General features: G+C 41.1%; 11 protein-coding genes and 1 pseudogene across 11 annotated transcripts; 4 read left to right on the forward strand and 8 right to left on the reverse strand.

The window, feature by feature from the left end:
- The first annotated feature begins 8,179 nt into the window (after positions 1-8,179).
- LOC139444093 (uncharacterized) lies at positions 8,180-16,734 on the forward strand. Its single transcript, XM_071225000.1, has 3 exons — positions 8,180-8,192; positions 10,651-11,674; positions 14,998-16,734. The coding sequence occupies exons 2-3, from the start codon at positions 10,673-10,675 to the stop codon at positions 16,732-16,734; spliced, it is 2,739 nt and encodes a 912-aa protein (XP_071081101.1). The 5' UTR covers positions 8,180-8,192; positions 10,651-10,672.
- A 5,217-nt stretch (positions 16,735-21,951) lies between these two features.
- LOC139442660 (uncharacterized) lies at positions 21,952-28,481 on the forward strand. Its single transcript, XM_071223519.1, has 2 exons — positions 21,952-22,037; positions 26,153-28,481. Exons 1-2 carry the CDS (start codon positions 21,978-21,980, stop codon positions 27,059-27,061), a joined length of 969 nt encoding a protein of 322 aa, XP_071079620.1. The 5' UTR covers positions 21,952-21,977; the 3' UTR covers positions 27,062-28,481.
- Positions 28,482-30,934: 2,453 nt separating this feature from the next.
- LOC139442659 (latrophilin-like protein LAT-2) lies at positions 30,935-36,287 on the forward strand. The gene has a single exon (XM_071223518.1). It carries the CDS (start codon positions 32,491-32,493, stop codon positions 34,246-34,248), a length of 1,758 nt encoding a protein of 585 aa, XP_071079619.1. The 5' UTR covers positions 30,935-32,490; the 3' UTR covers positions 34,249-36,287.
- Positions 36,288-42,553: 6,266 nt separating this feature from the next.
- On the forward strand, positions 42,554-47,551 carry LOC139444388 (uncharacterized). The gene is made up of 2 exons (XM_071225352.1): positions 42,554-43,507; positions 45,958-47,551. Exons 1-2 carry the CDS (start codon positions 42,554-42,556, stop codon positions 46,819-46,821), a joined length of 1,818 nt encoding a protein of 605 aa, XP_071081453.1. The 3' UTR covers positions 46,822-47,551.
- A 1,538-nt stretch (positions 47,552-49,089) lies between these two features.
- Positions 49,090-54,479, reverse strand: LOC139444389 (S-adenosylmethionine-dependent methyltransferase Rv2258c-like). The gene is made up of 5 exons (XM_071225353.1): positions 54,424-54,479; positions 52,107-52,281; positions 51,399-51,592; positions 50,026-50,148; positions 49,090-49,677 (listed from the first exon to the last, which is right to left on the reverse strand). Exons 2-5 carry the CDS (start codon positions 52,274-52,276, stop codon positions 49,118-49,120), a joined length of 1,047 nt encoding a protein of 348 aa, XP_071081454.1. The 5' UTR covers positions 52,277-52,281; positions 54,424-54,479; the 3' UTR covers positions 49,090-49,117.
- A 2,750-nt stretch (positions 54,480-57,229) lies between these two features.
- Positions 57,230-74,219, reverse strand: LOC139444384 (neural cell adhesion molecule 1-like). The gene is made up of 12 exons (XM_071225348.1): positions 74,158-74,219; positions 73,557-73,835; positions 71,804-72,079; positions 70,232-70,492; positions 69,437-69,691; positions 68,791-69,108; positions 67,919-68,224; positions 67,180-67,458; positions 65,950-65,976; positions 60,318-60,398; positions 59,976-60,047; positions 57,230-59,706 (listed from the first exon to the last, which is right to left on the reverse strand). The coding sequence occupies exons 1-12, from the start codon at positions 74,204-74,206 to the stop codon at positions 59,087-59,089; spliced, it is 2,823 nt and encodes a 940-aa protein (XP_071081449.1). The 5' UTR covers positions 74,207-74,219; the 3' UTR covers positions 57,230-59,086.
- Positions 74,220-80,248: 6,029 nt separating this feature from the next.
- LOC139444394 (uncharacterized) lies at positions 80,249-92,262 on the reverse strand. Its single transcript, XM_071225357.1, has 7 exons — positions 92,207-92,262; positions 89,819-90,088; positions 88,910-89,215; positions 87,602-87,634; positions 87,078-87,158; positions 86,339-86,416; positions 80,249-81,319 (listed from the first exon to the last, which is right to left on the reverse strand). The coding sequence occupies exons 1-7, from the start codon at positions 92,253-92,255 to the stop codon at positions 81,183-81,185; spliced, it is 954 nt and encodes a 317-aa protein (XP_071081458.1). The 5' UTR covers positions 92,256-92,262; the 3' UTR covers positions 80,249-81,182.
- Positions 92,263-98,912: 6,650 nt separating this feature from the next.
- Positions 98,913-110,606, reverse strand: LOC139444387 (neural cell adhesion molecule 2-like). Its single transcript, XM_071225351.1, has 13 exons — positions 110,558-110,606; positions 109,688-109,984; positions 108,493-108,780; positions 106,933-107,190; positions 106,003-106,311; positions 105,110-105,421; positions 103,900-104,200; positions 102,901-102,950; positions 102,421-102,474; positions 102,144-102,194; positions 101,378-101,458; positions 100,297-100,419; positions 98,913-99,079 (listed from the first exon to the last, which is right to left on the reverse strand). The coding sequence occupies exons 1-13, from the start codon at positions 110,604-110,606 to the stop codon at positions 98,913-98,915; spliced, it is 2,340 nt and encodes a 779-aa protein (XP_071081452.1).
- A 5,770-nt stretch (positions 110,607-116,376) lies between these two features.
- LOC139443679 (beta-1,3-galactosyltransferase 5-like) lies at positions 116,377-117,390 on the reverse strand. Its single transcript, XM_071224619.1, has one exon. The coding sequence runs from the start codon at positions 117,388-117,390 to the stop codon at positions 116,377-116,379; it is 1,014 nt and encodes a 337-aa protein (XP_071080720.1).
- Positions 117,391-126,112: 8,722 nt separating this feature from the next.
- LOC139444390 (galactosylgalactosylxylosylprotein 3-beta-glucuronosyltransferase 1-like) lies at positions 126,113-129,545 on the reverse strand. The gene is made up of 5 exons (XM_071225354.1): positions 129,464-129,545; positions 127,964-128,559; positions 127,484-127,570; positions 126,847-127,053; positions 126,113-126,214 (listed from the first exon to the last, which is right to left on the reverse strand). The coding sequence occupies exons 1-5, from the start codon at positions 129,543-129,545 to the stop codon at positions 126,113-126,115; spliced, it is 1,074 nt and encodes a 357-aa protein (XP_071081455.1).
- Positions 129,546-136,325: 6,780 nt separating this feature from the next.
- On the reverse strand, positions 136,326-137,897 carry LOC139443680 (galactosylgalactosylxylosylprotein 3-beta-glucuronosyltransferase 1-like; annotated as a pseudogene).
- Positions 137,898-141,026: 3,129 nt separating this feature from the next.
- On the reverse strand, positions 141,027-144,102 carry LOC139444393 (galactosylgalactosylxylosylprotein 3-beta-glucuronosyltransferase 1-like). The gene is made up of 5 exons (XM_071225356.1): positions 144,024-144,102; positions 143,181-143,662; positions 142,047-142,133; positions 141,480-141,689; positions 141,027-141,128 (listed from the first exon to the last, which is right to left on the reverse strand). The coding sequence occupies exons 1-5, from the start codon at positions 144,100-144,102 to the stop codon at positions 141,027-141,029; spliced, it is 960 nt and encodes a 319-aa protein (XP_071081457.1).
- Positions 144,103-144,179: the final 77 nt, after the last annotated feature.

A 144,179-nucleotide genomic window follows, 5' to 3' on the forward strand; every position in this document is an offset into this window, starting at 1 on the left:
ATAATCATTTTTATTTCAGTGTTCGTTTAATAGTTTAAATAGCTACAGATGAGGAAAAACATAGAGTAATTTATTCATTTTCTGTAATGGATAATGCTAATGTTGTTCATAAAAGTACATTTTTAAAAACATTTTAATAATAAACAAAATGTACGAACACACAATGCCATTTAGAAAGTGGTCAAATGTAACAAATACTTGGTTTTGATTGCGTTTCACCGTATCCTGACGCCACGGGACGTGCTCATAACACCAACCACTGGTTAGTCCGATCCCGACTCAATTAATTACAGTACATAGTTCACTAGTGGATTGATCCAATCATCCCACTGGTGTTGAAGACTTCCCCCTGGCAATGAAAAACGTCCTCCGCAGTTGACATTACGTACGTCATTATCGTCTGCGTGATGCTTGCCAGACAGTTCTTTCTTCATGCTTGGCAGGATATCTGACTGTGCCAAATCTGGTGACTGCAGAAAATGTTCAAAGTGTCCAAAGCTACAGTCATGCATTGAAGCCATGGCGACAAGCCGACAACAGACTCGTGCAAAGGTGCATTGCCCTGATGAAACAACGCACCTTTATTGGGTGTTCCACAACGTTTAGCTGTCAATTGATCTTCCCACGCAGCTGCCTAAACTAATTAGAATAATATTGGCCATATATGGTCTGACCTCTCGGAAGGCCCACCAGGAAAACGAAGCCATCACCTTGCCAGATGATGGAACAAACTTTTTCTTCTTCGTCGGAGATGTCAGATGTCTCCACCGCTTTGATTGTGGTTTAGTCTCTCGGCAAATGGTGACCCTGAAGCCTTGAAACCCAGCATGGTGAAACCTTTTGTCCCGCTTAATTCATTCCTCAGGACGTTCTCAACTCTCCCATAAGAGATTCGTACTGTATATGATATGTGACGCGTGTTGATTCCCTGATCATCCATAATCATATCATGTATTTTGTCAACATTTTCCTTTGAGAGGGCTGTTGAAGGTCTTGCTGATCACGTCATGCCGAATACCCGGGTTAGATTCCCCACATGGGTACAATGTGTAAAACCATTTGGTGTCCCATGTCGTGATATTGCTGGTATATTGCTAAAAGCGGCGTAAAAACGAACTCACCCGCTCACTCTTCCTGACCATGGATCATCGTTGAGGCTCTCTCTTCCCCTCTTGAAGTCTGCTGCCCAAATCTAACAGTGGCAAAGGAAGGCGCATCAACCCAAGTGAAGTTGACATCATGTCCGCGTGGATGGATATGTTATAGAATTTGTTGAAGATACTTGATGACAGCCTGGTAGCCAGCTGTGTCCATTTCCATCAATTTGACACAGAATACCTAGTCACATTGATGCACGTAGGACCTTGCTGCCAGGATTTGGGTTTCCATGCAGCCTGTAAGCATGAGAAGGGTTGTATTTCATACCTGTACATGCAAACTGCAAGGGCGTACTATACGTCCTTCGCAGTTAGGCTCAGAATGTTTCAGCAACTCGTCTTATACAGCGCGTCTTTCGGAAAAGGAATTTGAAACAAATAAATATGTTAAATTGCCCTGATCTCATGTTATATCAACGTAATAACTGTAAAGAATGAAACTTGGCTTATCGTTTCACCCAACCTACATCCACATGACGCAGACGAAAGAACTGGAGTCAGGTTACAAACATGTATACAAGACGACTGGTCCACCCGTGCAGGGGGGCACGGGTGGCCTAGTCGTCTAAGGCGCCGCGATTCACCCTGCAGAGTTGCGTCCCTTGGGCACGACAGAAAACCTATGATCGTGGGTTCGAATCCCGGTTCGCTTTCATTATGTTTCTAGGTTTGTCAGCACCATACCGTGCTCGTGGGCACCGAAGTGGTAAACGTCTGAAACCTGCCCTTCGGGCTTTCACGTCGTGATATAACTGGAAAAAGCGGTTTATGAAAAAAATTGGAAAATATCTGGTGACAAGGAGTTGGTGGTGCACATGCTTTGCAAATCCTGCAATCGACCGAAATCTGCACGATAGTTTACGAACCGGATTTCGATTTCGGTGCGCGAATTTGATTGGACTATGCGTAGACTCGTTAGTCCAGCCAAAATGTAACTCCATAATACCAGCCTAGTTCGGCAAGGGTGGAAACTGGACTTTTATAGTCAGTTAACTCTCTTGCCTCGGGAAGATGGGTGTATTGTTGCGGGCTGTGAAGGGTCGAAATGGTATACAAGTACAGTGGTGGTAATCACGTGACAGGACGTTCACCGGTGTGGAGATTCGCACTTCTCTTATACGCATGCATGAAGTTGGACGGCGATTCCTCGCCAGTGACCCGCCTGCACGTACACCTGTGTCAATATAGCTTCATTGAGAGACATTTAGAAGTTGGAGTACTAAGTACTCGCTCCTTATTGTAACAAAGAAGTTGTTCATCCATTAATCTTATCCTCGCGTGTTAATGTAGACTTTTATAGATAGCACTCGGGATTAAGGATCCCGCACAGAAGGGGATTTGTGTTTAGAAGGGATAAGTGGAATGTTTGCTGAACATATTAAAAAGACAAAGGAGATAGAATTTCGTTCCACTTTGGAAGTATCTTGAAAGAATTAGGAGTTAGGTATTTTGATAAATGGAGTTTTTAAAGACACCCTTTGAAGTAGTTTTCACTATGACAATAAACATGAACGTCGCTGAATATTGTAATGGATATTCTCGCGATCTCGACCTTTGGAAACGAGCTAAGTCTGACCCAAACACGAGAATGCGAGATTTGTCCAAAATCTCGCGTTCTCGCGATCTCGCATTCTCGAGTTTTGGGCGTATTTAGCTCGTTTCCAAATGTCGGGATCGCGAGAATGTCCCTTACAGTTTTCCATACATGACAGACAGACACATACTTTATACACGTTTCACCTCATGTACAGCAATATTATACATAACAGGCATTTACAGATAAAGCACATGCATAATTCCTTGTGGAATTGTGGCTACATATAAATATGTACACTTCTAAATACTTTACAATAAAATACATTACCTCTCATATTTGCACAATAATTATTATGTACAAATAAAAAGTACCCGAACATACTACAAGCTTCGGCGACGAGATTAAGATAAGAAAAGAAAGAGGGTTTTGTCATTAAAAGTAAAAGCGACAAAACACTTTCCATATTCATACGGAATCTCTGCTGTAAGCAGTTTCGATTGTATGATTCCGACTATATCGTGAGCCATCTTCCCGAGGCAAGAGAGTTAACTGACTATAAAAGTCCAGTTTCCACCCTTGCCGAACTAGGCTAGTATTATGGAGTTACATTTTGGCTGTACTAACGAGTCTATGCTTAGTCCAATCAAAATCGCGCACCGAAATCGAAATCCGGTTCGTAAATGCAGATTTCGGTCGACTGCAGAATTTACAAAGCATGTGCACCGCTAACTCGTTGTCAACAGATATTTTCTAAATATTTTCATGTTTTTGATCAAGGTGCTCACGTGATTTGATGCATTTCGCGATGTAAGACTCGTTTTATCACAATATAGATATTGATTATCAATCAGATCGTCTTGACTGGGCGCCACCGTTTTGTTTGAAGCAAATGCAAGTGATACGAGAGGTTGAATCTGATTGATCAATAGGAGAGGCATAGAAAGGACATAACTCGTAATAGCCACTGGTGGCGCTACGATCGAGCCCAGGAATTCCAGCCTAGTTCGGCAAGGGTGGAAACTGGACTTTTAAAGTCAGTTAACTCTTGCCTCGGGAAGATGATTATGAGCACGTGTTTATGAATCTGATTGATGATACCCCGTGTTCGCGAAAAGGTGAATGGTATCCTGAGCCACAGGTGTCACCGGTCATAAAGCCATACAAACGAGTTCATCTGGAGAAAACATGGGAACATATGGTAAAAGTCAAAATAGCGATACTAACAAATTCACATACATAATTTATAACATACCTTATATGTACGTTCATGTTCATGAGAATTCGTATATATACAGTATCATGCTGAGGGTTCCAACAAAACGTTCACATATAGACCTGGCCGTGGCAGCCCCCCAACCCCCACCCCCAAAACAACAACAGCTAGACAAGATAGTCTTATTACATTTGTTGCACTGCGTAATTAGATTCAAATCTGCCTGTCATCAAAAGAGAATTCAGTTCAAAAACAGGAAGGCGAATTTCTAACATCTACTGTTAAAGCCGGCTCTGTGCAGCCTGCCTGAAAGCGTCCGGTGGAAGATGTGACCATAACAGCTTACCATAGGCGGCAAAGATTGGGGTGGGCTTGGCACCACTACTGATGGTTTGCGCGCCAACGGTGTTACGCCATGTTTACAGACGAAATAGAGTTTTGCCTCAGGATCACAGATAGCAGAAATCGTTGTTGGCGACGTAGCGGCAAGCGGTATAGTATGCCAGGGCAACAATTGTTTATCATGATCGGCACGGGGACGGTAGTGTCATGGAGTGGGGCGACATCACACATGGCAGGCGAGCTGATTTGGTTATTGTGAATAGACATTTGACTAGCCAGCAATATGAAGGTGAAATTTTGCTTCCTTTCGTTGATCCATTCGCTAGCATCATGGACAGATTTTTTTAACTGCAAGATGACAATGCCACCACATACCCAGGTCGTCACCGATCATATCCGACGAGAACAATAAGGGACATAGGACTGGCCCGCTAAGTCCCCTGGCATTCCCCCAATGGAGCATGAATGTACACCAGGGAACCAGTACCCGCCAACGTGGCCCACTTAGGGGAAGGTCTTCAGGCGGAATTGCAGGTAACTTACCAAGGGCGACCATACTCAAGGTAATCAATAGTACATTGTGGACTCATCAGATACTGATCTACTTTTATTGTCGGTGGTATATATATGACATACTTTCAAAGATTGTCTCCCCTACCTGATATTGGCAAAGGGTGTTAGGTTAGGTTTAGGTACAGTAAACTACGGTTATAGCGAACACGCTTATAACGAACTGACGGATATAACGAACTTACTTATTTGGTCCCGACTATTTGCTGTAGTTATTCTGTATATATGCTTATAACGAACTACGGTTATAACGAACTAAAATTAGTAGCCCCCATGAGTTCGTTATAACCGTAGTTTACCGTACTAGTATTCCTTCAATAAGACTTTGCCGAAATAATAATGCACAGAGGAATTAAACATGACTAAATATCCTTCACTGGTCAGTAAGTAACCAATAGATGAGACCCTCGTTTCATTCACAAAACATAAATCTTTTCTTTAGCTGCATCTTGCATTCAATTACGAAGCCAATGATTTGTTTATCTACATGTTGTTTTTGTTTGTTGTTTAACGCTGCACTCGGCAATATTCTTCCTACATGACGGTTATATATAACAATTCAAGCTTGGACCGGACAATCCAGTGATCGATATAGTGAGCAGCAATCTACGGCGTCTTCGTGCGATGACTCACAATCAACTAAGGCACTGAGCCTGGCCAACCAATCCACTTGGTCGCCTCTTGCGACCAGCATAGGTTGCTGGTACCTATTCTAACCCGGAATCCCCACGAAGTTGTTAACCTACAATTACAGGTGGCACATTATCAGATTAACGCCCAATAACAAATTAATTCATAGCACCATCCGAACTATATGTTATTCCACTTTCAATTCAATAATCAATACTATTACATTGTCTTGAACATTCCAACAGATAATTTATATGCATATGAACCATTTATATTGCAAAGATGAAACTTATATACTGGCAAAATATGCGTATTTTGGCATCCCCAAAACACGATATATCGGATACAAAGAGCGGTCGGTAAAACTCTACCAGCACACTGAATTCGTCATTGTAAAGAATACTCATGTGAAAGCCTCATACGATATGACTGCTTTAGATTGAGAGCTTGGTCTAGTGTCGTTCAGTTATATCACGATGTGTCAACTTCATGTTGGAGAAAAGCCCCGAGGTGATATAGGCCTGAGACGTTTATCATTTGGGTGAAACCTACGAGCACAGACATGGTTCTGATAAATAAAAGAAACATAATCTGGGTGATCCGGATTCGTATTCACGATCATAGATTTCTGGTAAACCAATGGGACTCTACCCTGCACGGCGAATTACGGTACAGTAAGACGAGTTCTATGGATGAACCACTTCTTTATTACAATTAGTGCGACGTTTCGGTGTAGATCCTAACACCTTTATCAATCTATTGCTTGATAAAGGTGTTAGGATCTACACTTACTTCATCACTCCAACTTCTAAATGCCACTGAAAGAAGAATTACGGTACGTAAGAACACATGAAGTTTGTTTGAATTAAACGGTGTCTCGACCTTTGTGATTACTGTATACAAATTGCTTTGATCAGAGGCCATATACCGGTATATGGTCTCTGCTTTGATGCTGCCTGCAGGCAGTGTGATGCTGTTATAAGGGATTAAAATACTGGGTTAGTTGAAAAGAGCAACGGTCAACGAGCCACAAGCCATAAGACAAGTAAAAGTTTCTCCTAAAATAAGAAAATTGTGCTTATGCTTGTAAATTGTAATGCTTTTATCCCCCCAAAGGAACATCATTTTTTTATATTGTGTTTGCCTTTTTAGGTCGAAGATGTATGGCTCAGCGCCTTGGGGGCATGCCAAACGACCCCCAATCTCATTACAATCAGACCTTAGTTCTCGCTATCGCTTTGTTATGTTTTAATGAGATGGAACGACCCCCGATGTGTCCCGCTTGCTGATTACGTCACAACCTTTGATTTCCTTGGAACACTTTCAGACCAAGCACCAATAACAGCATGGATGACTTAAGAAGTTAACAAAAAAATGACACACCCTAACGTGTTCGTCTTTCGTCAAAGAAGAGCAGATATAGAACGAGCTCCGACTGGTTTAATCCAGGGCCGGGCAAACATTGCCATCAAAGAAAAAGAAATACACATATATTAACAAAAGCCTGAATCTACTTAAAAGCAGACACCAGACTGCAGACTGAAAGAATGAATGAATGAGTTAATGAGTTAATGAGTTTATTTCAGTAAAGAGGCCACCGGCCCATTATACAATATGGACACAGTGGATTACAACAAAAGCAGGCGCCAGATAATACAGGTGATATACATAGTGAAACAACTGAATAATTGCATACATTTGAAAAAAAACTGTTGTTTCTTAAAAGCAAGAAAAATACAGACTGCAGACTGCTGACATGGATGTCTTCCATTATGCAGATCTTGCTCCCACCTGATTTATTGTCATGAACTGTGATAACTGTATACGTATAAAAATATAATAATAAATAATAATAAATAATGTTCAAACTGTGGTACAAATTGTTAAAGATCGTTATACATATGTGAATAAAAATGAGATACGCCTATTTCGTCTATTTTTCATTACCTATTTTGTATTTACCCAAATGCTTGTAATCACATTAAACTTCTTTTGTTCTGAAAAGGTAACCAGCCCGATAATCCTTATATGCATCACCCGCTTTGTTATTTCTAACATCACAAAGGTCGATCTCAAGGTAATGAACCAATCACATATAGGCGACCTGCAATAATCGAGTCAGGCACAGCAAACCAGAGGATTATGTTAACGAGCCACCCAAACAACCAAGTCACCGAGCCGGATTTGGTCGCCTTGCACGTCTAGCATAACCTCCAAGCCTTGAGAACAAGACGCAAGAAAAGAATTATGTTTCGAAATGTTCCAAAATGGGTTTATGTGAGTACAACACTGTCGGTGGAAAATGTATTTCGGATTTTTTTATATCATTTTATATTGGAAGCAGGGCCGCCACCGAGTTTAGAAGTCTATAAGTGTTTTAGTTGGGCCGATGTGATTAATGATGTGAGTGGTACCTCGTATGTCACTCGTGCACTGGGGGTTACCATGCGATTTAGTAATAAAACGCCTTCCTTGGAACACGTACTTCTTTGTCAAATGAGTTCAATATAGGAAACAAAGAAAGCTATATTGCAGAAATGTTCGGTTAAGAACACGCTTAATATTGATTAGGGTGATATTTTATTCATACTGGGAGCGGACTTTCAGCATTATAGCGGGAACCAAAGAAGACTCCCGCAAACTCCAGACAGCGGATATATATAGGAGTAGATCCTGCACGGAGTACGCACAACAACGCCGACCGTACCTGAGCAATCGCGCTGTCCTTCACTAGGAGATAAAGGTAGGTCGTTTCAAAAGTATGATGTATTACAAATTCATTATATTTTTTAAGCAAAATTTCTTTCTTTGGAACTTTAGAACATATAATCTGGCCTTTCGGTTAGTGTAAAGCATTTGTTTTATTTTTGAGGAAGCATCTGTGTTAATGGATGTTGTAGCTTTGTCTTGTACTATATATTGGCGATGAGGCTGTGCAGTGGATAAAGTGTTTGGCGTCAGGGTAGTTTTTTAGTTCGGTTCCAGTCCTCCACACGGGTACAGTGTGTCCCCCTTTGTGCCCCCTATACTGCTGTAATTATCAATAGATGGCGGACCCGTGAAGATCCGGGGTAGAATGGGTCTTCAGCAACCCATGCTTGCCGTAAAAGGCGACCATGCTTATCTTATCGGGTGGTCAGGCTCGTTGACTTGGTTGATACATGTCATTGATCCCAATTGCGTGGATCGATGGTCATGATGTCAATCACTGGATTGTCTAGTACGGACTCGATTATTTACAGACCGCCGTCATATAGCTGGAATATTGCTGAGTGCGGCGTTAAACAACAAACAAACAAATTACATAATTTTATTGTCCCAGGCACCCCATCATATCAAATGGTGGACCTAAGTACCACTTGATTTGATTATAACTCATCAATATTGTAAAATTTAGGACCAGTGTATGTTTAAGGGCACAACATACGTCTGCATAGAGGCAAAACCGTTAACATTAGAAGCCGTTCAATTGAAAGAGCTTTTTTTTCATAAACACTCACTTCTAGACTGACGACCCATATGGTTATGACAGGGTAATGTTAAATATTTATCCTGCCTCAACATTTGTCAGACAGAAGGACGGAAATTTTTTTTTTCGTCTCACGGCTGTAAATAAAAAAAACATGCATAAAATAAAAGTGTATACATAAAACATTCAGCGCCACTCATATAAAGTTATGAGGGACGATACAAAACTAAATGGTGTAAACAGATAAAACATTTACCCATATAACAAATGCTTTCTTCATTGTAATATAAAAACTGGTTTATATCTCATGCCTGAAAAGGACACACAAGCCGTTTTTTGACAGGTTTACTTTGTTGGACATTTTAGCCGTTATTTCAGCCAAATTGTAACTCAATAATACCAGCCTATTTCGGCAAGGGTTGAAACTGGACTTTTATAGTCAGTTAACTCACTTGCCTCGGGAAGATGCGGCTTTTGCAGCAATACAAATCTTTAATACGTACGTTGACATTATTTCCCAATTAACATTCCTGCCAGATTGGCAGATACTCTTCCATACGAACACTTTGCATTTTGTAAGAAATAGCTTTCGTATTTTCAAAAATGGTGATTTAACATTTTAATTTTTAAGATTTTAAGATGTTTAAGTCGGCCAAATTTGCCGAAAACCAGAACTCCAAATCTTATTTTCTTTGATAGGCATTTAGAAGTTGGAGTACTAAGTAAGGATAAGAATTTATGGATGAACAACTTCTTTATTACAAGAACCTACACCGAAACGTCACTCTTAATTGTAATAAAGAAGTTGTTCATCCATAAATTCTTATCCTTACTCCAAATCTTATGTTTAGCATAAAGCCTGTAATATCGTTCGCAGTTTCCCATATGTTCAATGTTAAGCCATCTCTTAAAGTGAGTAAAAGTATGTGTGGTGGGGATTACCTGTCAAAACAACTACATGTCATAATAACTGCATGCCAAAATCAGTACACGTACAAAATAAATAACACCTTACCCATTGATGTAGTGGAATAGTCCACTTTGTCGGTCCCTATTGTTACAGTACGGTCAGTGAGTCGGGAGTATCCATTAAACAATGGGGGATTAAGATGTAATCTGAGGCATTGAATGCTGTAACCTTGATTAAACAGCTTCTGAACAAGACTCGTATGACGCTCCTTGGAATTTCAAAAGTTGTCAAAGACTGGATCTGCTGGAATATTGCTCGACATGAAGGGAAAGTTGACTATTGGCAGCACAAGAGCTAATTCCCCCAGCACGGTGTCATTTATAATGAATACAGAGTTGACTTCCAACTTCTTTCTTTCAGTGCGATGTGTCGGTACAGATGCTGGGCCCCTTTATCAAACAAACTTCAATTGCTTGATAAATATACCAGCAAATGCACCGACATAGCGCACTGAAAGAAATTCAAAGAAAGAAGTTGATATCCACATGTCAACCCTGACTTCGTTGTTACAGCTTATAAAATACTACACAAAGACATATGTTTATGTAAACAGTATGAAATATCTCCTTATCAAAGAATGAGCGATCTGTTAAGAACGGTTAAAATTACTAAACACAGAAAAAATATCTTTACTACATCTCGACCTTAATCTTGAATGGTGAAAGAAGAAGAAATGTGTAAATACAAAATGCAGAACTGAAATCATTATATATTGTCTCCAGGAAAAGAGATTACCCTCTGACAACATTGTTTCTTATGCAGGACAGTACCAGCCTGGACAACAATGGCGCTGAAGATGCTGCTGAACATACTTCAACTGTGGATACTTATGTGCCCCTCTGTAAGAGCTGGTGATTCAAGCGTCAACGAAAACATAACCTCACTTATCCTGAGATACGAAGAAATGTATTGTGGATCACGCTGCCTCGAAACAACAACACCTCGCTCTGAAGATTCCCCGAACTCTATTCCAGCAAGAACGTTTCTACCTTCTCCAAATGACACACTTGCACCTCCCCCTGACTATTTGTGCAGCACTTGCTTTTGTGATTCCGAGTGCAGACGCTTTGGTGACTGTTGTTCCGATCTGTATCTTGGTAAGGGAGACTATGAGTTTCAGTGTGAGGAGATCACTTCGGCAACAGGTACATCAATATCATTAATTGTAGTGACAAAATGTTCGCCACGCGATGAAAACTACTCGGAGGAACTTTCCAGCAAATGCAATACCCTCAGCAGACTAAACTACGACGAAGAAGTGTTGGTTTCTTCTGGGAGGGAAAATCGGACATCACTATCGTTTCGAAATAAATATTGTGCACGGTGTCATGGATATGAAGACTTTCAACCATGGACTGTTGATATATCATGTAAAGATTTACCAGATGAGATAAGCGACATTTCCGATCCAGCTGATATCTTTACAAGGCTCCAGAAATCTCAAGTTTGCAAGGTTGGCCAAAAGAAACCCAAAGACATTTCAACTCGGTCATGTTCAGCGCAGTCTCTGGTATCAGAATGCAATGTTACAGGAGCCTGGCGAGATTCTGATTCTGATATTGAAGCTGCATGTCACGCTTATACTCATGTCTTCATGGGCCAATACAGGAATGTCTTCTGCTACATTTGTAACGAGAACGAAAATATGCAATTTGAGGTTTATCTTGCTAATGGCCCTCTTCACGTAGTTTCGTTGACGGGAATACTGCAGTTTGAGGAAGACCAAGCTGAAAGAACAACGCCTAGGACTAAATGTCCGAGGGAAGAATATGATGACATATTTACAGTAAGTACAATCATGCTAAAAGGTTTAGCATCAAAAGTTTATTTTCAAATGTACCAATTCTTGTCAACGACCACGGCATTGCTAAGACAAAGGGAACAAACTCTTTCGTTCAAATCCGGTCAATTGAATATCTTTGAATGTCGGATGCAGTACTGTAAAATCATCCTCATATAAGGAAGAGAATTTATGGAAGGAAGAGAATTTATGGATGTCAACTTCTTCTTTATTATGAGGAACACAACGTTTCGGAGTATATCATCAGGCGAATGGATGCTACGAGAGCAGAGAGCATATATATGTACATGTAAGAACAACAAAAGTACTAAGATAACGAAAGGTGGAAACTTAACAAGAGAAACTAACAGATAATTGGCGCTGATAGGTGATTATCTTCAGCAAGGTATATAAATGCTCTCATAAATTCTCTTCCTTATGTGTATCACTTCTAAATGCCTTTGAAAGATTCCCTCCTAATATAGTAAGTCACTACGTTAAAATATGGGATCGACTCTAAGACAAAAGTAGTGTGTTTTGACTTGAGAACATCCGACTATGACCTTATTTTGTGTAAATATATGCATTACCAGATTTGTGAAGACGTTTGAAAAACTACACGCTTACATAAAACAGACAAGTGGGATAGCGATTGTATTTTCATATTTCACTTGGATATTCATTAACCCTAACGTAAAGAGAACATCAGCATTAAATACACCTATAGCCACGAGGTTGTATAGCTCACCTTAAGTTATAGTATTTGCATCATTTGATCTAAAGGTCAACAAGAATATTCAATAACAGAGGTTTCTACCCAACATACATTCTCCTTTATATGGTCATTCAGTTACCGGGTACTAAGGGACAGCATTATGTTTTCTTCAGCGACTGCGGTACATGAAGGTCATTGGTCAAAGTTGTCCTAAATTTCAAGACAATCACAAAATCGTTAAATCTGACATGTCATATACTGTATCAACTGTATCAATATTACACAAGAAAGGTAATGGGTACAGATGATATTTTCAATATGGCTGCCGTGGAGGACATACTTCCATTAAGATTGGAATTTGGGGACACCATTGTTTGAAGCATCAATATCATCCAACATAGAGCACGAATAATGTACATGGGTCTATGTGAAGGATGAAAGCAAAATGAAATGAAGGAAATATAAATAAGAGCGTTCTCGAATCCAGTAGGTCAATCAGTGATTTCAATCCTTAGAACGTGCCCCTTATTTAACCAATATCCTTGTGCGAAAGTAAAACAAAATGAGAAATTATACTTTTTACACCTAGTGCGTGAAAGGGAAACACATTTTAGGCTATTTAAGCATAAAGAAAGATAATATACCTCGAAATTCAAACACGAAAAAGAAACGAGAATTTTTCTTGAGCTGAAGTAAGTTTTCTGGCGTTGGTTGAGTTTAATGGTACTTAGGATCATGCTCAAATAGTCGGTTTTTTTATTAATAGGGAACTCGCACAATTATGTGAGCAAAATGTAATCGCCATCTTAAAAAAACAAATCAGTGAGTGAATTGTGTTTAACGCTGCTTTGAATGGTATTTCATTTAAATTAATACCATGACGTATCAGCTAGAATCAGAAGGAAAGCCTGAAGTGATGTAGGTCTCATACCACGGGTATGGTGCTGACAAATCTAGAAACATTATCAGGGAGAACCGGGATTCGAGCCTACGATCATAGATTTGATGTTCCAAAGGGACGCAACTCTGCACAGCGAATTGCGGCAATTTAGACGACCGGACAACCCGTGACCCATCAAGCAAATTATGGCAACCATCTTAAGTCCGAGTCCACTGTTATAACGTCGCTTTTTAGAAACAGAAACCTACCATCGTATTCAGCACACCACTCAGCAATATGTCAGTTAAATGACAGCGGCCTGTAAATTCATAAACCAGTGATGGATACTATGAGCAACGTCCCAGGCCTTCGGTGTTCGACGAGTCACCGTGTCGCCTCGTACGATAAACATAATTTACTTTGACCTTCCAGAATACCCCGGGGAACTTATGCAATATATCAACACAATAACAGTCCGTACCAGCTCACTGGGTGTCACTGAAGTTTATGATACATACTCTAAATCGTATTTAATCTGGTTTCTGGCCGTACAAACTGTCTAAGTGCCCTTGAAGTTTATGATAACACTTTTAATCGTTTTTTGTCTGCTTTCTGAATCAAAAGTCGTGTCAAACATACTTTGAAAAATGTTCAGTATTTTGTAACATACATGTGTTGAAAGAAATTGTTTCTCTTAAATATTTCCTTAAACAGTACTGCGTTGTTTGTATGAAAGTGAGATCCATCTTATTGAGATCGCGGTGGACATGTTTAAGCAGCAGAATCTCTGAACTGGTACAAAATTAATAGATCGTTTACATTAGTTTCAACAAAATCAGTAAATGCACTATCGTGTCACTGTTGTGTCTGGTTTATTTACAGGCGACCGTCGCATGACAGGAGTACAGATGTGAGGCGTCAGGCAATAAATATTTAGTTATTTTTTAATGAAAATTGTGTAAAAGGCTTAGGCTACCGGTAGGACAGGACATGCGTACCCTTTTCGCGAAGACCTGGTGTCGTCATTGATATTCAGTGGACCATTCATATAATGTTCACATCTATTTTGCCCTTTACGTCAAATGGAATCTGTTTTGGCAGATTATCAAGACAGCTTATTCTCTTGCATTGGCGTTCTATATTTACAAAGAACTGACGATTACTAGTTATTTACTGTGTCATGTGCATGATACGTGTCTGCTCAGTAGTCAACATATCCACATGGATGTCTCATTACATAAAACAGTTCGTCCCCGTCCCCCTGCATGTAATCAGCCCCCCCCCCCCAAAAAAACAAAAAACAAACCCACAACAACCCCCCCCCCCCCAAAAAAAAAACCCAAAAAACACCAAAAAAACCAACAAAACAACAACAACAACAAATGAACCTGTACAGGTGGAATATCATACCATGATGCTGACATTTAAGAATCTGGTTTCATCACTGGCGTTACACTACTTTGTGTTGAAATAATATGTGTCGTTACATTTAGTCCATTACGTAACTACTGTATTTCCTCGATTAGATGCCCGGGCGCATATTTCTTTCAGGAACTCTTTACCCACGGCGTTCAATTCTAAAGGAAATAATGGGGAGAATTCCTTGCATTAAAAGTACACGGCGTTTCATTGAGACCCCGACGTTTATTTGAGTTTAATCGAGAAAATACGGTATTCGATGAAATGGGTTCACTAAATGAAATGGTGTCTGACATTCCTAATTCCAAATTTCAGGACCGATGTCTCAAGATCCTGTGTCCACCATTCTACCAGCTACACAAGAGAGAATGCACATTTCCGACGGGCCTGCTCGACCGTCCTTTTTCTCTGCAGTATTTTGTCCAGTTACACCTCATTCCTGTGCACGGTGATCATCTACACCTAAGAAATGACACATTGAACCCGTTGCCTGGGGAACTTCAGAATTACTACAGATTGCAAGGTTGGCTGAACGGCTGGCATCTTCACAAGTTAGTTGTCAGATTGTACTGGGAGAACTCATCGCTTGTCCATGGAGCAAAGACCGAAGACGTTCTTCATCATACGACAAATGATGAAGTTGTCTGTGACGACGGTTGTCATGGGAACATATCACACCCAGATGAACAGTACATCATCTCCAGGATAGACATTGATCTCTACGCATCCTATTCAAGGGAAGACTATGCTAATTTCTTTGAAAGCTTCTCAAATCTGCTTTTTGAAGAATTTTCTATTTCTGTTGAGGGTAGTAATATCACTTACCGTTCTGTATATGACTCAATGCTACCACAGACTCGCCATACTACAATTCCCACCGAGTTTGTGTTTCAGGATGCAGATGCTTTTAATTTTTCTAGACACTTTTCATCTAAGTACGTGAAGCGAAACTGTGCACAGGTGTTGTATCCTCAATCAAATTACACTCTCTTTTCGAACAACAGTGTTATGCTTGAAGACAGTAATATTTTTATATCAGGGGACAATTATACTCTTACTGAAGAGCTAGGTATTTTGGTATGTCTCTCTACAGTTGAAGATCTAAGGAAGAGATACGAAGAACGCATGGGGGAAAAGCGATCAACTGCTGAGCAAGGATATGACGTTCTAACCATTCTAACAGTTATCTCTTTAGTTTTTAGCATGTTCTTCTTGTCCTTATCATTTCTTGTTTACGCCATGCTGTCAGCGTTACGAACCTTGCCAGGTTGCAACCTCATGTTTTTGATGAGTTCTCTTTTCCTCGCACAGGGACTATTTCTTTTCGGCGCAGGCGCAATTGAGAATCGCGTCGTATGCAAAATAATGGGCGTACTGATACACTATTTTTGGATGGTCACATTTGCGTGGATGAATGTCTGCACATTTCACGTTTTTCGTGTTTTTCGCAACATTTTGTCATCGGTTAAACTATCAGACGATAAAAGAATAATCTTATTGAAATATGGAGTATTTTCCTACTTGACCCCAGCTGTTATTGTTGCCATAACCATTGTTACGAATTATTTCCTATCTCGTAAGTCCACCATCGGGTACAGTGACAGCCATGCAAATTGTTTCCTCAATCCTGGCCTCATCACTCTGGTAGCGTTCGGTACCCCAACCGTCTTTACCGTCGTCTGTACGGGGGCGTTCTTCGTATGCACAGTCGCAGCTCTTAGACGGGCGTCAGCTGATCGTGCCCGGGTGGGAAAGAAAGAAACAAAGGTCATTCTTAATTTGGTAAAGTTATCCTCTGCCACTGGTCTCTCGTGGGTGTTTGGTCTTTTGGGCTCATTATTTTCAGTTGAAGCATTTCAATACGTATTTGTGATCCTAGCAGCGGGGCAAGGTGTCCTCATCTTCCTGAGCTTTGTGTTAAACAAGCGTGTTTATAAAATGATGCTTCGTCGTTGTTGTCCAAAACAGCGAGTAGAACGGCAGAGGCCAACTTCATACACTATTTCTGGGACATCGAAAGTCTCGTCCGATTCAATCGTAACATCAGTGTAATGCGTGATAAGTCATACGGTACACACGCTGAGTCCATTCGCGGCCATTGCTTTGTTTGAACCGTATTCGAAACCCCCGCAGCTAAAAATAGCCTTCCAATAAGATTTCAGTCATGATCGAGAGAAATCCTGTGCAAAGTAAGTGATAAGAGAGATGCAGACGGTGACGTCACTTCCGAAACGAAGCTTTCGTGGCGAATGGGATCCTGGGTATTCATAACATAAAAGGACATAATACCTGGATAATCGAGGGTCTATTGTTCGAGTCAGTGAGTTGGTGTTGACGTCGCTTTTAACAGTACTCCAGATATATCACGGCGTGTCAGCTTAATGTGGGAGGAAAGCCCGAAGTGATGCAGGTCTCAGACGTTTACCACTTTGGTGAACCCTACAAGCTTGGGTATTGTGCTGAGAAACCTAGAAACAAAACCGGGTTGAACCGGGATTCGAACCCACGATCATAAGTTCCTTGGGTGCACAAGCACGGCGAATTGCGGCGCCTTAGGCGACTGGGCCACCTGTGCCCACTATGTTGGGACGAAAACCCTTTATATAACTTCATTACTTCACTTATGTTTCCATTCTGTAGTGTGTATTTCACACATTTATTGGTTAGCATGTTGATATCATCAGTTAGATGTAGGTAGAGAGGCGTGTGTGTGTCCGAGGCCTCTCTTGTTTATCACCCGCTTAATGGACTTTTGTACGAAATGTAAATTGTTTAAAACAAATTTTACATAAATTTCCGTTGATTTTTTAAAGAATTTTTGATCGGATGAAATAAAGTAACGTGAATGAAAATCTGTTTTATTATTTACTCAAGGGGTTATCCCCCTTTCCATATGGAGCTGCTTTTGAGGGTAGGTCTACATGGAAAACATAACTTCAATGAAAGAAGGAAAGACCAACCGCTAAGAACCTGGCCATCCCATCCCCATTTAAGACGGCTCTTGCTACCAGCATGCGGTACTGCGTATCTATTCTGACCCGGAATACCAAGAGGATCCGTGTTTTGTGGTACAGCGTCTGCCAAGAGAGCGGAAGGTCCGGGGTTCGATCCCTGGCCGCGTCATACCGTAAGACGTTAAAAGATGGTACTTTCTGTTAGCCTGTCTGGCGCTCGGCATTAAGGGGCTAAAACAAGGACTGGTCGGCTCGGAGTCAGTATACTGTGTCTGTGTGGGGTATTCATGTTTAAACTGCGGCATGGTATCTCAGTGAGCAAACAGTATAAATCGGCATCAGTCCGGACTAGTACAAACAGCCACACAAACACACTCACGTACATGCACGCCGCTATATAAGTGCAATAATCTTGGACGCGACTTGAACCCAATTTAACCTCATCTCAACTCAATACAAAAATACTGCTTACTTAAAGCTTAAAGTTGAAAAAGAAACACAAGCCATTGAAATAAAATATTTGTTCTACACAGAACACTGTTAGTGACTGACAACTTGAGACGGTGATCTGTTCAAGCAATTTGTGCCACACGAATGTCCTGAAAATATAAAAGCGAATATATAATAAACTTTGCTGTGTTCGACAAATTAAGGATTGAATAAGATTTTATTATCCCTTCGTGTCGATGTTTTAGTAAATTATTATCACCGCCTAGTGGTTAAAGCGATCCCTCCTCACGCTGAAGGCCCGGTATCGAGTATCCACATGGGGACGTTTAGGAAGCCCTTTCCTGGTGTCCCCTGCTCTGATATTGCGGGAATATTGCTAAAAGTGACGTAAAATCCAACTCACTCACAGACTCAAACTAAATGTAGTAAATTATACTCCTGACAAATGTCCATCCTATCAAGACATACATCTATTATCGTCATAATGTTAAAGCTTAGCCTCCTCTCGGTCAACCTAGTACCTCTTCCGCAGCTGTTCAATATATTACCATATATTTTTCATTGTTTCCTTTTTCAAAGCTCTACACATTAACACACACACACACACACACACACACACACACACACACACACACACACACACACACACACACACACACACACACACACACACACACACACACACACACACCTATATATACACCGATATATATACATATATATATGTATACACCTAGAAATGAATTAAGCACCCCCTGACAAAATAAAGGACAGTACGTGATATACCCGTTTATGAAAATTGATGTTTCATTTAGTCATTCATAGAATGGTTGTCGATCTCGAGTACAGTCATGAAAATAACTGACTGTGTCGACCAAACACAGAATATGAACGTGAAGGATGATACCCTTGAGTTTCAAGAAAAGCACTTTGGTATTGATGCAAGTAAGGGTATATAAAGCGGCAATTATGCGATTGTTTAGTCAGCACAAATAACCATGGCACGCAGGAGGCTGTCAGAGGCACTCTGTTGGAAAATAATTGGCATGCATGACTCATATATGGCATAACTGATCATGGAACTTCCCAGATCCTTAGTTTTTGTGGTTATCAATTTTGATCAATTACAGTGCCATCACAACTGTGTTATTACTCCTATTAAAATATTGAATTTGCATCATTCTCTGTGGTTTCATAAGTGAAGTTTCATCTTACGCAATACTATTAATTCTCCACCATAGCTCAGGCTTGACGCGAATGATAACTTGTTGTTGGATAGATATGGTCGCAAAACCAGGGGGTGCTTAATTAATTTCTTTGGTGTATATCATTAAATGGTGAAGTTTCATTGAGAAAATATCATAAACATGAATAACTTTTTTTCCATTTCCAGATGAATCCTTTGTTTACGATGGGGGTACGGATCGTCGTGAAGAGATGCAACACCTTTTTTGCAGCTAGCGACACGGTCACTTTGATGTGTATAGGTATACGCGTCACTGTCGCAATTGTAGTAAGTCTAGCATATCTTTTTGTTTACAATCTGTAAATCGCACTGAAAGGCTACATAAAACCGGACTGCTCTGATGTCAGAATAAGTGCATTTGTTTACAAACAGGAAAAACGTCCGGTCACGCGTGATATGCAAAAGTCTTGTGACAGTTGTGTAATGCTAAGTCATCACTGCGCCGGGTGTGTTTGAAATCGCTATTGCTTTCGTTACCCACTACACCCACCCACCCACCCCCTCCCTCCTTCCCCTCCGGATGAACGCTGGTTTGCTTCCGTCTTCTCCCATTGTTTCAGTTTCAACACTTATATATCACTTATATATCAGTGCGACATCAGCATACACACAGACACACTCACTCACTCACTAACTCACTCACTCACTCACTCACTCACACGCTTATAAAATACAAAAGTCCAAAGATGAGCTGTATGTTTGTAAATATATATATATATATATATATATATATATATATGTATATATATATCTATATACATACATACACACACTCACTCACACGCACGCATATTAAATACAAAAGTCCAAAGATGAGCTGTATGTTTGTAAATATATATATATATACATATATACATACACACATACACACACACAGACACACACACTCACTCACTCACTCACTCACTCACACTCACACTCACGCATATAAAAAACAAAAGTCCAAAGATGAGCTGTATGTTTGTAAATATATATATATACATATACATACATACACGCACACACACACGCGCGCACGCACGCACACACACACGCACGCACGAACGCACGCACACACACACACAGCATTTACTCCGTGATACCAGCCTCCCCCAACCGAGACACCAACTGTCGTACAAAAACATATGTATTATCTCTTTATGAGCGACGTTAAATGCCATACTTGTCCCATTGCAGATCAATATGGATGATGATGTTTGACTGATATTAATCTTATCGATACACAAATACAGAAAAGAACACTTATTCATTTCTATGTACTTTTGTTATATTATATCGACAAGAGATGCCACCACGACCAATAGGAATCGTACAGACGACCCTGCTTTTAGCAAATAAAGGGTGTTGTCGCTATTATTGGTAAATATCTGGTATTTTTATGTAACACAGACGAGTCAGAACGAAATGATATGAACAGATTCCTGGTTATATTTCTGTTTTCTTTAACTAATAAACGTGACCCGAAATTCTGACAACGGGATATAGCGTCAAGGAAATAGAATAACGCACTTGACATATTGAAGTTCACGTATCAAGCTTACTGCGTCAGGGCATTTGTTTGTGTAGCTGTGAAAGAAGACATATATTTCACCGCCTGTCCACATTTCAGTGAGTACTCTGTATTAAATTATTTCTGCGTTAGTTTCATTGCTGCTTAACACCGCACGCAGCGCTATTCTAGCTCAGTGAAGGTGATCTGTAAATATTCGAGTAAATAATCACGATCTACGCAGTTGGTATACAATGATATTCATGAACCAAGTCAGCGAACCTGACCATACGATACCGTTAGCTGCCTCTTCCGACAAGCATGGGTTGCTGAAGACCAATTATAACCGTATCTTCTAGTACCCGTCATTATACGCTTTAAATACGAGGGTTGATTGGCACACGTTAAAAGCTTCACAGAGAAGGAATTGCTTTTCAGGGAAATATTTTGTTGTGGACGTTACATTATTTAATGAGGTACGTATCCACAGAGTAAATCGTTTAAGTGTGGCCAATCAATAATATAAGAGGGGTAGGAAAAACTTTGTTTCGAAAATAATTATCTTTCATATCGTTGGAAATTTTGTTTAAAATTTCATAGATGAAAGGGCGTTTTTCATTTTTTCATTTAGGCTCATAGTTTTAATTTAAAAATATCTGGTTTTGCATCTGTAGCTGAATATCTAGTCTCCAGACAAGATCTAACACGAGTGACCAAGGTTAAATGTGAAATGGGGTTGAATGTCGGTTCAAGTTTATTGCACTTACAAAGCGACGTGCATCCATGTTCGTGTTTGTGGTTGTCCACTTAGATACCATTCGGTGCGCAGTTTAATACAGTTTACTGACTGGGCCGACCAGTCCTTGTTTTATCCAATTAATGCCGGGTGACTGGCAGGGTAACAACAAGTACCATCATATAACGTCTTTTGGTAAGACGCGACCGGGGATCGAACCACCGACATTCCACTCTCAGGGCAGACGCTCTTTCATGATGTTTACATAACGAGTACAGTGTTGTAGGAATAGCATGATTCAAACATGATATGACTACCAATTGACTCAAAACTCAAAATGATGCTTCCTTCAGCAATTTTGACTGCATTTTCTTTTACTTATATTTCAGAATATTCAGACAAATACTGGTGAAAAACACAATGTTGGTGAATATCCTGCTGCAAATGCTGGTGATCCTGAATTTAGACGGCATGAACCACGTAAGTGACTCTAACAACTAAAATATTACGCCACTAAGCTAAATTGGGCACAGCTCTAAATAGGTCCAGCTGGATCACAACCCCTCTCTCCGCCAGGCCAAGTAACTAGATGGGGTACTTTCATAATGAGACAAGGTCGGGTAGCCTAGTGGTTAAAGCGTTCGCTCGTCATGCCGAAAAACCGGGTTCGATTCCCGAAATGGGTACAATGTGTGAAGCCCATTTCTGGTGTCCCCCGCTGTGATATTGCTGGAATATTGCTAAAAGCGGCGTAAAACCATATTCACTCACTCATAATGAGACATGACATTTTCTGGAATGACGAACGCTGTTATAGGAGTGTCTTTCTTATCTGATGCGAGTGGCAGTCACGCTTACAATGGCTGGTACAGATACAGGGTCATCAGGCTGTAAGAAGAGATGGCCTACTGGCGGTGCTCTGAAGCTGACTTGAAACGGACTATCCAGACCGTAGACGATCGGATGTTGATGACTGGACCAGAACACAACCACCCTTCAGCTGCGTATCTGTATGATGTGATTATCTTCCAAGTCCAGACGTCTTCACCGTGCTGGTACCGAGACAACATCAATTCAAAAAACTCTGAGGAGGAACGTGATTCCTGAGAAATACTTCTTGTACTTTCCAACATTCGAGTTCACGCGACGCCAGAAGACGATTACCAGCATTCCTAAGAGTAGATCTAAACGTATTTACTGACACAGGCCAGCCATGTCTGGCAGCTGACCATAGAGGTAACGACAAGAAATATGATCTTCACCACGAAAGGGAATCTAGAACTGTTGTGTGAAGCAGACATCCTTGTATGCGGAGGACACATTGTACTCTTCCCCTCCACCCTTTCTTCAGATTTACACCATACATCCCTAAGTACAATGTTTTACGTATCCTTTCGAAAACGAGCTAACAAGTCTCAGACAACATACCTCACGGTATTACAACTCCCGGAGGCTGAAGCAGAAAAAGCCAATCTGAACCTGAAGCCTCAGACTTTCCACATAGGCTAGAAAGAGCTGTCCTCAATCCTGTACTAGACTTAATCAATGAAAACATTTCTTTCAAATATATTTTGTTCTTATAAAGAACCTTTCCTCTCTATCAAAGAAACTAGATTTGGTTTAGTAAGATCTAGACTTGCCTGGGCTTTCAGTAAAAAATATATATTCCACAGTCATGGCGCAGGAGTAGTCCTGTCCTTGTAGAGTTCTTTTACTAAACTCAGGTCTTATGGATGAAGATTCAACAACTTGATCTCGCAACAAGGAGGGTGCCGATTTCAGACAGTTTTCCCACAGAGCCAGTTTCCTTCTCCTGGCGGCCCTGGGTCAGATTGACAATTGAATACCTGGGTAGACAGCATTCCCACAGAGCCAGTTTCCTTCTCCTGGCGGCACTGGGTCAGATTAACAATTGAATACCTGGGTAGAGAGTTTTCCCACAAAGACAGTTTCCTTCTCCTGGCGGCCGTGGTTCAGATTGACAATTGAATACCTGGGTAGAGAGTTTTCCCACAGAGCCAGTTTCCTTCTCCTGGCGGCACTGGGTCAGATTGACAATTGAATACCTGGGTAGAGAGTTTTCCCACAGAGCCAGTTTCCTTCTCCTGGCGGCACTGGGTCAGATTGACAATTGAATACCTGGGTAGACAGTTTTCCCACAGAGCCAGTTTCCTTCTCCTGGCGGCCCTGGGTCAGATTGACAATTGAATACCTGGGTAGACAGTTTTCCCACAGAGCCAGTTCCCTTCTCCTGGCGCCCCTGGATCAGATTGACAATTGACATACCTGGGTAGACAGCTTTCCCACACAGCCAGTTCCCTTCTCCTGGCGGCCCAGGATCTGATTGACAATTGACATACCTGGGTAGACAGCATTCCCACAGAGCCAGTTGCCTTCTCCTGGCGGCCCCGGATCAGATTGACAATTGACATACCAGGGTAGACAGCATTCCCGCAGAGCCAGTTCCCTTCTCCTGGCGGCCCAGGATCAGATTGACAATTGAATACCAGGGTAGACAGCTTTCCCACAGAGCCAGTTCCCTTCTCCTGGCGGCCCAGGATCAGATTGACAATTGAATACCAGGGTAGACAGCTTTCCCACAGAGCCAGTTCCCTTCTCCTGGCGGCCCCGGATCAGATTGACAATTGACATACCTGGGTAGACAGCATTCCCGCAGAGCCAGTTCCCTTCTCCTGGTGGTCCAGGATCAGATTGACAATTGAATACCAGGGTAGACAGCATTCCCGCAGTTATATATAGTTAAAATAAAAAAGTAAACTCTGCAAATATGACTATTGTGTACAAATGTTAAAGTATTTCGAAATGGTGATCAATGTCTATGTCTTTGTTCAGTTTTCGGGACTGGAAATACTCACATTGCTAATTTTATACCTCATGTTATATTATGAATAAGGAAAACTCTCAAGAATTCGGAAATGGGCTCTCCAATACCCATATCGCCTAATTTGTCAAACACAGAAACCTCACATCGCCTAATTACTTGTACCTATCGTATAGGTGTAAATTAGGCGAAATGAGGGAATACTTCTGACTCAATGGAATTTTAAAACACACACTCATGTCCAAAAGAAACGATACCAAGTGTTTGAAAGGTTATAGAAGAAAAATATAACCATACAGAAAATTCATATTGGTATATTTCATTAAAGCAATCTTTTAATATCATGTGTACAAAAAGTCATTACCATCACACTTTGACATGCAGACGGACAGGCCATTAAAGTCACGCTGGTCAACAATGAAAGTCACAGTCATAACACATAACGAGGCAAGTGTGCAACGTCAGAATGTCAGAATACTCATCATAATGTCATGTTGATATCGGGTATGTCCACCTTGAGCATTAATGCACGGCAGCACGGACCGATGACGTTGGCGGGAATGCGTGGCCATTCGGCAAGGAGGCATTGTTCGTTTGGACATAAGTTTCGGTTGACATCATGTGTGCTAGCTCAGTTGACCAATCAGACTTGACACCAATCTGAAACACCCGAAAGAAACAATTCACGTGCTCAGTTGAGAAGCAGACATGAAGGATAATATCCCGAGATGCTGTATAAATTATTTAAATATTGGAATATTTCAAATACACAACAAATCGAACACGTTTCTTGTACATCAGTATATTTATGGCACGATGCTCATTTATGTTGATATTAATGGATATATTCCTGTTCTAGATTCTCTGTATATGGATACTAGTATATTTAATGGCTATATCGCCTTTTCTTATACACATAACATTTATCGATTGTAAATACGATACATGTATTTGCATTTTTTTTCATTTATTTGCTGTAGCATTGAACAGAATCATTTCTGGTTCATTTACACTATATTTGGGATTTTTTTCTGTTTTCGAGTTAGACCACACTAAGTCATTGTCTTCACGAGACTTTTCGTTTGTAGGCGTGTAAACACGTTATGATAAGAAATTCTCAGGTGAAATCTCGAGTTTGTGCATCAAGTAACAACAGCGTAAACGTAAATAGCCAAATGCCTAGCAATGGCTTCCAAACCTTCGTTAACAATGATGATGTGACCCCGCGAAGACGCTTTTATTTCCCAAATCCTTCCATGACAAATTTTTTTTTTTTTTTTTTTGCTGATCTCTGTTCACAAATTACTTCGCAATACATTTCTTACATCTCGCCACGGCATCGCGTGACAACAAACAGTGGCAGTAGTGGCCATGCTGTGTTATATTTATAATACTGGGAGTGCAGCATTCATCACGACAAAAACTTCAGGAAAATGTAGCCGACTTCCGGTTGAAGTCGCCATTCAAATCAAGCAGAAGTCCAAGTAATCCTTTGCATTTAAGTTTGAATCCAAGATTCGCCCTGAATATGTTTTTAGGTTTGTCAGAACCATATTGTGAGTTTCACCAAAGTGGTAAAAGTCGAAGACCTGCATCATTTCGGGCTTTCCTCTCACGTTAAGCTGTCATTCCGTGATGTTACTGAAGTACTGTTCAAATCGGCGTTAAACAAAACTCACTTAAATATAACGGTTTCCTCAACTGGCTGTATTCGCTCGACCATTGACTATATTTGCTGTGTTTATATTTTCAGAACACCCAGGGAATTTCAGCTGATAGTGGTGAAAATCTAACATCACTAATTTTGAGCTACGAAACAAAGTATTGTGAATCAAGATGTTTGTCGACCCTTGAAACAGATATCATGACCCCGTTTCCAGCAAGCGATAGCATCTGCACACGTTGTTCCTGTGACGCTGAGTGTAGGGACTTCGGCGACTGTTGCCCCGATCTGTACATTGGCAAAGGCAAGTACGACCTAGAATGTGTAGCGTTTTCTCAAGGCAATTCTAAGGCTATACAGATCTATGTGGTGACACAGTGTTCGCTTGGTGATAAACATTATTCGGAAGAACTTTCCAGAAAATGCATCACTTCCAACCAGCTGCCAGTTTCCCTTCGAAGAGAAAATGTGACGTCCTTAACATTTAGAAACAAATATTGTGCACAGTGCCATGGTTATGAAGATTTTCAAACATGGGACATAGGTGTTGCATGTGAACAGTTTCCAGAGGAAATCAGCAACGTTTCTGATCCAGTGGCTATATTTGACTTGTTAGAAATATCACCTTTGTGCATCTTTGAATACCGTGTGCCACAAAACATTTCGACCCGAAAATGTCATGAAATGTCACCAATTTCTGAGTGCAATGTGACAGGTATTTGGAAGACGTACAATGCTTCTATCGAGGCCGCCTGTCATGCCTACAGCCACGTCACTAATTGGGGTTATCAGAATATATTCTGCCATATTTGCAATGAAGATGACATATCTACCTCGTGCTGTGTTCAACCCCAGACTCGTACGTTGAGGTTCATGGCACTGACGGGGTTGTTACAGTTTGAAGAGGAACATAGGGACTTGCCACACAGCGAGAAGACATGTCTGGGGGAAGAATACCACGACAGACTCACGGTTCGTTCTGATTGTTTTGAAAGTTAGGCGTGACTGTGGGTGTGGGCGTGGGCGTGTAAGGTGGATGTGGGTGTGCAAGGTGGATGTGGATGTGCAATGTGGATGTGGATGTGCAATGTGGATGTGGATGTGGGTGTGCAATGTGATATGGATGTGAAAGGTGGATGTGTGTGTGCAAGGTGGATGTGCCATGTGGATGTGTGTGTGTGTGTGTGTGTGTGTGCAAGGTTGATGTCGAACTTGGTGCGCAATGTGGATGTGGGTGTGCAATGTGATGTGGGTGTGCAATGCGGATGTGGGTGTGGCATGTGGATGTGGGTGTGCCATGTGGATGTGGATAGGGGTGTGAAAAGTGGATGTGGATGTGGGTGTGCAATGTGGATGTGGGTGTGGGTGTGCAATGTGATATGGGTGTGCAGGGTGGATGTGGGTGTGCAATGTGGGTGTGGGTGTGCAATGCGGATGTGGGTGTGCAATGTGATATGGGTGTGCAAGGTGGATGTTGGTGTGCAATGTGGATGTGGGTGTGGGCGTGCAAGGTGGATGTGGATGTGTGTGTGCAATGTGGATGTGGGTTTGGGTGTGCAATGTGGATGGGATGTGGGCGTGCAATGTGGATATGGATTGGGATGTGGGTGTGGGTGTGTAAGGTGGATGTGGGTGTGCACTGTGGATGTGGATGTACAAGTGGGTGTGACTATGATAAAAATTATATGTTGATGATTGCATGGATGTGGGTGTGCAAGGTGGATGTGGATGTGGGTATGTAAGGTGGATGTGGATGTGGTTGTGCAATGTGGATGTGGATGTGGACGAAGATGTACAAGTGGGTCTTGACTATAATAAAAATCATATGTTGATGATAGTGTGGATGTTGTTGTGGTTGTGTATGTGTGTGGTGTTCTGGGTACGGTGGATGTCATTGTGGGAGTTGGTGAATATGTGGGTGTGCAAGGTGGATGTTGATGTGGGTGTGCAATTTCGATGTGGGTGTGGATGTGGATGTGGTTGTGCAATTTCGATGTGGGTGTGGATGTGGATGTGGGTGTGCTAGGTTGGTGTGGATGTGGGTGTGGATGTCGGTGTGCAAGGTGGATGTGGATGTGCAATGTGATGTGGGTGTGCAAGGTGGGTGTTGGTGTGGATATGGGTGTGCAATGTGGACGTGGGTGTTGGTGTGGGTGTGCAATGGGGATGTGTATGTACAAGTTGGATGTGGATGTGGGTGTGCAGTTTGAATGTGCAATGTGGATGTGTGTGTGGGTGTGCGATATGGATGTGGGTGTGCAAGGTGGATGTGGATGTGGGTGTGCAATGTGGATGTGTGTGTGCAATGTGGATGAGTGTGTGGTTGTGTAATGTGAATGTGGGTGTGCAATGTGGATGTGGATATTGGTGTGCAATGTGGAAGTGGGTGTGGGTGTGCAATGTGAGTGTGTGTGCAATATGGATGTGGGTGTGCATGGTGGATGTGGGTGTGGGTGTGCAATGTTGATGTGGGTGTGGGTGTGCAAGGTGGATATGGGTGTGGGTGTGCAATGTTGATGTGGGTGTGCAATGTGAATGTGGGTGTGCAATGTTGATGTGGATGTGGGTGTGCAATGTTGATGTGGGTGTGCAATGTGGATGTGGGTGTGGGTGTGCAATGTAAGTGTGTGTGCAATGTGGATGTGGGTGTGCAATGTTGATGTGGGTGTGGGTGTGCAATGATGATGTGGGTGTGCAAGGTGGATGTTTGTGTGGGTGTGCAATGTGGATGTGTGTGTGCAAGGTGGATGTGGGTGTGGGTGTGCAATGTAAGTGTGTGTGCAATGTGGATGTGGGTGTGCAATGTTGATGTGGGTGTGGGTGTGCAATGTTGATGTGGGTGTGCAAGGTGGATGTTGGTGTGGGTGTGCAATGTGGATGTGGGTGTGCAAGGTGGATGTGGATGTGGGTGTGCAATGTTGATGTGGGTGTGCAATGTTGATGTGGGTGTGCAATGTGGATGTGGGTGTGGCTGTGCAATGTGGGTGTGGGTGTGCAATGTCGATGTGGGTGTGCAAGGTGGATGTGGATATGGGTGTGCAATGTGGATGTGTGTGTGCAATGTGGATGTGGGTGTGGGTGTGCGATGTGGATATGGGTGTGCATTGTGATGTGGGTGTGCAAGATGGATGTGGATGTGCAAGGTGGATGTGGGTGTGCAATTTGGATGTGTGTATGGTTGTGCAATGTGGGTGTGGGTGTGCGATATGGATGTGGGTGTGCAAGGTGGATGTGGATGTGGGTGTGCAATGTGGATGTTGGTGTGCAATGTGGATGAGTGTGTGGGTGTGCAATGTGGATGTGGGTGTGCAAGGTGGATATGGATATTGGTGTGCAATGTGGATGTGGGTGTGGGTGTGCAATGTAAGTGTGTGTGCAATGTGGATGTGGGTGTGCAATGTTGATGTGGGTGTGGGTGTGCAATGTTGATGTGGGTGTGCAATGTGGATGTGGGTGTGGGTGTGCAATGTAAGTGTGTGTGCAATGTGGATGTGGGTGTGCAATGCTGATGTGGGTGTGGGTGTGCAATGTTGATGTGGGTGTGGGTGTGCAATGTGGATGTGGGTGTGCAAGGTGGATGTGGATGTGGGTGTGCAATGTTGATGTGGGTGTGCAATGTGGATGTGGGTGTGGGTGTGCAATGTGTGTGTGTGTGTGCAATGTGGATGTGGGTGTGCAAGGTGGATGTGGATATGGGTGTGCAATGTGGATGTGTGTGTGCAATGTGGATCTGTGTGTGTGCAATGTGGATGTGTGTGTGCAATGTGGATGTGAGTGTGGGTGTGCGATGTGGATATGGGTGTCAGTGTGATGTGGGTGTGCAAGATGGATGTGGATGTGCAAGGTGGATGTGGGGGTGCAATTTGGATGTGTGTATGGGTGTGTAATGTGGGTGTGGGTGTGGGTGTGCGATATGGATGTGGGTGTGCAAGGTGGATGTGGATGTGGGTGTGCAATGTGGATGTTGGTGTGCAATGTGGATGAGTGTGTGGGTGTGCCATGTGGATGTGGGTGTGCAAGGTGGATATGGATATTGGTGTGCAATGTGGATGTGGGTGTGGGTGTGCAATGTAAGTGTGTGTGCAATGTGGATGTGGGTGTGCAATGTTGATGTGGGTGTGGGTGTGCAATGTTGATGTGGGTGTGCAAGGTGGATGTGGGTGTTGGTGTGCAATGTTGATGTGGGTGTGGGTGTGCAATGTGGATGTTGGTGTGCAATATGGATGTGGGTGTGGGTGTGCAATGTGTGTGTGTGTGTGCAATGTGGATGTGGGTGTGCAAGGTGGATGTGGATATGGGTGTGCAATGTGGATGTGTGTGTGTGCAATGTGGATCTGTGTGTGTGCAATGTGGATGTGTGTGTGCAATGTGGATGTGGGTGTGGGTGTTCGATGTGGATATGGGTGTGCATTGTGATGTGGGTGTGCAAGATGGATGTGGATGTGCAAGGTGGATGTGGGTGTGCAATTTTGATGTGTGTATGGGTGTGTAATGTGGGTGTGGGTGTGGGTGTGCGATATGGATGTGGGTGTGCAAGGTGGATGTGGATGTGGGTGTGCAATGTGGATGTTGGCGTACAATGTGGATGAGTGTGTGGGTGTGCAATTTGGATGTGGGTGTGCAAGGTGGATATGGATATTGGTGTGCAATGTGGATGTGGGTGTGGGTGTGCAATGTAAGTGTGTGTGCAATGTGGATGTGTGTGTGCAATGTTGATGTGGGTGTGCAATGTGGATGTGTGTGTGGGTGTGCAATGTAAGTGTGTGTGCAAGGTGGATATGGGTGTGCAATGTTGATGTGGGTGTGTGTGTGCAATGTTGATGTGGGTGTGCAATGTTGATGTGGGTGTGGGTGTGGGTGTGCAATGTTGATGTGGGTGTGGGTGTGCAATGTTGATGTGGGTGTGCAAGGTGGATGTGGATGTGGGTGTGCAATGTTGATGTGGGTGTGCAATGTGGATGTGTGTGTGGGTGCGCAATGTGGGTGTGTGTGTGCAATGTGGATGTGGGTGTGCAAGGTGGATGTGGATATGGGTGTGCAATGTTGATGTGTGTGTGCAACGTGGATGTGTGTGTGCAATGTGGATGTGGATGTGTCCGGTGGATGTGGATGTTGGTGCGCAAGGTGGATATGGAAGTGGGTGTGGTTGTGGATGTGAGTTTGGTTGTGGATGTTCGTGTGCATTGTGATGTGGGTGTGCGAGATGGATGTGGATGTGCAAGGTGGATGTTGATGTGGGTGTGCAATGTGGATATGGGTGTGCAATGTGAAGTCGGTGTGCAATGTGGATGAGGGTGTGGATGTAGACAAAAATGTACAAGTGGGTGTTGACTATAATAAAAATGATATGTTGATGATGGTGTGGAGGTTGTTGTGGTTGTGCTTGTGTGTTGTTTTCTGGGTACGGTTGATGTGGATGTCAATGTGGGTGTGGCTGTTGAAGTATGTAAATGTGGGTATAGATGTAGATGTCGGTGTACATGAAGTTGTGGGTGCAGATGTGGGTGTTGTATAACTGGATGTATATTTGGGTGGTGTTGTGAGTGTAGACGTGGATGTGGGCGTTTTTTCGTGTGTATGTGTGTTGTTGTGAGTGTGGAATGTGTGTGTACAAACTGTATGTAATTGTGGGTATAGATGTAGATGTGGGCGTGGGCGTGGGTGGAGATGTTGGTGTTGTGAATTGAGATGTGGTGTTGAGGGTGTGAGTGTAGGTATGGAAGTTATGGTTGAGACCGTGTGTAACTCGATATTTGTTACAAAAGGTATGTCCACTGAATCTGACACGAGCGTGGGTATGCATCGTCGATGTTGACAAGGATGAGTATTCTGACACTCCGATACAAAACCGATGCCACACTCCTGTGTGTGAAGGAACTGATAACCCCCTATCTCGTGATAGGATACCGTCAGGTAAACTTTCTCATCAAACAATCAACGTCTTCTCGGTACAAGTGAGCGAAGAACCGATGCCAGCATATATGATATCTGTATCTCGAAAACGAACTAGAAAAAAGGCGGTGACATTATATTATTGTGCATGTGATTGATACATCCAGGAATTAAACTACCAGTTCCAAATGCATATAATAAAAGTAGAAAAAAAAGAACGCGCCAGTATATTGTTGTTTATATATTACGGCTTTTGTGGATTTTTTCGAAATTTCATAATCGTTTTAGAATTCTGACATCGTATTGGTTCAGGAACCCACGCATCCTTCATTTAACTCGGGCAGTTGATTCAGAGTAAGAGATATGATTTTAATTTGATTTTAAACTGACGTGCTATGATATAAATGAAAGACGATTCACCCACTTAATCAATATGACACACATATTGCTTTATAATATTAGTATGATCCACTATTGTATCATTATGTTGTATATGTACATATTCACGAAACAGCAACCTTCGACAAGGTAACAAAATGATCAATGGATGTAAGACCAAGGTCAATGACATAATACGTTCTATTTCCTTGCAGGACCGATGCCATGAAATACTTTGCCCTCCGTTTCAACAACTGAAGAATAGAGAATGTAAAGGCATTTTCGCTCCTTTTTTTAGGATGTCGAAGCATTTTATTGATATTTTTTTGGTCCCTATAGTAACAAAAACCTCTAAAACAGTCAATTTGACCCATTTGACCTGTGTTCTGACCGATTATTACATCTCACAAATTCCCGGGAATGACACAGCACTTCAGAAGGTGGTTGTCATCGTTAATTTCAACAACTTATCACATGCTGACCTGTCCTGGAACAACCATACTGATGGCGATGATTATAGTAGAATTAATGCTTTCGGTAATTTTAACATAGATATTAGGATATATTTTGCTGTAAATTTTACTTTTGGAGATTCCTTTGCAGTGTTTGCTGAACGTTTATCAAACCTTCTTTTTGGAGATGTATTTCTTTCCGACGAAGCAATGAACATCACTCTGCGTGCTCTCTATAAAGATATGTTGCCAACTATACGTTACAGTACAAATCATACCTCAGTATATGACCCAGATGTTATTGGTGAAGATGCATTTGAAGCCTTTCCAAGTACGTATATCAAGCGTAATTGTCCTCAGATTTTGTATTCTCAATCTGATTACACACTGATGGCCAATGCAAGTGCATTGCTGGGGAATAACCGTTCACTTATTCCAGATGACAGCTTTACGCTCACTGAAGATTTAGGTATTTTGGTCTGCCTATCTACGCTTGAGAATTTTACACTCGACAGTTTCACGCCCGTCCTAAACAACGACAGCAGACTTGATAAAAAATCTGGCCTAGAGCAAAGCTATGATATTCTTACCATTCTTACAACTGTTTCTTTGTCCTTTAGTATGTTCTTTCTGGCGTTGTCATTTTTGGTGTATGCAACCCTGACTACGTTACATACACTACCGGGATGCATCTTGATGTGTTTGATGGGTTCGCTTTTCGTCGCACAAGGACTATTTCTATTTGGAGCAGGTGCTCATGATAATCTCCTGGTATGCAAAATAATCGGCGTACTGACACACTATTTCTGGATGGTCACTTTTGCATGGATGGGTGTCAACACCTTTCATGTTTTCCGAGTATTTCGAAACATTTTGTCTTCGGTTAACCTGTCAGGCAATAAACGGAAGATCTTTTGTAAATATGTAGCATTTGTCTACATGGTCCCAGGTGTTATTGTTGGCTTAACCATTCTTACGAATTTATTCCTATTTGGTAAGTCCACAATTGGGTACAGTGAGAGAGGAGCCGCCTGTTTCCTCAATCCTGGCGTCATCACTCTGATATCGTTCGGCATCCCCATCTTTGTCATTGTTGTGGGTACATTCGCGTTCTTCATATCCACAGTCACTTCTCTTAGACGGTTGTCAAAAGAGCGTGTGCAGGCGGGACAAAAAGAACAAGGAACCATCCTTCATATGTTAAAAATAGCCTCTGTAAGCTGTATGTCGTGGGTGTTTGGCCTTTTGGGATCCTCATTTTCGATCGAAGCATTCAACTATGCTTTTGTGATCCTAGCCGGTGGGCAAGGTCTGTTAATTTTCTTAAGCTTTGTTTGCAACAGTCGTGTGTTAAAGTTGTGTATGAAAGGTAAAACTAGACCATCACCTTGCAGAAGTAAAGATGTAAACTCAAAAGTAACATTGAGTTCAAATGTTTCTTCAGACTTGAGCTCCCGTGAGTAATCTACATGGATCCTTGGATTTCTTCAGTGCCAAAATGTAAAGACTTTGGGGGTATTCAGATCCGTTTCTCTGCCACATGACATGAGCAAAGAAATACACAATTTGTCCGAGAATTGGTCCCTATTTACCTATGCCTGTGGTATGAGACTTAATTGATCGGATGGTCAAATTAGCTCGGTAAATTAGCTGATTGTGTGTCATCGTACCGACAGCGCGAAGCGTTGCTAATAGTATCAATCACTACATTATCTGGTCCAGACACATGTTATTTACAGACCGCCGTGGTATAGCTGGATATTACCGAGTGCGGCACAAAGACAAACAAAGGATGGATTATATTTGGTAACCGGTCGGGTAGCCTAGTGGTTAAAGCGTTCTCTCGTCACGCCAAAGACCCGGGTTCTTTTCCCGACATGGGTACAATGTGTGAAGCCCATTTCTGGTGTCCCCCGCCATGATATTGCTGGAATATTGCTAAAAGCTGCGTAAAAGCATACTCACTCACTCACTCACTGAGTATTCATTTCAGTTGTTGCACATTTTGTATTATAATGATTATTGTAGCAACAACGAACACAGCTATATATACATTATTTAAATATAATACAACACCAGTAGATAATATAAAAATAAAAGAAGTGAAAAGTAAAATCTTGACTATAACTGAATGTTTCAAAGGGGTCAAAACAAGTGTCTGGTCACAAGTTTAACCAAAAAGTTAAACAAAATTGAGTTTCAATTACAAACTGCGTGAACTTAAAGTGAATCAGACATGCAGTTTTAACACTTCCTTTAGAACTATGTTTTATTTTAATTTTTTTTGCGATACGTATTTATGAATGTATGTATTATTGAATGCAGTCCATGATTTCTGTACATGCGATAAAACAGAATTTATTATTTTTTATGAAGCATCTTGTGTAATAGCATGCACCAATTATGTAAAACTGTGGTTCAATGTAGCTGTTTTATTTTATAATCGTGCTTAATGTTTATAAACGATATGCGATTTTATAATTCCTGTATCTTTTATAAGATGCTGTAGTTAATATTATTTGATCTCTTTTGTTTCATTTATGTATTCATTTTTGTATAGTTGTCTGTTATTGAATGCATTGTGAAAATATTTATGAACACTACATGATATATTTTCTGTATATCATTTAACAAGTTGACAAATCAGGAGATGACCCTACAGTTTTGAATGCCGAGGTCATTTCACAATATATATATTCTGCTGAAACAAGTCAAAACAAGTCCAGAACTGCCCTCTACTGTGATTCAAAGCCAATATGGAGGCACAGGTGGCCCAGTCGTCTAAGGCGCCGCGATTCGCTCAGCAGAGTTGCGTCCCTTGGGCACGCCAGAAACCTATGATTGTGGGTTCGAATCCCGGTTCGCCCCGATTATGTTTTTAGGTTTGTCAGCACCATACCCGTGCTCGTGGGTTTCACCGAAGTGGTAAACGTCTGAGACCTGCATCACTTCGGGCTTTCCTCCCACATTAAGCTGACACGCCGCGATATGACTGGAATACTGTTAAAAGCGGCGTTAAACCCAACTCACTCACTCAAAGCCAATATATTTCTTAAACGTTTTTTCTTCACTTATAAGCATTTTTGACTTATTTGTAAGTCGCATGTCGCATGTCGATGTCGCATGGCAGGAGCACTGCTGGGCGGCACCAGGCAATAAATACTTACTTTTTATGAATGGCGGGTGCTACCGGTAGGGCAGGACGTACTTGACCTTTTCGCGAACACCTAGTGTCAGCACTGATTTTCAGTGGTTCAGCCATATAATTTTCACAGCCAAGTTTGCCATTTACGCCAAATGGAATCTGTTTCGGTGGATAATCTAAACTGTTTGTTCGCTTGCATTGACAATGTATACTGCTCAAAAGAAGTTAAGGATCACCTGATTCTTTCATATTACAATAGTTAATCTCTCATGCCATGACAGATTAATTTTACCAATATGAAAGAATCGGGTGATCCTTAACTTCTTTTGAGTAGTATTATTATGTTTCATTCTGTCAAAGTGCCAATTAACCTTGCTTGTCCTCTATAGAATAATATCTACATTTTCTGCTGAATAATTGTCTTTCTGTAAAAGTTCAAATTAAACAATTACTGTGGCTTCCTGTTATATCTGAGCGGAAGAAGAATTTCGAGATATGAACGCCTCATGAACGGAAATGGAAACCCACGTGAGTGTATACGTGTAGAATCGCTGGTAACTATGAAACAATGGTTGTACTTCCTCAACCGCAGCATGCTAGTTCTTTGTGTAATCTAGGTTACTAAAGTCAATGATGAGCAATACTGAAATGTGTTGTGTAAACTATGCAATATTAAAAGAACCGCCTTCTCCCTGCCAGGCGAGACTCGCATCCCACCTTCGCCCTGATTATGTTTACCAGGTTAGCCAGCATCATACCTAAGATCGTGAGTTTTACCAAAGTTGCCCACATCTAAGATGTGTACCCCTTGGGTTTTGTCCCACACACCGTGTGTGACTGTAATACAGTTCGAAGCGGCGTGTGTGTGTGTGTGTGTGTGTGTGTTTGTGTGTGCGTGCGTACGTGCGTGCGCGTGTTAGATATTTTCTTTAAGCCAAAACTGCCAAATCAGATATATATTTTCATTAAATCTATGAGCTAAACACGTCTCCTTAACCTAAACATACACCCAGCCCCCACCCACCACCCACTCACCCATATTATAACCATGGTCTTCCCAGTTGTTGAACATTTGCTTGATGCGGCACTTTGTGTATACTGAAACGTCGCATTACAATAATATAAAGGACGTTGAAATCCATGTCAGTTCTGTCTTCTTTTCATTCAGACATGTTGGCTAAAACACCATACAATCGAACCCCGTTGTGTCTAAGTAGGATGTGACCGCCTCCGTGGTCTAGTGGTAGAGCGTCCGCCCAGAGAGCGGAAGGTCCTGGGTTCGATCCCCGGCTGCGTCATACCAAAAGACGTTAAAAGATGGTACTTGTTATTACCCTGTCTGGCGCTCGGCATTAAGGGGGTAAAACAAGGACTGGTCGGCTCGAAGTCAGTATATTGTGTCTGAGTGGGGCATTCATGTTCAACTGCGGCATGGTATCTCAGTGAGCTAGCACTATAAATCGGCATCAGTGCGGACTAGTACAAGCAGACACACACACGTGCATGCACGTCGCTATATAAGTGCAATAATCTTGGACGCGACGTTAAACCCCATTTCACCCACCTCACCTCTAAGTAGGATGTGTCGAATCTCCGGCTATGTCGAACTCACAGTCAGGTCCCGCCAAACTCTAACTATATTTACCACTTTTTTTATATGACGAACTGGATGTGTTATCTGGAGATCAAATTGAAGACCAAAGAGTTAAACATATTATAACATTAACTTACTCCGATGAGTCTAACTGAAATAAAATTAAACACAAAATCTAGCATAGGTTTGAATATGTATAATTTGTATAAATATATATTAATGCATTCATTTATTTTAATCAATCTATGTATTCCCAGATGTAACCAAGAAACTATTTATGCAATGAGCATTATCAAACCATCTATTCATTTTCACTATTAACACAAAACAATTTTGTTTGGGTATTTTCCACAAAACAAGCTATCCATTTTTGTCACCACTACCAACAAACTATTCAATTCTGTCACCACTACCAACAAACTATTCATTTTTGTCACCACTACCAACAAACTATTTATTTCTGTCACCACTGCCAACAAACTATTCCTTTTTGTCACCACTACCAACAAACTATTCATTTTTGTCACCACTGCCAACAAACTATTCCTTTTTGTCACCACTGCCAACAAACTATTCATGTTTGTCACATACAACCTTACAAATCGCCATATTGCCATCAGGCGTCAATGTTGTACGTCAAAAGTGGTGTAATCGTCGATGGTCACGTGTCATGTTTTTAGATGGGTCCCGATTCATTTTGCACTTGGTCGTGTCTGGCGACGTCACTATGAATGTCAAGCCAAAGTCAGCCTGAGACCTATGACAGACTTAGCGGTGGATCGGTTATGGTGTGGGGTGGCATCACTATGACTGACTGAACCCCACTCCATGTTGTGTAAGGGTCACTGGACAGTACTATCGGGACAACATACTGTCCCGTTTGCAAGGTGGGTGGGTCGATGTTTTGTCGTTCAACCGGTGCTCACCGTTCATGATTCATCAATGCTCACCTCCACCAGCTCAGCATCCATAGAATGACAGGACCAGCAATGAGCCGAGAGCTTTCCCCCATTCAATACGTCTCGGAAATGACAGGGAGACGTGTGCGTCAACGCCATCGGCCGTCGACCGCGTCAAATCGCGATTTGGAGATTGATTCGCAGGAATGTTTGACAAAATCGTGGCGGCATTACGCATCACTGATCCAAAAAACGTCAACTTTGAAATTTCTATCTTACCCCTATCGTCCTTCAAATCGTTAGCGGTAATAACAGCAACTTAATCATCGGTTGTAATGTGTTCCCAATTCGTTCGTTATTATCATTACAGTTACTAAAAACTAGAAAATCACTTGCAATATTGGAAATGTTTAGTTATTTCCGGGTACGTACACTCTCTCAAAAAAGAAACGCAACCCCAGTCTGAAAATGTTAGAAAGCCCCAAGAAGAAAAATGTTGATTGTAAATACAGTTTTTCTGATATGCACGGATACCATGTACACTGTTTATTAACGTAAGCGCCCAAACACACCCATTTTCGTGCACAAGGGCATTTTATTGTTACTTTTATCATAGTGAGCAAACTTTTCACGTGGCCCATGCCAAAAGCCTCATGCACGTGCAATTCATGGAAAGAGCAGCAGAAGTTTGGGTTTATAAAAGCACGTGTTGATTAGCAATTCAGTCTATCGTTTTCGCCGAAAGACAAGGTCGAATATGCCACGGTGGAGTGCTGCAGATCGAAATATCGCCATTGGTCTTATTGAAGCCGGACAAAGCTTTGGAAACGTTGCCCCGGCACCTCAATATTCATAAAATAACGATTTCCCGACTTTGGAGCCAATACACACAATTTCATGCAACTGAAGATCGCCCAAAAAGTGGTAGGCCAAGGGTTACCACACCACCTCAGGATCGATTCATCCGGGTCACCCACCTACGTAATCGGCTAGCCACACCTAAAGTCACTGCAACATAGGTGCCAGGTTTGAGAAGAGTGTCCGCACAAACAATTAGGAACCGTCTACGAGAGGCCGGTCTGCGTGCAAGAAGACCACTTTTTGGACTTGTTTTACGCCACGAACATCGACGCCAACGACTCAGGTGGTGCACCAACGTTCGGATATGGACCCTCAGAAACTAGAGGCGCGTCTGGTTTAGTGACGAATCACGTTTTCTCTTTCAACGCCCTGACGGAAGACAGCGTGTCTATAGAAGAGGAAACTAACGTTTTGCCCCGAAATGTGTTCGGCAGGTCGACAGATTTGGTGGTGGGAGCGTCATGGTTTGGGGGGGGGCATGTCTTACAACCAAAGATCAGACTTGGTGATCATTTGTGGCAATTTGACAGCCAAGCGCTATATCAATGACGTTTTACAGCCTCATCTTCTGCCGATTATCGACCAACAAAGAGAGCTCTATCAACACGACAACGCCCGGACGCACACTGTTCATGCAACAGTGAATTTTCTCCAGAATTCTAACGTCAACGTGTTACCATGGCCCTCACGATCACCAGACATCAACCCAATCGAACATCTTTGGGATTATCTGGACCGACGAGTACGTGCACGTACACCGCCGCAGCAGACGTTGGATGCACTAGCCGTTGCACTGGAGGAGGCGTGGAGAGCAATCCCTCAGGAAAGAATCCGGCGTCTAATCCGTTCTGTTCCTAGGAGGTGCAATGCTGTGATCGCAGCTCATGGCGCTCATACGAGGTACTGAGAAAGACGCCCCCTTGCGTCAAGTCAATCTTAGTGAGAGATCTGTCGAAGTCTGGACTTAAACTTGCATAACTGTACTGCCACCATGCCAAATTTCATATTGTTGTCTTCAATAATAAATGTGTTATGATAACTTGAATATTGAGATAAACATCTTGAAAATATAGGGGTTGCGTTTCTTTAGTGAGAGAGTGTATTATTAAAAATGCTGCTTGTCGGATATGAACACGTTTATGCATATGTATGCATCACTTTTTCGTCTTGGCAGCACAGCAATAATTTTCGACCCACTTCTCGTTCAATTACGTCCTGTTCATTGTGTAAAGCACGTCGTTTCAAACAGATCTATCTTCCAGGTTATGAATAGCGATAAAAACCACTTACTCACAACACAAACATTGTAATATTTCCTCGTCAAATCGTTTCACTGTTTGTGACCCACCAGGAGAAAAGGGGCATTATGGGTGCTAAGTAGGGATGGGACGCGTCAAAATTTACTACCCGGGTACCCACCCCCCTATTACCCGACCCTACCCGGTACCCACTGTAGGGCTCAGGAGATGTCTCAAAATGTCCGATTGGGAACATTTTTAGCATAGCCCTGGCAAAACGTATTTGGATACATGTATTTAACAATCTGGTCATTCATACACTGAAGTTTAATTAAGTTATAACTTTATTCAACCATATGAAAAATCAGAAGGAATGGATGCATAGTTGGTGACTTGTAGTGTAACCATAGAGTGCCAGACATTTTTGTCATTAAACAATATATCACGGGACTAACCACGGGTCCGGGTAGTCCTGTGGATACCCGGGTCCTATTCAGTACCCACCGGACCCGGATACCCGAGTTACACGTCTCAGCCCTAGTGCTAAGACACAGTTGTGCTGTGACGTCATAAAGACGTTTGTCGTCAATAAAAATCGCCATGTGTGCGGACTGTACAAAAATCTTATTTCTCTCTCGTAAGTTCGTAATGTAATAAAAACATTATTTCAAAAGCTTTCAGCATAAATGTCTACTTTCAATTATTCAGACATATCTAAAAACTGCAATTATTACAAAAACAGATATTAGTCGGAAAATGGGTCCAAATGTTTGATGTCGTTGTACTTTTGTGTTCCTAAGACAATGTAGATTAAAAAGATGATGAGAAGTGAAAATCTGATTTTTCACCCATAAGGTCTGATGGTGGGTCACATTTGTTGCTGGTACAAATGCATCAGTTCTGTTTGTACAGTTGAAACCAAAGGTTCCAACGGCAATATTACTGAAATACTTCAGTGCAGACACCGTGTACAGTTCACTGAATGACATCCAAACACGGGAATCATTATCAAAATGATATCGAAACCCAATGACTAGGATTCTGATGAACCCTCTGGGATTCTGGGTTAGGATAAAGGTCCCCGGCAACCCATGTTGTACTTAGCGGCAACTAAAGAAGTCGGGTTGTTAGACTCGGTGAGTTGGTAATAACATGTCAAGGTATCTCAACTTCGTATGGATCGATGCTCATGACGTCAATCACTAGTTTGGATCAGATTCGAGTACGTACAGCCCGCCGCCATATAGCTGGCATATTGCAACGTTAAATAACATATAAGCCAAACTATAATGTCTATAAGGAGATAAACCCAAACATTTATTTCCTCATATTAATAATTTAATAAATTAACGTTTATTTCGTGAGTGCACTTACTTCTTCCGCACGGGACAAACTTGTTCAAATTTGTATTCACAGTCTGTGAAAATATCAGTGAGTATGCATTATGTTGTATTTTTCAGTAGTTTAAACCTTATAAATCACTTTCGTATACAAGTTAATTCGGTGTTCATTATATACACAACAGTACAAGCACTATATATTCTGAAATTGCGCTTCAACGGGGTGTTATATGTTGTTGACCAATATTGAGCAGGCAGATATAAATCTAAACTCAAGGTTGTTTTATATCAGTTATATCAGTTTTCAGTTATATCACGGCATGTAAACTTGATGTGGGAGGAAAATCCGAAGTCAAGCTGGTCGTGAAATTCACAACTATGTGTATAGTGCTGACAAACATATCATATGTTTCTGGCACGCCTAAAGGTGGCAATCCTGCACAGGGAATTACGACGTCTCACCCGACGTGACCACCCGTACGCGTGAACAATATATTTTGTTTATATTAAAACATTTTAAATATCACAAAACTAAATGGCCTGATCCTTGCTTATATAACTAGCATTTCCCCAACGTTTTGGATTCTTAAAAAATGATGGTTCATTCAATTGACAGTACTTGTTTAATGTTAATGACTGTATTTGCCTGTTCTGATACTTTCAGAACAGTGTCACCCAAGAAACATCTACTGATGATGTTGGTGGTGAACATTCTGCGGTTGTTGGTGATCCTGGATCTTGCAGATATGAGTTATGAAAGTGAACCAAGTGTCAACGAACATCTAACTTCACTCATTCTGAGCTACGAAACAAAGTATTGTAAATCAAAATGTTTGTCGACCCCTGAAACCGATATCATGGCCCCGTTTCCAGCAAGCGATAGCATCTGCACACGTTGTTCCTGTGACGCTGAGTGTAGGGACTTCGGCGACTGTTGCCCCGATCTGTACATTGGCAAAGGCAAGTACGACCTAGAATGTGTAGAGTTTTCTCAAGGCATTTCTAAGGCTATACAGATCTATGTGGTGACACAGTGTTCGCTTGGTGATAAACATTATTCGGAAGAACTTTCCAGAAAATGCAACACTTCCACCCAGCTGCCAGTTTCCCTTCGAAGAGAAAATGTGACGTCCTTAACATTTAGAAATAAATATTGTGCACAGTGCCATGGTTATGAAGATTTTCAAACATGGGACATAGGTGTTGCATGTGAACAGTTTCCAGAGGAAATCAGCCACATTTCTGATCCAGTGGCTATATTTGACTTGTTAGAAAAATCACCTTTGTGCATCTTTGAATACCGTGTGCCACAAAACATTTCGACCCGAAAATGTCATGAAATGTCACCAATTTCTGAGTGCAATGTGACAGGTATTTGGAAGACGTACAATGCTTCTATCGAGGCCGCCTGTCATGCCTACAGCCACGTCACTAATTGGGGTTATCAGAATATATTCTGCCACATTTGCAATGAAGGTGTCATATATACCTCGTGCTGTGTTCAAACACCCAGTTTTCGACTACCTGCGATGGGCTTGCAACCAATTAAGCCACTGATTGGATTGCTACAGTTTGAAGAAAGCAATATGAACACAGATCCAAAGGGAAACTTCTGCCCTCGAGGAGAATATCAGGATACACTCACTGTGAGTAGTTATGTTATGGTTACTGTGATTTTGTCGAAGGTTTCCCTTGATGTTGTGAGGTTGCGCTTGCGTGAGTGAGTGAGTATGCTTTTCGCCGCTTTTAGCAATATTCAAGTAATATCACGGTGGGGGACACCAGAAATGGGCTTCACACATTGTAGCCATGTCGGGAATCGAACCCGGGTCTTCAGCGTTACGAGCGAAAGCTTTAACCACTAGGCTACCATTTTTGTTGATATTAGTATCCTGTGGGTGTGGATCTTGTCGACAGTGATGTGGGTGTCGATCTTGTCGACAGTGATGTGGGCGTGGATCTAGTCGACAGTGATGTGGGTGTGGATGATGTCGACAGTGATGTGGGTGTCGATCTTATCGACAGTGATGTGGGTCTGGATGTTGTCGACAGTGATGTGGGTCTGGATCTTGTTGACAGTGATGTGGTTGTGGATGTTGTCGACAGAGATGTGGGTGTGGATCTTGTTGACAGTGATGTGGTTGTGGATGATGTCGACAGTGATGTGGTTGTGGATGATGTCGACAGTGATGTGGTTGTGGATGATGTCGACAGTGATGTGGGTGTGGATGTTGTCGACACTGATGTGGGCCTGGATCGTGTCGACAGTGATGTGGGTGTGGATCTTGTCAACAGTGATGTGGGTGTGGATCTAGTCGACAGTGATGTGGGTTGTCTATCTTGTCGACAGTGATGTGGGTGTGGATCTAGTCGACAGTGATGTGGGTGTGGATGATGTCGACAATGATGTGGGTGTGAATGATGTCGACAGTGATGTGGGTCTGGATGTTGTCGACAGTGATGTGGGTCTGGATCTTGTTGACAGTGATGTGGTTGTGGATGTTGTCGACAGTGATGTGGGTGTGGATGTTGTCGAGAGTGATGTGAGTGAAAATATTGTCGACAGTGATGTGGGTGTGGATCTTGTCGACAGTGATGTGGGTGTGGACCTTGATGCTGACAGTGATGTGGGTGTGGATGTTGTCGAGAGTGATGTGGGTGTGGATCTAGTCGACAGTGATGTGGGTGTGGATCTAGTCGACAGTGATGTGGGTTTCGATCTTGTCGACAGTGATGTGGGTGTGGATCTAGTCGACAGTGATGTGGGTGTGGATGTTGTCGACAATGATGTGGGTGTGAATGATGTCGACAGTGATGTGGGTGTGGATGTTGTCGACAGTGATGTTGGTGTGGACCTTGATGCTGACAGTGATGTGGGTGTGGATGTTGTCGAGAGTGATGTGAGTGAAAATATTGTCGACAGTGATGTGGGTGTGGATCTTGTCGACAGTGATGTGGGTGTGGACCTTGATGCTGACAGTGATGTGGGTGTGGATGTTGTCGAGAGTGATGTGGGTGTGGATCTAGTCGACAGTGATGTGGGTGTGGATCTAGTCGACAGTGATGTGGGATTCGATCTTGTCGACAGTGATGTGGGTGTGGATCTAGTCGACAGTGATGTGGGTGTGGATGATGTCGACAATGATGTGGGTGTGAATGATGTCGACAGTGATGTGGGTGTGGATGTTGTCGACAGTGATGTTGGTGTGGACCTTGATGCTGACAGTGATGTGGGTGTGGATGTTGTCGAGAGTGATGTGAGTGAAAATATTGTCGACAGTGATGTGGGTGTGGATCTTGTCGACAGTGATGTGGGTGTGGATCTTGTCGACAGTAATGTGGATGTGGATCTTGTTGCTGACAGCGATGTCGGTGTGGACCTTGCTGTTGACAGTGATGTGAGTGTGAATGTTGGTGTGGATCTTGTCGACAGTGATGGCTGTGTGGATTATGTCGGCAGTGATGCGGGTGTGGATGTTGTGGACATTCATGTGGGTGTGGGTCTTATCAACAGTGATGTGGGTTTGGATCTTATCAACAGTGATGTGGGTTTGGATCTTATCAACAGTGATGTGGGTTTGGATCTTATCAACAGTGATGTGGGTGTTGACCTTGTTGTCGACTGTGGTGTGGGTGTGGATCTTGTCGACAGCGATGTGGCTGTGGATATGCATGTGGGTGTGGATCTTATCAACAGTGATGTTGGTGTTGATCTTGTCGAAAGTGATGTGGGTGTGGATCTTGTCGACAGTGACGCGGGTCTGGATCTTGTCGACAGTGATGTGGAAGTGGACCTTGCTGTTGACTTTGTCATTGCGTTATGTGGGTGTGGCGTGAATCTCCCTGTAGTTAGTGGTGACAGTGGACGTATTCAATGCTGTTGACTTCAACATGGATGTGGCAGTGACTTGTGTAGTTGACATGGTTTTATTTCTTGTGGGTGTGATGCTGGTTTGGATGAGGATGTGGGTGTTGCTTTGGATGTGGGACAGTGACGTGAGTTCCGGTTCTTGGTATAGCTGGTATATACATATCAAAACAAACAACAACAACAACACCTATTCCAATAAAATAAGACCATGTCATTTGTTTTCAGGACCAATGCCGTAGAATTCTTTGCCCGCCGTTTCAACAGCTGAAGAACAGAGAATGCCTGAACATTTTCACGCAATTTCAATTTCAAACGTCGAGGTATTTCATTCGCCTTTACTTGGTCCCCGTCTTAGAAAATCACATAGACACAGTCAGCTTGACCGAATTGAAGCGTGTTCTGACAGACTATTACACCTCACAAACGGACTTGGAGGCAACAGCGCTTCAGAAGATGGTTATCACAATTTACACCAAGTCATTTTATATTAATGGGGGGTGCAACGACATAGGTGACATAAGTATTGCTGATATTTCTCGCATGGAGATAACGATATATGTTGTTAGTAACTTTTCTATAGAATATCCCTTTGCGACTTTTGGTGAACGTTTATCAAACCTGCTTTTTGGAGATGTATGTCTTCATTACGAGGGGTTTAATATTTCCTTTCGTGCGGTGTATAAAAGCATGTTGCCCGTTACACAAACTGTAACATATCACACCTTATCGTGTGTGTACGAGCCATTTACTATTGAGGTAGGTGATTATAAAGCATTTTCAAGTGACTATGTGAAGCGTAACTGTCCTCAGATTTTGTATGGTCAATCTGATTATACACTGATGGCTAACGCTAGTGTACTTCTCAACAAAAGTAAGACACTCATCGCAGGGGGAGACTTTACTGTAACCAACAGTTCGGATATTTTGGTATGCCTATCTACCCTTGAAGATCTTACACTACCGCTGAACGACAAGGACATGTACAATGTCACCATGCGCATTTCAAGTATTGGCACAGAGCAAAGCTATACGCTTACAAGTCTTTCAACTGTTTGTATTTTTTTTAATATTTTCTTAATTCATCTGTAATTTAGTGTCTACTTCCAACTTTGGACGCAACCTGGTGTATCAGCTTTTCATTACAAAGGACTATTTTGATTTGAGAATATGTGGGCGTGCTTAAACGTCAAGTAGGGTGCCTACGTGTGTACTTGTCTCTACGGTGCCATGACTTTTCTTTTGAATTGTGTGCTTGAGTGCGTGCGTACGTCCGTGCGTGCGAGTAGTGGGGTGGTCGGGGCAAGGAATACTCCGTCACTTGTTGAAAGTTGCTTCAGTTGGTGCTTTGTTTAGTGCATTTTAGAATCCTTATTTCAAATCCAAGCACTGAGATATGTTTTAGTGTCCCTGGCGATGGGACAGGGTCTGTATTGCTGTGTAGTATTATTTTCATGCGCGAGTTTAAGGTTTCTTAAATTTGAGTATGTGAATTTTGTAACTCCACATTTAGCAATATTTAGCCCCACAGGGTTTTTAGTTGTTGTTTAACACCATAGACACTAATATTCCAGCGGCGAGATGTAAGTATCGAACCTGGACCAGACAAACCACTGATTGATATTATGAGCAGCGTCCAACGATGACACTCAGTCAAGTCACAGAACCTGGCCACTCGATCCCCATCTTGCGAGAATCATGAGGTACTGGGGACGACACTGGCTGACTGAACCTCACGTCTCTACTGACATTATCCTCCCCTACAAACAAACACACACACACACACGCACGCACGCACGCACGCACGCACGCACGCACGCACACACACACACAAACACGCGCGCGCTTTCTTAACTAAATTCCTTGTCCCAGTGGAATGATTAAATGTTTGATCATGGGGTTAAAGAATTAATCAATATTTCCATCCCGTTGAGGACTCGTGTGCTCTGATCGAAATATTGACGTGTGTGTGTTGGCGTTGTGGTGGTGGTGTGTGTGTGTGTTGGGGGGGGGGGGGGGGGGGGGGGGGGCGCTTCGTGTACTAACGCCGGTTTTATAGTGCTCCAACTACTGAGCGCCAGACAGGGTTACAAGTACCATCTTTCAGCGTCGTTTGGTATGACGCGACCATGGGTCGAACCACCAACCTTGCGCACTCCGGGTAGACGCTGTATGGACTAGACCACGGAGGCGGACTACATATTCAGAACTGTTTACATGAGTTTGAAGTGTTTTACATTTGTGTTTATTTTGTCAAGTATATCTGATAGTCAGATTCCTTAACTCTGTGTGCATAATATATGACACAACTGTATGTAGAATATCATCAATTTAGTAGCATGCTAATAAACAAAGCTTTGTTCCAGTTTGGTTTTCCTTTGTTATTTAATTATATAGCTACACTTTAAAATAATTTTATTTAATATATATTTGAGAATCATCATTTTTGACGAAATTAATTACATGAAAAAGTACTCACGGTTATTATATACAAGTGACAAAATATTTCCATCCCCACAATACAATTCAAGCACTCCACCACGCATACTGTTTCACAAGTGCATGACGCCAAGATCATACGCGCGAAACGCTTAAATTCTGTGTCCCAACCTATCCAGTTTTCAATGAGACAACTAAAACAAAACATTAAATAAAACAACTGACCGTCTCGGACTAAGATGATGCACATACAAATACATAGCAACATGTGACATGTTGGTTTAACATTGGTCGAGCGGCTGCGTAATATAAAATTCCATTGATGGAAAGGGGGCACGGGTGGCCCAGTCGTCTAAGGCGCCGCAATTCGCTGTGCAGTGTTGCGTCCCTTGGGCACTCCTGAAATCTATGTTTCAGGTTTGTCAGCCCCATACCCGTTCTCGTGGGTTTCACCGAAGTGGTAAACGTCTGAGACCTGCATCACTTCGGGCTTTCCTCCCACATTAAGCTGACACGCCGCGATATAACTGGAATACTGTTTAAAGCGGCGTTAAACCCAACTCACTCACTCACTCCCATCATTGGTTACCAAACCACACTTACTTGTTCAAGATGTTTTCATTTCCATCCATCCATGAGTAAGTGAGTTGGATTTATCGCTGCTTTTAACAGTATTCCAGTTATATCGCGGAGTGTCAGCTTAATGTGGAAGGAAAGTGCTAAGTGATGCAGGTCTCAGACGTTTACCACTTCGGTAAAACACACGCGCACGGGTATGGTGCTGACAAACCTAAATACATAATCGGGGCGAACCGGGATTCGAACCCACAATCATAGGTTTCTGGCGTGCCCAAGGGACGCAACTCTGCACAGCGAATCGCGGCGCCTTAGACGACTGGGCCACCCGTGCCCCTTTGTTGTGACTGTTGTGACTTTTATATGAACATCTCTACTCACAGATAAAGTGGGTCATGTGCTTGTCTTTAACATTTTGGTGTACGTTAACTACAGTGAATCCGGCCCGCCTTAGATACTCCATTGCCTTCTCCGACGTCCAAGAGGGTCCAAGTTGGGCTGAATTTTCGTATCGGCAACTGTCTGCCAGACATAACATCGTAGAACCAGTAAAAAGTAAACATGCACCCATGTTGCCAACATTCTCAGCCACACTTCCATGCATACAAATATCTAGCATACTAAAGGTTCCGCCGGATTTTACAGCTCTACGGATTTCTGAAAGAGCTTTGTCTAAGTAAGCCAGATCGTGAGCCACATCACTGATGAATATCCAATCAAAGGAGTTCGTTAGTTCCTTAGGTAAATCGTAGAGGTCATACACTTTGAAACTGATGTTTTTTAAATTCCTGTTGGATGCAGTTACGTTTGCGGTTTCCACAACATCCGCCACCACGTCACTTCCAGTGAAAGAAGACTTAGGGAATCTCGCCGCCATATTGGCAAGGAGAGAACCCCTTGCGCTTCCGAATTCAGCAACAGTGATACCAGCTTCTGCAAAGTAATAATGAAATCATTCAGTGAAAGATGGCTTACTAAGTTCAAATTGTGTTTAAATTTAGACATCCGTGAGATTTGCATCACACAGAAACATCCCCGTCACTTTAATTATCATTGACTCAAGAAATATTTTTTTGTAAGAGCATCATCTTAAAGAGTGACCTACGACTCTATTGAGAGATTAACGACGAAAGAACAACGTCATACTACTTGATTAGAAATTTCTTGTTCTCGAGTGCACCAGGTAAGCTAATACAACGATGCCAATTCAATCTCTTAAATGATATCTGTTTCATGTAACGAGAGACAGTTTTTGGTAAGTAGTTAGAAGTATTCACGTACCCAGTTTCTCTTTCAAGCCAGGCACCGCTGACAAAATGTTGTTATCTATAAACATATCCTGACTGACTGAACGGTAGTCGTCCATGATGTCGAACACCTCTGGTATTGCTCCGAAAGCAACTCCTGAAAATCATGATATATGATATTTGAGGTTAGCCCAACAACCTTAGTGTAACAATACCCATGTTCCATGAGTAGTGTAGTGGTTGGTTGGTTTGATGTTTAACACCGCACTCAGCAATATTCCAGCTATATGACGGCGGTCTGTAAATAATCGCGTCTGGACCAGATAATCCAGTAATTATTATCATAAGCATCGATCCACCCAATTGGGATCGATGACATGTATCAACCATGTCAGCGAGCCTGACCACCCGATGCGGTTAGTCGCCTCTTACGACAAGCATGGTCGCCTTTGACGGCAAGTATGGGTTGCTGAAGACCTATTCTATCCTGGATCTTCACGGGTCGAGTAGTGTAGTAAACGAAGTTTAACGCCGCAGTCAGAACTATTTCATTTATCACGGCGACCTGTAAACATTAATACAGCCTGGACTAGTCACTCATTCACGCAATCTTGTATGATGGCACGCAGTCATCCATGTCCTAACGTCTGACCACCCGATCCCCTTTTAAGCCGGCTGTTAGGACAAGCATGAGGCACTGGCAACTGTGAGTGAGTGATTTTGGTTTTGCGACGCTTTTAGCAATATTCCAATAACATCACAGAAATGAGCTCCACAAGTTGTACCCATGTGGGGAATCGAACCCGGGTCTGGACTCGAGAGAACGCGTTAACCACAAGGCTACCTGTGCCCTCCTATGAAATCTACATAAACCATTCCACAGTGTCAATGCTACACCAGGTTGTGTTGTCCTCAGCATAGTTTCTTTTCCTTGTAACGGATACTTGACTTTTGATTACAAGAACACTGCTAAGCACTGCGTTTTTCTGTGAAATATACCTTCATCCACCATCTGGGTGGCCCAGTCGCCTTAGGCGCCGCGATTCGCTGTGCAGAGGTGCGTCCCTTGGGCATGCCTGAAACCTATGTTTGTGAGTTTGAATCCTGGTTCGCCCCGGTTATGTTTCTAGCTTTGTCAGCACCATACCCGTGCTCGTGAGTTTCACCGAAGTGGTAAACGTCTGAGACCTGCATCACTTCGGGTTTTCCTCCCACATTAAGCTGACACGACGCGATATAACTGGAATAGTGTTAAAAGCGGCGTTGAACCCAACTCACTCACTCACTCATCCACCATCGAGTGTCCCCTTTCTGCACACAATGGTTATAATGTTACACAACCTAAAGTGAGCGTGTTGATATATCCGCCTTAGATACTGATGTCAGATTACACCCAAGGGATCCTACCTGGGGGTCCATCCAGCTTGAGGCATTCCTTGACAGCAGGGAATCTCTGGCCAAAGTGTGGCATCATCCTACAGAAGGCGGACGTCGAGCCCAGAACGCTCTTGTGACTGCTTGGTACATGGTAGTGAGAACTGTCCTTGCTCACCTGAATCACTTCAGCTGTTGCTAGCGCACCCAACACCTCACGCACGTACCTGATGGACGACAAGACAGATGAGGAAGGAGAATGAGGATGGCCCGTGTGTGGTGGTGGGGGTTGGGGGGGTGGGGGAGGTAATGCGGATGCAATCGAGTTAGTGTATGGTGGTTGGTTGGTTCGTTTGTTGTTTAACGCCGCACTCAGCAATATTCCAGCTATATGATGGCGGTCTGTAAGTAATCGAGTGTGAACCAGACAATCCAGTGTTTAATATAATGAACATCGATCCACCCAATTGGGATCGATGACATGCATCAACCAAGTCAGCGAGCCGTTAGTCGCCTCCTACGACAAGCATAGTTGCCTTTTACGGCAAGCAATGGTTGCTGAAGACCTATTCTACCCGTGTATAGTGGTAAAGAATTGAGGTCTGTGGAGATATTCAGTGATTATGGACCAATGGTAAACATGGTAAAATGGCGATCTCAATCCGAATTCCAGCTACAGTGTTCATGTGTAACCAGGAAGGAAACAGTATATATGTAGTATGCAATATTTTTTTAAATCACCTCTCCTTTAAACCCGTTTTCTCGGCAATTTCCTGTGATGTCATTGACACTTCTGCTTCCAACAGCTTTTCAAGAATACCGGTTTCCCTTGCCATTGCGATGCTTATTGCTGCAGACCCCGCACCCATAAAACCAAACAGCTTGGCACCATACTCGTCTTGGTTCATCATTTAGCCTGTTTCGAAAAATCAGATTAATTCCATGAGTAAGTTTCTGCAGCCGCGGTGTGTTGTAATATCACTAAGTGCAAAACGGCATTCGCAAACCAACAACTTTCTCTGTTAGCAAAATATTGCAGGAAAATATTTGTTAATTAACATTTTGGAAGTATATGTGTTTTATATATACTGACTGCCAAAAGAAACTTAACCACTTTGAAAATGAAATTGAAAAGAAATTATAACACAAGTTCAAACTAAGTCAATGCAAAATATATTACCCAAACACAACAATGCTCTATGCAGAAAGTGATACACGTCACCGGCACGGGTTTGTTTTATTTTTAGAAAATAAGAATCACTGAAAAACGTGCCGTTTGGGCAGCCAAATCTACAAGTGAAATAAGCGTATATAAATGATACAGACGGGATGACGGGATGCCACTGATAATTTAATCACCAAAACAATACCATGACTGACACCCAAACAGACCGGACACACTTCAGACAGGCTAAGAACAGGCAAATCCAGGGTAACAACGCCCATTGAAGACCCGTACTTACGTACTTTGCCTCTCCGGAATCGATTCCTGACAGCGACGTCATGAGCGACGAATGCCTTATGGCATAGTGCTAGTCGACTGACAGTATCCAGGAGACTCCGGGTTCAAGGAATTATGGCTTACAGACCATAAAGAGGACAACATCGTCGTCAGAGATTGAGCTGGGCAAGGCCTGTACGTCGTTGGCAGCGACATGACTGATGAAGAGGTTCTGTCTCTTCAGAGCTGTTTACCGCCGAAGGGGAGACCGAACGGCGGCATGTTGCGTTCAGGAAATCAAGAAAGAGGACAACATCGTCGTCAGAGATTGAGCTGGACAAGGCCTGTACGTCGTTGGCAGCGACATGACTGATGAAGAGGTTCTCTCTTTTCAGAGCTGTTTACCGCCGAAGGGTAGACCGAACGGCGGCATGTTGCGTTCAGGAAACCATGCCGTATGGTGGAGGGGTATTATAGGGTGGGAAGGAATTTGTGGGCAGGAAAGAACACCACTAGTCATCGTTAACGGAAGTTTGACATCTCAGCTTTCCATGGATGGCATTCTTCGTCCGATTGTCCTACCATTTCTACAACAGCTGCCACGCGGTGTCCTTTATCAGCACAACGTCAGACTCCATACAGCCCGAATCGTACACAACTTTCTTGCAGCCAACAACGTCAACGTGTTGCCGTGGCCTGCACGCTCCGCAGACATGTTCCCAATAGAGCACCTCTGGAATGTCATGGATCGTCGTTCTAAACAGCGAACACACCCGCCTGCCAGCCGACAAGAACAATCCCGGCCTTCCAAGAAGAATGTCCACGTATATCACCTGACGTCATCAGACGACTGACTTTGTGAGACGAAGAGGTTTTGGCGTGTCTTGTATCAGGGGATGGACTTACACCCTATTTATGTCAAGTGTCATGACTATTTGATAGCGATTCATAAACACATGCTCATGATATAGTCGGAATCGTACATTCAACTCAGCTTTTATCAGAGATTTCTTATAAATATGGAAAGGGTTTTGTCGCTTCTACTCTGTAGCAGGAAATTTTTAGAAAAGGACGGTTGTACAGTAAAGTACGGTTAGTAAAGTAACGAACTCAAAGAGACTACTAATTTTAGTTCGTTATAACCGTAGTTCGTTATAAGCATATATACAGCATAACTACAGCAAATAGTCGGGACCAAAAAGTAAGTTCGTTATATCCGTCAGTTCTTTATAAGCGTGTTCGTTATAACCGTAGTTTACTGTAATACCCATGTACAGCTCACACTGGCACACTTTTCCAACATATTAAGGAAATGGTAACTGCAACAAGCAACATGTATGCATAGCCTTATGTCGATAAGGCAATATTTACTGCGAGTGTTATGTCAGTATGACTCTACCGACTGCACAAGGTTAAACAGTGTGACGCATCAGCCACCCGTGTTGACAAATGTGTCACGTCTGAAAGTAGGTCACCTTGAATCTTTGCGAACTGAATATAATTTAAGGGTAATACATTCCGCCTTCCCTGTTTTGATTCCCTTCTCTTGAGGAAATTTCAGTCATGTGCCATTACAAATGTCACGCTAGCACACATTTTCATGACTGTATGACATACCTGGTGTTGCTGAGTTTGGGTTAAACTCTTCGTTACTGTATCGGCGGGTCCAAACAAGGGAGGCTACTCGCATACCCCGAACCGACAAGCCGATCAAAGTGGCGAGTCGGGCGCAAGGAGTCCGTACCTCGGGATCGAATCCTTTGCTTTTCACATCGCTTTCAATCGCGTTATTTCGGCAACTGCATCGTCATGATTTCCAGCAGGTCCAGTGAACGATTCTGTTTATTTGCAGTGTTTTATTTAAAGACAAATACATCTCATCACTTTTTTCAAAAAGGACATTATTATTGTTGTCGTTGCTGTTGTCGTTGTTAAAAGTATTGTTATTATTATTAAAGTATTTGTGGCTGACCGGAAATCGTAATTTGACTACACCACTTGAGAAGATGGTTGTCAAAATTTACAACAAGAAGGCAGGTGATGCAGCTACTGAGCAGCTACTGAGCAGCTACTGACGACATTAGCTGAAAGAGTTAGTCATCGTGACATCAATATCGCTGACATCTCCAGGATGGAGAAAGGTTCTATATTGTCACACACGATTCTACATAAGATCCATGCTCCCGGTTTTCTGAACGTTTATCGAATCTGCATGTCATTTATTCATGGGACTGAATACTTCTTTTCGTGCTTCGTAAATAAATGCGAAAACATGTTGCCCGTTGACGATGCATATCAATAAAAGCGATAGAACCCTTTCCATATTCATAAGAAATCTCTATTGAAAGAAGAGTCAAATTTACGATTCCGACTATCACTAGCATGCGTTTATGAATCACGATCAATTGGTCAAACCAAGCCTTTCTGAGTACCTGTGTCAACCTGCTAGTGTTTACTTTCTAGCTCTTTAGTTTCGGGTCTCCTCCCAACCTTTCTGGGATGCAACTGATGCTGCAGCACTGGCAATAGTTTTTTCTTGTAGTATTCTCGTGTGTGCTCACTCTGGCTCAGAAGTTGTTTGATCAAGGTTACAACATTAAAGGCCTCAATTAAGCTTTCAAAACATTTTATGATAGACATTTTGAGGCCATTTCCAAACTCGACGCATCAGTGACAAAAAATATGTCGGATGCAATTCCCTGTTTTGACTTGTACCATATCTTCCCGTGTTTTGTTTCAAATGAACAGTTGACTTGCCTTTGCATGTGTTTGTGACGGGTGCCACCGGTGGGGCAGGATATGCTCACCTTTTCGCGAACACCTGGTATCATTACTATTTGATAGTGATTCATAAACACTCATGATGTAGTCGGAATCGTACAATCGACTCTGCCTTATGCAGAGGTTTCTATTGAATATGGAAAGGGTTTTGTCGCTTTATTAACAGTGATGAAAGAACGTTATAAACATTGACGAAAGCATGAACTTTTATATATAATAATTTTTATCATTTTAAATTACATGATTTATTGTGTATGACTTTATAAAAGATTTCTGGTAATTCGATTGATTTAATCAATATACCTCATATGTCATAGTGTGTGTGGACATTGTTGAATTTATGAGAGGTAAATTAACATCGCCTTTTAGTGTTCTTTAGTGTAGTGACATAACACTATATGTGATCTATGGCGAGCATGCCCACACATACCTGTACTTACTCGCTAGAACGAGAAACATGCTAGAACTCCCCTAGCTACTCACAGGGCAAGCTATTATGACTGGAAAGGCACGGATCTTAATTACGGTGTACATTGCATCCTTTTGCAATGGGTCGTTGCGAATGTGCAATGAAACATCTTATTAAAATGTATGCAACAAAGTTTTAAAAAGAAAATGTCTATTTTAAAGAGTTTAAGTATTCATTAACAGTGACTGTGTGTTTATTTTAAAACTTCTTTTGTCTGTGACATCCTGTGACATCATCAACACTTCTGCTGTCATCAGCACTTACACAATACCAGACTTTGGGCTATGTGTTAAACGTCTGATTTAGTAATAAAGTTATGGTAATTATTCACACTCTCCTCGAATGGACCATATCTCTATACCGTACGTATGTACGTGCGTGCGTGCGTGCGTGCGTGCGTGCGTGCGTGCGTGCGTGCGTGCGTGCGTGCGTGCGTGCGTGCGTGCGTGCGTACGTACGTACGTACGTACGTACGTACGTACATACATACATACATACATACAGGGAATATGTCAAATCCAGGAATACCTATAGGTTCAATGTTTCGCAGTCTGTGATTAGTATACTATATAAAATATTATTTCTTAAACTAGGGGCACCGAATGAAATCAGGCTGACTCCTAATGAGACACGCTTCGTGAAAGAAAAAGGAGAGTCTATAATTATTAAGTGCAGGAGCATGATTAGCTGCTTACCACGCTGTAAAACAACATGGACGCAAATTGGACGTGTTCTTTCTAAAGGAAATACGCTGAATATTTCAAAGTTTGTGCGCAGTGACCAGGGAAACTACACGCTGTCATCAGCACTTACAAAATACCAGACTTTGGGCTATGTGATAAACGTCTGATTTAGTAATAAAGTTATGGTAATTATTCACACTCTCCTCGAATGGACCATATCTCTATACGGTACGTATGTACGTACGTACGTACGTACGTACGTGCATGCATGCATGCATACATGCATACATACATGCATGCATGCACGCACGCACGCACGCACGCACGCACGCACGCACGCACGCACGCACGCACGCACGCACGCACGCACACACACATACATACATACATACATACATACATACATAGAAGTGTTAACCGTTAGCTTTCTGTTCTGTTGAAACACATGAACACTGGGACCAGAGTATGAGGAATTCTTTATTTTGAAATATGAAGTGAGAATAAATGCGATACAAAATTATATATGTACACTATTTTCAACAATTTGTCATCAACTTGTCACAAATATATAAGCATTCTTTACAGTATAGATAGTGCAGGTTGCTTTTTATATTCCAGCATTATCATGGCGGTTGGGCACCAGAAATAGGCTTCACACATTCCCATATATGGAATAGAACACGAATCTGGGTGCCAAGCCAGTCGTTTAGCCACTAGGCTGCCCCTCCTTCCTTAGGAACGAACTTGATGTTCAGGTCGATCTTTGAAAGCTATCATACAAACTATTTTACACAATTATTTTAGAGTGTGGTGATATGATAAAACAACAAGGTAATAATAAAAATAAACAAGAAATTGTGGAAATATACATTTAGTAACAGTTATTATGAATAACATTATGATCATGAACAATATACAAAGCAACAATATCATGTATAAAATGTACAAATATTTTGCCAGGCTTTCCCAGAAAATTTTTTGGACTTAGCGGAAAAAGCTGTTTGTTTGTAGTTGGTTATTGGTGATGGTAATTTTGGAATATGGAAAATATGCAATGTGTGTGATAAAAGGGCCTTTGTTATTGACAAAATATCTTATAAACGTTCTTTTGACAGTGGGTGTTCTCCGTAGCAAAACCCTAAGCTAACGAAATTCACTTGAAAATAATATTTATTGAGTATCAAAATAAAGTATTTTTTAAGAACGTTTTGTTTGTCCCAACTGGTGTCATTCGCGCTCATGCGTGTCATTCTGTGTAAGCCAGTAAGGAAAAGATGCTTGTTACGAACGCACCTATGCGAGAATAAACGATTTTGGGTGATAGGAATGACGTGTATATGTGTATTTCATGTTGAGGACTCCGTTACCTATTTCCTTGTTAAGGATAAGAATATTTTATGGATGAACAACATCTTTATTACAATTAAGAGCGACGTTTCGGTGTAGGTTCTTACACCGTTATCAAGCAAGATGATATACCGAGTATGGTTGACAAGTATATATACAGGTAGGAGGCAGTGTTTATACAGTAGAGTAGATATCAGATGTAGTTATACTGGAGTGGAGAAGCCTGTTATGTACATACAAGGGTAGTAATGAGAATCATCGGTGAAGTCAGTGACATAAACAATTTCCTTGTTATCACTTGTTGAAAGTCAACACTCTCAGTCAGTCATCTCTCATGTGAAGCTTGTTGATACAAGTTCCGTGTCACATACAATTTATGCTGTGCTCCCACCATTGCTAACGATCATTTTGTTCACCCAAATACTGGGGAAAATATAGGTTTTAACAAAGGAAATACTAAGTTTGCCCCATATGCTTAGTGTGTTGAGTAAAAAAATGTTCGGGTTCTCCTTGAAGCTGACACGCCGTGATACATATATCTTGAAGCAGTGATCAAGACTACAAATCCTGTCGCTGACAAATTACCAATTCCCGCTTTGATTGCTCAGGTTGTTTGTTTGTTTGTTTGTTTGTTTGTTTGTTTGTTGTTTAACGCAGCACTCAACCATGTTCCAGCTACATGACTGCGGTTAATAATTGAGTCTGGATCAGACAATCCAGTAATTGATATCACGAGCATCGATACATGCAATTTGGATACAATGACATGGATCAAACTGACCACCCGATCCCGTAAATCGACTCTTAAAATAAGCATGGGTTGCTGAAGACCAATTCTAACCCGGATCTTCACGGGTATTTAACGTTAAGTAGTTCTATTTTGTTTCGTTTTGACAGCTTAATATAGGGAGTAAGCCTAAACGTAAAAGTCCGTGAGCACTCGTAGGCATGTCCTGGCAGATAAGGGACGTAACTCTGCACATTGAGGTACATGCCGAGATCACATGTTCATGTAAATGTTGCCGCCATCTTCTTCTGTAGCGAAAGAATCAGAATTTCCACATTGTTCCTCAGGGGCAGGGGCATTGTGGCTTCTCCCCGGTAGGGTGGCGTCACTGACGTAGGGTGTCGGGTTCACGTGGTCAGCATCTCCGTACGTCAGGGGTGGGTACGCAAAGCCTTCATACTCTACCTCTTCATTGACCAAGGGAGGGGGAGGGTACGCTACCCCTTCATACTCCACAGGGGGATACGGGAAGCAGTCGTCCTGAATGTCCTCATTTGTCGGAGGGGGGTAGGGTAAGACTGTGTTTGTGCCTTTAACGGGGAAGGTGGAGTTAGCATGCCCACCCTTATAGGTGGTCAGAATCAAGCTGCCGCGTCTGTTGGCGTCGTTAAAGGCGGCGTACATGAAGCTCCTGCGTTGTGAGTTCGCTTCATCAGAGAACGTGGTGCAGGACAGGCTCTCTCTCTGAGCCTCAGATTCGGACAGCCGAGTATAGGTTACGGTTTCCATGTACATCTGGGCAGATTTGGGATCTTTTTTAGGTTTCTCAACATCTTGAACGCTAACCAGCATATTTTGGTCCGTAGCAACAGCTGCCCAAAGATCTACCTGAGCTGAAACAGATTCTTTAAAACTTAACAGAATGTACAGCTGAATTCGTAATTCAGCTATGAGTCATACACGAATATTATAAAGGGCCAAGAGGTTCTGTATCTCACCTGAACATTGAACATTTACAACATTTGACCAAATAAATCATATGAGGGTAAACGCATAAGGCACATTAAAATATGTAGAGCTTTGGTCATTGTAATGACACAATAACATGTGTTTCATACCACAACTTTAATTTCAGGTGAGCTAAAGCGCATTTGCAAGTTACCTTCTTCGGTATCGTTAGTAACTTCATACGTTGCTTTCGTTCCTTTCACAGGTCGTTTCGAGCGACATGGTCCTGTATTGGAGAATTCATGTTTGACAGAATAGTTTGCACATGAAATATTGAAATAATCAAAAAGGCTAAATCAGTATTCTCATCTTGGCGTTATATATTTATGCCGACATTTTGGTTCGTATTTGATGCGAAGAGTTCTTTCAATGTGATGCTAATTCATGTTTTAATTGAAAACATTAAAATATTAGTGCTGCATAACAATTAAGCTTAAAAGTTTGTTTAAACAACTTTTGTGCAAACAACAATAATGATAACGATGATGTGACGTACCACAAAGAAACAAGTACGTCAGACAAATTAGAATGGCTGCCACAAGCACCATGGCAGCCACGACGAGGACTACAGTGAAAACTGAAACAGGTTAAATGCGAGAATGAAACACAGAAAGAACAAGAAATAATGAAGGACCCAAACACAAGGGGTAACTTCACTTTATGTAAGTTCATTGTGTATTGTAGTGGTAGATCCCATACACAAACAAGCACAGGCACAATATAACACACACACAACCAACCAAAGGCACAGCCGAACACATTCACAACCTAGCATACACCTGACACATACACAACCTAGCATACACCTGACACATACACAGCCTAGCATACACCCGATCACATACACAACCTAGCATACACCCGATCACATACACAACCTAGCATACACCTGACACATTCACAACCTAGCATACACCTGACACATACACAACCTAGCATACACCTGACACATACACAACCTAGTATACATCCGATCACATACACAACCTAGCATACACCTGACACATACACAACCTAGCATACACCTGACACATACACAACCTAGTATACATCCGATCACAACCTAGCATACACCTGGCATATACACAACCTAGCATACACCTGACACATACACAACCTAGTATACATCCGATCACAACCTAGCATACACCTGGCATATACACAACCTAGCATACACCTGACACATACACAACCTAGCATACACCTGACACATACACAACCTAGCATACACCTGACACATACACAGCCTAGCATACACCTGACACATACACAACCTAGCATACACCTGACAGATACACAACCTAGCATACACCTGACACATACACAACCTAGCATACACCTGACACATACACAACCTAGCATACACCTGACACATACACAACCTAGCATACACCTGACACATACACAACCTAGCATACACCTGACACATACACAACCTAGCATACACCTGACACATACACAACCTAGTATACATCCGATCACAACCTAGCATACACCTGGCATATACACAACCTAGCATACACCTGACACATACACAACCTAGCATACACCTGACACATACACAACCTAGTAAACACCTGACACATACACAGCCTAGCATACACCTGACACATACACAACCTAGCATACACCTGACAGATACACAACCTAGCATACACCTGACACATACACAACCTAGCATACACCTGACACATACACAACCTAGCATACACCTGACACATACACAACCTAGCATACACCTGACAGATACACAACCTAGCATACACCTGACACATACACAACCTAGCATACACCTGACACATACACAACCTAGCATACACCTGACACATACACAACCTAGCATACACCTGACACATACACAACCTAGCATACACCTGACAGATACACAACCTAGCATACACCTGACACATACACAACCTAGCATACACCTGACACATACACAACCTAGCATACACCTGACACATACACAACCTAGCATACACCCGAACACATACACAACCTAGCATACACCTGACACATACACAACCTAGCATACACCTGACACATACACAACCTAGCATACACCCGAACACATACACAACCTAGCATACACCTGACACATACACAACCTAGCATACACCTGACAGATACACAACCTAGCATACATCCGATCACATACACAACCTAGCATACACCTGACACATACACATCCTAGCATACACCTGACACATACACAACCTAGCATACACCTGACACATACACAACCTAGCATACACCCGAACACATACACAACCTAGCATACACCTGACACATACACAACCTAGCATACACCTGACACATACACAACCTAGCATACATCCGATCACATACACAACCTAGCATACACCTGACACATACACAACCTAGCATACATCCGATCACATACACAACCTAGCATACACCTGACACATTCACAACCTAGCATACACCTGACACATACACAACCTAGCATACATCCGATCACATACACAACCTAGCATACACCTGACACATACACAACCTAGCATACACCTGACACATACACAACCTAGCATACACCTGACAGATACACAACCTAGCATACACCTGACACATACACAACCTAGCATACACCTGACACATACACAACCTAGCATACAACTGACAAATACACAACCTAGCATACACCTGACACATACACAACCTAGCATACACCTGACACATACACAACCTAGCATACACCTGACACATACACAACCTAGCATACACCTGACACATACACAACCTAGCATACACCTGACACATACACAACCTAGCATACACCTGACACATACACAACCTAGTATACACCTGACAGATACACAACCTAGCATACACCTGACAGATACACAACCTAGCATACACCTGACACATACACAACCTAGCATACACCTGACACATACACAACCTAGCATACACCTGACACATACACAACCTAGCATACACCTGACACATACACAACCTAGTATACACCTGACACATACACAACCTAGCATACACCTGACAGATACACAACCTAGCATACACCTGACACATACACAACCTAGCATACACCTGACACATACACAACCTAGCATACAACTGACAAATACACAACCTAGCATACACCTGACACATACACAACCTAGCATACACCTGACACATACACAACCTAGCATACACCTGACAGATACACAACCTAGCATACAACTGACAAATACACAACCTAGCATACACCTGACACATACACAACCTAGCATACACCTGACACATACACAACCTAGCATACACCTGACACATACACAACCTAGCATACACCTGACACATACACAACCTAGCATACACCTGACACATACACATCCTAGCATACAACTGACAAATACACAACCTAGCATACACCTGACACATACACAACCTAGCATACACCTGACACATACACAACCTAGCATACACCCGATCACATACACAACCTAGCATACACCTGACACATACACATCCTAGCATACACCTGACACATACACATCCTAGCATGCACTTAACACATACACATCCTAACACATACACATCCTAGCATACAACTAACAAATACACATCCTAGCATACACCTAACACATACACAACCTAACACATACACATCCTAGCATACACCTAAAACACACACACACACACACACACACACACACACACACACACACACACACACACACACACAAACACACACACACACACACAAACACACACATACACACACATACACACACACACACAACCTAACACATAAACATCCTAGCATACACCATAACACACACACAGCCAACACGTACACATCCTAGCATACACCATGACTCATAGACAACCAACACATACACATCATAGCATACACCATAACACATACACATCCCAGCATACACCCTAATACATAAACAACCAACACGTACACATCCTAGCATACACCATAACAAATAGACAACCAACACGTACACATCATAGCATACACCATAACACATACACATCCTAGCATACACCCTAATACATACACAACCAACACATACACATCATAGCATACACCATAACACATACACATCCCAGCATACACCCTAATACATAAACAACCAACACGTACACATCCTAGCATACACCATAACAAATAGACAACCAACACGTACACATCATAGCATACACCATAACACATACACATCCTAGCATACACCCTAATACATACACAACCAACACATACACATCATAGCATACACCATAACACATACACATCCCAGCATACACCCTAATACATAAACAACCAACACGTACACATCCTAGCATTCACCATAACAAATAGACAACCAACACGTACACATCATAGCATACACCATAACACATACACATCCTAGCATACACCCTAATACATACACAACCAACACGTACACATCCTAGCATACACCATAACACATACACATCCTAGCATACACCCTAATACATACACAGCAAACACATACACAACCTAAAACATACACAACCTAGCATACACAACCTGACAAACACACAACCTAACGCTTACACATCCAACCATGCACCTAATACATACACATCCTTACACAGACACAACCTAACACATAGACAACCTAACACTTACATATCCTAGCATACACCATAACACATGCACAGCCTAACACATACACACCCTTACACATACTCAACCTAAGGGTCAACTTTTTTTAAAGTGTGAAGGAGGGGAACAGTGTCTCCGTCGGGCGTCGTACCGGTGCCTCAGACGTGAAGAAACCACTGGCGATGGGTTCGAATCGAATTAAAAAATTCAACACTTCCGTCATTTTGTAATTTCCTCACACATCAAGCTGTCACTGTATTACAAATTAATGCATACACCTGTCGCAGGCAAACACCAAAGCCACATTTTCATATTCTAAGCAATGTAGGAGAACTTAAGTCATTTGAAGGAAACACCGAAAGCAAACATGGTTATAAGTCAATAAATTTACTATTAAGCATATTAAACTATCTAAATATCAGAACTAAGGCAACGGGGGTATGCTTTCGGGACATCTTTTAATAGCCTGACATGTACACTAGAACCATAACGTTATATCCCGACAAAACGAAACCTTTTTCGCGCATACAAACATTCACGGCTTCCCTGTTTGCTCTCGGTGAATCTGAACAGGATGTACAATCTCGAAATGACATACACTATTTATGTATGAACCGGGCAGACGCTTTGTTCGTGTGAAAGTCAATGCATAAACAAATGGCCGGGGTTTGAAGTTAAACATAATTGTATTTGGTTGAAATTAGATCATGACGTCCGACATTAATAACCGGTCAGAATCATTGTAGGATGCAGATGTAAACACGAACTCATAACTATGACTCACTTGATTCACGCGATTCCGCTCTTATAAATACGTAAGTCCATTGGAACAATTTTTTTTTCCTTCAGAAGTTTATATTTTATGTACGAGGTTTCCGGGTGTTCTTTGCAGTAGGCAAACATACAATTCAACTCGTAAAAAAGCATGGTGACTTCGGCAGGGGAAACTAGAAAATCTCACTATAATGACTTCGCTATTTTAATTTTATGTCTTTATTGTTTTACCGAACAAAACCATACCTATTAAAGGAAATGAAAATACTCGTTCACCAGACATGTTTTTGTTTCCATCATGTTTAATTAGAAACATGTTTAACCTTTTTTGGACAAACATAATGCAATTTTGTCGGGTTCCCTTTAAAGAATGACACATTTACTATTTGTATATTGAACATCAGTCTTGAAGTTTGAGTAGTAACAAAGGTTGTTATTGGTGGTTCAATTACCTTTCTTACTGCAAATACTTACATAACGGTCTGAGGGTAAAAACAAGTACAAAATAAACACAATCTGTGAAGATGAAGTTTGCAATGCATCCTCTAATAAATGAGTGAGTGAGTGAGTGAGTATGGTTTTACGCCGCTTTTAGCAATATTCCAGCAATATCACGGCAGGGGACACCAGAAATGGGCTTCACACATTGTACCCATGTCGGGAATCGAACCCGGGTCTTCGGCGTCACGAGCGAACTCTTTAACCGCTAGGCTACCCGACCGCCCCTCTAATAAATGAGCGAAAGATATCTTACCAGTTGTGAAATCTTGGCTTGAACCATCTGAAACATGAAAAGGATATATCACCTATCATATGATAACATATCATCAAAATGACAATTTATTAGAACCCAAACTGGCTTTATGTTCAGTTATAACGTATATAGTTTTATTTGTCGATGTTTCATGTGACATTAAAAAGAGAGTTTCGAATTGAATATTATACCTAAACAGTCATGTTATACACACAGGTCCTTTTATTATACATATCAACTTTATATCCATATTAACCCTTTATGTTCACGTGTAAGGGCACAACATATATTACCACTGATAGATAGGGGCACAGTGAAGTACAGGACTGAAGTTTTCAAATAATGATGGATTTTTTATACTGCTATCGGCAGTGCTGGTAGAGAAACTGAAAAGATTTACTGTTCTTCGGAACAACAACAATCTTTCAAGATGAGAGCTGGGCTTTATTGTGCTGCTAGAGAACCTGTTCAATGGAGGAATAACTATTTGACAAAAGCCGTTCTGCTTAAAGTTCGTCTAATTATCTTTTATGTCCCTTATAACAGTGACTGAGTGAATGAGTATGGTTTTACGCCGCTTTTAGCAATATTCCAGCGATATCACAGCGGGGGACACCAGAAATGGGCTTCACACCTTGTACCCATGTCGGGATTCGAACCCGGGTCTTCGGCGTGACGAGCGAACGCTTATACCACTAGGCTACCCGACCGCCAACGACATCACACGAAATCCATGTAATCGCTATTCAAAACCGTCACACAAACACTTATGTCTTCCATCGTACCACATTCACACATACATGACACACTTCAAGCTTCCTTGATACACGACATTGATAACATGACTCATATGAGGCGACGCTGGTTTATATTTGTCAAGGGATTCCGTCGCCCCTTAAGAATGAAAAGAGGATGAGAAATACAATAGTAGAAAAGTGGTTCTGTGCTTCACTTCATTCAAAAATATCGTCCACTACTTTAACAACAGCCAACAGTTGCAAGTTAGTTTGCAAGACAAAAGGTTACAAAAGGTTACACAACATGAGCTGAATTCAATGCAATCCACATACATACAATTCATACAACTCATAAATGCTACTTTTCCCATCTAACATCACGAAAGAATCCTTGATACAAACGATATGATGTAATAATCACAAAGTACATTGCTGTTAACTAGAAGGAAACTTCGTATCCACTCCATGCCAACACACGTAGTAATTTTGTTACCTTTCTCTAGTGTGGCGACGACGAGGTCCTCTGAGTAGTTTCCTTCTCCAGCTATATTGACTCCCTGTACCCTAATGAAGTAGGTTACATCGCTATTTAACTCCGATAACGTCAACGAGGTAGAGGACGTTTCAGTTGTTTCCGGCTCTCCGGTTCCACGGCGACAGGAGATCTTGAAGGTTTGGACTGCATGGCCGTCAAATCCTGGGAGCCACGACAGCGTGACGGTGGTCTGTGTGACGTTCATCTCCGTCAAGTTGGTGGGTGGGGACGGTGGTACTGAATGAAGTGAGTGAAAGAGTTGTCGTTTTGGAGTTCAGCCTGAAGTGACGCATGTCTTAGACGTTTATCATTTTGGTGCAAGCCACGAGCACGGGTATGGTGCTGATAAATCAATGCTAATTATTGGGGGAATCTGGGATTTGAACACAAGATCACAGGTTTCTTGCACGCCAAAGGGAGGCAATTCTGCCCAAGACATTTTGGCCATCTGTGCCCCCGTAAAATATATCAGAGTAGAAAATAATCTTAACTAAACAATATTACTATTTATTGCCTAAAATATGTGATTAAATGCCCATTAGCGGGAGTAATTTATCATTAGGGTCTGAACTGGGTTATCAGTTTCAAGTTTGCAAGGGAATAAGATAGTTAGGAAATGTGGAGGAACGTCTTTTCACGTGAAAGACTGACGATCTACACTTACAGTCTTTACCGTACGCTTGACCTTACGTAATACCTTGAACGATTAGTGTGTAGTTGATGTCGTATTTGCCGAGTCGGTTGGTGAGCTTCACGATGTAGTTCCCAGCATCTTTCTCCTGGACGTCCAGGTGAACTAGCTCCAGTTGGTAGGATGACCCAGACAGCTTGTTAATACTTTTTGCGGTCTTGTGTTCCAGGTTTCCATTTTGAAGGGATCGAGACCAGATGAAAGTTGGTTTTGGATTGGCTGTTATGTTGAAGTGTATTTTATCAGACTTATCGGCGGGTCTGTAAAAGATACTTGCCTCGACTCCTTTGGGTTCGTTGACAAATGGAGCACCTGAAACAAAACACATTTCTAATCCGACCGAAGAATGTTTTATCTTGAAATGGTGTCAAATGTACTCATAGCAAACAATTAACCAAGTTTTGAACACACACACACACACACACACACACACACACACACATATATATATATATATATATATATATACTGCAAAATGACAGGCATACTTGTTTCAAGAAATGCAGAAACCGGAAACAGATTCTCCACTGACCTGTTTTATCTGTCAAGGCAATAGTTATGCGATTTCTTTTCTTCTAGTGATTCCTCTGCGTTCGCTGCATTGTCTGGTCCAGACTTGATTATTTACACACCGCCGTCATATAGCTGGAATATTGCTGAGTGCGGCGTTAAACAACAAACCAAGCAACCAACCAAACCTCTGCATTTTTGCATCACTTTGTGTGACAGAGTACTTGGACAATTCGGAGAAACATACAATGTCCTTGTAATAACATTTTAGATATTTAAAAAAATACACAAAACCTTAAACAAGGCATGTGCTTAACTTTGTTTACGAGGAGTATCAATGGCCAAAACTATTTTTATTCTATACTCACATGTAAAGTCGATGTCAATGTTTTTTGACCTTTTCAAACCAACCCCATTGGTGACAGCACAGGTATAGGTGACTTTTCCAAGACATTTGGCATTGTCAATGTTGTAACTATAGGTGTAGTTGTGAGTCGGCGTGTTAGATGAAGAGTCGACTTGAATATCAGCCTCACTGATAGTTAGCATCCGACTGGACAGGAGTGTATTGCCTCTCAACCATGTGACGTTGGGCGGAGGCAAGCTGTCGACAATGCACGTCAACCTTATGTTGGAACCCGCCGTTGGTGCGGTGTTAGTTGCAGCTACTGATATTTCTGAAAGATCTGTAATGACATACAACTTGCCATTTTTATTCATGCACATGTATGTACCTATAATGCGTTTTTAAATGTTTCCTTGGATATTTTGTGTGATAAAATGTCATGAGCTTGTTACTTAAAATATTTCCTCAAGTGAGGAATCATGCATTATGCATTAAATATTATGCATTACGTTTGATTAAATGTCACCAATTCACATGTGATATATGTATGTTTATTCTGATATAAACTTTTTCATGCGAGATCAAAACATCATATAAAATACATTTTGGACTCGATTTTCATTTTGAGATTACATTAAGAACTATTTTAAAATCACACAACTATTTACATTTGACGATCAGCTGAAATGTTGCGTTTGCTTCGCCACGCGTGTTCCAAGCCCTGCATGTGTAATTGCCAGTCTCGTTTCGATGAACTTCACTAATACGCAAAGAGTCCCCCGAGGCCTTGTCCCTACCATCCATTGACCAGGCAAACTGGCAGGGAGGTCTGCAGTCAGCAGTGCAGGTTAGAGTGACGGATGAGCCAAGCGGAGTTAGAGTTGTGTTCTCCTCATGATGGATATTGGCAGCTTCCGGTCCGTCTTGAAAGACATATATGTACTTCGAGGTAATTGCATGGTGCAAATATGATTGCAGTATTCTGTTATAAATGCTCCCCTGGGTCTCTAGTTGAAGATGTATGCTTCAGTCATTCAATAGAGGCTTAAGTTTTGTTTATACTTCAAGAAAGGTAAAATAATGAGAGGCAAGTCTCTGTAAACGATAGTTACTCCCCGTTGGGATTATTGGTTAGATTAGGTCCTTGCCGTATGAGTGTGGGTCGGGTGGTGAGGTTGGGTGCCCCATTGTGTTACTGAACCCCGTTTGTCGTAGTCAAACACTGATGTGTCTGGCTCCAACTCAATAATTTACTGGCCGTCATCATATACACATGGCTATAATATTGCTGAGTGGGGCTATAAACAACGAACACAACAACAAAAACTACATGGTATGTCATCACAAACATATAATTGACCTTCTCGCATTTCTTGGGACCAACATACAATGAAACATATTCAACTTTTCACGAAATATGATTACAAGTAGACCGTTTGACATTTTATAATGTAACTACTTACATTCGACATAAATCTGTACACCCTTGTTCGTCTGTCCATGTTTATTCTTCTTTTGACACGTGTAGTTTCCCTGGTCACTGCGCACAAGCTGTGTAATTGTCAGCGTGTTTCTTTTGGATAGAACACGTCCAATTTGCGTCCATGTTGTTTTACAGCGTGGGAAGCAGCCAGTCATGCTCCTGCACTTAATACTTATAGACTCTCCTACTTCTTTCACGAAGCGTATCTCATTAGGAGTCAGCCTGATTTCATTTGGTGCCCCTAGTTTAAGAAATAATATATTATATAGTATACTAATCACAGACTGTGAAACATTGAACCTATAGGGACGGCAGCCGTTTAGGGCCATTTGTATTTTTTGTTTTTTTCGATAGTATCTTGAAATTTCAAGATACTAAGTTGAAATTTCAAGATACTAAGTTGAAATTTCAAGATACTAAGTTGAAATTTCAAGATACTGCTGATTTCTTTGTTTCCAACATGCTAATAGCCCGTAGACGCTCGCCGCGTTGCAGACGCCGCATCGCTCGTTTATACGATATGCTAATTCCCCACGTTGAGCGGGGCCGTTCTGATCCCAGAACATCATGGGTTAGTGATGGAGCGCTGTGACAATGCCTTATACACTGTTCGTGTGAAAAATGGAATACTGAATGGGAAGTTCTCCCGTTACCACTTACATATTTGCGCGACAGTGCACTATGCGATTGAAGATCTTGTTAAAGAGAAGAACATTACACGTCGCCAGGCTGTGCAGTTTGAATCCAGCTGTGGAGGTCAGGGTTTCACCCGATCTAACTGTGCTGGTAACATGACATGCCAGACCAACAGGTGTAGCTTCGTCAAGGCTAATCTGCAGTGCAAGGCTAGTCTGACGTGTGTCAATAAAAAACTAAACAAGAGAGACATTACTTGTCTCGTTTTGATAACTTGCGTACTAGTGCAAGAGTTACATTTTGCTAATCATTATGGGTCATTTGAGAGTTCTTCGTGAATTACATATTATTACTTTTGAGGTTATTTACAGATTGCATTTCAGTATTGTTAACAGTCCAACATAATTTTGTTGATTCAGATTTTGTTTGAAAGTTTATAAATTCTTTATTACTGAGGATGAAAACATTTAACACAGTTGTGTTAAGAATGTGTAGCATATGCAGTTACATTAAGTTTATTAGTAATAAAAGATGATCATATCACCTTGAGTATTACGACGAAATGTTCAATGTCCAAACTGTTGACAGATGTTGGTTAAACAAATGTGTCTTTTTTTCTGACCTTCATTTATCAAAGGTGTGATGTATGTATGTATGTATGTATGTATGTATGTATGTATGTATGTATGTGCGTGCGTGCGTGCGTGCGTGCGTGCGTGCGTGCGTGCGTGCGTGCGTGCGAGCGAGCGTGTTAATCTGTACATCTGTCATTACAGTTATTAAACAGACCGTCTACTGATACGATTGCATCGTACCTTTTGAGCAAACAAATAACATTCATGGACATTGTATATGCACGTTGTGTGTACTTGAATGGATCGACTCGTATAATACTGTGTAATGAAAGTTTACTCACGTTCAGCTGTGATTGATCTGACACCCGCCTGCGAAGAGACTCCATGTTCCTTTGAGACACACGTAAACGTCTGTTCGTTCACCCACGTAAAGTTCTTTATCTGTAATGTTGAGACATTATTGCTTTCTATCATTTCGTCATTCCTTTCCCAGCGATACGTCATTTTGAGATTGTGATTGCCAGGCACAGTCGATGAATTCGATAAACACTTCAGGGTTAAGGGCTTGAGAAGAACAGCAGTTCCATTGGCTTCCACGATGGGAGTTGTTGGTGTATCTGAAAAGTCATATGTTAACGAGTTACAGCAAGCAACGTTTATAACGAACACGCTTACAACGAACTGACGGATATAACGAACATATTTTTGGCCCCGGCCATTTGCTGTATATATGCTGTACATATGCTTAAAACGAACTACGGTTATATCGAACTAAAATCAGTTGTCCCGAGTTCGTTATAACCGTACTTCACTGTATTGCAAAATGAATGCGAGAGAGTGACTCGGTTTGCATTTCACGCCACTTTTCAGAAATAGCATTTCAGCCAAAACAAAGTATGAATTGATTAATCAGTTGGAGGAGAGTCCAAATGCTTATAAGCTGGATTCTGGATGAGAATACGTCCTCACAACTCCGTGATTGTCGTACGAACCGAGAATCAAGTGGTCACAAATTTCACTATCATTATCAATAGGATTTCGGGTGAGAATAAATTACCAGCACTACGTGATTGTCGTACGAACCGAAGTTGAGAATCAAGTGGTCACAAATTTCACTATCATTATCAATGGGATTCCGGGTGAGAATAAATTACCAGCACTACGTGATTGTCGTACGAACCGAAGTTGAGAATCAAGTGGTCACAAATTTCACTATCATTATCAATGGGATTCCGGGTGAGAATAAATTACCAGCACTACATGATTGTCGTACGAACCGAAGTGAGGAACGGGTGGTCACAAAATTGACTATCACAATCATTTATAAACTTGATTCCGGGTGCGAATGACTCCCTCGCACCCCATGGTTGTCGTTCGAGATGAAGATAGGCATGAGAATAATGGGGAACAGTCACTTTTCCTGTCGTTATAAACTAGCAACTGGGGCGAATCAAGCCAAGTGTGGGTGGGGTCTTAGGCACTGGACCATCGGTGCCGTCAGATTAAAGAAAAGTCATTGTTGATCTAAACATACCTAGACTAAATTGTTGAACGAAAACAATGTTTGCACAGAGATTGTGTCAGTGTAGGTAGTACTGAAAACGTTAGCAGTTAACAATTTGCTAAAATCTGTCAAAGTTTAGGTCAAGGAACTTATATTGCTTTCTGTAAGTCTAATAATGTGGGGGCACGGGTGGCCCAGTCGTCCAAGGCGCCGCGATTCGCTTTGCAGAGTTGCGTCCCTTAGGCACGTCAGTAACCTATGATTGTGGGTTTGAATCCCGGTTCGCCCCGATTATGTTTCTAGGTTTGTCAGCACCATAGCCGTGCTCGTGAGTTTCACCGAAGTGGTAAACGTCTGAGACCTGCATCACTTCTGGCTTTCCTCCCACATTAAGCTGACACGCCGTGATATGACTGTAATAATGTTTAAAGCGGCGGTAAACCCAACTCACTCACTCACTCTAACAATGTATACCCGATTAAGAGCCAACAATATTATCTTTACATAACGTGTACCAACATTCATAATTAAGTTGACATTGAGCAGGATATGCTTAATAAGCATTATATAAACACGTTGAATTTACTTACCTATCACGAACAATGTAAAGATTGTGCCAAAAGTCTTTTTTACTGACGCTTCTGTCCATTTGTAGACACCTGCATCGGATGTGGTCACATTGGTTAAAGAAAGATGCACTCGACCCTCAGATGAGTTGTTACAGATGAACCTGTCTCCAGGGGTAGGCTCCAAGTTCTCAGTTATAACGCACAGGTGTTCACCAGAGGGGCTCAGGACATACATCACAGTTGCAGGGGGAATCTCTACATCTTCATTGAGGTCTTCCCCAACTGTTGCAAAAATGTTATCTGAAAAATATAATTACAATGCCGTCTGTGTCACATGTTGCTTCAATCATCTTGTCGATATAATCCGGCATATACTATTTCAAGGATTCATATTCCATTTTATGTTCAACATTACTATATCTGTTTTCAATTTTTCTTTATATTTACATTTGGAGAAAGGTACTCAAATTCATCATCAAGTAAAGTTTAAGCTAAACCATCAGAGATCTTTCACAAAGTAATTATTCAACAAAAATTATAGGTTTTTTTTAGCGCATATTTTACAATACTTTTAAAAATGTGCTTAAATTACTGCTCCTGAAATTTGAAAATGACTACTTACAAGCATCGGTTGCATGGACAGACAATATGACGAAGATGTGTAACCACATCTTGATACCCTGTGTTAGCCTACTCGATTCTGGTACATCCAGTTGACTTCACAGCAACTGTAACACAACGCGATTCTAGTTTCGATATGCAAATACTACCGGCATGCTTTCTGTTAGTATTCGCATGTCAGATGCGTGTAATGTAGTATACATATATATTACAGGGAAGTATTATGCGAGAACCAGATATTCTCACTGAAACAATCAGTACACGGAAGCAGATCGTACTGACCTTGGGGATGTGTATGAATGGCATTAGCTTAATCATCACCGCCGACATTGGACTCAAGTAGTTAGCGCTGGTTTTCGTTTTGATAAGTGGCCGACCATTGACTAATCAAGAGAGTCGGGGATAAATATTTTTGTTACACTACTTCAAGAGATACTTTTTGATTATCCAAAACTGGCTTCTACATGAGATATCGCTTGGGTGAGATCGGAGATCATTTTCTCGGAAAAATCGCTACAATGAAATAGTGACGGGGGGAAGGAGATATTTTCACGAAAATGTCTCCTTTTTCCCCGTCTCGAAATGATAGAAAAATGATATTTCACTTTTTGTGTTGGTGTCTACCGGAAAATGAAATTATTTCATTACAAATGTGAAACCTTGAAACGTAAATCTCTCCTACGACGAGTGAGATTTGTATATTTCTCATATGAGATATCAACATTATCATCGTATAATAAAACGTCATTTCTTGAGATTCGCAGGTTAATGACGTAAATTCGACGACGTTATTTATGAGAGTTAGTTGTCTTGATTACCATAAAATAAAACACTGCAGAGAAAATAGACAACTGTATGATAAATAGAATACCACACCTCCCCCCACACCCCCACACCCCCACACCCCCCACCCCCAACCCCCACCCCGTTTTCTGAAGAGAATACTAATGAGACCAGGTGTTCGCGAATAGATGAACGTATCCAGCTTCACCGCTGACACCCTTCACAAACACATGCGAAGGCAAGTCAATTGTTCAACTAAAAACAGCCGCAAATATATGTTTCCATAAAACATTTAAAGTTATATTGTCAGTTATGTTTTTGGGGGAGATACAGGAGATCTTCTCTTACCCTGATCCCAACATGGATGCCAGTTTCAGAAGTGAAATCGTATTAAGCCACAAGTATTTCGAGTGACTTTATCGACAAGTAAGTCAAAGTGTCTTGAATAAAAGCAATGAAAAACTTAACATATTCATAAGAAATCTCTGCCGAAAGCAGAGTCGATTGTGCGATTCCGACTCTACCATGAGCATATGTTTATGAATCACAATCAAATAGTGATGACACCAGGAGTTCGCGAAAAGGTACGCGTATCCAGCTCAACCGGTGGCACCTGTCACAAAACATGCAAAGGCAAGTCAGTTGTTCACTTAACAAAAACAAGAGACCATATTGTACAATTCAAAATAGGGAATTACATCGGACACCATTCTTGTCACTGATGTGTCAAATTTGGGTGTACTCCACATATCTACCGTGAAACTTTTTAAAAGCTTCACTGTGGCCTTGAATGTTGTAACCTTAATCAAACAAGGAATATAGTCAGTTTGACGTATGACAGTCATCTCGAACTACCTCAACTCGATATATCGACGTAGGCGATGTAAGATCAGTTTTTATCCTTTTTGTCAATGGGGACCCAGGTAAGGATAAGTCCCCAGCATGCTATTGTTTGGTCGAAAGAGGAGACTAAATTAGGGGGCATTCCTATGAAAGCCTATGTGTGCCACTTTGGTAGCACTGATTTATGTTGTTGTTTTTTAAATCGAAATTACTTCAATAAATTTTCTCGAAATAACGAGTGTTTTCTCGTTATTTCACATTTATCTAAAAAAACTCGAAATTTCTCATTTTTCCTCGTTGCTTGGATTATATTTTCGTTATTTCGACTATTTTCTCGTTATTTTTATCATTATCTTGTTGCTTCTATTTTTCTCTCGTTACTTTGATATTTCAATCATTTTCTCGAAATTACGAGTTTTTTTCTTGATTACTTCGAATATTGTCTCGTAATTACGATTGTTTTCTATTTACTTCATGTATTTTTTTTGACATATCTTGAAATAATGAGAAATTAATCGAAATTACGAGAAAATAATCGAAGTGACGATAAAAAAAACTCGAAGCATCGAGAAAGTAATTGAAATAACGATTAAACATTTGAAGCAGCAAGAAAAAAATCGAAATGTCGATTTTTAAAAAAATAAACTTGAAATAACGAGAAAACAATCGAAATTACGAGAGAAAAAGTTGAAGTAAGGAGAAAATACTTGAAATTCGGAAAATATAATCGAAATTCCGAGAAAATATACAAATAATTGAAATAACCAGAAATTTCAATTTTTATCACTGATTTTCAGTGATCCATAAATATATTTTTCACAGATATTTTGCCTTTCATGTCCAATGGAATCCGCTTCGTTGCAAAATCATCAAGACTGGTTATTCTCTAGTATTGGCGTCTTTTATTGTATATATTCGCATGATCTTTATCTATTAATACGTTTTAAGAATTTTGACATTGATAAACATTATATATTTGTGTGAACTACTTGACATGTATTCTCCTTCAAATCCTGTAAACGGGATACGATTCTTGGCGTACTGAAAGGGACTTAATTTTAGCATACGGCTTTGGTCGCCATTTGCTTTGAAACCTTTCAGAAATAGAAATGAGTAATCATTTTCTGTTAATTTGGACATTTTACAAATAACAGGGGAAAATATATCCCCATATATTATTTTGTAGACCTTTCAGAATTCACCTACCATTAAAGATTCTATATAATTTTAAAGAATCTGCTTATATATGATTACGAGTGCATATGCACACTGTGTGTATCAAGCATGTGGCCCTTATTCGTGAATTAATGTTATTTCCTTTTCCTCCTCTTCTTGTTTTCGTAACAATGTATTTTTATTGTTTACATTGTGCGACCAATGGAAAAATGATCTTGATAAAAATGGTCTTTATAACCAAGTTATAGCCCTAAACAGCTACAGCAACCCTTTAAAATGGAGATAAGCCGACAACTAACTTGAAGCATCTTTAAAATCTGTTCAGGTTTAAAAACTCATTTTTTTGTGTAAACTTTAATGAATTGTCCAGCAGTTATTAAGAAGTGAACAATATCCAATGAGTTGTTCCCTTCAATTCCTATTGTTTTAACATTCACCACGTGGAGTGAGTGAGTATGGTTTTACGCCGCTTTTAGCAATATTCCTGCAATATCACGGCGGGGGACGCCAGAATTGGGCTTCACACATTGTACCCATGTAGGGAATCGAACCTGGGTCTTCGGCGTGAGTAGCGAACGCTTTAACCACTAGGCTACCCGACCGCCCCTTCACCACGTGGACAAGTGGGAGGACCCCCTTTAGTGGATTGGGTGGTGATGCTTGACGATCTGGTTGATTGTTTGTCATCGCATCCCATGGTATCAATACCTGATTGTCTGACCCAAACTCTATCAGTAACAGGTTACCATGATACAACTGTAATATTGTTTACTGCGACTTTATAGACACAGACACAGGTTGTATAGTAATGGCGGTCCTGTTGTTTGGAACCTGACTCATAGTGGAAGTTGACGAAATTTCAGAGAAAATGGAGAAATCCTCAGTAAACTGACCTTTGGGGGCATCCTTCCTTTAACATTGAACGTAACTAAATATTCCTGTTTCAGAAATAATTTCCTCCTATGATCTCATTTTATGACGAATGATACAATAATTGGTGTCCCTGAGACATGTGGCACTATTTTAAATTAGAACTGGGAAGGTCAGCGAGAAATCAGTACCTAGTTCTACTATCTCTACTTTTTTTTGTTCCTGGTATTGTCAAGTTATTTGTTTTGTTGACCGCCTCCGTGGTCTAGTGGTAGTCCGCCCGCTGAGCGATCCCCGCTCGATCCCCGTCATATCGAAAGACGTTAAAAAGATTATACTTGTTGTTATCCTTCCTGGCGCTCAGCTAAAAAAAATAGTGGTCGACTCGCAGTCATTATACTGTGTCTGAGTTGGGTATTCATGTTAAACTGCGGCATGGTATCTCAGAGGGCATCAGTCCGGACAAGTACAAGCAGCCACACACAAACACACGTTCATTCACGTCCCTAAGTTTATACAGTATATTTATGAAATTATTTAAACTTTATTCCAATTTATTTGATTATTTTTACTCATTATATTCTTTAGCGTATGTACTTTTTGGTGTTTATATATTTGAATTAATGGCTGTGTCTCAATTGCCATTTATATTAATAGTAACACTTGCTAATCCTGCAGTGTTATGCACAGACACTATTATGTATTTACAAGTATTATGTATTTACAAGTATTATGTATTTACATGCATTATGTATTTACATGTATTATGTATTTACATGTATTATGTATTTACAAGTATTATGTATTTACATGTATTATGTATTTACATGTATTATGTATTTACATGTATTATGTATTTACATGTATCAAAATAAGGTTCACAGAAAATGGACAAATACTCAATAACAAAATATATTCCTTTTGGTATGCAATGCTTCTGTTACTATCATCTTTACCTTAACAGGAAACACATGGAGCCCTCACTGACAGGTCGCATTGTAAACACTGGTCTCTCTCTGCTTTCAGTTTGACTAAGCATGTCAAGATAACACACACAAAGTCAAGTTTGACTGACGTCAATGAGTTACTTACACATGCAAGAAACCAGATTGCCATTTAATGTGAAACCTTCCCCAACACTCGGTCAATATGTGACGGAAATAATAACTTCCCTATTTGATAACTGCATATAACATCTTATAAAACACGTTTTGGAAACAGCAGCCTATTGAAATAGATAAGGTGTTTGGATAGTGGTATTCGATGCCCCGTTAGTCTACATATACACTGAATGGTGAGTGAGTGAGTGAGTGAGTGAGTGAGTGAGTTGTTTTCTAGGTCAAGTTCAGTCAAACTAGATCCTAACTAACAAAAACAAATACTTTCTTTAGCACTGTATTTAAGATAATAGACGTTGACCTCACTCCTTCTCACCTTTTCCTCCAAGTATTAAGCAGTAAATAGTGAATAGAGCATCTCAAGAAATAGTACTATTTCCGGGTTTAAAATACCGACACAATATATTGTATAATCTCTTCTTTTTAGACATTTGAAAACGTGAGAGGTGGAACAAAATCGATTAAAGAAAATCGCGATCGATTGCATGGTCGTTTGGACCTTCCGATCAATATTCGATCATTTCAATCAATCTGAAGTCTACTACCAGGCAGTTTATAATGATACTAACATTGCCGAATACGACGTTCAGCGTACACTTGCCCAGAAACATGATTTTGAATACAATATATGTAATCATATTCCTACGAAATACGTAACTGGAATTCGGAAAAAATGATATATGAAACGAATATATGTTTTTTTTAATGCATAGCCATGACGATTGTTGAGTTTAACAATATACGTCAGTTTCGATTTCATCACACAACAGGGGCGGTCGGGTAGCCTAGTGGTTAAAGCGTTCGCTCTTCAGGCCGAAGACCCGGGTTCGATTCCCGACATGGGTACACTGTGTGAAGCCCATTTCTGGTGTCCCCCGCCGTGATATAGCTTGAATAGTGCTAAAAGCGGCGTAAAACCATACTCACTCACTCACTCATTACACTACAAGTCCGTCAAGAGTTATTTTTATATTCTTCCTCAGTGAAGGCTTAGTTCGTATTAAGCATATATTTGGGCCGCTTCTTTCACTTTCACTCAAATTTTGAGTGGGGGTAACGAGATGGGATTTAACAATGCGACAGTGAATGCACGTGTGTGTGGTTGCTTGTACTATGTCCGGACTAATGCCTCTAAGCCCTCCCCCACTGAGAAACCAAGTCGCAATTTACAATGGATACCCCACGCATGCTTTTCAGGTTATGACAAGTGACCAGCAAGCGGTACTCATTGTGAGAAAACATCTCTCTAAAGTACTATGGTCATTTCATGACAACTTTATTCTGATAATGATTGGCATGTGTTCTACAAATTCAATACGTTGGTATTCTGAAATTGGTGCATAATACTATCTATATTTCCCGCGATTCCGGCAGTTGTTCTATCTACACAATACAGAATTGATCTATATACAATGAATAGTATTCTCGTTGTATTTATATTATATTATATTATTCATAACATGTTATCATCCATGTTATTATTCATAAAATGTTACTATTCATATGATTAATCATATTATGTACACATATGGGCACCCGTGAAAATCGGAATAGAATAGGTCTTCAGCAACCCATCCTTGCCATAAAAGACGACTTTGCTTGTCGTAAGAGGCGACTAACGGGATCGGGTGGTCAGGATCGCTGACTTGATTGATTCATGTCATGGTATTCCAATTGCGTGAATCGATGCCCATGATGTCAATCACTGGATTATCATGTCCAGACTTAGTTACAGACCGACGTCATATAGCTGGAATATTGCTGGGTGCGGCGTTAAACAACAAACAAAACACCACATGGAATTCATTTTGCATTTCGTCTTACTACGCAATTTCGTTTCCATTAACCCATCTAAACAGTAGACTTGTATATACATGCTTAATGTAAGATTCTTGTATCATCTAACATTATCCATTTGCATTCTATTTACACAGTATGAGCTTCACGCTGCTTTCTATCTGTCTACAGGAGTCATACGTGCCCCAGCCCTAGTCGTCGAACGTCAAAGTCCCAGCGCCAGAAACCAATGATAGTGGGATCGAATCCCAGATTCGCATTGATAATGTTCTTGGTTTGTCAGTACCATACTCGTGCTGGTAGGTTGCACTAGAGCGGTAAACGTCTAAGATCTGCATCCATTCGGGGTTTCCTCCAGCATTACGCTGATAAAGAACTGATTCCCAAACTTCTTTCTCTACCCTGAGTAATTTCAACGTTGTATCTGTCATCTCTGTGGTTAGTATGTCTTATTACGTACATCCAGTGGCAACTCATAGTCTCTCGACTCATATATGCAGTCGTCTGTGACTCCTCCCGACACAGCACTGCTGGGGGCCTTGAGGCTTTCAGAGTCCCACTCTGATCCAGGGTGATCTGCAAAAGGAAATGATCGTTGTCTTTCTATGGAGAGGTTTAGAGTCATTTTGTAAATGTTACAGAAATGTAATACTTACTGAAGTCTACCCCTATTCCATGCATGTCTGAGTGGTTAGTGAAGAACTTTCTTTATATCTGAGCATTTCATACGAAATAGCATTATGTTTGTCTATAAAATACAGACTAATCCTTTGTAGAAAGTGCAGAATAATCCTTTGCACAACCGAAACTGTCTTGTTGCCAGGGAACTACCTACCTGTTGGTCTTTGATGCGCTAAAGGAGGCGGTGTTCAGTGTTGGTCCTTGGTGCGCTAAAGGAGGTGGTGTTCAGTGTTGGTCCTTTGTGGGCTAAAGGAGGTGGTGTTCAGTGTTGGTCCTTTGTGGGCTAAAGGAGGTGGTGTTCAGTGTTGGTCCTTGGTGCGCTAAAGGAGGTGGTGTTCAGTGTTGGTCCTTGGTGCGCTAAAGGAGGTGGTGTTCAGTGTTGGTCCTTGGTGCGTTAAAGGAGGTGGTGTTCAGTGTTGGTCCTTTGTGTGCTAAAGGAGGTGGTGTTCAGTGTTGGTCCTTTGTGGGCTAAAGGAGGTGGTGTTCAGTGTTGGTCCTTGGTGCGCTAAAGGAGGTGGTGTTCAGTGTTGGTCCTTTGTGCGCTAAAGGAGGTTGTGTTCAGTATTGGTCCTTGGTGCGCTAAAATAGGTGGTGTTCAGTGTTGGTCCTCAGTGCCCTAAAGGAGGTGGTGTTCAGTTTTGTTCCTTGGTGCGTTAAATGAGGTGGTGTTCAGTGTTGGTCCTTGGTGCGCTAAAGGAGGTGGTGTTCAGTTTTGTTCCTTGGTGCGTTAAAGGAGGTGGTGTTCAGTGTTGGTCCTCGGTGCACTAAAGGAGGTGGTGTTCAGTGTTGGTCCTTGGAGGGCTAAAGGAGGTGGTGTTCAGTGTTGGTCTTTTTTGTGCTAAAGGAGGTGATGTTCAGTGTTGGTCCTTTGTGCACTAAAGGAGTTGTGTTCAGTGTTGGTCCTTTGTGTGCTAAAGGAGGTGGTGTTCAGTGTTGGTCCTTTGAGTGCTAAAGGAGGTGGTGTTCAGTGTTGGTCCTTGGTTGGCTAAAGGAGGTGGTATTCAGTGTTGGTCCTTTGTGCGCTAAAGGAGGTGGTGTTCAGTGTTGGTCCTTGGTGCGCTGAAGGAGATAGTGTTCAGTGTTGGTCCTTTGAGCGCATATAGGTGATGTTCAGTGTTGGTCCTTGGTGTGCTAAAGGAGGCGGTGTTAAGTGTTGGTCCTTGGTGCGTTAAAGGAGGTGGTGTTCAGTGTTGGTCCTTTGTGCGCTAAAGGAGGTGGTGTTCAGTGTTGGTCCTTTGTGGGCTAAAGGAGGTGGTGTTCAGTGTTGGTCCTTGGTGCGCTAAAGGAGGTGGTGTTCAGTGTTGGTCCTTGGTGCGCTAAAGGAGGTGGTGTTCAGTGTTGGTCCTTGGTGCGTTAAAGGAGGTGGTGTTCAGTGTTGGTCCTTTGTGTGCTAAAGGAGGTGGTGTTCAGTGTTGGTCCTTTGTGGGCTAAAGGAGGTGGTGTTCAGTGTTGGTCCTTGGTGCGCTAAAGGAGGTGGTGTTCAGTGTTGGTCCTCGGTGCACTAAAGGAGGTGGTGTTCGGTGTTGGTCCTTGGTGCGCTAAAATAGGTGGTGTTCAGTGTTGGTCCTCAGTGCGCTAAAGGAGGTGGTGTTCAGTTTTGTTCCTTGGTGCGTTAAATGAGGTGGTGTTCAGTGTTGGTCCTTTGTGTGCTAAAGGAGGTGGTGTTCAGTGTTGGTCCTTTGTGGGCTAAAGGAGGTGGTGTTCAGTGTTGGTCCTTGGTGCGCTAAAGGAGGTGGTGTTCAGTGTTGGTCCTTTGTGCGCTAAAGGAGGTGGTGTTCAGTGTTGGTCCTTGGTGCGCTAAAATAGGTGGTGTTCAGTGTTGGTCCTCAGTGCCCTAAAGGAGGTGGTGTTCAGTTTTGTTCCTTGGTGCGTTAAATGAGGTGGTGTTCAGTGTTGGTCCTCGGTGCGCTAAAGGAGGTGGTGTTCAGTTTTGTTCCTTGGTGCGTTAAAGGAGGTGGTGTTCAGTGTTGGTCCTCGGTGCACTAAAGGAGGTGGTGTTCAGTGTTGGTCCTTGGAGGGCTAAAGGAGGTGGTGTTCAGTGTTGGTCTTTTTTGTGCTAAAGGAGGTGATGTTCAGTGTTGGTCCTTTGTGCACTAAAGGAGTTGTGTTCAGTGTTGGTCCTTTGTGTGCTAAAGGAGGTGGTGTTCAGTGTTGGTCCTTTGAGTGCTAAAGGAGGTGGTGTTCAGTGTTGGTCCTTGGTTGGCTAAAGGAGATAGTGTTCAGTGTTGGTCCTTTGAGCACTAAATGAGTTGTGTTCAGTGTTGGTCCTTTGTGTGCTAAAGGAGGTGGTGTTCAGTGTTGGTCCTTGGTGCGCGAAAGGAGGTGGTGTTCAGTGTTGGTCCTTGGTGCGCTGAAGGAGATAGTGTCCAGTGTTGGTCCTTTGAGCGCATATAGGTGATGTTCAGTGTTGGTCCTTGGTGTGCTAAAGGAGGCGGTGTTAAGTGTTGGTCCTCGGTGCGCCAAAGGAGGTGATGTTCAGTGTTGGTGGTGTTCAGTGTTGGTCCTTGGTGGGCTAAAGGAGGTGGTGTTCAGTGTTGGTCCTTGATGCGCTTACAGAGGTGACAGTCAGTACTATTCCTTGATCCGATGACAGAGCTATGGTCAGTGTTGGCCAGTGTCCCATATGGGCTGACGGAGGTGTCGGTCAGCGATAACGCTTGGTTCGCTCATGACAGAGTTGACGGTCAGTGACAACGCTGACAGAGGTGACTGTGACTGATAATACTGAGGTAACAGCTAGTATTTTCTAGTGATGATGAAGGTGACGGTCACTTGATGCGGTAAGAGGTTTTTAGGAGATAAAACGCAATCACAAATAAAACAAACATATATATATCGAGGTAGACGTGCTATTATTACCTTCAATGGCTTCAGGGCCCTCAGCGCTACCTGTTATATACGTCACTCCATACTTAGACATTGCATGCTTTCCCAGCCCTGTTGACAAAGCAGAAATACATGTAATGTATACATCATATCACTCGATACTTAGACATTGCACGCTTTCCCAGCCCTGTTGACAAAGCAGAAATACATGTAATGTATACATCATATCACTCGATACTTAGACATTGCACGCTTTCCCAGCCTTGTTGACAAAGCAGAAATACATGTAATGTATACATCATATCACTCGATACATAGACATTGCACGCTTTCCTAGCCTTGTTGACAAAACAGAAATACATGTAATGTATACATCATATCACTCGATACTTAGACATTGCACGCTTTCCCAGCCCTGTTGACAAAACAGAAATACATGTAATGTATACATCATATCACTCGATACTTAGACATTGCACGCTTTCCTAGCCTTGTTGACAAAACAGAAATACATGTAATGTATACATCATATCACTCGATACATAGACATTGCACGCTTTCCTAGCCTTGTTGACAAAACAGAAATGCATGTAATGTATACATCATATCACTCGATACTTAGACATTGCACGCTTTCCTAGCCTTGTTGACAAAACAGAAATACATGTAATGTATACATCATATCACTCGATACTTAGACATTGCACGCTTTCCCAGCCCTGTTGACAAAACAGAAATACATGTAATGTATACATCATATCACTCGATACATAGACATTACACGCTTTCCAAGCCCTGTTGACAAAGCGGAAATACATGTAATGTATACATCATATCACTCAATACTTGGTCCTTTGTGCGCTAAAGGAGATGGTGTTCAGTGTTGGTCCTTTTTGCGTTAAAGGAGGTGGTGTTCAGTGTTGGTCCTCGGTGCGCTAAAGGAGGTGGTGTTCAGTGTTGGTCCTTGGTGCGCTAAAGGAGGTGGTGTTCAGTGTTGGTCCTTTGTGCGCTAAAGGAGGTGATGTTCAGTGTTGGTCCTCGGTGCGCTAAAGGAGGTGATGTTCAGTGTTGGTCCTCGGTGCGCTAAAGGAGGTGGTGTTCAGTGTTGGTCCTCGGTGCGCTAAAGGAGGTGGTGTTCAGTGTTGGTCCTTGGTGCGCTAAAGGAGATGGTGTTCAGTGTTGGTCCTTTGTGCGCTAAAGGAGGTGATGTTCAGTGTTGGTCCTCGGTGCGCTAAAGGAGGTGATGTTCAGTGTTGGTCCTTGGTGCGCTAAAGGAGGTGATGTTCAGTGTTGGTCCTTGGTGCGCTAAAGGAGGTGATGTTCAGTGTTGGTCCTTTGTGCGCTAAAGGAGGTGATGTTCAGTGTTGGTCCTCGGTGCGCTAAAGGAGGCCGTGTTCAGTGTTAGTCCTTGATGCGCTAAAGGAGGCCGTGTTCAGTGTTAGTCCTTGGTGCGCTAAAGGAGGCCGTGTTCAGTGTTGGTCCTTGGTGCGCTAAAGGAGGCCGTGTTCAGTGTTGGTCCTTTGTGGAGTAAAGGAGGTGGTGTCAGTGTTGATCCTATATGGGCTGACAGAGGTGGCGGTCAGTGATAATACTTGATACGCTGACAGATGTTACGGTCAGTGATAACGCTTAGGGCGCTGACAGAGTTGACGGTCAATGATAACGCTTAGGGCGCTGACAGAGTTGACGGTCAGTGATAACGCTTGGTTCGCTGACAGAGTTGACGGTCAGCGATAACGCTTAGGGCGCTGACAGAGTTGACGGTCAGTGATAACGCTTAGGGCGCTGACAGAGTTGACGGTCAGCGATAACGCTTAGGGCGCTGACAGAATTGACGGTCAGTGAGAACGCTTAGGGCGCTGACAGAGTTGACGGTCAGCGATAACGCTTGGTTCGCTGACAGAGTTGACGGTCAGCGAAAACGCTGACAGAGGTGACTGTGACTGATAATACTGAGGTAACGGCTAGTATTATCTAGTGATGATGGAGGTGACGGTCACTTGATGCAGTAAGAGTTTTTTTAGAAGATAAAACGCAATCACAAATAAAACAAACATATATATATCGAGGTAGACATGTTGTTATTACCTTCAATGGCTTCGGGATCCTCAGCTCTATCTGTAATATTCGTCACTCGATACTTAGATATTGCACGCTTTCCCAGCCCTGTTGACAAAGCAGAAATACATGTAATGTATACATCATATCACTCGATACATAGACATTGCACGCTTTCCCAGCCTTGTTGACAAAGCAGAAATACATGTAATGTATACATCATATCACTCGATACATAGACATTGCACGCTTTCCTAGCCTTGTTGACAAAACAGAAATGCATGTAATGTATACATCATATCACTCGATACTTAGACATTGCACGCTTTCCTAGCCTTGTTGACAAAACAGAAATACATGTAATGTATACATCATATCACTCGATACATAGACATTGCACGCTCTCCCAGCCTTGTTGACAAAGCAGAAATACATGTAATGTATACATCATATCACTCAATACATAGACATTGCACGCTCTCCCAGCCTTGTTGACAAAACAGAAATGCATGTAATGTATACATCATATCACTCGATACTTAGATATTGCACGCTTTCCCAGCCTTGTTGACAAAACAGAAATGCATGTAATGTATACATCATATCACTCGATACTTAGATATTGCACGCTTTCCCAGCCTTGTTGACAAAACAGAAATGTACATGCAGTCAGAATGTTTAAATCAGGTTTGCTAAATTTGTTGTATTTAGATTAAGAAAGTACCAGATATACAGATAAACTGCGGTGTTTGAAAGCAGGTTTTCCTACCTCTATATGTCAAACCGCATCCCACCATCAGAGCCAGGACACCACAGAACAATGCCAGTAACGCGCCGATGTAAAGTGGACCTTGAAAATATAACCCAAAGAAGTTATACATTCTTTATCCACGAACAGACAAAGGAGAATACAGGATAATATAAATCCCTTTTATTATTATAAGGCCTTTATGCCTTAAAGATTTAAAGTGTCCTATTGTTTAATGGTCCCGGCGTTTGACGTAACACACTTTTTTTTTCTTATCTTCCTGATATCTCTTTTTTATGTTCTGCCTACAGATTACAGATTTTGTACATCTGCTGGAATGAGTACACAATGTGACTTGATTTTGATTCCAACAGGCATTCAAACAGCATCAAGCTAACCTGACAAAATGTTTTGCTGTCTACACAATTATTAACTGAAGTTTTCATTTTTCATTGTTCAGTGAGCAATGAATATATACGTACACTCCTATTTTGCACATCAATATGTTATTTCAAACCATTGCCAGAGTCCAAAGTTCAACTTACTTGAGAAGGAAGGTTTCCCCGTGTCTGTCTCATCTGGCAATAAATAAGGAAACAAGTACAACAAATTAGTGTATGATTAAATAAAGGATGGTGTGGTATATGGTATATTAGGCTGAGCGAGTGGGTGGGTGGTTTTGGCTCAACAGGCTGTGGTGTAATGAGGTGATAATAACTGTGTACGTGGCTTTGGTTTAACACCACTGTGGACGTGTTTACAGAATTTCGGTGACATTACACCTCTTCAGCTTGAGGGGCGGTCGGGTAGCCTAGTGGTTAAAGCGTTCGCTCGTCACACCGAAGACCCGGGTTCGATTCCCGACATGGGTACAATGTGTGAAGCCCATTTCTGGTGTCCCCCGCCGCGATAATGCTGGAATATTGCTAAAAGCGGCGTAAAACCACACCCACCCACCCACTCACTCACTCACGCACGCACGCACGCACGCACGCACGCACGCACGCACGCACGCACGCACGCACGCACTCACTCACTCACTCACTCACTCTCTCTCTCTCTCTCTCTCTCTCTCTCTCACTCTTCATCTTGAGGTTAGAGAAAAAAGGAAGTGATGCGGATCTTAGCTGTGTCCCACTATATTGAAACCCACGGTCATAAAAAGCTGGTACCCCCGAGGGATGCATCTCTGCACATTACATGCTGGCGAACTCCCCAGCATTGTCAAATAATATTGGACATAAGTAAAGTAGAAATCAGCTTTACTGAAAATTCATTTGATCAATAACTGCATGATATGTTTAAAAGTTTCCACACAAATTGTGAATTATTTATCATTATGTACACTGACTACATTTATATTGAAACCTTGTAGAACAGGGATATATCTACTTGGTAAACACGCTTCACAAATCCCCTCACAGACGGCTGCTGTCCGAAAACTGGGATGTTTCTTCCGAAACATGGCTATTGTTTAATCTGTATGATTTAGGAACGTTTAAATACCGTTCTGGTAAGATTTCTGTATTCTGCGTCACCTTGATACATTAATCTTGAAAAGTATTAATCCGAATCATTGCACTGGTAACAGTGCCGTCTTGATTAACGAGGTTTCTGTACATAGTAGATTCTAAGGCTCAGACGAAGGGGGCACGGGTCGAAGCCGTCAGACACCTATCATCGTGGCTTCTAATCCCAGTTTCTCCCTGATAATGTTTCTTAGTTTTGACGTGGACATCATCAAAGCGGCAAACGTCTTAGACTTGCATCAATTCGAGCTTCCCACATTACGCTGACGCGCCGTCATGCAACTGAAATAGGGTAAGTTCAAAGCGGCGATAAACCAAACTCACACTTGCCATGAATAATGATGCTGTAGTTGTAGCTGTAGAAGCCCCTGACGTTGGAGATGGTGATTCTATACAGTCCGGCATCCTTCTCCGTCACATCCACATGGTCTACCTGCAGCTCGTAGGATGTGCCGGATATTTGAAACAGTTTGTAACTACTCCTTGTGCGATCTACTTCAGTCATACTTCCACTGGACAAGATTCGATACCAACTCACGATTTGGGGTTCGGGGTTTGCTGTTAGGTTCAAGTGTATCCTTTCCGATGTACTATGTCTTTTCACGGTGCTAACGTTGACACGCGGGGCACCTGAAAAATACGGGTAACGCCTACAAGCTAACAGTGTAATTGAAGAGAAGGGGCACTACAGTGTATATATAGACAAATTGTAAATGAAGCAATCAGTGCAAATAAGTCCCTTCCCATTAATGATCGGTATCTTTGAAGTTGGACAACCCTCAACTTCCGCAATGTGTAGAGTTCCGTCCCATTGGGTGTGTGGTGGGTGCTTTGGGTGTGTGTGTGTGTGTGTGTGTGTGTGTGTGTGTGTGTGTGTGTGTGTGTGTGTGTGTGTGTGTGTGTGTGTGTGTGTGTGTGTGTGTGTGTGTGTGTGTGTGTGTGTGTGTGTGTGTGTGTGTGTGTGTGCCTGTTTTGTTTGTCCTAGCACACTGAGATACCATACTGCAGTTTAACATGGATACACCACTCAGACGCAGTATCCCGACTGCGAGCGAGTACGAATCTTGTATTCGAAAATAAAATTAGCGGATCCTGGCACACTTGGCTAGGTTACTTTATGAGATGCGGAATTAATTGTCGAATTATATGAAAACTTCTTCCACCAGAAATATATGCTATTTCTTTATATTATTTGCAAAACGAAACATCTCCTTTAAGGGAATTAATACTTACGTTCAGCTGTAATTGTGAAAGAGTAGCTCCGGGTGGGAATGCAGGAACAATTAAACCTCTGTTCACTTTTCCAAATGAAACGGCGGATTTTCAGCTTAAATCCTTCCACAACGAAGTTAGAGTTATTCTTTGGTATCACTTTGTTATTTCTCGTCCAATTACAGTTCTTATGTTCAGGGTAAGTGGACGAATTATTCCGACATTGTAGAGTAAATGGTTTGTAAATTACAGCAGCGCCTCCAGTTTCCACAGGCTTGGTTGGTGTAGTATCTGAAAGAGAAAACATTAACTAACAGTAAGAAGAAATGGCTACGTCGACGCTAGGGCGACTTAATAGCTCACGTGGTCATACGCTACATCGTATCCCTACGGCGTTGATTGATGCTCATTATATATATTGTCTGGTCCACACTCCAGACCAGAGTCCACAATATTGCTGAGTTGATGAATTCCATTATTTGTTTATTTGTCCATCTTTATAAAACGAAAGAATACATTTTTACACAGATTCTACTACATCAACCCTTCTACATAAAATTATTTTGCTTTTCAATAATTCACGATTAGGAACATCGAAAAGCCTGTCCAAATTCTGTAAAATCATCGTTTAAACCTATCAAGTAACTCTGCCTCTTATTGAATTGCATATATATTACTACCCTACTGAATCTGTATAAACATGCATGAATGCATGCTCGACAAAGATGTCTTTGAATCTGTTCTACTTAATGTATATGCATTATATTTTTGAATTAATTTTGTACCTCTGATGCCGCTGATAGCGGCCTGAGTGTAAATAAAGGTTAAGTTCAGACAACAAAGCTAAACAAATAAGCTAAACATGGATGCTAGTGGGTCAAGACGTTCATCTCTGCAAACCGTTGATATGGTTTGTTGATGTTGTCGATCATATACACAATGCGCATCAATTTCTCACTTTGAGATATGCTTTTACAAGTCATTATACTGTGTCTAAATGGGGTATTCATGTTAAACTGCAACATGGTATCACAGTTGGCTAGCACTATAAATCAGTTTGGACTAGTACAAGCACCACACACACATTCACACACACACAGACGGACGCACGCACGCACGCACGCACACACACACAATATATATATATAAGTGCAATAATCTTGGACGCGACGTTAAATCCCATTTCACCTAACCTCACCCCTTATCTTCTATACAAGATCATTAAAACATAACCCAGCGAGGGCTCAATGCTATCTTTTGCTCGGGAAGAGTTCAGCGGAGATATATATATATAGACATTTTCATTAACACCCAGTACAGAGTGGATGACATCTATAAAGACACAGGGATAGTCAATCGCACATTTTATAAACCTTTTCATTGGGATCGCTATTTGTAAGAGACTTCTTTCTATAGGCATTAAAACCTATTGTGAGGTTTTACCTTCCAGTCGGGTTAAATCTCATAAATAGGGACGTTGTAATGTCCCTGGGATTTTATAGGATATTCAAGCCATATTGGCTATAATATCCCAGGGATTTTATATAATATCCTGGGTATTTTATTAATGTAACATGTAATGAAAGGTAAAATCGAATGACAAATGTTTTCTGTATATTCCCGAGGATCGAACTCGCAAAGTTCATATCTGTAACCCAGTGAGTGTACCACGAGGCTACAGAGGTGTTAATAACCTACACTGGTTTTTAGAATGCCCTTTTCAAGATCCGTACGCCAGAAACAGATATTTTACGCGCGTTTCCTAAGGTTCATGGAAAGTATGTTCGAAACATAAAAAATGTTGATAAATGTTGTTTTAAGTTTCTTTTTTCGGTTTATAAGTACGGAAAAACACTTTCGCTCGGTTTTGGTAGACAGAGCATCTGTCTACCAAAACTTCGTAAGCGTGTTTTCTCCAATATATACAAACTTAAAGTGAATACAAATTTAGGAGATGCAATCTTCGGCATCGAATACACAATAACACCCGCAAATATGAAAACACATATCAACATAAAAAGTTATCAATCCTTTTCGGTAGCATTCTTATAACCTAGAACTGGAATCGTGCTCAAACCAAGTCTTCCATAAAACATTTTGAAAGATTTACTGAGGTCTTGATACGTGTGACATTAATCAAACATTTGTTTTAGATTCAGAGGTGACTTTATGGAAACGGTACCTTTTCTCGTGTGAGGGTCATGTGATTTAGGAATATTAGCAGGGGACGGCAAATAATGGGCTTTAGACTGTGTCCCCTTTCTGGGATACGAATCCGGACCTCGAATGTCTTAAGCGATAGGCTAACAGTTTTCCTAGTGGGGGCATGAACGCGATAAGCTGTAATATTCAATGACATCGTAAAATCAACATTGTGAAACTAAATTCTTAGAAAACTTAAATACTTACAAACACTGGTGTTTAGTAGAACCACGAGGAGTAGAATAGGCAGGCACATGGTGTGGTAGGTATGCTGCAAGTGATTGAATCTGTAGGCGGTAGAGTGTAAGTCACTCATAGTTACATAAATAGCACGAGGAAATATTACCCAAGAATTAATAAATTAGTTCACGTCCGTCAGAATAGATTAAGATAATTTCTAAAAACTTTAACCTTTACACAAATCAGCAATGCTTTTTCTTTTTCTTAACAATAATCGTGTCAGCGTATCAATATGACTGACACCGCAACGCATACAACTTGGACAATTTTGTCGAGGGATGGAGATTTGGTTATTCAACAATGCCGTTATTACCTTTAACCAAACCTTTAAGTAATTTATTTTTGAAATCCCTTAAGTAAATTATCACATAGTAATATTTGAGGATGTGTATAAGTCGACTAGAGCTAGGACCAGTTGGCTCGGATACTGCGTCTGAGAGGGGTATTTATGTTAAACTGCGGCATGGTATCTCACTGGGCTAGTACTATAAAGTCTGCATTAGTTGGGACTAGTACAAGCACACACACACACACACACACACACACACACACACACACACACACACACACACACACACACACACACACACACACACACACACAACTTGCACTTTGTAATATAAGTACAACATTTGTTAACGGTACGTTAAACCCTCATTTCACCACAACTGTGTATGCATCTATGAGGTACATGTTTCCAAGATCGATTAAGGCAGTTTGGACATCTAGTAAAATTTAGAATTTGCTAGCCAGGAATATTAACAGAGTCAATGCAGTCAAGTTTTGTCTGAACAAATCCCGTTACATCATAACTGCTAATGAATTGTAAGTTATAATGTGCTAAAAATCTTGTATTTAGACTCCATACATTCAGATATATATTACCGAATGGTAGACTTAAACAAATGTCATGTGAGCTCTCAGGCGTGGATCCAAGCGCATGATGCTAATCAACTGATAGTCTGGTCCAGACTCACTTCTTTCTTGACTGCCGTCATATAGCTGGAATAGTGCTGAGTGCAGCATTACAAAACAGCAAACGAACAAACAAAACACAATTGAAATTAATCCCCCTTTATTTTAAAGGGCACGTGACAATCGAAACTACCTGATATGGTAGTACATATTGCAAAACATATTGCCGCAAATTACTGAATATGACATAGAATGGAAACTAACATAGACGGAAGCAATGGTGAAATTGATACATTATCCATTCCCGAGGAAATGACAATACAATTTCAGAAAAACAAAAACTTGATTTTGTTTCTGCACTTTCAATACAGACGCAAATGTATAGAAAATGAATTGGACGTATTTACAGCTTCATGTAAGTATCAAACCTTACAGTTATTAATTAATGAGGTATCTTTGAAGTTACGCGACGTCACTTGGGCAACTTTAACTTCCGATTGGGCACGGAATAATGCCTGTTGTTTTTAGTGCCAGCCCACCGAGATACCATCACACAGTTTAACATGGATACTCTACTCATGGCACAGTAGACTGGCTCCGAGCCAACCAGTCCTTGTTTTGTTCCCTAAAGCCGAGCGCCAGGAAGGTTAACTAACAACAAGTAACATCCTTTAACGTCTTGTGGCACGACGTGGCCGGGGATCGAACCACCGACCTTTCTATCCAGAGAAACTAGCTCACGGAGGCGTTCTAGCAAATGAAGATTGTAACAATTGTGTCTGTATTGGATAGAGGAAACGTTTCTATGCATAACCATTTCGCTGACCAAGAGAAGTCATTGAGTAAATTTATTTTACGCAAATATTTCCGTAAACACCCTTCACGTAGTCAGGCGACACCCAGGGAAGCTCCCGTCTGTCTGACAGCTTATAACAACAACATGTCTAGGTGAGTTCACAGCAAAACTACTGCCTATCACCCCCAGTTGGTAATGGAATCACCCATGAAAAATAACATAATCGGATTGTAGCGTCTTGATGGACATGACAAGACACTCTGCAATATTTATCATACACAGTATTAGCCATTGTCTGAGCGTACGCGGGCCAACTGAATAGCCTTCTTTGCCAGTACAAGGTTATTGTTAGCAAGGGCATTAACGCCGCTTTGAACATTATTGCAGCACAGCTGGAATAGGCCTGGCAGACCAAGGGTCATAATCAGTGCGAATCTGGTATTCGAAAATCCGTTTGGCGGACCCTGGCACACTAAAAGAGGGTACCTTGCCATTATATGGACACTCAAGGCACTGTTTTGTCTGCTCGTGAAATCAACGCTTGATTAGGATTCGAAAGTTTAAGTCAGTCAGTCAGTCAGTTGGGTTTAACGCCGCTTTGAAAAGTATCATAGTCACGGCTTGGTGCCGAATCTCACGACCATGGGAATGGTGCTGACAGTACAACGATCATAATCAGGCTGCAATGGAATTTTAAAATATTGGACGCAAAAATACTCCTATTCTTATGTATGAAGCCTGGTGTCCAAATGATCACATTATTGAACTTGTTCATCTATGTGCTTGTAAAAGATTCTTTGGCGTATAACAATATACATGTTTTATGGACCGCCTCCGTGGCCTAGTGGTAGAGCGTCCGCCCGGAGAGCGGAAAGTCCGGGGTTCGATCCCTGGCCGCGTCATACCAAAAGACATTAAAAGATGGTACTTGTTGTTACCCTGTCTGGCGCTGGGCATTAAGGGTCTAAAACAAGGACTGGTCGGCTCGGAGTCAGTATACTGTGTCTGAGTGGGGTATTCATGTTAAACTGCGGCATGGTATCTCAGTGTGCTAGCACTATAAATCGGCATGAGTCCGGACTAGTACAAGCAGCCACACAAACACACACGTACATGCACGTCGCCATATAAGTGCAATAATTTTGGACGCGACGTTAAACCCAATTTCACCTCACCTGACCTCACATGTTTTATGGTGTATGATGGGCACATTGTTACTCATTGTCGAACAGAGATTTTTGGTGTTTTTAAACCTCACAACTGAAGGACAGTAGTATGACAATACTGCACTTGTACTACTGGTGCTATTACTTCCGTAGAGAAACTGGTTGTTTTTCGCTGGATATATTACACAATAGGCGGCCATTAAATATTAGATATGACATGACATTCAGTTTGTCCTTTTACGAGAAAAGAATGACTAAATAAATAATTTAAGAGTCGCATTAGCCATGTAACAACCATAATAGCATCCTCAGTAAAGAGGGGGAACTTGATCATCGTAGGTATATTTCCGTCTAAATCATATTTATGGGTTTATGAATCACTGTCAAATAGTGATGATACCAGGTTTTCGGGAAAGGTAAGCGTATTCTGCTCCACCGATGGCACCCGTCACTACCACATGCAAAGGTAAATTAATTGTTTACCAGGAAATAACACGGGATTAGATGTGAAAGTCAAAATAGGGAATCAAATCGGACATCATTTGTGTTAATGCGTCAAATTTGAAAATTCCTCCACATCTCTACCATAAAAACGTTTTGAAAGCTTTACTAAGCCCTTGATAAAAAACTATTGAGCAAGAGTCGGATGACGCTCTTTGAAAACTCCGTAGAAAGACACCGAGGGCTGGAGCTGCAGGAATATTGCTCGACATAACTTGGAAAGTTTACTTTTGAAAAATTGAAGTCATCCATCGTATCATACAGTCTCTCGGAATCGTTATGCATAGACCTAAACATAAAACAGACTGGTTTATCAAGCTTAAGTTACACATCTTGGCCAGATTCACTCTCTTGACTTTGAATAAGAATTAGTCCCCGGAAACCGATGAATGTCGTGAGAGGTGACCAAATGGATCCGAATGATCATGCTCGGTGACAAACGAAAACTAGTAACCGTTTGCAAAGATTCTGTGTAACATTTGAATGCTCAAAGGATTTTTATATCTGCTACTGTAGTTATGTCGCCTTTGTATCAAATTGCCAATTCACCTGCAGTCTAATCCAAGAGTATTGCTACGATGACCAAATTTGTCTCTTCACTGGGGGTGAGATTGTAGTTGTTATGTGGCTTATACGACTCTTAAAGTTTTCATTTAGTTATTCGTTTCCAGTAAAAGTACAAACTGAATGTGATGTCATATTTGATATTGTATCGAATGTCCAACCAATGTGTAATATACCCGGCGGCCATTGTCCTTACAAGCAGGGCAGGGTGTTGTATGTTAGTGATTATCGACTATGTAACGGTAACAACAATATCCAGAAACAGCTTCCTTGTTTCACACAGGGCACTTATCACAGGCTGAGTAAAACGGGACTGGACACCTTTTCACAATGTAAGAACCGTGGGGATACCGGGTGTAGATTATAGGTCCCCAGCAACTTAAGACGCCGCAAAATCGACTGGGGGATCGGGTTCGGTGACTTGTTTGATAGCATCATCGTGTCCCAATACTGCGTGTATTCAGGGGGTGAATCACCGGATTGTCTGATCGAGACCGCCGCCATGTAGCAGGCATATGGCTGAGTGCCATCAGATCACAGGCATCTGACACACGTCAGTTCGTGAATTTGACACATAACGGTAACCAACTAACCAGCAATGGTGGAATTGATACGTTTTCTATTTCCTTAGGAAATGACAAGATAATTTCAGAGAAGCAAGTTTATATTTTGTTCCCACACCAATTCAGTAGCATATATATTGAAAATGAATTGAACATGTTGACATCTGTACATGACAAAGCTTACAGATATAAACCAAACATATAAAACATCGTGTTATTACGGTGAGTGGGTGAGTGAGTTAAGATTTATTGTCACATCGGCACTTTTTCAGACAATTCGTGACTCTCAAAACGTTATGCATTACATATATATATACATTCAAACAATAAAAACCTGTCAACGAAGGATTATTACGGTGAGACATAAGGAAAACACGGATAAACAAAAATGAATATTTAAGTCACTGTTTCAACACTTGAAGTTTTTAATTTAACAACACCGAACACGACACGACTAGAATGTGTAACAAAGGCTGATTTAGGTCGTTTTAAATATTTGAAAATGGGAATGGGGGCGGGGTGGTCAAAAGAACCAGTCTAGCAATCGTAAGGTGCTGAGATCGTCACCGGGTTGTTATTCAGACTTGGTACCAATACTATTTACAGGTCTTTATAGTGTTGTAACCACCCATAGAGTACAGGACATTCACCTTGTGCAGGGTCGATCGAGTAGCCTAGTGGTTAAAGCGTTCGCTCGTCACGCTGAAGACCCGGGTTCGATTCCCCACATGGGCACAATGTGTGAAGCCCCGCCGTGATATTGCTGGAATATTGATTAAAAAAATGGCGTAAAACCATACTCACTCTTTCACCCTGTGCACTCTAAAGAACCCACTCATCCACTGTTAGATGACCAGAGTGAGTGAGTGAGTATGGTTTTACGCCGCTTTTAGAACTATTCCAGCAATATCAGGGCGGGGGACACCAGAAATGGGCTCCACACAATGTACCCATGTCGGGAACCGAACCCGGGTCTTCGGCGTGACGAGCGAACGCTTTTACCACTAGGCTACCCGACCGCCCCAGATTACCAGATGGTGGAAACACGAAACACGTGTCAAAAGGTGTGGTGTCACACAGGGCAAGTTACTTAGTTAAAATGTGCCTCCACTCACCCAGCAGGGAATAGGTAGGTTATGTGCAGCTTTGGTTGTATGTATAGTATAATATAATACAAGACAACTTTGATCCAGCAGATCAACACGGCGCAAAGGGATTTTGTAGCATACCTATCTATTGATGCAAGTATCTATACTGCCACAAAGCGCACATGCGTAACCCATACGGTAAAAAGAATTGTAATTTGCATGTGGTACCTTCAGAATCAAGAATGAGAATATGGCACATTTCCAGTTTTTATTATTTATGTAATATAATTTTTTTTATTGAAACACAACTAGTAATATGTTTTCACAACAATGACTTCCTGAAACATTTGTTATGGTTTTGAAGGAACAAGGGTATAAGGCTGACACAATCATTGTGGTATACATGATACTATTGATATATTTACAGTGGAAATGGGTCAACGTTTCACCGCAGCGAAATGCTGAATTCAGTCGGAAAGAGCTTGACAGTACTTTTACCTCGCCTCCTTGCGGCTGCAGGCGAGGAGGCAGGTAAACGGATTGTGCCCGATGTTTAGGGTAATAATTTACATTTAGGAGTTTTTTAAAACGTATTTTCTTAATAATTTATGTATAATATGATATGTGAGACGAAGATAAAGCTTCTTTTAAAAGTTTGTTTACATCTTTCCAACTATTACTCATCACCATGTAACTTTCTCAAACCATAAACTGGTGCCGTGCAATAAATTTAAAAAAACATTTTATGGTGTGCCTTCAAATACACGTAATGTTTTTAAAGATGAGATCAGGACACACACTCGAAACTTATGGTTAAATAACGATGGTATTATTATTTTTATTAAATTTTTATTGTGACTATCTAATATGAATAATATGTTTACACTTTGAACACAATGTTTGCTGAATATTGTAAGCAGCGATTATATGCATATGAATGACAAAGGATATTATTTACATCAGTGCATGCGTTTGGCTTAACGCCACTTTAAACTGATTATACAGTATCGCAGTTATATCACGGCGTGTCAATGTGGGATTTGGGATAAGAAAGTAATCTGACTTATGAATCGCGAATAACTAAAATTCACATGTCAATCTCTGGCGGGCTTGTTCCAGTTTTGTGTATCTTTCTAATGTTGTCAAGTACAGAGCAGGTGCGTCATTGCTTGACGCTCCCACCACGTCAGGCACGTCATAGATGTGTTCGCTTAATCGCGATGAGCATCCAGCCTTCTCGGCACAATCTGTAAGTCGAGAATAATTCAATATTGAACTTGAATGGATCATTTTAAACCACATCACCTGAGTTGGTATGGTGAATAGTGTTAAACCACAGCACCTGATGTGGTATGTTCAATAGTGTTTAACCACAACACCTGATGTGGTATGTTGAATAGTGTTTAACCACAACACCTGATGTGGTATGGTGAATAGTTTTAAACCTCAGTACGAGAGGTGGTGTGGTGGATAGTTTTAGATAACAATACGAAAGGTGATATGATGGATTAGATCTTAGCACGTGGGGTGGCATGATGGATACTTCCAGACCTTAGCACGAAATTTGGTATTTGGTCTACAACTATCCATCGTGCATCTTTAGCACGAAATTTGGTATTATTGATAGTTGTAGACATCAATACGAGAGGTGAATAGTTGTAGACATCCATATGAGAGTTAGCACGATGGATAGTTGTAGACATCAATACGAGAGGTGGATAGTTGTAGACATCGATACGAGAGGTAGCACGATGGATAGTTGTAGACATCAATACGAGAGGTAGCACGATGGATAGTTGTAGACATCCATACGAGAGGTAGCAAGATGGATCTTAGCACGTTGGGTGGCATGATGTGGATAGTTGTAGACATCAATACGAGAGGTATCACGATGGATAGTTGTAGACATCAAAACGAGAGGTGGCATGATGGATAGTTGTAGACATCAATACGAGAGGTAGCACGATGGATAGTTGTAGACATCCATACGAGAGGTAGCACGATGGATAGTTGTAGACATCAATACGAGGGGTAGCACGATGGATAGTTGTAGGCATCAATACGAGAGGTATCACGATGGATAGTTGTAGACATCAATACGAGAGGTGGCATGATGGATAGTTGTAGACATCAATACGAGAGGTGGCATGATGGATAGTTGTAGACATCAATACGAGAGGTGGCATGATGGATAGTTGTAGACATCAATACGGGAGGTGGCATGATGGATAGTTGTAGACATCAATACGAGAGGTGGCATGATGGATAGTTGTAGACATCAGTACGAGAGGTGGCATGATGGATAGTTGTAGACCCCAGCATGAGAGCTGGTATGAGGGATAGTTATAGAACCTTGCGTGAAATGTGATATGATGAATAGTTTTAGAAGCAAACAAATATACAATATGGTACTATATCGACCGACCAAACTGGACATTTCAATGTAGTCTTCGCTTACACTTACCATTACATCCATCAGTGCCACAGTCGCCTTGTATCGACAACTCAAACGAGTTTTCCAGTACTCTGATTTGCCCGTGCTGGTTCAGGCTGACGCCGAGGCGCATCAGCATACACTTTAATGGTCCTGTTCATAGGAAACAAATACCGGTAGAATACCATAGCATGGAAAGCATAGTTCATTGGTACCTAAATTGGTCTCAACTAGCTATGGACTAGTTTAAATGTAATATAGGGTGTATATCCATGTGCAGGATACATTATAAATTGTCAACCGATCTGTAAGGGCATATGGTGAGATGTGCCCTGTGTGATAGTACAGTAAACTACGGTTATAACGAACACGCTTATAACGAACTGACGGATATAACGAAATTACTTTTTTGGTCCCGACTATTTGTTGTAGTCATGCTGTATATATATGCTTATAACGAACTACGGTTATAACGAACTAAAAGTATGTGTAACCGTAGCCGTCACAGAGAGAGAGAGAGAGAGAGAGAGAGAGAGAGAGAGAGAGAGAGAGAGAGGGAGGGAGGGATGAGGGAGAGGGAGGGAGGGATGAGGGAGGGATGGGCTGACAACGAATCCATGCAGGTCCGGAATATATGTTCGCAGTTTCACAAAAATCATATCAGCCGACAGCAAACAAACCGAGTTACTTCCCTTTACCCAATGCATTGGTTCATTTCAGAAACTCAACGATGCTGATGCGAGATAGGCAAATACCTAAGATGTGTTCGGATTGATTTCTAAACGGGCTACATGAAAAATAATTGAGAAGCTTGTATTTTAATGTAAGGAATATGCCATAGTTGTACAAATATTTCAATCTTAAATATCTTTCATGTTTCAAAAGAAACTTGAAATATATATAAAATAACTGTATATTCAAGGTCTTGTTTGTTTGTTTGTTGTTTAAGGCAGCACTCAGCAATATTCCAGCTATATAAGTATTATTCAGTAACCAGCACACCGTTAAACTACACACATCGATTCAAATGTATTATTTCAATCTTAAATAACTTTCATGTTTAAAAAAACTTGAAATATATATAAAATGACCGTAATATTCAAGGTCTTACCTTTCAATAAGAGAAACCAAACAATTAGGAACACCACAGATGTTCCGATCAAAGCGAATACGATCCAAGTGATACGAGAACCTTTAACAACATAACTCATTGTTATATTATATATGCACTACAATTGACACAAAAACAAAACATAATGTCCACAAATGCCTCGAATATATATAAACAGCTATTGTCTAAAAAACAGATATCTATGTATTTTTGGTAGGATTCGATGAAGTTCTTGTTTGTTTGTTGTTGTTTAAAGCACTCAACAATATTCCAGCTATATGATGGCGGTCTCTAAATAATCGGGTTTGGTCCAGACAATCCAGTGATTGACCACATGAGCATTGATCCACGCAATTGGGATACGATGACATGCATCAACCAAGTCAGCGAGCCTGACCACCCGACCCCATTAGTCGCCTCTTACGACAAGCATAGTCGCCTTTTACGGCAAGTATGGGTTGCTGAAGACCCATTCTACCCCGGATCTACACGGGTCCGATTAAGTTCTGTTTGATAAAAAAAATAATGCCATCACTAAAGATTAAAAAGCAATGTATGGCAAGATAATATGTCTATATTTATGAAAAGCAATGATCCTGTAAAGATTGAGAATAAATTTTGAAATAGATCATCGTATCAGTTAACTAAACACCCACCCACATGCAAGCACACGCACGCACACACGCACGAACGCAAGCACACACGAACACACGCACTCACAAACTATTTACATACGTGTCTTATTCTGAACAAATTATACTCATACCGTGTGATTCAGGATAGAACCCATTGAATGATGTTTCATTTTCCTTCACATCTGTAAATGTCGAAAAATGACATCATGAATTTCAACAAACAGATAGAATGTACGTGTTTTTATGTTTGCTGAAAGAAATTATTTCGGATATTATTCCTTTAATGTATATTTGTGACGATAATAATTATATCACAAACATAAACATGTTGAGTAATGCCAAAATGATTCAATGAAGGAATTAACAACGGGCTAGTTTCTAAGTTTTAAAAGAGAACTATATGCTTACGAGCGTTTTCATCAGAAGATGCGTGATCCGATATTGTGCGCTGGGTTGTTTGTCCTGAAATGTTAAAACTATAAGGCACAGGTGTTTTTATTGCAGGAATACGAATTACAAACGAAATTATTATAATAATTTCAATGAAACTTATTAGCTTAATAAAAAGAAACTTCATATAGTTGTCCAAGCCGTCTTAGGCGCTGCAATTCGTTTAACAGAGTTGCGTCCCTTGGGCACGCCAGAATCGTATGATCCTGGGTTCGAATCCCACTTTGCCCTTATTATGTTTCTAGGATTGTCCGCACCATATTCGTGCTCATGGTTGTCATCAATGTGGTAAATGGTTAAGACCTGCATTACTTCGTACTTTCCTTCCGCCCCGAGATGACATGCCGTGACATAACTCAAATACTGTTCACAACGTCGCTTAAACTCACTCACTCACTCGCACATACAACCATCATATGAGGTCACGATGACACAGACCCTCCCGGTCCCGTGTTTCCGAGCGACTCTCTGCTTGGGCTGTTTTCCCCGAAAAGAAAAAAAATCATTTCCTTGTGAAAACACGAAACATTGTTTCACACAGAATATATATATCCACCCATTCTTGGTATTCCATATTCTTTCTATTTCCTTCTCTGTTGGATATGTTCGCATTTGTCCATATGAAAAGGTCATGTTTAAACAGTAACGCACTTTCCTTCACTGCACTGTCGTGTCTTGGTATTGAACTCGCTTTATCAATAATCTCTGCACTTGTACAAAGCAGAAAATCTAAAATTAACGTATCTTTTTTAGTTTCAACAAAATCAGTAAACGCGCTTTCGTGTCACTGGATTGTCTGGTCAAGACTAGATTGTTCAGAGTACTGCTGTGCGGTGTAAGGAAACACTTACTTTTGTATACAAATTGTGTCAGTAGATCTGGAAATACTTATTCTATTCGCAAACACCAGGTGTCATCACTTTTTCATTTTCCCATTCATATAATTTTTACCGATATTTTGCATTTTTAAACCAATGGAATTTGTTTCAGCAGATAAATCTTTGGCATTGACATTCTAGATAGTTTAACGTTTACAACAACAAAAAAACATTCGTTTCAACCTGCCAGAGTTGGTAGCATGTTATACTTTGAAATACAAGAGTGAGTGAGTGAGTGAGTTGGGTTTAACCCCGCTTTTAACATTATTCCAGTTATATCACGGCGTGTAAGCTTAATGTGGGAGGAAAGCCCGAAGTGATGCAGGTCTAAGACGGTTACCACTTCGGTGAAACCCACGAGCACGGGTATGGTGCTGAAAAACCTAGAAACATAATCGGGGCGAACCGGGATTCGAACCCACAATCATAGGTTTATGGCGTGCCCAAGGGACGCAACTCTGCACAGCGAATCGCGGCGCCTTAGACGACTGGGCCACCGGGGCCACCGGGGCCACCGGGGCCCCCGAAATAAAAGAAGAAAATAACTTGAAAAATACCTTGTCCATATGTCTGAATAATCAGCTCGTTGGAGAAACCGCTTGTTCCAATGTCGTTCCATGCTCGAACACGGATCCTGTACTCAGTTCTTTCGTCTAAACCACGGAGGTTGACCTGCGTGGTGCCTTCATTGATCATGGTCGGATCAACAGTCCAGGGTTGGTCCTTGGTTGCACGTGCATGTTTGAATGATATTTCAAAGTGTTGAATAGCGTGTCCATTAAATCCTTCCCTCCACTTGATAGTAGCATATGTTTCTCCAACAAAGGCAACTGTCAGATCCTCGGGTGCCTTAGGAGGAACTGTGAGAAAAGAATATAATACATGTACCCATCATACAATGTGTATGTGAAGGTGTTTGTGTGGGTGGGTTTGTGATATTTGAAAAAAGATTCGGGTCCTCCTTTCGGAAGTGAATGAAAACAGAAAATCTCAGGCTCTGGTAGATGATAGACATTACTTATAAGCAAAAGTTAACCTGTCGAACAAGAGCGAAAGGCACGTCCATTGCTGCTACTACTACTACTACTACTACTACTACTACTACTACTACTACTACTACTACTACTTCGTGGTTAATGACATATGTGTATATCAGCCCCACCACCATAGCCAAAGCTGTATCATCAGACAACAACCGGTACGGTTTTAGGAAAACCGTTCAAAGACGCTACCGGTTATTTGTTTTCGATCTGGAATCCTTATTCAAAGTTCACTTTCGATAACATAAAGTATACGTATTTGGAGGTAAGTGATTACGGACAGACTATTATATAATAAACATTTTAAAATGTGAATCACAGCCAATAGGAGCTGTAGAACGACACGTAGTCCCTCGTTGTAACATACACCCTATCTTGCCCATTGATGTTAGATGCAGTTCTTCTGTAAAACACAATTACGTCCTTCTAATAATAGGTGGTCCTATGGCCCGTCTGAGGCTCCGCAATTACATGTACCAGAAACCTATGATCTTTGTTTACATCCCGATTCACCTTATCAGGACCTTATCCATGCTCGTGGATTGACCAAAGTCGTAAACATCTAAGACTTGCATCATTTCGGGATTTCTTCCCATATCAACCTGACACAATGTGATATAACTGAAATACTGTTCAAAGCTGCTGTAAACCGAACTGACTCACACAGTAAGGTTAATAATATAACACAGGGTTGCTATCTAGAGGCTCATAGGATGATATACAACATACCTTGAACAGTTATGATGTAACTGTACTCAAGGCTTCTTCCAACACCATTGGCCATTTCTGTACTATACTCCCCTTGGTCACTGTCCATCACGTCTATATGCGTTAAAATCACACGATGTTCAAATTCATTTGGCATGGCAACATACGTCATGATAAACCTCTGTTTGTGGACCACGGCCTCCTTGCCACCCACAATATGTTTCCACTCAACAACCGGTTTGGGGTAAGCGATGACATCTAATGTGACATTCTGCGTTGCTCCTCTCGGGGTAATGAACGAACGAGGATGATCACCGGCCATGCGCACAGAACCTGCAAGCAAACACAATATTCCTGTAAACCATCATTTGGAACATTTGTTGTTCCAGAGCATTATTGGAATACATAATTTTGCATCACAAAAATAATTCTTAATTGCATGCTCAGCATGTCCTAAAACAAGTAATAAATATATGATTCTTCCGAATTTCAAAACAGAGACAGAGCTTGTATGCCTTGAAACAGTAACAATCAAATATTATAACGGTTTTGGTCAAATGCTCGGTCGTTAATGGCACGTATTAATCATTTTACATATTAAACATTTTACACATTAAACATTTTACATATTAAACATTTTACATATTAATCATTTTACATTTTAAACATTTTACATATTAAACATTTTACATATTAAACATTTTACATATTAATCATTTTACACATTAAACATTTGACATATTAAACATTTTACATATTAATCATTTTACACATTAAACATTTTACATATTTAACATTTTACATATTAAACATTTTACATATTAAACATTTTACATATTAATCATTTTACACATTAAACATTTTACATATTAATCATTTTACACATTAAACATTTTACATATTAAACAGCTTACATTTCACAATCAGAGTAACGGTCTCCCTTGCTACAGTTCCAACACCATTCTTGGCTTGGCATCTGTACCGGCCGCCATCTCGACAAACTGCACTTTTCTTTGTGAAGATGTTGCTGAAGATGTGCTGGGCTCCGCTGATCATGGGCACATCCCCATCAAGCACCCTCTGCTTCACTGTGATGCCGTCTTTCAGCCACGTGGTGGATGGTGGTGGGTTGCTGTCGACATCACATCTGATATCAACCTCTTGACCCTCGTTGATTGTTTGTGTCCGAGTAAAGGTTGCTCCTTTCACAATGTTTGGTTGATCTATAATCAATAATCGATTATATATAGACACCATTTTATTTTAGTACTGTAAGATAATATGAGAGACAGTTTATGGTAATTAAAGGTCGGCCTGAAAAATATTATTATGCGGATGGCAAAATGAAAACGAATATTTAGAAGAACTAACAATTGCCAGGAATGGGTATTGTGGACTGTCATCTCAATCATTATGTGTTGGGCTAGAGATTAACTTTCGAGAGAAGAGATATAGACTACTATTACATGTTTTGGTAAACATCTGACCATAAAGGGGCGGTCGGGTAGCCTAGTGGTTAAAGTGTTCGCTCGTCACGCCGAAGACCCGGGTACAAGTGTGAAGCTCATTTCTGGTGTACCCCGCCGTGATATTGCTGGAATATTGCTAAAAGCGGCGTAAAATCAAACTCACTCACTCTGACCTGAAGAGTTAAAGCAAACAAGTCTGGGGACCAACAACAGATCCAGCAAGTCAGTGAACGAAATACGAGTTTAAATATTTTTGTAAACCCCGAGGACAAACTATGTTTCCAACATTTTCGAGAACTTTTCAAATTCCCAGACCCTCCACCATATTACCAAGAATTAGCACGTGATAAGCACGTTAATAAGTCTTCAACTCACACAGAACGTCCACAAGGACTGGCTTTGCCAGATCGCCGTGGATATTGGAAGCCTTGCAGCTATAGTACCCACTCTGTATCCTTCTGACTTGTTGCAGTACCATCATCCCTGACTCTGTGTCATGCAGTCGTCTCTCATGCTTCAGCCACATGTAGGTACAGGCTGGTTTACAGTCAGCAGCACACGACACAGACAGGCTGGAATCCTCTTCAAGCCTCGCTGTCCCAGATACATTAACATCAAGGTCGTATGGTCCATCTGCAGAGAACAGATTTTATTGTATTTAAGATTACACATGTAGCTGTTAACCCATATCACAGAATATGCAGTCTGTAACCTTTTAATACTTTCCCTTTTGTGCAACACTAAAGGGGAAAGAAAATGTCCTGACATTATTAACATGAGTATAGAACACAAGCGTTGCAAAGCGCAATTGGAATTATATATTTGTTTATGAATTCAATTTTCAGCGACATTAAACATCATTTTAGTTGAAATCCTCAAAAGATATAACCCGTCAACGCCAGAGAATAATTAGTCTCGATAATATAGCGATTACATTGGGCGAATACGGCAAGATAGTGATGAAAATTCCTTAAATATGCGGATCACTGAAAATTAGTGATGACGCCAAATTCTTAAAAAGCACACTATGACAAATAAGAACATGGCCATTATTTTCAATGTTTATTTAAATGTTTTTGTTTGTTTTGTTTGTTGTTTAACGCCGCACTCAGCAATATTCCCGCTATATGACGGCGGTCTGTAAATAATCGAGTCTGGCATTATGAGCATAAATCACGCAGATGGGATACGATAATATGCATCAACCAAGTCAGCGAACCTGACCACCTGACCCCGATAGTCGGCTCTCACGACAAGCATATTTTTAACGTAATATAGTTAAGTAGAAACTGAAACAATTGCTTATCAATATTATTCACGCTGGTTTTGCTTTAAATGTCCTGTTCTGGATTAGATACAGGCTGTAAATATTGCTACTTCATCATTTCAAATCTTGTTGCATGAATACAGCCTAGAAATAAGTATTCGTATCAACAGACCCGTGTAGATCCGGGGTAGAATAGTTCTTCAGCAACCTTTGCATGCCATATAGGCGACTATGCTTGTCCTAAGAGGCGACTTACGGGATCGGGTGGTCAGGCTCGCTGACTCGGTTGATGCATGTAATCTTAACCCAATTGCGTGGATCGATGGTCATGATGTCAATCACTGGATTGTCTGTTCCAGACTCGACTAATTGCAGACCGCCGTCATATAGATGGAATATTGCTCAGTACGGTGTTAAACAACAAAGAAACAAACGGTATCAACAGTGCGCATGTCATAAAATAAATATTTTCTGATTGGATTGGATCGCAAACTTCATGTAACGAGAGTATGCTCATTTTTTCATTTTGTTCTTTTTTTTAAAAGGCTGGATCCACCCTTGAACAAAACTGACCCTTTGTGTAAATACGCAAAGTCCTATATTATCTATTTGTCCAATTACGAGACATGACAGGTTACCGTTCATATAATAAACGAAGATGGACTTACATTCAGGAGTGAACTTCAGTGTCGCCATGGGTGATTCAGACTCTCCCTCAGTTGCCAAGCATTCATACTGGTGTTCCCGACGGCTTTTGAGATGTGTTATTAACGAATTTCCAAAAATACCGATGTTGCTGTTGTTACCAAGTAGATGATTGTACTGGAACCACTGGTATCCTATTACCAGGGAATGGTTCGCGGGTATGGTTGTTGAATTTGACTCGCATCTAACTGTGACTTGGTGACCGAAAACAGGAGTTTCTAGAAGGTGTATGGTCGGGAGAGTTGGGCTGTCTGCGGGGTAAAAGATTTCTTGAAAGGTATTGACCAACTGATATTCGGGGAGGGGGGGGGATCTTTTCGAAATAATGAATTGTCCCTGATAATTCTTGAAAAAAATAATTATGTTTCAGTAATTGAATATGAAAAAATATTCATGCTCAAAGTTTGAAAAGAGTGTCAGGTTTGGCAGCTTTAGCTGAAAAATATCTAATCTTCATCCTTTGTCCCAGGGATTTAAGCCTATAAATACCGGACAACTGGTAAGTGAGAATGTGAAAAATGAAACATTTCATTACTGTAACATCATAGTATAGCAACTTTAACGTTACAATGCGCAATGTTTTCGCCGTAGCGCTGTATAAGAGCTTCGCCACACAGCGACTTCTCAACTTTTTTAACTTTTGAACAATCAACATTTTGTTTAACATTGTGTTTTGAATTCATTTCCATCTGGAAATAAGTATTGATTTCACTAGATATTGTACATTTATATTAGTCAGATATAGACCGCAACAATTCGATGAAGGAATTTTAAGAAGTGCGTCATGATATATAATTTTTACATAGCATTACATACTGCATCTGAACAATTTCAAGATGATCTCAAACATGAAAGCAGTCATTATATTTAAACTTTTTTGTACTTAATGATTTATAAATATATTGGATAATGTATAAAATCCTTTGAAAATCAAATAATCGTCGTTAAAGGGAGCAAACATCGCTGCAACCACTGTAATCCAGTTTGTTGATTAATGGGATGTTGAAATATACAATACTAAATCTGCCGAAACAGATACCACCGAACAGCGGTGAAACTTTTATGGCTGTATTAGTGATGACACAAGGTGCTCGCGAAAAGGATAAGCATGTCCTGTCCCACGTCTCTAGAATATCTATTTAGGTTGTATGATCTGACCTGTCACAAACAACGTCATCAGCGTGCCGTTGGTCCTTTGCATTGAGCCCAGTGACCAACCATAGGGTCCTGCATCCTCTCTGGTTATGTTGGTCAAAGACATCTTGACCTTTCCCATCTCGGTGGAATTACTGCATCGGAACATCTTATGATGACCAGGGAATATTTCCATCTTCTCGTTTACTTGCATTATTACACATAACAGTTCATGATTAGGACTAACCACATATAGGAATGGCAACGAATTGAGCGGAACATCAACGTCAAGGCTACCTCCAACTTTTCTGAACAGTGTACCTGGAAGAAATTGGCGTGTATTTGAATTATTTAATTACCTTAGTTTGGTTTACCGCAGCTAACACATTTAAGCTATATCACGCTATATGATTTTGGTTTGGTTTGGTTTGCTGTTTTACGCCGCACTCAGCAATATTCCAGCTATATGACGGCGGTCTGTTAGTAATCGAGTCTGGACCAGACAATCCAGTGGTTGATATCATGAGCATCGGTCCACACTATTGGGATCGATAACATGCAACAACCAAGTCACCGAGCCTGACCACCCGATCCCGTTAAACGCCTCTTACGACAAGCATAATCGCCTTTTACGGCAAGCATGGGTTGCTGAAGGCCTATTGTACCCCGGATCTTCACGGGTCTCACGTTATGAGGGTTGGGTACCTTGTGCGTCCCAGAGTTAATGGGTTCGAATTCCAGATTCGGACTGATTATGTTTCTAGTTTACTTAAAACCATACATGAACCTAGCATGTCTAAGGTCTAAGGCTTGCATCACTACAGGCTTTCCTCTCACATTTAGCTGGCATGCCGTTAAATACTGTTCAAACCTACAGTAAACCAAAATACATACCTGACATGGCACATTGTAGAGAGGTGAAAACAAACGCAGCGAACAACATGATGTTCCCTACCCTGACTTACGTTGTGCGGGGTAGCTATGTGAACAGGTCGCATAAGAAGTAGTTTCGAAATTGACTGCACATTTGTGAAACTTACATGTACGGGGAAATATTTATGACAATTATCTTGTTGTTTTTGCAAAGTGGTGGTACAGAAATAAAAGCGCTAAAACCATATTTATTTTCATGAGTAATCTGCTAAAAGCTAAAAGAACGATTCCGATATATTCAAGACTTCAAGACTCTTTTATTCTGTAAAAAAGGCCTCCAGCCCAGAGTACATGTGTATATAATCAAGTCACAACAATTTTAAGTTACAAACAACAATTACAATCATTAAGAAAAGATCTACTATAATCATTAAAAGTAAGTGAAGCACTCGTAAACTATATATAAAGTTGTCTCCCTTTAACCGCTGAGATAAACCTGCCTTGCCTGTGTGCATTTAACAATATACAGTGCTAAAGATTCTGACAAGGAATTATCTGTCATAACTTTCTCAAATTTGTCGAGAGTACAAAGATTACTGGTGCAAATACTTGGCAAAAGCATATTTCTGAATTTGTTATACAAGTAACATGATGTAATAAAATGAACTTCATCCTCCACAATTGATACACTCAGATTTATCAAAACAAAATTTACATACTCTATCCTCTCTAGCAACTCCTCTCCACCGCCAAATTTCAACAGCCAGTTTGTGGTTACCACATCTGAATCGACTTATAGATAGTGCCCATGTTTGTTTCCAACAATCCTGCAACCTTTCCCTACAAATTCTAAGGAAATGGGTTATGTCACCAACACCCTGTTCAAACCAAACTAGACCAAATCCAAGTATGTTCAACGGATATTTTATTCTAGTTGCCCATATGGCTCTACCAGCCCCATCTGACTGATATAATATCAGATAGCAAGCCTTAGGATACCTATTTGTGGACATGTTTAATATTTTCAGCCAATACTTAATTGAATTGAACATGGTTGTTACATGTAATGGATACCGTCCTAGCTCCCCATACAAGACTGCTGGTGGAGTGTTTGAATTAACATGGAGAACTTTTCTAAGAAATTTGAAGTGCGATATATTCATACGCATGTGTTTATAAATCGCTATCAATAGTGATGATGCCAGGTATTAGCGAAAGGGTGAGTGTATCCTGCCTCGCCAAGGGCATCCGTTACAAACACAGGTAAAGGCAAGTTGTTTTTTTCACCTGAAAACACAAGGGAATATATGGTAGAAGTGAAGAATCGGGGAAATGCATCGACCATGGAGTTTTGAAAATATCCTGAAAAAAGCGTTTTGAAAGTTTCACTGAGGACTTACAAGTTATAACTCTGATAATCAAACATCTTGTACTCCCTTCCAGCCCCGAGCACTTCGCTGTGCCACCCTTCCAACCCTCACCGCTTCGCTGGTACACCCTTCCATCCCTCACCGCTTTGCTGTGCCACCCTTCCATCCCTCACCGCTTTGCTGTGCCACCCTTCCATCCCTCACCGCTTTGCTGTTACACCCTTCCAACCCTCACCGCTTTGCTGTGCCACCCTTCCATCCCTCACTGCTTTGCTGTTACACCCTTCCAACCCTCACCGCTTTGCTGTGCCACCCTTCCATCCCTCACCGCTTTGCTGTTACACCCTTCCATCCCTCACCGCTTTGCTGTGCCACCCTTCCATCCCTCACTGCTTTGCTGTTACACCCTTCCATCCCTCACCGCTTTGCTGTTACACCCTTCCATCCCTCACCGCTTTGCTGTTACACCCTTCCAACCCTCACCGCTTTGCTGTGCCACCCTTCCATCCCTCACCGCTTTGCTGTTACACCCTTCCAACCCTCACCGCTTTGCTGTGCCACCCTTCCATCCCTCACCGCTTTGCTGTTACACCCTTCCAACCCTCACCGCTTTGCTGTGCCACCCTTCCATCCCTCACCGCTTTGCTGTTACACCCTTCCAACCCTCACCGCTTTGCTGTGCCACCCTTCCATCCCTCACTGCTTTGCTGTGCCACCCTTCCATCCCTCACCGCTTCGCTGTTACACCCTTCCATCCCTCACCGCTTTGCTGTGCCAACCTTCCATCCCTCACCGCTTTGCTGTGCCACCCTTCCATCCCTCACCGCTTTGCTGTGCCACCCTTCCATCCCTCACCGCTTTGCTGTTACACCCTTCCATCCCTCACCGCTTTGCTGTGCCACCCTTCCATCCCTCACCGCTTTGCTGTGCCACCCTTCCATCCCTCACCGCTTCGCTGTGCCACCCTTCCAACCCTCACCGCTTCGCTGTGCCACCCTTCCAACCCTCACCGCTTCACTGTGCCACCCTTCCATCCCTCACCGCTTTGCTGTGCCACCCTTCCATCCCTCACCGCTTTGCTGTTACGCCCTTCCATCCCTCACCGCTTTGCTGTTACGCCCTGCCAGACCCCATAATTTCACTGGTACACCCTTGCAGCTCTTATCACTACGCTGTGCCTTCCTTCCAGCCCTCAGCATTTCGCTGGTACACCCTTCCAGCTCTAATCACTACGCTGTGCCTTCCTTCCAGCCCTCAGCATTTCGCTGGTACACCCTTCCAGCTGTAATCACTATGCTGTGCCTTCCTTCCAGCCCTCAGCATTTCGATGGTACAACCTTCCAGCTCTAATCACTACGCTGTGCCTTCCTTCCAGCCCTCACCATTTCGCTGGTACACCCTTCCAGCTCTAATCACTATGCTGTGCCTTCCTTCCAGCCCTCACCATTTCGCTGGTACACCCTTCCAGCTCTAATCACTACGCTGTGCCTTCCCTCCAGCCCTCACCATTTCGCTGTTACACCCTTCCAGCTCTAATCACTATGCTGTGCCTTCCTTCCAGCCCTCAGCATTTCGCTGGTACACCCTTCCAGCTCTAATCACTACGCTGTGCCTTCCTTCCAGCCCTCAGCATTTCGCTGGTACACCCTTCCAGCTCTAATCACTATGCTGTGCCTTCCTTCCAGCCCTCAGCATTTCGCTGGTACACCCTTCCAGCTCTAATCATCATGCTGTGCCTTCCTTCCAGCCCTCAGCATTTCGCTGGTACACCCTTCCAGCTCTAATCATCATGCTGTGCCTTCCTTCCAGCCCTCAGCATTTCGCTGGTACACCCTTCCAGCTCTAATCATCATGCTGTGCCTTCCTTCCAGCCCTCAGCATTTCGCTGGTACACCCTTCCAGCTCTAATCATCACGCTGTGCCTTCCTTCCAGCCCTCAGCATTTCGCTGGTACGCCCTTCCTTCCAGCCCCCATCACCTTGCTGTTACGCTCCCCCAGCCCTCTGCACTTCGCTGTGCTACCATCCCAGTCCAAAGCACGTCGCTGTACCATCCTCCTAGCCCTCAGCTCTTCGTTATAACGCCCTTCCAACCCTCAGCACCTCGCTGTGACACTAAACTTCTAAACGTCTAACTTGAACATTTCTACCCCATTTTCTTCCCTTTCTACATGCGAATACCTGGTATCATCACTGTATTATTGTGGTTCAAAAACACATGCTCGTGATATGGTCGGAATCGTACAATCGACTCGCTTATAATATTATGATATACACTTCCTAGCATGTTTGTACGCAGAGAATACTGCACTCGTTCTCGTTGGAATCCATTTTTACGAAACGAGCGGATTTTGTATGTTACTACTTTCGCCAAAAGGAAGAATGAATACATGTATATATAAATATTTTATACCATCGAAAGCGCCGCTCTCTGACTCTCGGACCATAGTCGGTCACCGCCCTCATTCCCGCTATGCAATCAACAAATTCGGTTTCATGTGTGTATCTGCATAATTTCTTACATGTCCCTGCTATTTCTGAAAAGGGAAAAGCTGTTGCTTGACCATTTGTGTCTACCGACCAAATCCTAGTTATTTTACGGCACTTTAGTAAATAGTAGGAGGCTATCGTAGAATCACAAATCGCAGTTACCTGTACCAAATAAAACCGACAAAACCCTTTCAATAATCATCAGAAAATCAGAAATCTATTGTGCGATTCCGGCTATATCTGGCGGATATAACGAACTTACTTTTTAGTCCCGACTATGTGCTGTAGTTAAGCTGTATATATGCTTATAACGAACTACGGTTATAACGAACTAAAATAGTAGTCCCTTTGAGTTCATTATAACCGTAGTTTACTGTAGTTGATAATACATCAACAAATTGACCGTTATAGAAAACACTTTTTATTACGTCTCACTGCGAAATACATTTTAGTAACTATTCCGTTTTGAACAAAACGAACAGAGTACATCAGGGTGCTTCTTCACATCGCTTACTCTATCAGAAGTAAAGATAACATCATCTGTAAACAATATAACAACGTCTCAAGCATATCTAGATAGACTTGTATTCATCCTTCGCATGAATCTAAAATAACTGTACCGTAGTTACTGATAAAAGAGAAAACCAAATCGGGTTTAACACACAACTGATTCAATCCATAAACGACACAGTACATCTACCGCATATGCACTATGCATATGTTTGTATGTTCTCACAGAAGCATATGTGCATTTAATTGTGTTTAACCGTATTATAACCAGATCAACATTTTTACAAGGAAGGGCGTACGGGTGGCCAAATCGTCGAAAACGCTCTACAGAGTTGCGTCCCTTGGAAAGCCAGAAAACATATGATCGTGGGTACGAATCCCGGTTCGCCCCGATTATGTTTCTACGTTTGTCAGCACCATACCCGTGCTCGTGGGTTTCACCGAAGTAGTAAACGTCTGATACATGCATCTCTTCGGGCTTTCCTCTCACATTAAGCTGACACGCCGTGATATAACTGGAATGTTAAAAGCGCCGTTAAACCCAACTCACTCACTCTACTATCATAATAAGTAATTTTATTTATATTTGTCTAAAATGACATCATTTAACTGGATGGAATGGTGTTGCCCTGATATAATAACTTTTAATTTTCTTACATTTCATATATTGTAGAAATAATCACTTCATATTAGGGTATTACAAGTAGAAGATGTATGTATTTTATAAATATTTACATATCTTCATATAACTCACAGTGATATAACTGGAATACTGTTTATTCGGAGTTGAACACAACTCACTGTTACAAGGATAGGGTGATGGGGTAGCCTGGTGGTTAAAATGTTCGCCGGTCACACAGAAGGTCGGGGTTCGAATGCCCACATGAACACAATGTGAGTCCGGTGCCTCGTGATACTGACGGAAATATGGCTAAAAGCGGCGGAAAACCAAACTCACTCGTGTTTCTTATGATTGTGGAAATGTTTTCATCGCTTTTATTATATTTATTTTATTGTATTATTAAGTTAATCCACATGATGATTTAAACATTTCCGTGAATAAGAGCGGATCGGGGAAGGGGGTTCGTATTCATAATCAAACGGGATTTGGGTAATTAAATACTATATATAGGGTAATTGACTTTTCCATATGTCAAATAACATGTTTAAGTCATTGAGTAACCTGACAAAATTGACGCAGCAATAATTTAAATGATGAGACAACCATGTTAATTGACACACCATATGTTCTGTATTTTCTAACTGATCTTATATTTTATAAACAACATAGTATAATCGTGACAGAATGAAAGTAATTCCAACATAAAGTGCTCCTTCGCTCGCGTAAAACTGCATGTTATTCAACTTGAGAAAAGTATAGATCTTTTACACATCTTATTTCGTCACTGTATACGAAATAGAGCGCAGTAATTGTCAACATGGAGTGTCCCAAGCAACATATTATACATGCTCATTGTAGCTCGTGTTTACAAAGACTTTCATCACCGTATGTCTTCCAAATATCGTACATATTGTCAGGACTCACATCTACACTTAAATCCCGCTTTTTAGTAACAAAATCACAAATGTCTACTTCATAGTTTCTGTCAAACCAAAAGGTCTTGAATGCTTTCATTGGGACACCAATTGTCCTGGGCAGAATGGCAGTTATATACACGTCTTCCATTCTTACATAAGGCACGAACTGAGAAGCATCCAAGAGTCTCGACATAATCCCCATTGGCATCACATAGAAGTACCCCAGAATGTAAGATGGAATCATACAAAAGGGGTATTCCTTGTAGCTTAACTTGTATTTGCCAGAGCGCTTGGTAAAGGAAAACCAGACTTTATGGCCACTTATGTACGAACTGAATTGGCGTGTCCGCAAATGGTCAATAACCTGTGGTAAGTCTACAAAGACATCATCGTCCACCTTCATGACGTATCCAGTCCCTTGACAATGTTCCTCTGCCCATTTGAACCCCATCAGGATCTTCTTCGTCACATTAATTCCATATGCCTCTGTAATTCCTACCTGAAGAACGTCTCCAAATTCAGATGCCTCAGATCGAAGTCTTTGTCTCAAGTTGGCGTTGTCTGAATAGCCGAAGAGGTACACAAACTTGATAGAGATCCCAATATGTCTTGAAGGCCATTTATTTGTCCTTGCGACGCTTCCCCATGTTTCTCGGATGGACTTCCTCATGGTGTAAGCCTCAACTGTTGTCAATACAATAATCAATATTGAAGGGGTGTTGGAGTTGGAGCAGACATGTCGAGGTGATATAATGTACTCAAACTGCAGAGGGTTGATCTTGCGCTTCTGGGGCGTGAAGAAAGCAATTCCTGGATAGGACCACCATAGGAAGGCTAAAGCCATTGACACTAATGGTAGTAGTACAAGCCACCTTGTTTTAAGTCGTGTTAGATAGTGTCTAACTATCCTTTTAATGTTTAAACCAGAGATGCTGTTAACATCCATGCCATAATTATTAAAGTAGGAACAATTTGATACTGAAGCTCAGCTGCAGTTGAGGTTATCTCTTCCTCTGAAACATAATCAACAGCATCTTGTGATTAGTAAAAACGATACATCTTGCGAAATGTCAAAAATGATATATCTTCTTGTTGTGATATGTTAAAAAGATACACCTTATGAAATATAACCAAAATACATCAAAACGTTAAAAGGATACATCTTGTGTCATCTCACTGTACATTAAAATATTAGCCTCTGACTGGTTAAAGAGCTGGCAATTCTTTTCCATGCAGCCCTCTCATATAGCCCGCTAAAACATAAAACACACCTTAGGTAACTTGCTTATCTCGTGTAAGTACCGTTGAGTTAAAATAAACCGATGTTTATCCGAATGCATTGGGTAAAGGAAAGTAACTCATTTTGTTTTCGTCGTGTGATAGCTGTGAAAATGGCTGAATCAAAGCGTTTTTCTCATCGAAACTTCAGACATATATTCCGGGTCTGTATCAATGAATGTCGGTGAGATACATTTGTTGTCAACCGATACCTCGGGGCAAATGGCGTGATGTACCCTGTGTGTGACGGCTCGGGCTACATAGGCTCACACATAGGGTACATCTCACTATATACCCCTCAGAATCGGTTGACAACTTATAACATACTACCGACAAAAATAGATGAACTGATGAATGAGAGTGAAGGTGTAATGACGATAAATGTCTGTTAGATTAATTTCGGGAAATGTAAATCAATATCTGGTGTGTCCACCATGTTGGGCGATACATGCACCACACATTGATGCCATACTGTTGATTAACCAGGATATGGTTTTCCTTGGCATCGCCTGCCATTCCGACTGAAAAGCTACCTCAAGCTGGGCCACGTTGGCGGGTGCTTGGTTTCTGGTGTACACTCTCCGCCCGAGAACATCCCACTGATGCTCTATTGGGGACATGTCAGAGGGCTTAGCGGGCGACTCAGGTGTCCATATGCCTTCTTGTCGGAGATAATCGGAGTCGACCTGGGCACTGTTTGGTCCGGCATTGTCATCTTGCAGTTCAAAATGTCTGCCGATAATCTAGCGAATGATGCATCTTGCGAATAGGCCGCAAAGGGTTGTCAACATATCGCTGGCCAGTCAAATGTCCAATCACAAATACCAAACAAGTTCGCCCGTCACGTGTGATATCGTCCCACACCATGACACTACCGCACCAATACCGATCATTGTAAAGAATTTGCTTTCAGGCAGGTTGCAGAGTCGGTTATTAACGGTAGATATTTAATTCGATAACTGATAACAGGAGCAGACTTGAATCTGCGTCGGGCAATTATTGTAATAAGACGTTCTTGTCTAGGTGTCATTTCTGGGGCCTGCCACGCCCAGGCCTCATTGCATCCCCACCTGTTTGATGGTATTTGTGTAGTAGAGAAATTAAACTTGAATTTGCCAAACATTCGGGCACTTGGGATATTGACGTCCTCCCTCCCCTCTGTCGTACCCACAATTCGCCATTATGTCTGTCCATTTTCCGTGACCGTAAAAGGCAACTGTGTTTGTAAGAGGCAATTAACGTGATCGGGTGGTCATGACTTGGTTATTGCATTTCATCGCATCCCAATTGCGTGAATAGATGTTCATGATGTCACCCACTGGATTGTCTGTTCCAGACTCGATTAGGTACAGACCACCGTCATATAGCTGGAATATTGCTGTAATGCGGCGTTAAACAACAAACATACAAACAGACATTTTTAAGCGTGTGGTTAGATCAATGGCATTATTGATAGTGAGTTTCCCTTTCGCTGCACATATGCAGTTTGGCGTCTGTGTTCACGTGCCACGTGTGCTGTCCATGCATGATATGACATTTCATTGTTATTAGATGTTGCGTTTAGATGCAAAGCCTGGGTATTGTAAACGTACACCTCAATGATAGCTACATTCAAATCATCAGTTCCTATATTTATGTAGATAGTATATGTAAGAAAATCAGATCTGTTCAACAATTATTTTTGTCTAAAATTTTATATTTAATTAAAATATTATTACTTCTTTTTCAATTTCATTTAAACAATTTTGCCGTTACAAGGATACTTTAATATATGCGTTTAAGGGCCCGTGTATTCATCACATGTAAATACATGCCTGATCAGTCTACACGCAGCCGAGTGAACAGCGTGTTTGGCATAGATGTCAGTTGTCATAGCTACGAATGTGTTTGTCGTGAACAGTGTGCATACTCACAGCTAAAAGTAACTGTGGATATTCTCTTTTAATTTACTATCATAATGTGATTGTTTGAAGTTAATCACTCTAAAACCTCCCTTGTCTTTAAAGATTAGAAGGTTTTATTCGACTTAATGTGGAACCGGCAGGAAGTCTCAATTGTCTGGATATTTTCGTCTCCATTAGGTATGTATATATACGCCTTCTTTGGGAAAAAAGTTTGTTTGAGGTGGGACTTTCTTTTATCTCAATATGTTTCAGAAGCGCATCAAGCTAACCTGAAATTTCTCGACAAGTAGTTTGTTGTGTACATGGAAGAAAAACTGTTCTTCAGTATTGTTTACAACGACCAAGTGAACGATCAATTCACTTGCCTTTGCATGTGTTTGTGACGGATGCCACCGGTGAGGAAGGATACGCTCACCTTTTCTCGAATACCTAGTATCATCACTATTTGATAGTGTTTCATGAACACATGTTTATAATATAGCCGAAAGCGTACAATAGACTCAGCTTTTAGGAGGGATTTCGTATGATCATGGAAAATGTTTTGTCGCTATGAGTTTCATATAAAACTAGCAACTAACATCACACATATAGTCTCAGCCATGCGGAAACGTTGCATCAGTGTACCTTTTGTTCCGTTCAACATTTTTGGAAGTAAAACGACAAAAACATTTCCATTTTCATAGTGTCCATTCCGACTATACCATGAGCATGTGTTGAGAATCACTAGCAAATAGTGATGATACCAGGTGTTCGAGAAAGGTGAGCATATCCTGCCCTAACCGGTGTCACACGTTACAAGCACATGCAAAGCCAAATCAAAATAGTGAATTGCATCGTACATCCTTTTTATCACTGATGCGTCGAATACAGAACTGTCTACCATAAAATGTTTTATTAATATATATAAAACACAGCAATAATTGCATTTTGATAGACGCACACAAATGTTGAGCTCGCCCCGACGTATATATATATGCTTAACACTATGTCATAAAAGTATCAACTGACCTTAAACTGTAGGTGATATTCATAGTCTGGATCGTGGTTCATTTTGGAGAGGCCGTCGGTTGGAGAGGCCGTGGCACACTCTACCTTTCTCTGAATGAAGCTGGCCTAATTGAAACATATGCAGTCAAAATAATTTCATCTACGCCTCCGATACCATAATAAGCTGGTTAAATCGCCACACGCACATAGTCTCATGCAGGACACGCATCACCACATCATGCTTAGACTTTTAAATTATATATCTAAATCCTACACAGCATCAGCAGTGAAAGCAACAAAATAAATTACAAAAGGCAGCATGTCCACTTCACCGTTGATTTATCGACGAGAAAATAATATCTTTGATGTAGATTATTTATTTCAACTGGTAAATTGATCGATATGTTGTTTTTGTTTTTAGAATTATTATTGTTTGATTCAGAATCATTTTGTATCCCACTTTGCGGAGGTCGTTTGGAGGTCAAGTTCAAGTTCAAGTTCTTTATTTCACCCAAACCACTCACAGTGGTACCGGGTACAATTCAGTGAGTGTGTTTACCCCTCAATATTTGCCAAGGACCACATCTTGACTATATATAGCTATTTCGGTACGTCGCTATATAAGTGCAATAATCTTGGACGCGATGTTAAGCCCCATTTCACCTTAGAAAATGTTGAGTAGTATATTTATATGAGGCAATATCATAATACAAAATTGATACTAATGGTATAACAATGTGACAGTTTGCAAGTAAGAGCTATTTCAATAGACCAGTGGTGGTAAAGCAATCAGACGACTGAGTGTTCTACTACCATAATAAGTAATTATATTTATATTTGTCTAAAATGACATCATTTAACTGGATGGAATGTTGTTACCCTGATATAATAACTTTTAATTTTCTTACATTTCATATATTGTAGAAATATTAACTTCATATTATAGTATTACAAGTAGAAGATGTATGTATTATATAAATAAATACATATCTTCATATAATTTTCGGGGGCACAGGTGGCCCAGTCGTCTAAGGCGCCGCGATTCGCTCAGCAGAGTTGCGTCCCTTGGGCACGCCAGAAACCTATGATTTTGGGTTTGAATCCCGGTTCGCCCCGATTATGTTTCTAGGTTTTTTAGCACCATGCCCGTGCTCGTGGGTTTCACCGAAGTAGTAAACGTCTAAGACCTACATCACTTCGGGCTTTCCTCCCACATTAAGCTGACACGCCGCGATATAACTGGAATACTGTTAAAAGCGGCATTAAACCCAACTCACCCAACCACTCATATAATTTTCACCTTGTTTTGCCTTTTACGTCTAATGTTTCAGTGGAAAATCGGGTGGTCATACTCTCGCATTGGCCTTATATATTTCTTTAATATAACATATTCAAATAACAACTTATAAGAGTTGAGCATTTAGAGATGAAGAGTACTGTCCGTTCGTGAAGACCTGGAAGGGAAGAATATGCCTTTTTTTCTTCACATGTAAATATAATGGGTTTTTTTTTTATCAATGTTTCTGATACTGATAGTTTTAAGAGTTTAAGGATTGTATTTCTGCATTGATATTACATACTGTTGGGTATATAGAGGTTATCACGCGAGTGTGTTTGGGGATGGTAAATATAATGTATTAGGAATAAACATTGTATTTAGCGAGCCTTGGCGAGCTAAATACATTGTGTTTATTCCTAATACAGGATATTTACCATCCCCAAACACACAAGCGTGATAACCTCTTTATCATATAATGTCATTCTTTAATTCTATGCTTGAAAATCGCTTTCCATCTCTCACAAACATTACCGAAACATTGCAAGTTTTCCTGGAATGCGCGCATTAATATTTATTACGTCACGGAATAAGTGATGTGTCAGTCGGACAGTGACAGTAGCCAATATAGTTCCAACTGAAATCTGTTTCTTATACCGTGGTGAAGCAACATATACGCAAAACAACAATTGTTTTTACTTGCCTTTCGCGGCAATCCATCGGTCTGTGCACTAGAGTAATTGCCCTTTGTCAAAGGGAAGCTACTCTAACTCTAGTCTATGAGACGGCCTCAGACAACAGTTATCCCCCCTAAGTTTAACCAAGAACCGGAAGGAAAATAGAAGAATATAGTGTCCTGTTCTAATGGGCTCTTCAGCCTGTGCCAATTCTTTTGGAGTGACTTGTGACAGCTCAAATTGAAGGCCGCTCTGTGCGTTTAGGCTCGAAACTTCCGGTGAGCACTGTTGACAGTGGTTACTGAGAAAGAGAGATGGTCAATGCAGGCCGAAACTTTGTGTATTAAGTGACAAGTGGTAGGTTGGTAAGCATGCAACAGGAGAACGGCCTACGACCCATAATACCTATGGTGGGCTGCCATGTCACTGTAGATAGCAAAGAAATAAATAAATTGTGGTCTGAGGCCAGACGTTGTTGACAGTCGGCCTGTCCTGTCATAACGTTAAGTGCAGTCAGATGTACACACAGCGACAAAACGAAACAAGGTAACAATTCAAACATATTTCGGCCAAATCCAACCATTTTAATTTGTGGAAAAGGTTTTCAAGCCACAGAGGTCTAGATCTACAAACACAGATACGGCTACTGATCCCGCTTGGCTAGGCCTAGTGCCCCCGCAAAATTGTTTCGAAATTTATATCTCCAAAGTTGCCAAAACATATAAAATGCCTTAGCTACGTCACAGTTTCAGTATATTAGACTGTTCTTTTGATAATTATAGCAATTATCTCTTTAGTTTATCCAGATTCTGACGTGATCGCCGAATGACGCCATGTTTGTTTATAAACACTGAAAGTAGTCCCTTCTTGACCTTTGATATTTGCATCTCTATCCGCATATGACCCCAACAGATATCGTTTTTATCCGTTGGCTTTATCCTGCCGAGAAATCTTCCCATTATATGATAAATTGTGATCCGTGGTTTAAGCGAGTTGGATTAGCTTTGAAACATTCGTGGCCAACTCGTGTTATTCTGGGACAAGCCGAATAGCAACTCGTGCCCCGCTCATGACTATTTTTGCGACCGTCTTAGCGCGAACGGGCATACCTAAAACAATTGTCAACTCGTTGCGTAATGGTTCACTTACATTTCCCCATATATTATATATATTTCAGATGCAATTTAATCCACATCGGGATGTGCGAAATTATACAGTATGATTGAACACATTCAACTGTGTCTTTGGTATATTTTTAGATGGAAGACATATGTAAAATAAAAAAATATTTCTGAGGGATTCTTTGACGAAGAACTTAAAATCACACGCGCATTCTGATTGGTTTGTCGTAATTTCGCACATAACATTCATCGATCGGGGGACGATTCTTCTTGTAGGTTACGGAAAGGGGCGAGTGCTGACGAATGGCTTTGAAACACTCGTGTAGTAATCTCAATATATCATCTGGACATATAAGCAGGTTTCACTATAGCTTGAGGTGTACTCCAGAGTTTGCATCCGTCAATACTGTAGACTGTATATATCAAACAATATTTAGTCAATGATCAAGGTTACATTGATATAGTGAAATGTAAGTGTGCATGTAAATTGAAGTATACACTGTACAAAGAGCACACGCTTGAGGCATTGTGTTGATCGGGCCAACATATACTGAACACAACTATTTAGGGATCACGAACATGTTTGGGGATATTTTATTAAGTGAAGACTGAGCACACCATTTCATAAAAATATCCCATAACATATCCATGCCCCTAACATCTGGATCAAAAACCGGATTGTATGCATTTGAAACACATAAATATGAGTTGGGAAACACATACCCTGGTCAGATTAGCGTACTCAAGACATACGAAATAAATGCTCAAACATGACGTTTTTCAAATGAATTCCCTTTCAATGAACTAGGGCCTGGACCTTTGACAAAAAAAATTCGTTAGTAGCCTCTTACGACAAGTAAAAGGCGACTATGTTTAACGAAAGGGGCGACTAACGGGATTGATGCATGTCATCGTATCCCAATTGCGTGGATCAATGCTCACGATGTCAATCACTGAATCGTCTGGTCAAGGTTCGATTATGTACCCACCGCCGTCAGATAACTGTCATGTTGCTGAGTGTGGCGTTAAACAGCAAACAAAGAAAACAATTTAAGTTTACAAGTGGACACATTTGTAAATGACAGAATTTGAAAATATGTCCATGCTTTATAAATGTTTGTATCATTTCGGATATGAGAGTACGCATTAGAAAATATAAGCATGTAACTATCGAGTTCACAATTATTTACATCGATTTATTTTCACACCGCCAACACCAAAGAAACTAATGGTAATATTAAATAACGGCATTAACGTTACAGCCCTCAGCCTCCAGCAACACAAATTAACATTACGCAAGGTGACATGTAATCATAATGTAAGCAGCTAAACTCTTTCCTCCCTCTGTATCTTCCCGAGGCAAGGGATTTAACTAACTTTAAAAGTCTAGTTTCCACCCTTGTCGAACTATGCTGGAATTTCTATGCTCGATTTTAGCGCCACCATTGACTATTACGAGTTATGTCCCTTCCATGTCCCCCCTACTGACCAATCAGATTCCACCTCTCCTATCTCTTGCACTTGCTTCAAACAAAATGGCGACCAAGACGATTTCCTCGATATTAAAGACCTTTATTGTAATAAAACGGTTTTTACCTCGCTCATTTGAGTAGCTTGATTAAAAACATGAAAATACTTGGAAAATATCTGTCGACACCAACTTGACGGTACACATGCTATGCAAATCCTGCAATTCCTACAAATTCGGCACGACGGTTGCCATGTTGTTTATTAACCGGACTATGCATGACTCCATAATTCCAGCCTAGTTTGGCAAGTGTGGAAACTGGAGTTTTAAAGTCAGTTAACTCCCTTACCTTAGGAATCTGTTCCCCTGTGTCAAGTCCAGAGTGTATTGAGGTCTCACTTCCTGTATATTACCATGCATAAACAAACAAAAGTGACAAAACCCTTTCCATAGTCACAAGAAATATGTGATAAAAGCAGAGTCGATTGTACGATTGAGACTATATCATGAGCACGTGATAATGAATCAATATCAACTAGTAATGGTGGCTGTGTGTAAAAATAAATATATAAATAAGGGGCCATTTAAAACCCGCCACCTATACAGTTTGCATAAAAAGTCAGTGTTCGTTGCATTACGCCACAAGGCAGTCCTCCAGCCATGCTTGGTCAAATGAGTTTTAATTTAAATATGTAAGGGACCATTTAAAAGCCTTTGCAGTGTTTCATGAAAATTTATATATATATGCAAACTATATGTATTGTGTCATGTCGTTCCTTCAATTACTTTCGCAGATTTTACTCATGATAATTCACTCATGAGGGCACTCTTCGGCAGTCCAATCAGCGGAGTGGTCACAGGACCATGGATCACGTGTCCTGTGTTCTAATGGCGAAATCAAAGCAAAATTAAATATATTTTATCCACATGATATATATCGTGGATAATATGACTTATCTATACTTCAACAATGAAGTTAGATCCATGGTCGAATTTCACCTTCATTTTATCTTCCTTTGTAAGTTTAGGGGGTAGCGCCCTAGTGTGCCACACACGCACCTGTCAAAGAAAGAGTGAATGAGTGAATGTGACTGACGCTTTGAGCAGTATTGTATCAGAACAAATTATTGGAAGTGAAACATCATGTAAAATAATCAGCTCGTAAAATATTCTCCGAAAGTGGCAATTGGTAAAGTTGAGTCATTTCACGCTAACGCGACTTTGCACAGTAATTCTGTTATATCACAGCGTGTCAGTTAATATGGGCGGAAAGCACGAATTGAAGCAGGTACAAGGGGACAGACGACACTTCGGTGACACCCTTAAACATGGTATAGTGCTGACAGACCCAGGAACATAACCTGGGATTGATAACCTGAAAATGGAAAGGTGAGGTGAAATGGGGCTCAATGTCGCGTCCAAGATTATTGCACTTACATAGCAACGTGCATGCATGTGTGTGTCTGGCTGCTTGTACTTGTCCGGACTAATGCCGATTTTATAGTGCTAGCCCACTGAGATACCATGCCATTACCCCTTAATGCGAAGCATCGTGCAGGGTTACAACAAGTACCATCATTTCACGTCCTTTGGTATAACGGGGCCGGGGCCGTAGGCTCTCCGGACGGACGCTCTTCCACTAGACCACGGAGGCGGTCTCGAAAAGTGAGTGAGAACATGGCAATACATACCTTTGTACAGTTATCAGCCAGAGGCTCAAGATCATTCAGGGTTATATTGGTCTTCGAGATGATATCGGATTCCTGAGATCCTGGTCGTGTGTAATGGGAGAATTGAAGATCGGGATGTTCAAAGAAAAGATGAAGGTTCATAGCAAAACCTGCCATGTCTGTAGCGAACTCTCGACTTGGATCATAGCTCACCCGCCAACCAGTCACCTGTAGTGAGAGAAAATGCCATAGCGTGGCATCACCGATGTGGTCCTAGACAGTGGGACGTCATTAGTTCGGAACAGTGCAGACACTTTTGAAAAGAATCTTTTTGCAAAGTACATTACTCCGTAACGATGATTCGCTAATCAAAAGGTAGTTCAAATACAAGGAAAGACATTGGTATTTTTACTGTAACAGGAGCAATAAAACGTTATTACTAATTTTATTGTAAACAATATTTTTTTCCTGTGTTTACTGGAACAAATTATTTTTTTACAAAATTTTCTCTATCCCAAAACCCAAAGAATATAAAATGGGCTTTCCTACCAGGATACCCCAAATTCCATCATGCCCCAAATACCAGGAATGGCAATGTTATTTGTACTGTACAGTAACAGGAACAACTGTAACAGGAACACAATTAATGTTATTCTACCTTTCCATTCTTCACAATAGGCGCTTCATATCTCAGATCTCCAACAAGTCCAACGGGCCATACAGAAATCTTCCGAGTCCGTCGCATCTACGGGAAACACACGAGTGTTCATAATTTGTGAAAGAGAAAATGGTTAGTTATGTAAATTAAAGTTTCATTCTTGAGATAAAGTAGACAGCGAGGGACTTTGAATAGTTTTTCCCTCACACCATGGCGTATTTGCTTGATGTGGGAGGAACGTCCTAAGTGATGGAGGTCTTAAACGTTGACCATTTTGGTGAAACCCGCGAGCACATGTATGGCAGATAAGGGAGGCAATCAAAATGGCTTCAACAATAGTCATATATTTTATGTAAACACTAAAATCGTTCTTATTCTTAATCTTAAATAAAACAACTACAGAGCACACTGACACAGGAATTTGCCAATTATAATCATAGATGTCACCACTTTCCTGGTATTTGTCATGTAAGATTTTACCTCGGCAAAAATTCGCAAGTCGTACGTGTTATCATCATCAGCAAAATATACAACACCAGGCTTAGTTGCCAGGTCCACGTTTTTCCGCAGCCAAGATATCCCGAGGTTTCTTTGTTCCACTCCTTTTGATGATTTTCTCACGAGACCACCAATATTTAACTGGGAGTCTGAAGGTGTCAACACACACAAATGTGTGTATGACACACCACAGTTTCTTAAGAAGTTGGCGACTAACCGAGATTTCTTCCTGGAATCTTCCACCACAATCCAGTGAAAACTGGACATGTGAAGAAACGTCTGAGATAGCCTTGTAAGTTCGGCCTTCTGTTGACTGCGTGCGTGTGTTGGTGTAATGGCATATATCACTGGAAGATCCTTCGAACTATTTCTCCGCGTTTCAAGATTCAGAGAAAGGTTTAGTATTCTCGCCTCTGCAAGTTTATATCTGTTTGAAATTTCTTTTATTTCATTGTCCTTATCTCTCAATTGTTCTCTGTAACTTCTGTAAGAGGCCAGAAGAGTTTCTTGCTTCTGTTTCAACAATACTTCCACTGTCTGTAATCGAGTTCTTGAATTTACTTTTGAAAACCAAATCTCTATAAAGGAAAAGGATGACATGTCATGTGATTTACAATAAAATCCAGAGACTGTGCTCTACATCACTGGGAATATGTTATCACTTCGTCTGTGAAAGCTAAATCAACCGAATTAATATATAAGATGCCAATAATTAATATAAATACTATATGCGACGCAATGCCAAAATGACATTGAACTATGAAATACAGTATGACTGGTTTTTTGTTTGTTTTTTATTTGGCCCGATAACTTGTCTACCGATCGACGCAGCTCAAAGGTATATGTTAAATAAACGTCTGACTGTTTTACTCTTGCGTGAAGAAAATACAAACTTTGAATCCATCATAACCCACAAGTCGTGAATAATAGCAACGGATGCCACTTGTTAATTTCGCTATCCAAAGATCTAGACATGAGCCTATCTAGTCTACCTTTAAATATATATTGACTGACAAGGTATATACTCGAGTGTGGATTTCTGTAATCAAAATTGAATAACGATTGTGGTTCGCACACGCTTGCGAGGAGTGAAGGAATAGTCAAGCTTTATTTCTGACGAACAGATATAGTTTAACTTGTATTGTTGACAGTAATGAAGACAATGGTGCCATGCATATATAAATGTAAACCGTCAACGCCAGAGGATAATCAGTCTTGAAACAGATTCCATCAGGCGTATATATATAGATATAAATAGTGGGAAAATTGTATGAATGGATCGCTGAAAATCACCGATGACACCATAATACACATTGGATGTGAAACATTCGTAATACTAGCTTCGGTTTCTATACTCTTGCTCGGAAGCTTTAAATAAGACGTTATAACATTGTCATGATACTCAGTATGAAATCGTTTTGAAATACAACCAAGCGTCATGTTGTAAATCTGCCATGTATTATCAAAAAGTATGACACTTACCGAAACATATGATAAAACAAACAGACACCAGTACAGAGGGAACCAGGAGGGAAAAACAACGGTTCCCTGTCTTCAAGGGCATGTTGAACAGTTGTTGATGACAAATCCTTTTTGGCAATGCTTAAGTAAAGTGAAGCTGAGGCAGGCCACGGAAGGCGCAGTTTACACGCCGACAGCTGTGCGAGGTTTTCGTAAACTGATATTCTTATTAGAACGGTATTGATGTTTATTCCACTTTTTTCTTCATTAATTAAAAAAATACCTAATGTTTTTTTTAAAGAATTGATATAACATTCTGATGAACATATCAAAGGACCCTTCCGAAAAAAAAACTATTTCTTCCTCATTATTTTCGTGTTCTAAATGATAATTCAAATATCATATTTAGGGCTTGTGCGCAATGGTGGTCGACCTTCAACAACATGAATAGACCTTACATGTATACTCAGCAACAAAAGTTACTGTGACACGCCTTTCCAATCGGTTGCATACATGAAAAAACTTACTGGTGTTCAAATTGGATTCAAAAATATGAAAACGTTTAACACAAACGCAACCTCAGCAGTAAAGGATGATCTTATGGCAAAAAGTCTTTCATGCAGCAATAATGCAATCGATGATGTAAACAAGGGTATAAAAGCGTACGTGTTTTAGAGATTTGGTATGCCATATGTATCTCAAGGATTTTGTTAACTGATCACAGAAGGCAAGCGACCGCTCAGACAAAGCTCGTCCTAACGATTTTCACCAACCCTTTTAGCAAACCTCTTGCAAGTGGAATTGTGGTGATGTTTTTTACATTCACTGTCAATATACCTTCAACGATGTCTGCTCAAAGTGTATGAGGCAATCTTTCCTGTTGTTAACATGTGGCCATACCAATTTAATAAACGTAGTAGACCGCCTCCGTGGTCTAGTGGTAGAGCGTCCGCCCGGAGAGCGGAAGGTTCGGGGTTCGATCCCCGGCCGCGTCATACCAAAAGACGTTAAAAGATGGTACTTGTTGTTACCCTGTCTGGCGCTCGGCATTAAGGGGCTAAAACAAGGACTGGTCGGCTCGGAGTCAGTATACTGTGTCTGAGTGGGGTATTCATGAAAAACTGCAGCATGGTATCTCAGTGAGCTAGCACTATAAAACGGCATCAGTTCGGACTAGTACAAGCAGCCACACACACACACACTCGTGCATGCACGTCGCTATATAAGTGCAATAATCTTGGACGCGACGTTAAACCCCATTTCACCTCACCTAATAAACGTAGTCCGTGTTCTGGTAGATCTCCGTCTGTGTAGCTTGATGCTTGATGCGTAGCGGCATACCGACTTTTACATAAGAAGGTTCTCACAAGGACTAATACGTCACAAAGAGACATACATACAAGATATTTACAAAGTTAACTTCTCGGAAGTATCTGTGGATTTGCAACACTTGTCCTATTTTGATAACTCATCCTGAATTCAAGTCTAACTGTACAACAAAACATACTGCATAAAACGTTTAGAAGACATGTCGTGTCGAACTGAAATCGTCATCTGTGGCATTTAGTGTATCCTTTCTGGGTTATGTTGGAGTTTATCACAAGAGATCGGGGTCGACAGAAATGTTTCCAATTGTAACTACCAATATTTCGGTTCCAAAAATCCCTCCAACCTTAACTGCAGTCGAGTTTATAGGATGTCCAGAGAATCTTTGTATTCGACTCTTTGTGTACAGCAATACTATATGGATGTTATGACAAAATATAAGACGAATAATGACACAAAAATCTTCTCGACAAGACTGTATGGCAAGAGGGATAACTTCAACTTTCCAATAGTCAACGTTGCCTTTGTGTTGAGCAATATTGTAGCAGCTCCTGTCTTTCGTCTCTAAATTTCTCAACTTTTGAGGTAAAATCGAGAAAGCTAATACGGAGCCCTTTTCAAGTGTCCCCCGTTGTTAAATTGCTGGAATATTGCTGATGGTCTTTTGTCACTGGCCCATTTCTGAGTTGGAGCTGGAAAATGTTCTTGGGAAAATTCAGAAATGGTGTCCCAATAAGAACAGGAAAAATCTATTTTGATATTGTTAATATTATGTAAAGAAAATTTAGCCCTGGATCATATACGTTAATATATTAACAGGTTATATAAAACACGTTCACACAAACGTGCTGCATTCTTAATTCCTTGTGTACGCAATCGCAGTGTATGTATCTATAATACTGCTACTTGATCTCCTTGGATGTTCATGTCTCGTTAACTGGAATGCCCAGATATCTCGAAGTTACTCAAGGGCCCTGCTTGGTTCGAGATAAGGGAGTTTGACTGTATGTTAATATATTATCTACGCACCCAAAACAGTTGCAGCGACCACCGCCGTCGGGATACCTTAAATACAAAAGGCTGACTGAAGAGAAATGATTTTTTTTTCATTATGGTTATATTAGCTGGGAACACTTACGAGAGTCACGTGATTTAAAAAACAAAAATACACTTCTTTTGACCATGTGTTGTCTACCATCTCTATTCAACCGCAACTCTGTTCTTTTTGACAGAATCATGGGATATTGTTCTAGTGAACGTAGACAGCACACTTTCATGTTTGTTATTCTTCTTACCGTCCTGATTTTGTATTGTTACAATATTATATGTAGTTACACTTCCATAGAAAAGTCGGGTCCCTTGTGCAGTTTCGATTCAATTCTACTTTCCCCAGATAATTTTGTTTCTTCTGTTCTCCTATGCCACGTATACCTTCAAGGAAAACAAAATGTTGTTCATTAAAACGTCCCGATTAAACTGACAAATGATTCATAAACGCTAATGTAGGTTATTTATTACAACTGGTAACTTTGATTATCAATATGTTTATGGGTTTTTTTCAGAATTATTTTTGTTTGATTCAGAATCATTTTGTATCCCACTTTGCGGAGGTCGTTTGGAGTTCAAGTTTAAGTTCATGTTCTTTATTTCACCCAAACCACTCACAGTGGTACAGGGTACAATTCAGTAATTGTGTGTTTACCATTCAACATTGGCCAAGGGCCACATCTTGACTACATATGGCTATTTCGGTCCTAAGAAAATGTTATATGTTAAAATGAGGCAATATCATAATACAAAATTGATACTCAGGGAATACCAATATGACAGTTGGCGAGTGAGAGCTTTTTTAACAGATCAGTGGTAGTAAAGTAATGATAAATACCATTATTATCATTCTTTTTTTTACTTATGAAATATGCAACCAGTATACTTTCATATTTTTTAGAAATATTAACTTCATATTAAAGTATAACAAGTAGAAGGTGTATGTATTATGTAAATATTACATATCTTCATATAATTTTCATCTCGTTTTGCCTTTTACGTCTAATGTTTCATAGGAAAATCGAGTAGTCATACCCTCGGATTGGCCTCATATATTTCTTTAACATAACATATTCAAATAACACTTTATAAGAGTTGAGCATTTAGAGATGAGGAGTACTGTTTAAAGTCCGTTTATAAAGACCAGGAAGGGAAGAATATGCCTTTTTATCTTTACATATAAATATAATAATGTGTGCTGCATAATAGGGAGTGCGTGAGAAGGCATCACACATTTTACCCAAAATAAAAGGGAATCTGATAAGCATAGTTTCAAAACTTACAAATAAACTGAAGTACAAAAGAAAGTAAACACCCCTAAAATATCATATATTACGCATATGGTTGAAAAAGTTGTTACATTTTTGGCGCTATCGTAATGTAATGAACAAAACCATTGAGAGCATATCGCAGAAACGTAACCTTGACATTATGATAGGCAACAAAAGCACACATTGTGAAAATGGCAATTTTCTCCATTTGCACGTGCAATGTGCGTAGAAACAGTATAAAAGGCAGTGGATTCTATCGTTCTTTACACATTCAACGAAAAAAACACAAGACAAATGCCACATTTAACAGCAGCGGAGCGAGAGAGAGCCGTGGGAATGTCCCAAGTGGGGGCGTCGAACAGTCACATCGCAAGGACCCTTGGCTGCACCAGGCAAACCATTATCAGACTCCTTCGCCGTGTCAACCAGACTGGCCAGACATTCGACCGCCCAAGAAGAGGAAGACCGAGAGTGACGACCCCTGCAGAAGACCGGTACATACGCACATTACACCTGCGCAACAGGTTCCTCACCATGGCATCAACAGCGTCGACAGCGTTAGGTCACCACATCAGCAGGAACACAGTCATGAGACGACTACGAGCTGCCGGTATCCGGGCTTATCGACCATTCCGTGGGATGACCTTGACTGCTCAACACCGTATCAGCCGTCTTCGCTGGGCAAGAAGAGTCGGACGCTGGCAACGTCGTGACTGGTCACGAGTCCTCTTTACCGATGAAAGTCGATTCAACCTCTACCATGCTGACGGTAGAGTGAGAGTCTACCGACGTAGAGGCGAGCGACTGTCTGGAGCATGTGTCCAACAAGTTCATCCTTTTGGCGGAGGCAGCGTTATGGTTTGGGGAGGCATTTGCGGCAAACAGAAGACGGATTTGGTCATTCTCCACCAGACCCTGACAGCCCAGAGGTACAGGGACCAAGTGTTACAGCCGGTGGTGATCCCCTTCATGCAGAGGCAAAGGCAGGGGTTTCTTTTTCAGCAAGATAACGCCCGACCACACACCGCTAGACTCACTATGGAGTTCCTGAACCGTCAGAACATTCAGCTTTTGCCTTGGCCGTCACGCTCTCCGGACTTGTCACCCATTGAACACCTGTGGGACCATCTCGGTAGACAGTTGCGACGACGTGCACAGCCACCAACCACCATACCACAGCTGGAACAGGCTCTGCGAGAAGAGTGGCAGCGGATCCCTAATGACGTCATCCGACGGTTGACCTTTTCCATGAGAAGGCGTGTCCTGGCTTGCATTAACTCAAATGGGGGTCATACGAGGTACTGAGACCACTCGCATGGCCTTCATACCTGGGACTGTCGTCATTTCTACAAGTGTGATTTTTGATGAGTGACCGCCTATGGACGTTATTGTCAACTGAAAAGTTTTATGTGGCCACAAATCTTTAAATCCATTCTAAACATGTTTGAAAATGACTCAACAATTACATTAAACATTACAATCACAATAAAGTTTGCCCTGTCTTCTTTTACTGTCAGAATAGTGGGGTGTGTACTTTCTTTTGTACTTCAGTTTATATGGTTCTTTTGTTTAATTATTTGGTTAAATTTACCATTTCCATAAATGTCATTAATGTTGCTTAAGACACAAAAGTAGACGCTTTCAATTTTTTGTGTGGCGAATCCTCCTCTGAAAATCCCGCGCACTGTTGTCAGTGAACACGCCATTTTGTAAAAGTCGGTCACCGGCAATGTCATAAAACATTGTTGAACATTGTTAAGCAGTACGTCGGATGACGTCATTTATGACCGTGGTGTTATGTATGAATGGGCCACTGCGATCATGAGAATAGACAAAATGGATCGATTCGATGCTAAAAAGGTGCGATTTTAGGGTGTGTAAGAAATAGATTACTGCACTCGTGCCTGTCAGATACCATTTATCTTACAACGGGTCTTTTCTAAAAGTACCTAACGAGCGAATAAATGCTCTAACATGACGTATTGCATATGATTTCCCTTTCAATGAATTAGGGTCTGGACCACCTGACAAAACATTCCGCCAGTCGCCTCTTACAACAAGTAAAAGGCGACTATGCTTGTCGTAAGGGGCGACTAACGGAATTGGGCTCGATTATGTACAGACCGCCGTCATATAGTTGTCATGTTGTTGATTGTGGCGTTAAACAGCAATCAAAGAAATTAAGAAGTTTACAAGTGGACACATTTGTAAATGACAGAATTTGCAAATATGCCCAAGCCTTAAATATTGGTATCATTTTGGATATGAAAAAAATATAAGCATGTAACTATCGAGTTCACAACGATTTATTTTCACACTGCTAACACCAATGCAATCAATGGTAATATTCAATAACGACATTAACGTTTACAGTCCTCAGCCTCCAGCAACGCAAATTAACATTATGCAAGGTGACAAGTAATCATAATGTAAGCAGCTGAACTCTTTCCTTCCTCTGTATCTTCCCGAGGCAATGGATTTAACTAACTTTAAAAGCCTAGTTTCCACCCTTGCCAAACTACATTGGAATGTCTATACTCGAGTTTAGCGCAACCATTGACTATTACGAGTTATATCCCGTATGTATTGTGTCATGTCCTTCCTTCAATTACTTTCGCACATTCTACTCATGATAATTCACTCATCAAGGCACTCTTCAGCAGTCCAATCAGTGTAGTGGTCACAACGTGGAGCGTTGTCTCCCTTTACAAAATGGTTCTAATGTCGAAATCAAAGCAAAATTAAATATATTTTATCCACATGATATATATCGAGGATAATATGATTTCACTATACTTCAACAATGAAGTTAGATCCATGGTCGAATTTCACCTTCATTTTATCTTCCTGTGTAAGTTTAGGGGGTAGCGCCCTAGTGTGCCACACACGCACCTGTCAAAGAAAGAGTGAATGAGTGAATGTGATTGACACTTTGAGCAGTATTGTATCAGAACAAATTATTGTAAGTGAAACATCATGTAAAATAATCAGCTCGTAAAATATTCTCCGAAAGTGGCAATTGGTAAAGTTGAGGTATTTCACGCTAACGCGACTTTGCACAGTAATTCTGTTATATCACAGCGTGTCAATTAATATGTGTGGAAAGCACGAATTGAAGCAGGTACAAGGGGATAGGCGACACTTCGGTGACATCCTTAAACATGGTATAGTGCTGACCGACCCAGGAACATAACCTGGGATTGATAACCTGAAAATGGAAAGGTGAGGTGAAATTGGGCTCAATGTTGGTAACATAGCAACGCATTGAATTGAAGATCAGGATGTTCAAAGAAAAGATGAAGGTTCATAGCAAAACCTGCCATGTCTATAGCAAACTTATGACTTGGATCATAGCTCACCCGCCAACCTGTCACCTGTAGTGAGAGAAAATGATATAGAGTGGCATCACCGATGTGGTCCTAGACAGTGGAATGTCATTAGTCCGGAACAGTGCAGAAACTTTTGAAAAGAACGTTTTTGCAAAGTACATTATTCCGTAACGATGATTCGCTAATAAAAGGTAGTTCAAATACAAGGAATGGCATTGGTATTTGAAATGTAACAGGAGCAATAAAACGTTATTACTATTTTTATTGTAAACAATATTTTTTTCATGTATTTGCTGGAACAAATAATTTTATTTACAAAATTTTCTCTATCCCAAAACCCAAAGAATATAAAATGGGCTTTCCTACCAGGATACCCCAAATTCCATCATGCCCCAAATACCAGGAATGGCAATGTTATTTGTATTGTACAGTAACAGGAACAACTGTAACAGGAACACAATTAATGTTATTCTACCTTTCCATTCTTCACAATAGGCGCTTCATATCTCAGATCTCCAACAAGTTCAACGGGCCATACAGAAATCTTCCGAGTCCGTCGCATCTACGAGAAACACACAAGTGTTCATAATTTGTGAAAAAGAAAATGGTTAGTTATGTAAATTAAAGTTTCATTCTTGAGATAAAGCAGATAGCGAGGGAGTTTGAACACGGCGTATTTTCTTGATGTGGGAGGAACGTCCTAAGTGATGGAGGTCTTAAACGTTGACCATTTTGGTGAAACCCGCGAGCACATGTATGGCAGATAAGGGAGGCAATCAAAAGGGCTTCAACAATGGTCATATATGTTATGTAAACACTAAAATCGTTCTTATTCTTAATCTTAAATAAAACAACTACAGAGCACACTGACACAGGAATTCGCCAATTATAACCATAGTGTCCCCACTTTCCTGGTATTTGTCATGTAAGATTTTACCTCGGCAAAAATTCGCAAGTCGTACGTGTTATTATCATCAGCAAAATATACAACACCAGGCTGAGTTTCCAGGGCCACATTTTTCCGCAGCCAAGATATCCCGAGGTTTTGTTCCACTCCTTTCGCTGGTTTTCTCACGCGACTGTGTACGACACACCACAGTTTCTTAACAAGTTGGCGACTAACGGAGATTTCTTCCTGGAATCTTCCACCGCAATCCAGTGAAAACTGGACATGTGAAGAAACGTCTGAGATAGCCTTGTAAGTTCGGCCTTCTGTTGACTGCGTGCGTATGTTGGTGTCATGGCATTTACCACTGGAAGATCCTTCGAACTATTTCTCCGAGTTTTAAGATTCAGAGAAAGGTTTAGTATTCTCGCCTCTGCACGTTTATTTCTGTTTGAAATTTCTTTTATTTCATTGTCCTAATCTCTCAGTTGTTCTCTGTAACTTCTGTAAGAGGCCAGAAGAATATTTTGCTTCTGTTTCAACAATACTTCCACTGTCTGTAATCGAGTTCTTGAATTTACTTTTGAAAACCACATCTCTATAAAGGAGAAGGATGACATGTCATGTGATTAACAATAAAATCCAGAGACTGTGCTCTTCATCACTGGGAATATTTTATCATTTCGTCTGTGAAAGGTAAATCAACTGAATTAATATATATACTATATGCAATTGACAAAATGACATTGAACTATGAAATACAGTATGACTCGGGTTTTTTTTTTTTTTTTTTTTTGGTTTTTTTGGGGCGGGGGTTATTTGGCCCGATAACTTGTCTACCAATCGACACAGCTCAACGTTATATGTTCAATAAACGTCTGGCTGTTTTGCTCTTGTGTGGGAATTACAAACATTATACCCACTATAAGCCACAAGGCGTGAATAATAGTAACAGATGCCACTCGTTAATTTCGCTATTCTGCTTGGCATGACACAGAGATCTAGATATTAGCCTATCTAATCTACCTTTAAATATATATTGACTGACAAGGTATATACTCGAGTGTGGATTTGTGTAATCAAAATTGAATTGTGGTTTGCACACGCTTGCAAGGGGTGAAGGAATAGTCAAGCTTTATTTCTGACGAACAGATATAGTTAAACTTGTATGGTTGACAGTAATGAAGACAATGATGCCATGCATATATAAATGTAAACCGTCAACGCCAGAGGATAGTCAGTCTTGAAACAGATTCCTTTAGGCGTATATATAGATATAAATAGATGGGAAAATTGTATGAATGGATCGCTGAAAATCACCGATGACACCATAACAGACATTGGATGTGAAACATTCGTAATACTAGCTTCAGTTTCTATACTCTTGCTCGGAAGCTTCAAATAAGACGGTTTTTAAAGAACTGATATAACATTCTGATGGGCATATCAAAGGACCCTTCCGAAATCAACTATTTCTTCCTCATTATTTTCGCGTTCTTAATGATAATTCAAATATCATATTTAGGGCTTGTGCGCAATGGTGGTCGACCTTCAACAACATGAATAGACCCAACATGTATACACAGCAACAAAAGTTCCTGTGAGACGCCTTTCCAATCGGTTGCATACATGATAAACCTTACTGGTGTTCAAATTGGATTCGAAAATATGGAAACGTTTAACACAAACGCAACCATAGCAGTAAAGGATGATCTGATGGCAAAAAGTCTTTCATGCAGCAATAATGCAATCGATGATGTATACCAGGGTATAAAAGCGTATCGCTCAGAAAAAGGTCGTCCTAACGATCTTTCACCAACCTTTTCAGCAAACCTCTTGCAAGTGGAATTGTGGTGACGTATTTTACATACACTGTCAATATATCTTCAACGATGTCTGCTCAAAGTGTACGAGGCAATCTATCCTGTTGTTGACATGTGGCCATACCAATTTAATAAACGTAGTCCGTGTTCTGGTAGATCTCCGTCCGTGTAGCTTGATGTGAGATCCTGCGTAGCGACATAGCAGCTTCGTTTACATAGGAGGGTCCTCACAAGGACTTATACATCACAAAGAGACATACATACAAGATATTTATAAAGTCAACTTCTCGGAAGTATCTGTGGATTTGCAACACTTGTCCTATTTTGATAACTCATCCTGAATTCAAGTCTAACTGTACAACAAAACATACTGCATAAAACGTTTAGAAGACATATCGTGTCGAACTGAAATCGTCGTCTGTGGCATTTAGTGTACCCTTTCTGGGTTATGTTGGAGTTTATCACAAGAGATCGGGGTCAACAGAAATGTTTCCAATTGTAACTACCAATATTTCGGTTCCAAAAATCCCTCCAACCTTAACTGCAGTCGACTTTATAGGATGTCCAGAGAATCTTTGTATTTGACTGTTTGTGTACAGCAATACTATATGGATGTAATGACAAAATATGAGACGAATAATGACACAAAAATCTTCTCGACAAGACTGTATGGCAAGAGGGATAACTTCAACTTTCCAATAGTCAACGTTGCCTTTGTGTTGAGCAATATTGTAGCAGCTCCTTTCGTCTCTAAATTTCTCAACTTTTGAGGTACAATCGAGAAAGCTCTTGCTACGAAGATTTCACAAAGAATCATTAGAACCCATGTTCTTGTGACAAAACCGTAATTAATATGGTCGGGTAGCCTAGTGGTTGATACAAATGACAAAACCCTCTTCATATTCACATGAATTCTCTGCTGATAGAAGAGATGATTCTACGATTCCGACAATACCATGAATCACTATTCACGAGTGCCCATCTCAAACACATGCACAGGCAAGTCAATAGATCACAGTAAAACAACACGAAAACATGTGGTGCAAGTCAGTATAGAGAATTACATAGGAACCATTTGTGTCACTGATGTATCAAATTTGGAAATGTCCTCCACATATCTACTACAAAACAGGCTTTCAAGCGTTCGTTCGTCAAGCCGAATGTCCGGGGTGGATTCCCACATTATTGCATGTATGGAGCACTTTTCTGGTGTCCCCCGTCGTTATATTGGTCGAAAAGTGCGAAATGGTCTTTTGTCACTGAAACAATGGCCCATTGGATCTGGAAAATGGTCTTGGGAAAATTCAGAAATGGTCTCCCAAAAAGAAAAGGAAACATTTTGCTTTGATAACAAATGATTGTTAATATTACATACAAAATCTCGCCTTAGATCATATACGTTAATATATTAACAGATTATATACAAAACCATCGCATAAACGTGCTGCATTTTTAATTCCTTGTGTATGCAATCGTAGTGTATGTATCTATAATACTGCTACTTGATCTTCCTGGATGTTCATGTCTCGTTATCTTTTTGTTCGCGAAAAGGTGAGCGTATCCTGCCCCACCGGTGGCACCCGTCACAAAAACATGCAAAGGCAAGTCAAGCCCCTGCAAATGCAACATCTCAGATAGTATGAACAAAAAGGCTGACTGAAGAGAAATGAATATTTATTATGATGGTTATATTAGCTGAGAACACTCACGAGAGTCACCTGATTTACAAAACATAAATACACTTCTTTTGACCATGTGTTATCTGCCATCTCTATTCAACCGCAACTCTGATTTGTTTTACAGTATCCTAGGATATTGTTCTAGTGAACGTAGTCAGCACACTTTCATGTTTGTTATTCTTCTTTCCATCTTGATTGCGTATTGTAACAATATTATATGTAGTCACACTTCCATAGAAAAGTAGGGTCCCTTGTGCAGTTCCGATTTAATTCTACTTTCCCCAAGTAATTGTATTTGTCCTGTTCTCGTATGCCACACGAGTACCTTCAAAGAAAACAAAATGCTGTTGATTAAAAAGTCATAATTAACCTAGCAAATGATTAATAAACGTTATTCACAAATAGGAAAATCAATAAATCCTTTGAAGCACGAGCGAAAGGGAACATGCTGACAAATGTATTTAATAAATTCAGAAAGCATATGTTTTGCTTCCAAATAATATTCTAAACCCTAACTGGAAACGGAAACGTCATATAACATACATGTGTTAGACTAAACAAGGAAAACAAATTGCAGTATACTGCATACGTGACAGATAGACTTACCATAATCAAACTGTACATTATCAGTATACATGATAAGTGGTATGTCGTTTCAGCTTGAATTAACACCCACCTTTGTGCAATTATCTGCTAACGGTTCAAGGCCGTCCAATGTTGTGTTGAGTGCTAACAGGATACTGGATTCTTGATACCCGCTTTTGACGTTATAGTTAGAGAACTGTGCCTTAGGATATTGGAAGAATAGTTTAAGGTTGATTGCAAAACCTGCCATGTCAATAGCAAATGGCCTTTCCGGAGCCCATCCTGTGAACCAACCAGTCACCTGGAAAAGATATTTGGATAATATTCAAGTTTTAATCATTCGACCCGCCTAAACCCGCGTTAAATTCAATCCTTAGCGAGCCCTACCTATTTTCTCTGTCATATAAGTCTCTTTATAGTAAAATGACCTCCGAAAATGACTGAGAATAAAGTACTTTGTTTAGTAAAATAATCTTCAGCGGTGCGGTGATGATGTTTCAAGCTGAGGTGGTTTTAAGGTGATTTGATACTTCTGATTCACAAATCAGAATCGAGTAATTTCCAAATTCATGATAGAATTGTGATAAATATGATTTTGCCAGATGAATCCATAGAAATACTAATGTCAAATTAGAAATGAAAAAAAACCTCGGTTGACCTTTCCATTTTTTACGACGGGTGCAGCATATTTCAGACCTCCTGTAAACCCCACTGGCCACACAGAAACCCCTTTTGTCATCCGCATCTGAAATAAAGCATTCAATAGTTATTCAGAGAAGCATCGTACAACAACAGAAAATGTAGTATGCTCTATATGGGGTACATGTTTGTAGGTCCTACATTCACGTTGACTTATCATTCATGAAGGTGGCTTGTCCATGCATTGTTCACTAAAAGTGAAAATGAAATTAGGCGGTGCGATATTTTTATCAACTGGAGATGCATAATTATAGTAATGAGGGGACATTTGCGAAATAATTAGTACAGTCCTCCGACGTGACAGCATCTTTAGTCTTCAGATTCGAATCTATCGATATATCGATTTCGTGAATTTTGTTACAACAGTATGCTATCCACGAATGGAATCGCCTTGCCTCTCTTTGCTCGTTTGTCGACAAGCATGGATTGCTGGCGTGTTCTCTGCCTCATCATTCACTAGTTATATAAGAGCTTTGCTTGTCAACTTAACTTGCTATCTAAACTGTGATCCCAAAGAGCGGTTGTTCACACATGCTTTTGTATGTCTTTGTGACGAGTGCTTCAGGAGAGGCAGGATACGCTCACCTTTTCGCGAACACCTGGTATCATCACTTTTTGATTCATAAACACATGCTTATGATATCGTCGGAATGGAACATTGGAATCTGCTTTTGGCAGAGATTTCGTATGATTATGGAAATGTTTTTGTCGATTTTTATGTGTTTTTAAAACAATATTCTACATTGATATATACTTTCATATTAAACAAATCTTAAATATCGGATATACTTTCATATCACAAAATTGCTAAACTCTTGTATACTTTGTATTACAAAAATGTTTGATTTAATACATGTCCACATCCGTGAAGATCCGTGTTAGACCATGCTTATCGTAAGAGGCGACTAACTGGATCGGGTTGTCAAGCTCACTGACTAGGTTTAAGTGTGTCATCGTATCCTAGTTGCGTAGATCGATGCTCGTGATGTCAATCGCTGGATTGTCTAGGCCAAATTATTATTTTAAGACCGCCGTTCACTGGAATTTTCCTGATAGCGGCATTAAACAAACAAATATTATCCGTATAACTCACCTCAGCAAATATCCTTAAATCATATGTGTTATCATCATCAGCAAAATATACAACTCCAGGATGTTTGTCTGGATCTAAATAACGCCGTATCCATGACAACCCTGCATTCCTCTGGGATACACCTCTTGGTTTTGAACTATGAGATTCTGTTGGTTTCAATTTCCTATCTGCTGGTGTTAAAGCATACAAGTGTGTATATGAGAGCCCGCTTGACCGTAAAAGGTTCATCACCAGATTAGTTTTGTTCATAGCATCTTCTACAAGTATCCAGTGAAAATTGGGCAGATGAAGCAACGTCTGTGACAACCTTGTAAGTTCGGCCTTTTGCTCAATTCGAGCATATGTTGGTGTTATGGCATATACCACTGGCATAGATGGATCGAAGACCCGAAGACCTGTTCTTTCACCATCAAGATGCATAGTCATTTCACTGTTTCTGAGCAAGACGTGTTCTTTGTTTCTTTTACGTAGGTAGCACCATTCTGGAAAAAAGTTTAATAGAGCATCACATATGTTTGAAACGGACGAAAACTTCATGGCCTTTGTCAGTTTCGGCATAATTCGTATCGACATAAACTGGAAATCCAAATCTGTTAATCCAAAAATGGGTGTTTAATGGATTTGTGTATGTGATACCGTTATATGACATTTATTAGCTTGAATTAAATAAAACCCTGAACTGTGATCTTGCATTATATTCTTAAGCAATCAGTTGAGCTACTGTACGCCGTGGTTGTATTTTTTAAGGAAGCATAAACACATATTTCCTTCGTGAGGGACATGGGGGTATTTGTGGCCAGCCATGTGAGTGACGTGTACTTGGATAAGAGAAAACACACTTACCAACTGTAAAGGTAATCCACACAATTCCAAACAAAAGGAGCCCTGATAAAATATGCTTACGAATTCTAAGAAACATCATCAACAGTTTTATCCACTGGTTAATATCAGTTGATGTGATGCACAAATTACATCTGTTACCACCAGCATAGGGAAATC

The sequence above is a fragment of the Haliotis cracherodii genome, unplaced genomic scaffold (assembly GCF_022045235.1).
Source record: "Haliotis cracherodii isolate W230 unplaced genomic scaffold, xgHalCrac1.p SCAF_5, whole genome shotgun sequence".
Classification (NCBI taxonomy): Eukaryota; Metazoa; Mollusca; class Gastropoda; order Lepetellida; family Haliotidae; genus Haliotis; species Haliotis cracherodii.

What these genes read in the sequence shown, in the direction of transcription:
- LOC139444093 (XM_071225000.1), top strand. Translation starts at nt 10,673, where the DNA reads ATGGCGCTGAAGATGCTGCTGAACATACTTCAACTGTGGATACTTATG. An exon ending in AATATGATGACATATTTACA is followed by an intron (nt 11,675 to 14,997) that starts GTAAGTACAATC and finishes TCCAAATTTCAG; the next exon opens with GACCGATGTCTCAAGATCCT.
- LOC139442660 (XM_071223519.1), top strand. Translation starts at nt 21,978, where the DNA reads ATGTTGGTGAATATCCTGCTGCAAATGCTGGTGATCCTGAATTTAGAC. An exon ending in ATTTAGACGGCATGAACCAC is followed by an intron (nt 22,038 to 26,152) that starts GTAAGTGACTCT and finishes TTATATTTTCAG; the next exon opens with AACACCCAGGGAATTTCAGC.
- LOC139442659 (XM_071223518.1), top strand. Translation starts at nt 32,491, where the DNA reads ATGATCAATGGATGTAAGACCAAGGTCAATGACATAATACGTTCTATT.
- LOC139444388 (XM_071225352.1), top strand. Translation starts at nt 42,554, where the DNA reads ATGATGTTGGTGGTGAACATTCTGCGGTTGTTGGTGATCCTGGATCTT. An exon ending in AATATCAGGATACACTCACT is followed by an intron (nt 43,508 to 45,957) that starts GTGAGTAGTTAT and finishes ATTTGTTTTCAG; the next exon opens with GACCAATGCCGTAGAATTCT.
- LOC139444389 (XM_071225353.1), bottom strand. Translation starts at nt 52,276, where the DNA reads ATGATGAACCAAGACGAGTATGGTGCCAAGCTGTTTGGTTTTATGGGT. An exon ending in AAAACGGGTTTAAAGGAGAG is followed by an intron (nt 51,593 to 52,106) that starts GTGATTTAAAAA and finishes GTCGTCCATCAG; the next exon opens with GTACGTGCGTGAGGTGTTGG. An exon ending in CAAGCTGGATGGACCCCCAG is followed by an intron (nt 50,149 to 51,398) that starts GTAGGATCCCTT and finishes CATGATTTTCAG; the next exon opens with GAGTTGCTTTCGGAGCAATA.
- LOC139444384 (XM_071225348.1), bottom strand. Translation starts at nt 74,206, where the DNA reads ATGTGGTTACACATCTTCGTCATATTGTCTGTCCATGCAACCGATGCT. An exon ending in TGTACAGATTTATGTCGAAT is followed by an intron (nt 69,692 to 70,231) that starts GTAAGTAGTTAC and finishes ATGTCTTTCAAG; the next exon opens with ACGGACCGGAAGCTGCCAAT. An exon ending in CTACACACTAATCGTTCAAG is followed by an intron (nt 67,459 to 67,918) that starts GTATTACGTAAG and finishes CACTTCATTCAG; the next exon opens with TACCACCGTCCCCACCCACC.
- LOC139444394 (XM_071225357.1), bottom strand. Translation starts at nt 92,255, where the DNA reads ATGTGCCTGCCTATTCTACTCCTCGTGGTTCTACTAAACACCAGTGTT. An exon ending in TTTCACAATTACAGCTGAAC is followed by an intron (nt 89,216 to 89,818) that starts GTAAGTATTAAT and finishes CGTATTTTTCAG; the next exon opens with GTGCCCCGCGTGTCAACGTT. An exon ending in CATCATTATTCATGGCAAGT is followed by an intron (nt 87,635 to 88,909) that starts GTGAGTTTGGTT and finishes ATTTATTGCCAG; the next exon opens with ATGAGACAGACACGGGGAAA.
- LOC139444387 (XM_071225351.1), bottom strand. Translation starts at nt 110,606, where the DNA reads ATGTTGTTCGCTGCGTTTGTTTTCACCTCTCTACAATGTGCCATGTCA. An exon ending in GGAAACACGGGACCGGGAGG is followed by an intron (nt 102,475 to 102,900) that starts GTCTGTGTCATC and finishes TTAACATTTCAG; the next exon opens with GACAAACAACCCAGCGCACA. An exon ending in ATCTTCTGATGAAAACGCTC is followed by an intron (nt 102,195 to 102,420) that starts GTAAGCATATAG and finishes CGACATTTACAG; the next exon opens with ATGTGAAGGAAAATGAAACA.
- LOC139443679 (XM_071224619.1), bottom strand. Translation starts at nt 117,390, where the DNA reads ATGGATGTTAACAGCATCTCTGGTTTAAACATTAAAAGGATAGTTAGA.
- LOC139444390 (XM_071225354.1), bottom strand. Translation starts at nt 129,545, where the DNA reads ATGCCCTTGAAGACAGGGAACCGTTGTTTTTCCCTCCTGGTTCCCTCT. An exon ending in CTATTGTGAAGAATGGAAAG is followed by an intron (nt 127,054 to 127,483) that starts GTAGAATAACAT and finishes CTCTCACTACAG; the next exon opens with GTGACTGGTTGGCGGGTGAG. An exon ending in TGGCTGATAACTGTACAAAG is followed by an intron (nt 126,215 to 126,846) that starts GTATGTATTGCC and finishes TTTCTTTGACAG; the next exon opens with GTGCGTGTGTGGCACACTAG.
- LOC139444393 (XM_071225356.1), bottom strand. Translation starts at nt 144,102, where the DNA reads ATGATGTTTCTTAGAATTCGTAAGCATATTTTATCAGGGCTCCTTTTG. An exon ending in CCGTCGTAAAAAATGGAAAG is followed by an intron (nt 141,690 to 142,046) that starts GTCAACCGAGGT and finishes TATCTTTTCCAG; the next exon opens with GTGACTGGTTGGTTCACAGG. An exon ending in TAGCAGATAATTGCACAAAG is followed by an intron (nt 141,129 to 141,479) that starts GTGGGTGTTAAT and finishes TTTTCTTTGAAG; the next exon opens with GTACTCGTGTGGCATACGAG.